This window comes from Melospiza melodia, chromosome 5 (assembly GCF_035770615.1).
Source record: "Melospiza melodia melodia isolate bMelMel2 chromosome 5, bMelMel2.pri, whole genome shotgun sequence".
Taxonomy (NCBI): Eukaryota; Metazoa; Chordata; class Aves; order Passeriformes; family Passerellidae; genus Melospiza; species Melospiza melodia.
The window spans coordinates 80504858-80633686 of NC_086198.1; the positions used below are offsets into that span (position 1 = coordinate 80504858).

General features: G+C 39.2%; 1 protein-coding gene and 1 long non-coding RNA gene across 3 annotated transcripts; one reads left to right on the forward strand and one right to left on the reverse strand.

The window, feature by feature from the left end:
• Positions 1-5875: 5875 nt before the first annotated feature.
• On the reverse strand, positions 5876-85687 carry SLC2A9 (solute carrier family 2 member 9). Of its 2 annotated transcripts, XM_063157639.1 has the most exons (12): positions 85619-85687; positions 82035-82133; positions 77026-77186; positions 73133-73257; positions 71422-71567; positions 56643-56775; positions 48432-48619; positions 44987-45097; positions 36795-36896; positions 34150-34225; positions 18150-18277; positions 5876-9599 (listed from the first exon to the last, which is right to left on the reverse strand). In XM_063157639.1, exons 1-12 carry the CDS (start codon positions 85685-85687, stop codon positions 9342-9344), a joined length of 1596 nt encoding a protein of 531 aa, XP_063013709.1. In that variant the 3' UTR covers positions 5876-9341. The 2 variants fall into 2 exon arrangements, with proteins under 2 accessions (XP_063013709.1, XP_063013710.1); XM_063157640.1 differs by lacking the exon at positions 18150-18277 and having other exon boundaries at positions 9381-9599.
• Positions 85688-96523: 10836 nt separating this feature from the next.
• Positions 96524-116937, forward strand: LOC134418789 (uncharacterized). Its single transcript, XR_010027854.1, has 2 exons — positions 96524-96868; positions 116759-116937. It is a non-coding gene; the product is annotated as an uncharacterized LOC134418789 (long non-coding RNA).
• Positions 116938-128829: the final 11892 nt, after the last annotated feature.

Genomic DNA, 128829 nt, shown 5'->3' on the forward strand with positions numbered 1-128829 from the left:
GAGCTTCAGCACCTTTGTGAACTTGTATGACATTTGCTCTTCTTCCTTTTTCTGTGATAGCCCCTTCACTATTGTCCAGCTGACAGAAACATAGATTTTGAAGGGGGCTGTGAAAATGTTATTTGATGATTTATTAAATAAATACTGTGCAAGATTTTTTTGTTTTGTTTTCTTTTGCAAGAGAATCTGATCCCTCATGTTTCTAAATCTCGGGAAGAGGCAAGAGTGGGATTTTTTGCCACGAAAAACACATATACAAATAAAGAGAACACCAAAAATTACAGAATAAAGCAACTATTGAGTTTCATAAATACGAAGCATAAAATGTCATAGAAGCAGATTAGGCATTTACCATGTATCATCTCAATAAATGGTAAGATTTTTGTCCTTTAAGTGACTGTGAAAGGACTAAACCAAGCACTGCTGCCAGGCTGAGGGAGGGGGTGGATCTGTGACCTGCTGTGACCTGCTGCCAGCAGTGACACTGTGTAGGAGCTTGGCCAAACCCAGCCAGCTGTAAGGAGGGCAGAGCCTGAGCTGGTCGAGTTGTGCATGTAGGTCAGATGAAATATTACAGATAAACACCCAGGGCAAATCTGGCCATTGTAATAATTCCTACTGAGCATATTCTCAATGCAGAAAGAAACTTGTAGAGATGATTTTGATTTCACTCTTAGGAGGCAGCAGTCATACCCTGCTTAGCTCCACAATAAATCTTTAGGACCACAGACTGGAGAGATTGGTAATAAATGCTGTTTACTGAACAAGGACTCAGTCCTGCTAGTTTTTAACCTTATGACTCAGACTCAGCTCTCATTTGTGTTGCTTATCAATCATTTTCTCACCACCAAAAGTATTTATGTGAATATTCAGTGCTGTGTAAAGGTTTCTGAAATCCTGGCCTGTGATGACAGGGAAGGGTAAAATGCCAAGCATTGCCTACCTCAGATCCCACCTGCAATATTTAAAGGTAAAGCCTCTCTAAGAGCTACGGTGTGGGGCTCCAGAGGCAGTGGCTTTAATATTTGACTATTTTGGCATTTTTCTTTTGATTCTGAAGTCTGAGCGGCCTAAAAGACATTGCATTATCTACTGGAGCTGGAAAAGTTTTCTACTTTTCACCTAGTGAAGCTCTTCATGGTATAACTGATCAAAAGTGGCCATGATAAATGCCCACGATCTAATACTGTGTACAGAAGAAAGCATTGTCAATGTCTTTCATTTGAAAGATAAAAGAAATGTCTTTGCCTTCAAAATCTGATTTTTAAGTAGTATTGAGTAATTTAATGACAGTGAAAGCATGTATGATGTGTTACAATATTCTGTCACTTCTAAATTTAAACCAAAAATTGTCTTAGAGCTGAGAACAATTTTGAATTCCAGAGTGATCATCTCTTCAGCACCACCCACATCCTGAGTGCCAACGTCACCTACTCCATTTGGACTCCAGCTCTTCAAGGCAGTACTTTGGAGTACAAAGCTGACCCTATTTAGTAAATAGTTTGAGAATATTTAGAAAACCTACTGATTAAGTTTTTACAATTTTAAGTAATCAGAGCCAGCTGTCCTGGTTCATAGTGAACACACAAGCTTGCCAGATATGCTGATTCTCCTCCTACTCTTGCTGAATTGTTAGAATATTTTTTTTTGTCTTACTAACATTCATTTCTCATGCTGATTAGCCAAGGCTGTGAACAATGAGAAGAGGTTGAAACTTCTACCAAGTAACAGCTGTGAAAAATCTGAGTTAATAAAATGTAGCAAAGCTTTTAAAAGGGTTGGAAACGTTCAGAACACAATCTCCCAATGGTTATCACTAAGCATAATTCAAATTTAATATGAAAGCTTCCTTGTGTGGAAACAACTTGAGGCTTGGGTTTTGGGTGTTTTTGAAACAATGTGAGACTTATATGCTAATTTGCTTAAATTTATTTTGAAGCATCAAAAGAAAACATCAAAACTCTTTTCATCCAGCTAGAGAACAATTTACATTGAAGATCCTCAAGAAGCAGCATGTATTAGCATAGTGCTCAGGCTGGCCCAAGCTAAATATACTCTTCTGGGATCTAGAGATGCATTTTGTACACCACAATCTTTCAGCCTTTCAGTGGGGAGGCCGCATTGCCACCCCTCCCTTTTTTCCCTCCTCTATCCCCACCTTCCTTAAGTCTTATTTATTTATTTTTTGGGTAGTGCTGGGGTTTCCCCACTTCTATGGTCAGTAAATGCTGCTCCCTGCAACCTGTAAGAATTGTGACAGCATGCCTGAATGGTGGTCCAGAAAAGCATCAGCTTGTGTCCATAATTTATCTGTGCATCTGAAAAGAAGATGGAAGTGTGATCTAATGGCCAATTATAGGCAATTCAGCTCCCTGGAGAAATTTCTTAGCTGTTATTAGCTACAGCTGTTCTTTATTCCCAGTGCCTAACCTAAATATGAAAGTTATCATTAATTTAAATATCTACTCCTATAAAAATTCATTAATTCTAATTTGTGCTAATGAATTCTACAGCTTTGGTTATGCATTTCTGAACTTTTCTATTACCTTTAAATTAATTTTTAATTGCTCATTGAATAGGTGTCATGTACCAAAAAATAAGCCATCTGTCTTGCATCCTGTTTTTCTTGGCCATGTTTATTCTTAACTGATATTCCATTAGAAAACTTAATTTGTAATATTAGATTTTTCTTGTGATGTCCACTGTTGTCCCTTTGGCCCTTTGTTTTCTTTGATTACTATTGCAAAGTGAGCAGTGCTTTCACTGTGATCTCAGAGTGATACCACAGATGCCCATCTACATGTTTCATACTGATTAAATCCACAGCAGCAATGCCTAAGCCACTTGGATGATTTCTCAGACACAGATTTCATCTGTCAGCAGCTGCCCAGTCACAAACTCCTGAGTTTCTTCCACCTTCCTTGTGGTTGCATTGCTCATGGCCTATTTAAAGTCCATAAAAGAAGTTTAAAAGTGCAGCTGTACCTGTCTGCAGGAGAGCCATGGTTGCACCCCTTTCATCCCACTGAGAGGTGAGCCCTCCTTTCTGCCTCTTTATGTATTTTTTGGGTGGTGCTGGGGTTCCCCCACTTTTGTGATAGTCTGAGTCAGGAAATAATGCTCACTGCAACCTGTAAGAATTGTGACAGCATGCCTGCCTGAATGGTGGTCCAGAGAAGCATCAGCTTTTCTAATTCTTTCAGTTGATGAAAATGCTGTTTCTAAAGATGTGCTGGCACACCTAGAGGCAAAGCACAGCCCATGTCAGGGGAAGGTGGGGATAGAGGAGAGAAAAGAAGGGAGGGGTGGCAGTGAGGCCTCCCCACTGAAAGGCTGAGATTCTGGTGTACAAAATGCATCACCAGATCCTGGAAAAGTATATTTAGCCTGAGGGCTATTCTAATATGTGCTGCTTCTTGAGGGTCTTCAGTCTAGCTGGATGAAAAGAGTTTTGATGTTTTCCTTTGATGCCTCAAAATAAATTAAGCGAATCAGCATCATAGTCTCTCCCTAGCAGTCTAGAAAAGTGAAAAATGACAAGTCCAAGGCTGGCCAAAAAGAGACAGCCTTGCTAGGCAACTTTTCCAAACCTTAGATGATGCAAACTTTAGCTAAGTTTGTTAATGCAAGTGTCTGAATCCCAGAGTGTCTCACCTGTCCAGTTCACAACTTGATATAGTATCCAAATGGTCCAATTTATTTTATGTACAAGAATTAAAGCTGCTGAACTTTTTCCATGGGATAACATAAAAGTCTCTCTATATATACACATATACATGGACAGTATATATAAGAGTTTAATACAAAGACATGAAATTATATGAAATTTGGATTTAAGGGATTAAATCTTGAATTCATCTTTGAAAATGCCAGCCTGTAGAGAAAATTGTATTTATCACTTTTGTAATCTTTGGCATGTTTGCTTTTCCTAAGTAACTATTGCTTTCTGATTTTCAAGTGTGAACTGTAAAAGTTTTTATATAATTTGGTGGAACAAGTCAGAAACAAAAGGTGGAACAAATGTAGAGATGAGCATTTCATTTAGCTTGACTGACTTTTTTAACTGAGAGGACCAAGAGAAAATGAAACAAAAATCAATGTCTCTGCATGGTACCTTACACAGCAGCAGAAAAATTACCTCCTACATTTGCAAGATCATGCTCTTAATGGATTGTCTTTCAAGGGTCTGACAGGGTCATATTTGTCTTTATACCTTTTGGGAATAATCTTAAGACAACCAACAACTCCAGCAGTCTCATTCCTGGTACTCTGCTTTGGTGTATGAGCAAGGAAAAAAGTGTTCTCCTAAAAAAAACCTCAACAAATCTCCAACCAACCAACCAACCAACCAACCAACCAACCAACCAACCAACCAACCAACCAAGCCTCTGCTCCCAAATTCAGAAGAAACGCCTCAGATTGGTGCTTTTGCAGCCTCTGAATTATGCCATTATTTTCCTAGACTGGGAAAACAAGCCACTGGTTTGCTATCTAAAGCAGATAAAAACATGCCAAACTTAGCATTCCTGTACGTATAGTGTGTCTTTCTTGGCTACACTTGTGGAGTTGAAACCACTGGAGAAGTTTGCTGTTGACTTCACCATTCACTGTGTAAATGTCTCCTGAAAGCTTTTCTTGTGTACTTTTTTTTAAAAACCAAAATCCAAGTTTAAAAGAGTTTAACTGTAGTGAAGCTTTAGCAGGAACATCTCAAAAACCAGCTCAATTATCCACTGCCCATGTTTGTCTTGGGTCATGGCAAAAGCAAGGTTAATGCAACTTAGCCTGCAAGGAGGAGGCTCCAGTGACTCAGGTTATTCATGATTGCTTACTGGGCTGTGATAATTTGATTAGGAGTCCAAGCCCAAGAAATTCACCTTTCCATAGGTCTCACTTTCAAATAAAATTACTTGTAAAGAGAATTAAGTATGGAGTCAAACCTGAATGTTTTAACTGCACAAATGTTCACCTTAACCAACCTACTTCAGTTTGGGCCTGTGTGTTTCAGGTTTTTAGATTTTATCTGAACTCTGTTTACTAGAATTAGACTGAAAGGAAAAGTCCACAGGCATTTCCTAAGAATGCTGTACTTGGATTTGTTCTTCCTGCTGTGTGAAGTGATGTGAGCTCCAGTAGTTTATATGGTGAAGTCTTTAAGGAAAAGCACATAAAAATAGTCAAATGAAAGAAAGCAAATTTCACAGAGTTGATTTTGGAGTGGATATTTTTTTCACTTTTTTTTTACTTTTTAAGATTTTACTCTGAAGATGAAAATTATCCCATATGGATTATTACTCACATCTTCCCCCACTAGAAAGCCGATCCTTGTGGAGCAAAAATTGGCTTCAAAACCTGAAGTATGAAATTCAACTTTTTATACATCTTTCAGATTTCAGTTTTTGCATATCCTTGTAGCAGAAATAGTCACTTGACTGAATTTCTCATCAAAAAGTAGAGCTGTAGCAACTCAAATTCATCCATTGCTAATGACAACTTTCTGCAAAAAGCCTCACCAGTTTCAACAATTCTTATAAGCAGTTATTACTACCACTAGCCAGTTTTAATAATTTTCCTCACACCGTTGTCTGCATTTTTATTTCTGAAGCCCAGTATAAACATATGAAAGAATGAAGTGTGGAATCTGATTTGAGAATCAAAATATAAATAATACTTCAAAATAAAATATGCCACAAAAAATGCTTCAGGGACCATTTTCTTCCCATAATTCCCAACTACCCAACTGCGGAGTTCACAATGACTTGGCTCATCCAGATATAGGACTGAACAGTCTTGTGCTGGGACATACAAAACCCCAGGGAATTGAAACACGTGCACATGGGGAGGTTCAGATTTACCCAGAACAAAATCCACATAATTTCAATTTTATTCCAAAGGTTTATTTTGCAATCACTGTTCATGGACATAGTGGATCACACAGACTTGGGTACCCATACAAACACCATCTCACAGTACCTCACCCCAATGTCAGACAGGAAAAGGAAATGTGGCATCACACAACACTTGCTGACAAACACACAGGCTATTGACAATTAGATACATTCAACAAGAAAAAATAAACTGTAAGTTGCTGATATTTTCCATGTGGTCCTCTCCTTGCTGGAAAAATTATAGCAGCGTAACAATGGAAAAAAACTGTATGGAACAACTTCAAGAACAACACACTCGTTAGGGTCAGAGATGAGAAAGTTAATGAAGTACTGGCACAACTCCCACAGCCCAAGGCAGAAGACACTTCCCTGGCTAGTGAACAGAGCACTAGCTTGGCCTGGAATTGCTTTGACCATTGGATGGCAAGAAAAATCAGGTGAGATGTGGAACCCCCGTCCCACACCGTGCTCAGTCTGTAGCAGCTCTTTGCAGCCACACAGAAAGTGTGTGCCCATCTCAGGCAGGACAGGAGAGGGCAAATGGCATTGCAGAAATGAAAACATGACCCCTTGCTGCTAATGCTGTACAGGGCCCCCGAGCTGTGATAGGAAATTCTATCAGACATCTCTACCCATGCATTCAGAGCTGGGCTCCAAATGCAACTGTAGGCAAATGTAAGATGATTTTATCTTGTTGCAGAAGTCCTGATTTCTGATACAACTGCTGTATCAGGTCAGCATGATATTTAATTGAAGTTATCCAGTGGTAACATTTTCAACAGTGTCTATAATGTATGCTGATGAACAGCACTAAGTGCTAAATTCTGCTCATTCTAATAATATTGGTTTCCAATTTTCCACCATGGCTCAAAGCACATCTCATCATACCATGTTAGTAGCCCTAACTACAAAGTGAAGTAATTCCCAGTCTGAAGCAGAAGGTCTGAATTTGCCAGTCTTGCCCTGAAGGCAAAAAAGGAAGAAATTTTTCATAACATTTTCTTGAGGGCTGGCATTCACACTCAGTGTTTACATAACCACTCACCTTGCAAGCCTCATGTAACCCTTGGAATAGGGAACTAAAGGCACTGAAAGGTAGTACTTTCATTTGCTGTATATATAATTTTACAAGTGGTTATTAAAACAATATTTTTGTTCAGTTTTCTCCACAGTATTTGATTAACTTCCATTTATGACTGTCTGTTGGAATAATCCCACTTTTCTCTCTTTCTTAATAGTAGCACCAAACCCATAAATTTTTTATTTTTCATTCTCAATTATCTTTCTCACATATATTTAATTTTCTTACTGCTGTACTTCTATCCCAGTGGAAAAAAACTCCATAAAGTCTGGCATAAAAGCACCCATCAATTTTTTGTCAATTACCTAGTAATGAAATTGCCCTATTAGGTCAGCTTACAATGTCTGTGGTAAATATGCCATATACAAATAAATCACAGTATAAAACTATATGCATAAATTAGTAGTAACAGCTGAACGTTAGGATCTCTGATTATAATTTACAGTGTAATTTACAGTGTAGAACAAAACAAAAATGAGCTTATTACTTGGAGAAATACAAACAACCCCCCCCTCCCCCTGCAGATACCAGAAAATAATTATCCACTGTGTGTGTATATACACGAATATAAATCACAGAATCATAGAATAGCCTGGGTTGGAAGGCACCTTAAAGATCATCTTGTTCCAATCCCCCACCATGGGCAAGGACACCTTCCACTAGACCAGATTGCTCAAAGCCCCATCCAATCTGGACTTGAACAATTCCAGGGATGGGGCAGCCACAGTTTCTTTGGGCAACCTGCTCCAGTACCTCATCACCCTCACAGAAAAGAATTTCTTCCTAATATCCAATCTCTATCTACCCTCTTTCACCTTAAAGGCACTAATATTAAGCCACTGAATATTAATATACATCTATGCTTGGAATGTATATACATATATATTCAGGTATGCATACATATATGAATATATATGCAAATTTTCTTGCAAAAATGCTCCAAATTAATGAATTTCTAGATTAGTAAATACAACTTGTGGAAGCAGTTGACTCTACCTACATGCTGCACTTTCTTCTTGTGTCTTACTCCTAACTGAGAGCAGCTCAAAGACTTACTGACTTTCCATATAAAACAGCTATTTAATTTAAAAATTCTTTTTACATCAACATCCAGGTACCTAGAGGGATCAAGAAAAACTGTTATCAAAATTACAAACTGTAAAGATGATGTAAAGATGATTAAGAAAAAAAATCCCATTAATTGGTGACTGAACCACTGAGAGCCTGCTGAGTCTTTCTCTCATGAAATCAAGCAGTTTTACAAAGCTTTAGATAGCTTAGAAACTTGGTAATAAGAGCTAGGCCTGGTGCTTCAGAATCTAATGCCCAAATAAAAATTAGTGTTTAAGAAATAGGGGTCTAAATTCCTATGCAGACATCTAGTATTACCCTGAGACCTGACAATTTAGTTCTTAATAGAACTAAATTGTCAGGTCTCAGAGAAATTTGGGCTCCTAAGACTTGTTTTAAAAGGAATTTGAAAAAAAAGCAATAAACAAACAAACAAAAAAATTAAAAACCCTAACCTTGGAACACTTCATGTTTGAATTTTTGTTTCAATACTATGCCCTACACATACCATCAGAGTTCTCTCTCTTCCCCATGAGGTTTAGTTTTCCTTTATATTAAACTTTTTAAGTTTAAAAATTAAAATTATGTAAATATATATATTCAGAGAAATGCAGTGCCAGCAAACCCAGAAACTAGAGACAACTCTTGTTGAGCACGATTTTTACAAACTCTATTACTAGTGAATCAGAATTTGCAAGTGAGACAAGGAAACTCATCAGGACCCAGAGCTGCCCATTTGTGGGAAGGTGGGAGATGTTCAAACAATGCAGCTGAAAGTCAAAATAGCTAGAAAAGGAATGGGAGGTCAGGGAAGTGCCATGTCAGATCTCGTGGGGAGCTTGAATGACATTTTGGGAATCATGGAGAAATTCATTCTGGTGCCATTCCAGGTTTGCTTCTCAGCAGTCCCCACTGGGATCTCTTCCCTTTCTCTGCCTCCTCCTCTTGCAGAGAGTGTGCCCACCTCCCTGCGAACACAGAGGGGTGCTCAGCCAGCTGCTGCTCAACACCTGGCTCCCCACTGCCACTTCACATCTCCAAGTCTACATTCCCCATCCCACTCACCACTCACCTGCTTCACAGGTGCCAAGGAAACTCCATCTCATTTAATTTATCGATTGCCTCTCCTCCACCCCTCATTGTCTCAACTGTTAGCCCAGCTGCTAATGAGTTCACCCATACTCACTTAGAACATTTTCAAAGGAGAAGCATTTCATGATCTTCGTAAAATATACAAGTTGTGCACTGCTATAAATAAAAAGAGCACTCTCTCCCCCATCCCCTGAAAGAACATGCTGGGTTTACACAATCCCTTTTATGGTTTCCCCATTGTCCACTGGAGATGTGAAGTTTGATTCTTGTTCTTCACTTGGTTTCCTCTCCCCTGGGTAGTGGTTCATCTCTTGCATTTCTAAAGTTACTTTATTCCTTTTGGCAAATGCTTGGCTGATCTCATGAAATGTCTTATTTTTTGTTTCAGGCAGGACAAAAAACAGGTATGCTGCTCCTGCAAAGCAGACGCCAGCAAACACTAGGAAGCAGTAGGTCTGCAAACCAGCCTGTGAATAGAAAACAGAGGAGATGGCCATTACAAAGGAGAAAAAAATTCAGAAGAAAGGCAGGCATGGTTTGAAAGAAAAAATGGGGAGTATGGAGCAATTTTAAACCAAGTACATTACTGGCATTCATTGCTAGTTGGAGCGCTGAGACGTTCAAAAAAATGCACGAAATTTTGGTTCTTCCAACACTGCCTGTGCCTGTCGACAGCGAAGCAGGTTCCTGGCACAGGCACAGAGAGCTGCAATCTGGGCAGTGCTGGGAGACACCAGACTGAGCTGGGGAGAGCAGGGGAGAGCAGGAATCCTGCACTGTGCTCAGCTGAGCCTGGCACTGCCTGGGGTTCCTGGAAATGGGGCAGATGTTTCACTGGGTGGTTCTGCACACCATATTCCAGTCCCAGGTACAGGAACTGAGGCACGCCTCAGCACTGCTGTGCACCTCTACAAACCCATGGAGAAGCTGCCATAGCCAGGGGCATCTTCATCACAGCAGTTACAGGCTTTGAGATTTGCAAAATAAATGAGGAAAAACCCCAAATAGCACACATTTGTTATCACTCTTACAGTTAGGGGAGTTCACAGCAGGAAAAAAAGTCCTAAAATGCATTTCTTTTCATGCTAGAAAGTGTAAGAGTTAGTTAAGGGAATGCAAAGTACAGATCATATTTGAATGTTATGGATTTTAGTTCACTGTAAAACCAAAGAGAGTAGATGTAAAGAAGTTCATTTATAAATTGATTATAAAGGCTCCCACCAGCCAGGAGGAGTTGTAGTTCACTGAAACATAACTATTTCTTTCCTGGTGATTATTGGATCATTTAGAAGCTACCAGTTACCTTTCAGCAGTACAGTTGTGAAAAACATTTGATAAATACCATATTGCCATCTGAGCTTTGTTGAACTTGGAACAGGTTTGATACTATGGCTCCACAGAAGCCACTTGCAACATTTGCGGAAACCTCCCTTCCTCCTCTATTAATTTACACTCTCAAACACCTTGTGTACCCATATCTTTCTAATTTCTTTTATTAACAAGGCTGAATTAAGCCAGAAGGAGTATCTCCAACTCCAAAAATAAGGTGACATTTCTGTGATGCCTTGTCTGAGGTCATGAACAGCAAACCCAAGGAGAGCCAAACTCCTCACACATCACCTCAGGTGCTGCAAGGCTGAGGTCACCCCAGGGAAAGCCACTCAGGACAGAAGAAACAGACCTGTCTTCCTCAACACACATATTTATGGATGCCATTAAAGGTATGTAACTGAAACAAGTAAGACAGAGCCAGTAACCTTCATTTTACACATTTTTGTAACAGCCTCTCATCATGCCTTGTTAGTCACAGCAGTCCTACACTGCAGGCTGGTTTAACTCCCTGCTTTGGGTGCTCAAGGTGTATGCAATTCTTGGCACTATTTTTATGTTTCACTTGCTCATTATGCATCATGCGTGGTGTGCAAGAAGAACATTAATTCCTGCGTGGAACAAGAAAGAAAAAATGGAACAAACCCTTTCCTGCAGCTGCTTTTTAATACCATGGCTGATTTCCAGCCTGCCTAGTCACAATGTTCTTTGTTTCTGTGGATAATTCATTACCTAGTTCAGTGCTTCCTATCCTGCCTGAAACAGGAAAAGCCAGCAAGTGCATTCTCTGATATTGTTTATGGACTCTAGAGATCACCAATACTTTTTCATTAAATCCTAGAAGCATGAAGTCCTCAGCAAGCTGACAATCAGAAGCCAAACAGCATGGATAACGTGGAGGGGGGGAAATATTCTGGCATGTAACAGATAGAACTTAATAGAACAAATAGCTTATACAGAGGCAGAAGCAAAAGGATATAGTAGACAGGTGAAAAAAATTTTGCAGTGCCTCATAAATCATCCTGTCATGCTAAGAATTGAAATTTTACATCTGGATCTTCTGCATTTGTAATTGCTCTTCAGCTGAATGGCAGAATTTCTACCCAGAATCATGTTTCTCACTTTTTAAAATTTCACTGAATTTAATATTCTCCACGATGAAAGTGAGTCTTTAATACCCCATATAAATAAACATGGCAATCAATTGCAATAAATTAAAATAAATGTTTTTTGGTGGTGCAGCCACAACTTTGTGCCCCCTTTCTAATTCCTCTTGATTTCTTTGCTGTCCATGAGCTAAATAAATTAGTGCTTATTATCTTTGATTCATATCTAAGTAAAGATCTTCTAATTGAACTAAACACTCATGAGTGCATGTTTTATTTGCAATTATTTTACCTAATGTATTTATATTTATTTGTAATAATCATACTCTTCTTAATTTCTGCAATCCTCGAGGAAGCAGCCCTCAAGGACCTCCAACTGAAGTTTTACAGAGAATAAGTTAAAAATTAAATTTTGTTATAAATCCTACAAGTGGGTTTTGTAGGGTTTATTGCATCCTACAGGATTTGTCCAACAGGCCCATAATTCCCAGACAGGAGGAACACTGCAGGGTGACCATAAAAAGTCCTTTCATCACCAGCCATTCTTCAGTTATAATATTTTCTTAAAGCTGGTTATTATTTACCCTCACCGCAAAGGAAACCACTCATTCATAAACCTTTGATAAGTCATCCAGAGTTCAATTTATATCACCCAAACCTGCATTTGACACAGAATATCACATACTAATTAAATTACTCATTATAAACATGAAACCCTCTATATGCCCTGCAGACTGATAAAGATTGTAAGACAGAAATACAGGGTAAAGGGGGAGGAAAGTGTTAAATCACAAATCCCAACTCAGTAAAAACCTTTAGTGGGACATAGGTGGGATACAGTTCAGCCTAGATGTTTAATTAATTTTTGTCTGTTTCTGATGTATTTTGAACTGCCTGGTGCTGGAGGAAAGATCTGAGGGATGGAACATGCAATAGATTGGCCCAAACATGTCTGATGTGCCCATCAGGGAACTTAGAATGTGAAATAATGTGGTGAAGTGCAGTAAATGCTGAGATATTGAACAATGGATACTACAGAAAAGGTACTAATAGACAGATCTGCAAGGAAACAGGATATTTGTTCCATGACATGTGTACTTTCTTTTATTTGTATTGAATTTATTTATATTGAATATTGTTTATGTTATGTCCATGAAACCTGTGTACCTCACTATTTGTAATCACCATCACCACAGTCTCCTAACTAACCTGTAGTTTCTCTGTTGTTTTACCCCTTCCAAGGTGCTAGAGGTGAGCCTGCTGCTGCTGCTGTGGAAGTAAAACCACAGAATATTGCTTATCCTGCGCTGGGAGTAAAAAGTTGAGGAAGAACTTCAGTTAAAGTCTTTGGTGACAAAGCACGGATTCTCTGCAGCTCTGGGTATTTGAGCCTACAGACATGGATGGCCTCAAGATTCTTCACTGACATGTGCACTGCCAATGATACAAGAATAATGACAATATATATAATAAAATTGAAAAGGTAAATCCTTTTTCTATGCTTTGTGACAGTATTTCACCTGCTAAATGGAGTAGAAGCCTCTCTGGTTAAAAATTTGAATACTCGTATCCATCAGAAGAGAAGCTTGACTCTTCTGGTGCATACAAGTATTCAATTTAGCAAAACATACCCCCTCTGAACAGTTGGAAGGGGCAGCTAAAAGAGGAAGGGAATGTCAGAGGAAGAAGTAAAAGCAAATCAATTCTGAATGGAAATTCTAAGCAAATAGAGAAAAAATTCAAGGCAAGTGTGTGGTTTCTGTAGCTCTGCATTTCCTCACGTGAGGACAGGTTCCTGCCTCACCCCCTGCTCCAAGCAGGAGCAGCAGCAACAGCCCTGGGCAGGCAGGAAGCTCCAGGGCAGCCCCATCCATGTCCCACTGACACCTCCACCCATGCTGCTCTTTTCACACCTCCACCCATGCTGCTCTCTCCACCCTGCCTGCACGACCTGCTCAGGCTCAGAACACAGTGCACCTTTCAGAACAAAGCTGCTCCTCCTCCCACACCCCCAGGCAGCCTTGCCAGAGCTGGGAACGTTTCCTCAGCAATACCTGAAGCCAGGCTTTCACCTGCAGGATTACAAACCCAAAGGTCAGAAGGAGGCCAGGACAAAGCTCTACAACAGCCTGTGCCTTGCAGCTGTTTTCCCTCAGCATTTCCTTAAGCAAAACCTCCTGCAGGAACACCCAAGGTTCAAAGGTGAGCAGAGCTTCAGGTGGATCCCCAAATAGCAGCAGTGCTGTCTCCTGGTAGATATCCATTCCATATCAAGGGCAGATGCACGCTGAGGATCCTTGAAGGACCAGGCTTTCTGGGGTTACTGAGGGTCACTGCCCTGTCAGGTCCATGGGAGGGCAGAAGAACAGCAGACACATTTATAGATGCAATCTCCTGAGGGAAGCACCTACTAGGTCAGCAGACTAATAAAACCTCTCCAAAGCAGGATTTGCATTGGATTTTTCAATGCTGGTTAGGGCTATTTCTATACAGGATAGTTAATAGTTAAGCATAAACTTTAAAATGCATCACCTTCTATTTTTAATACCAGCTTTCTAAGGAGGCCATTTGAAAAACAGCATTTCTGCAAATTCTGGCCAGCTGAATCCTGAATTACTCATTTTTGTCTTTTCTGCAGATGATCAAGGCTTTGTATTTGTGGGAAAAAAAAAAAGAAAACCAAGAAATTATTTACCTAAGACACACATGCAATTACCACAAAAAAGAATTGAAGTTAAAGTACTCAGGCAATTCCCCCACATCAGATCCCAGCCATGGCAAGCAATCAGGGCTGACTTTGAGGATGAAATAGAGCTGCATAAGCAACATGTGTGAATAAGCAGGTGCAGCTTCGCCACATTTTCTTAAGCAAAGGGATGAACAAACCTATCCCCAGCTTGTGAGGGGCTGCTATGCACATTAGAGAGAATGTACAGGCATTTCCCCCATCTCCTTTTCAATACAATAGTAAAAAATACTTAATTTTTAGCATCATGAACTGACTTTGAGTGCCCAAAATGAATGAGAAAAAGAGCTCTTTTTTCAAAGCTGAAAAGTAAACTGAAATAAAAAACCTAGGATTGAAATGACCAGAATTCTGGTTTTAATTAAAAAAACCACACAATTTGCTACTTTTGAAGCAATCTAGCTGAGAACAGTTTTCCTGCTAATAGCTTGCATGCTGTGAACACCATGTTCTGGAGGAATATAAAAGTAGTTGAGAGGACCATTATGTGATATTTAACAATGGTCGCTTACTGACTTAACACACCCTGTAGCAAAAGTTAAATTCTAAGCAGGGCTGTGATACTGGAAACAGGAAAACATATATTCTAGGGCAGGTACAGCAAAATAAATGAGCAAATGAAAAAAATCTGAATTAATTTAACAAACATAACACATTAATATTTTTTAAACAAAACTTTTGGCTCTTCCCAGCAAATACTCCTTGCATTTGGAAGTTGCCATGAAGATTAGTGTCATGAGATGTGGGTCAAATTGGCTTTTGAGGTGCTGAGGTCAAGCTATAATGGTTCAATGTCTTACAAAATTGATCAGCAGAAAAACTGTTATTCATGTAGACATTTGACTTCACTTTGTTTCAAATTGATATAATGCAGTGAAACAAATGGATAAGAGCTTGTGTCCTTTCCCCTTTGTCCTTCTGTTCCAGACATAATTTAAGGTTCTGCTGAAAGTGTAGGACAATGAAGAAGGACTGAAGTACACTCATGAAATATAATTCCTAAGTAAAAAATAGAGACATTTTTAGACATGAACTGCAATTTCAACCACGACCTTCACACACACACACACACACACTATCTCTTCATAAAAATGTAGCAGATCCTTATATTGTATCTCTGAAGTGGGATGCTTCCAATTAAGACAAGCACGTCTAACCCTCTGATAACCTACATTTCATTTTCTTATCTTTGAGGGGAACTTTAACTATTTCCCCTGACACAGGGACACTGTCATTACATGAAACATCCAACGTATTTGAACAACTTTGAAACACCTTGGCTCAGGGAGACTATGCATAACTTTCTGCGCACACCTGTTATTGAAATCCTTGTGCTGAGCAATAGAAAAAGTCAAGGGATGCTATCACACCGTAAGGAAATAATAAGGACAAGCAAAAGACAATCTTGCTGAGTAAATGAATCTTGAGAATGAAAATCCCTGGTGTAAAACCAAGGAAGAAATAAAGTAGAAGTAAAAGAGAGCCTCCAGAAACCAGTGTAATGACTCAGAAGTACTACTTCACAGGCACAAATAAATTAGTTTCTGAAAGGAGGATGGGCAATCTGAACTAAGGCTTCCATGCTTTTAGCACCCTTATCCCATATGATACTGAGCTCCTCCTGGATCACAGATCCAAGCAGATTATTTATATAAACCCCAGTTAAGAGTCAAATCAGTTTTCCATATAGCAGCTCCCTAATCACAATGGGAGATTCCTCTGCATTCCCCAGTTATTGGAAACTTTTGTATTAGGAGGAAAGTCTGAAGATGAGCTGTTCTTGAAAATTAAAAATATAAAATACATAGCAATTTAAATATTTCTTGAATATGTAGTGCATATACAATGTGACTTCGACATCAACAAAAGACTCTGCACAGTTTTCTAGAAAGAGAAATTATTAGGACAGAAAACTTCTGGAGAAATCTTCCATGGTTTTCTACAGTGTATCACTAATTTACCATGGAGTCTTTAAGTGCCTCATAACAATCTAATAGCACAACCTGAAATATGAAATAAAAATGCATTAACATGTAGTGAGAATAGCATGTTGGGAAATTATTTGGTAATTATTGATGTTTAGTAATTCTTTGTATTTACACAACACATTACAAAAAGTAAACAGAAACTTTTTCTAGATGACATGGAATCTAAGGTTCTGCTACACCACTGGATTGCTGAAGTCTATGCCTGCAAACGAATGAAGAGTATTTCTTTAACGCAAGAAGCCTATCCTACTGCACCAGAAGTTTTTGGCCTTTTAGATTATACTTTTCTGCTGGTTTGTTTTTCCCTGTGCCTGCTTCAGCTCATTGCACCCATTTCCACATATATACATTCTAATTTCTGATTTACTGTGACCCTGTTCACATTTCAGCACCTCAAATAGGTAGTGATGAGGCCAGGAAGAGAAGCCACATCCAATTTCTTTTTAAATTTTGTCAAAAATTTATTTGTATACTAGATTTTCAATCTCATCCATATATTTTAATGTATGACTCAAGCCACTCTTTGATTACATTTATCTACAGATGGTTGAAGGGCAAAAATCTAGTCATTCAAATTAGTTAATTGGTGACATTTGGAAAACTAACTACTGGTTGATTTTTTTAGTAACCCTAAACTTAACAGATTTGTTTCCCAAATGTTTGGAATAATTTTGTAGAAGCATACCAAGGATCAAAAAAAGTGGCTGCTGTTTCTCAAGCAATCAGGTTAGTATTCAAATAAACAGGCAGGATTATGCATTCATCCTGTGAAGGTACCTTAAAGATTTTTTTCCTGGTTAAGGTTTATAGAATGAGCTAAGAAGATATTGCCTCTATGTGAGGAAAGTGGTGACTCATAAACTGAATTTTGAGAATAAGGTTGACTGAAATAGGAAAAAAGTTAAAGCTTGGGAAAGAGGAGATGTTCTAGTTTGATCTTGTGAAAAAGCTTTAAAAATCAAAGTCTGAGTAACACTGCTTTCATCTTTAGGTACAAACTCTAAGCTTTTTCTCTTTTTATTTCTCTTTTCTTTAAAAGAAGAAAAAAATCCTCCCAAAAAAACCTTCAAGCTGGAAATAAAATTTATCCTCATTAAAACTAAACTGGATAATTTTCTAATCACACAGCTGGATATTTTTATGATACCTAATGATAAATTCCCCAAGGCTACAGCAAACTTCATATGGATGCATACTGAATCACTCAAAAAGCTTTAATATGTGTGTGGGAAATTATAAAATGCAGTTTGCCTTTTAATCTGAATTTATTGAGGGTCTTTTTAAGCATTTTCACCAGATGATCTGTCAGGTAACATTAGCAGAACAAGTAGGGATTGTCATGAGTTCCATTAATTCAAATCTGACAGCTAAGCAGAACTCGGGGTTATCCCCAGTTTTGTGCAGGAGGCAGAAACTGCAGTTTTGAAGAAATGTGTCCGGATAATTTTAAAAAACCCCAAAAAACAGAACAAAAAAATACCCCCCCCCCCCAAAAAAAAAAAAAAAAAAAAAAAAAACAAAACAAAAACAAAACACTCAAACCCAAAAATTTACCTAAATGAAAGTATTCTGAGTAAATGTTCCTGGATTCATGATCTTGTTCTCTGTCCCTGCCCAGCTGCCATGGAGGCAGGTGGCAGAACCAGCTGGGCTGGAGCAGAGGGTCTAATGCTACCAAAACAGTCACTCCTCATCTTCTGGAAGAAAAACCTATTAAACCACACAGAAGCATCCATTTGCTGGATGAGCTGGGGCTGCCCCCTGGATCAGGTCATGTTCACAAAAGCTCAAGGGAATTGCCAGCAGCAGTGATGTCACAGCGTGTCAGTCAGCAGGGCTGCTGAGTACCTGGATGAAGGGGAAGAGCAGTCCCACTGCGAAGTTGCAGAGCCAGTTGACTGTCCCAGCTATCATGAATGCAGCTGGCCTCTGTGACTGCTGGAAAAGCTCTCCAGTGAGGACAAAGGGAATCCCACCTGAAACAGGGTCCAACAAGAGTGGTTTTAGTAAAGTCCCATCAGCAGAGATGAACAAGCCTCGTGACGCACACCTCCATGAGTAGCACTGCTCTGCAGGGCCTTCTGAAACACATCTGTGCAAATCATATTTCAGAGAAGTGGCCCTTCTTTCTTTCATGCCATCACATCTCCGGGTTGACATTCTTTTCAGGGATGACAAGCAGGTAACAGAGCAGAGAATCCACACAACAGCTTCCAGAGCATCATGTGATAAACTGTTTATTCAAAATAAGAATGATTGTTTCTACTACAATGCTTGAAATTCTGAAAATTCAGACATACTCCAAAATACTTTTAGATCTTAGCAGTTGGAAAGATGGCTCCAAAGAGACTAACTCCTATTTTTTTATAATTATTACCCACTTTTTTTAAGCAATAAAAAAGACCAAACTTTTGCTTCCCTATGAGTACACTAGTCATTGATGCTTATTTAATACATTCCCTTATCAGACACTGCTGGCACTTCTGGCGAGGTCTATTTCTCCCATCAGCCAAGGACTCTGACCTCCATAATAACAATTGCAGTTGAATACCACATTTGTGACATTTGTTTCCTTCCACTTAGGCAGTGGGCTATTTTGTACAGCACTGGCATATAGCAGTAACCCCCAGGGAGTAGCTGTCTAGTAGCTGAAAGTCTCAATTTATGATCTTTGGCTTCCTTCATTCCCATCCGATATTTCCGTAGAAGTATTTCTATTTTTAGAGAATAAAACCTGGATTTTACTTGTTGATCAGCTACATAATTCAGTTAATATTACACATTAGACATATATCTACTTGCAGAATCATTTCAGTTTTGAAATAATTATTATTACAGTTTGAAGAACTGTACAACTAGTAACATTCTGCTCTTACCAGTTTCTGCCTCTAGGTCCTCAAGTGTGGTGGTATTACCTGTCTCACCATTCAGCTCTTGTAGGCAAGACCTATATACACTGTGTAAGACTATGCAAGTCCTTCCTCAGTTTTAAGCATTTTAATAAGATACTATAAACAAACAAAACCATATTTATAGATATATTTACTTTCAAAAACCTCTATAGCAATACTGACCTCCAAAAGATTTATAAATTAATAAGAAAACACCACTACAGACTTATCCATCCCCTGGCTTTTCTCCTTGCACATCTTCCCTCGGTCTATGTGCTAACCTTTTGCACTGCCTTTACCCTTGGACATTTGGGAATTCATCTCTAAGTGCACTATGGGGCTGCATCCTTATGTAGCCCTGTGTGCTGGGGGGGCCTGAGCTTAAACACATGCACCAAAAGCTCCTGTGAGCAGTGTGAGATAGGGACTTGCAAACACAGAACACGACATGCAGATGACACGTGTTGTCAGACATCCTTCCAGATGCAGAGGCCATGAATATGTGCATAAATAAAGGCAATGTGATGCAGCAAAGAGCTGCTCTCCATCGTGAGCTTGTGTGGCTTTTTGTGAGAATATATCTGAAGTGGTAGCAAAGCCTTCAACTGAACTTTCTGTGCCAAAGAGTGTCAGTATAAATTACACCAAAAAACAGAGAATAAATAAATTTTTTTACTCCTCTTTTTATACATAGGAAACTGAGATATGGAGAGTTTAAGCCATCCAAACTACTGCTTTGTATCTTTCTACAAGACATATGTAGTATCAGAATTCTGTGGCTAAAAAAAAGTAATCCCTTCCAGCAGAAGTTTGAACACGTAGAATAAGTATCTGAACCCCCAAAACTAAACAAAATTCCAGCAACATGGGGTCTATCAGTGCTTGATGGCTTCCAGTGGCCATTCTATCACACCCTTGGGATTTGGATTCAAATCACATCTGTTTTGTCAGCAATCACATCTGTTCTGTCAGTATCTGGTTTGGGTCTTAAATACCATATGAGGCAGCAGCTTGCCAGGACACTTGCCCCTCGGAGAGAGGAACTGAAAGACTGGAAACACAGAAATTGTGTAAGATGACTTATTTATAATCATTTATTCTGTCATGCCTTTGCTGTAGGACAATCTACAGAGGTGTTGCTGTTCTTGTCAGTATAATAAAATATGCCATTGGAAGCAGCATTTGGAAAAACAGCATTTGGAAAAATACACATTATACAAGAGAGAAAAAAGCCAGAGGCAAAAAAAAAAAAAAAAAAAGTACGAAAGGACAGAAAACTATCAGAAAGCATAAGTGTAATGGAAATAAAAATGCATGGGCACTATCTCGGAAACAGGTTCCTTGAAATTCCAATTTAACTTCTAAGAACATATCAACTATCACTAACTTTCAAAAATTCTGTGGAGGAATGGGAAGGGTGGCACAGTCAGACCCTTCATCTTTCTCATGGTCTAGAGAAGTGTAGCCACAGCATCACAAAACAGAAAGTCAGCTTCTGTAGGGGGATGTCTATAAAGAATTGCTAGGAGGAACCAAGGAGCCTGAAAAGTGGTACATGAGTTATGTGAAAGTCAGGTTAAGTCTGGGAACACAAGAAATGGAATAAAGCCAGGTCACTGCTGTCTATTGCTGTGTGCCTGGAAGAGCACAGACTTGACCTCATGAAGATGAAGAGGAGGGCTTGTGAATGCTTCCCAAGGGTCCCACCACTGTGAAAAACACACTCTGCAGCTGAGTGAAGGGAAAAAGAAATTTGGGAGAGCTGAAGGAGAACTGTAAAGCCTTAAACTCACAGTGAGTGATGGCACCTGAGATGAGCTGAACTTACAGCCCCAGCATTCCATCCGCAGTCATTTCAAGATGCCAGGGATGTGCTCAAGGAGTGCCTTTCTCCTGGACCTCACTGTTCTTTGAGATACAAGTCTGAGTGCCTGGGGCTGAAGGAAGCTGTATTGTGCTTTGACTGCCCAAGCTGGATCTGAGCAGAGATCACAATACTGTGACATCTCACTCAAGAGTCAATCTCTGCAAGGTACCCTACATAATCCCTAGGCCAGATGGGTCTGTAGTAGCCTGTGCTCAAACATGGAAGCTTGGAAACCACGGTCAAAAGCAATACAACCAAACAACTGTAATTTTAGGAAAGCCTTTAAGCACTCTGTCATGAGTTTTGCAGCTTTAACACGTATTTGTATGTGGGCGAAACAATTCACAAAAACGCTACCTGATCTTTCTCATGGAGGATGAACCTGGCATTGTCTTTTCCCCTGGAAAGCTTTCCATATAATTTTCAGTGAAGCAGCTTTATTTTAGCTCAGATCATAAAACAAAAAAGGGTATATTAGGATTTCCCGTAGGAGTTTCTCAGCAAAGTAGCTTCCAAACATGAATTTAAATAGGTAACGCATTGACCACATAATTACAGTGATTAATTTCTAATACTTTGTTCTTTTAGCATTGCCGTGAACATAATAAAAAAATTCTTAACATACTGCAGTGCTAGTAAAGAAAGATTGTTATACCTGTGGGATTCTACATCTATTGGAAACTACAAATGTCTTACCGCAGGACTTGTATAAAAATAAGGTGTTTTATAAAACAAGATTAAACCCACATGGAACAATTAGACATGCATAAATACTCCTGTTTCTGTGTTCTTTATCAATTTATCTCTGTAATTAGTCCAGTTACACACAGAATCAATGTCATGTGCTAGTGAAATTCCAGACTCTCAATCCAGTACTCTTTTATGCATGAAATTTGAATGTTAGAACAGAAAAAATATTCTTGTATCCATGCTCTAGATTTTCAAATATATATTTAAATTTATACAAATGTTTTCTCAGGAAAAATTAGGTGCTCATATTTACTCTTTTTTCAGTGAGCAATTATGAATAAATATTGCTTAGTAGAAGTTACATGAGTCAGTGCAAAAGCCTGAATACAGAAAACATGACAAAGGAAGGAAAATGCTGAACTCCTCATTCTGTTTTTATCCAGTACCTAACTGGGAATTTATGTTATGGCTGTGCATATGATTTATGAAATGAGACTCTTACAAGAATAAATGCCTAATACAAATCAGGGAGATTTGTCACAGTGGTAAATCCCCTCTAAAGGTGACAGAAACTTTGTGACCTCCTGCAGGTCTCAGCTCTCCAAATTCTGCTCTACAGGGGGGAGCCTGGGAATTCCAAAAGGCTGATTAGGGCAAGAGCTCCCAGACTTCCCACTTCCTTGCTTTGAGACAAGGAGTTATTGAGAAAACTGTTTTGAGAAAACAGACAATTACCTAGCAACAATGTTCTGGTTTTGGGGGGAAAAGAAGTCTGTGGAGCTCCAGATATGATCAAGCAAAACGGCTCTGTCTGCAAGGAAGGGCACGTAGGGAAGACTGATATACCCTAACAGGGTTGGCAGATAAAGCACTGTCCCAACCAAAGGTTTTGCTATTTGCAAGTCAAGGTACCTCTAGAGAGCAGCTCTGGGAGAGAAGCAGTGGAAGTGAGACAAAACTCCTGGAAGATGACTGCTGGAAAAACCAGTGCACTTCAATGGGAGAGCAAAAGCCTGTTAGTTTCTAACCAGACTTTAGTTATTTAAAAACAACAAACAAATAAACCAACAAACCTAACCACCAATGAACAAAACCCCCAAAAATGTGCAACAAAACTCATGGGAAAATATATTTCAGGGATACTGCAAGGGAGGGATGCAATGCAGCTACTGAGTTTCTTCCATTTCTGTAGGTCTACAGATAGAATAAAAAATTTGCAAAATAGATATCTCAATCTTTATAAAGGTGTTCTGTCACCTGTTAGATGATTTTAACTTGCACTTTGTATTTGATTGAATAATACCTCACCAAATATGACATTACAGTCAGATATGACAGCTGTACTCCCAGCTAATCCTGCTGAGAGAACTGGGAACAGAAGGTGTGACAGGGGTGTACTGAGTCACAGCTTCATGCTACAGACTTTTCTGGCTGTCTGCAGCTCTTCTCCACAGGAGAATTAAGTAAAATAGGCACTTTGTTTATAGAAAATGGTATATTTCATTAACCATATTAATTTGTACCATTTGAATGTTTTCTTAGATTAAAGAACACTTGAGTAAAAGACCTTTAAGGCAGTCAGTCTGTGGCAAACAAAAAGTGCAAATGATAAGACCAAACTAAAACACAAATAATACCTTGCAAACTGATATTGTAATAAATAGTATTTATACTTATTAAGGACTAGTTTTTAATTCAGTATTGTGTGAAAGACTTTGCATTGATTAATTGGTTTTTGGTTTAGCATCTATATAAAACCTGCTATTCCAACAGCATTTAGAAAGCCATTTCTGGAGGTATTCTGAACTTTGTTGGTACAAGGCAACCCATATCAATCAGGGTAAATAAAACAAAACTAAGCAATGGTGCAGAACAAAAATATTGATTCACTCTGTTCTAACCTCAGTAGTTAAAATATTATTTCTTGGTTCTCATCAGGTAATTTGTACTAAAATGGTTGACACACAACAACAAGGCTATTACATAAAACATAATAAATCACACAATATTCTTTCTAGGTCCATTTAGGTAATTAATTCTACAGCAGATATTCCATGCAAAAAACCGCAATACCCTTACGTGAACCACCTGATAATTTCCTCTTCAGTGAAATTCTCCCCCACTTGAATATTAATTAGAGTACTTTCCTGGAATTTTTACTTCCATAAGTCAGTGCACTCAAGCAGAATTTTATGAGCAATCCTTTACTGACTGAATAATTTTTCTCTGAAATTTTTTTGACAAAATACTTATCATATAACTGACGAATCCAAATGTGTTCAGTACTTTAAAGATATTTTTCTTTAGATGAGTTATAAAAACTCCCTTTGAAGTATAATTGTTGGCTGTAAATGTGAGAAATGAATTTAATCTTGAATTTATTTTAATTCATTAATGTAATGCAATATTTAAATTTTTTGCCTCTTTTATTGTAAGACAAATCAGCGGTATGTAGGCCATTCTGAACAAAATAAATACATTGGTTTTTTGGTTTTTTTTGGTAACTATTTCAGTCTGTTGGGATATTTGGTAAGTTTTGGGGTTTTTTGTTATTATTATTGTTCTAGCTTTTTTGGTCTTGGCTTTTTGTAAAAACTGAACATCAACATCAAATTTCTCCTCTGGTTCTTGGCAACATTTCTTTTTGCTTCACAATTATAATGCTGCATAGCTACCAAAGAATAAAATGCAATTTAAAAAAATACACTCAACTTATAACCACGTAAACAGTTAATGATATTTTCAACATTTCCGCCATATATTCAGATCCACCATATAACATGGCAAATCTAATTTTAGCCCAACTTTCTGTTCTATTTGAATGTGAAGAACATTTTTTCTACTGAGCTATGATTATGAGACTATATAATAGAATTAAATTTATAATTATTCTCAGTAACAATGATGATTAGGCACTTCTGTTCATATTAAATTGTTAAAACCAATTATCTCAATTATGAGAACAATGATGGAAGAGTTTTTACTATAACAAAAGCACAGAAGTGTCCCTTGTATATTCATCCACTATACAGATGGAAGTAGTGTGGAAATACCCAAATTAAAGACTCCTGTTCAGTCCTAGGTAAGAGAAATATTCATACAGTCACATCACTGTATGAGGACTGAAAAGAAGAAAAAACCCAACCCCAATGTATTCTAGGCTTATTACTTCTATGATAATCTTCTGAAAGAAATATAAAACCATCAGACATGATTTCCTGTTAGGAATTCAAGTTGACAGACCATTAGCACAAAATGCTGCTGGTTGTGAACCTGCAAGCTAGAGAAATCTTGTAAAGTCAGTATATTTTAACAAACAAATTATTCATGCTCGCAGGGCACAATTATGTAATTGTATAGCTGCATTCATCCTGAAGGATGCCAACAGCAAAAGAAGTGGGCCAAATTTTCAGAGAAGCTGGGACTGAAGAGTTCTCCCTGTCCTTCTCCTGCTTAAGATGGGTAACAGACCATGCCTTCACTGCTTATGATTTCTGGAAACTGCTGAAGTTTTCAGGACACATGGCCTCAAAAGCTGGTAATTAAAGAAATTCGTTGCTGCTACAGGATGGTACACAAGTTATGAGGAGCAGTAGTTGTAGAACTAAGATAATAACAAAAGATAAGATAATAATGTAAGATAATAATAACAAAAAAAATCCTTACTGTGACCAATAACCAAAACAAATATAACAAATAGCAGTACTTGCTTGCCAACAAACAGAAAGGAAAAGGAAGAGAGATTCAGATGATCTCTGACTAGAAGCACCAGCTGAAGACAGTAACAGTCTTGCTGTGATGAACAGTATAAGCCTTCTTTCTGATGAAACTCAGAAAAAGGTCACATAAGCCATAACTCAGTGTTTCCAAAAAAGTGAAGTTTCTACATTAGGACAGATAACATCTGGAGATTTAAAGGAAACAACTGCTTTGACTGTTGGCTTGGTCAAACTGGCACTGAGTACCCCTGTCCATGTAGTTCTCCTGACCTATTTTTTTCCTCTGAAAGTCTATTACTGGAGTTTATTCATCTTTCTATAACAGTGCATCGGCTACCAAGAAACACTGTCTGGACTCCAGAGCAGTGTTCATTGCAACATTGAGTTAATAAACTTTTGTATTTAGATCTTAGCATGGAAATTAGTCAGAAATAGATGAGATGAACAGAAAACTTTTCTTTGCTGTGCATTGAACCTGAGAATAAGGGAAATAAAATATTTTAATTGCCTTACATTCATTAATTCCACATCTATTCTTCTATATATTTATTAGTTTGCACCTTTGCAAGTATAACCATTTTATACGAACTCACAGAAAAAAACCCCTATGAATTCTGTGAAACTTTTTTTACTATTCCATATCAAATGCTTATTAATCTGAATAATGTACCTAGGTCACTTACACAGCTTTTGAATGGATGTTTTATTTCATGGTTACATGGACCTCTAAAACACATGGGTGCATTTTTGCACCAGTACATTTCTTCAGGATAGGGTTGTGAGCCATGAGCAACTAATTAATGATCATTCAGGAAAAGCTGCTTGTTCAGGTAGGAGGAGTGCTGTCAAGTGTCAAAGTATTCACATTTTGAAAGCTTCAATTAAGATAATTTTTTAATCTATTGTTAGCAGGATAAAGTTCATAAGTTTTCCTGCTGCTGAGAACTCCAGGTGTCACCTCCAGCAATTCCTTTATTCAACGGATACAATTGCCTTTCAAATACTAAGGGTTCATTTTTCTTTAGAACTGCCACTAATTATGAAGAATTTTAATCACTTTTGCTGCAGAACTGTTAAAAGCTGCACATTTTCTCTATGCCGCTCTTTAACAGAGAGGAATTCAAACAAAACGTAAAACAGGCATTAATCCTAAAATATACATTGAATGACACTGCATTTAATATATTCAAGGGACATATTATTCTCTACACCAATAAAAATTAAATGAATTTTGAAAGCAATTCTAGTCTTATTTCTTAACAGCCTAAAAAAATCAGTTTGCCCACTCAAAGGTAATAAAAAGATAAATTCTCAACTACTTGACTTGATAGAAGTAGTTAATACTGCTGCCCCCAGGGGCAGGCAGGAGCTTTTCCATTGCTGGAGAGGAGCAGAGGAGGGAAGGAAAGTGAGCCTCCCGTGGCTGTGCTGCACAGCCACAGCTGTTAAAGGGCACTGGCAGGGCAGGCTGCAGCTGGGAGGGCAAAGCACCAACCCCCAGGACACCTGCTTTGGATGGATGGCGCCTGAGAGCAAGGGAATGGGGCCAGGGCTCTCAGAAAATCTTCAGCTGGGACTGGTATGTACTGTCTGCAGGTTATTACAAATTTCTGAACAGAACCATAACTCACATTTGCAGTATTTAACTGATATTTATGCAGCAGATTTTAATTTTGCTGTTGTGCCCACAAAGGCCTTGCAACTATTAACAAACCAAGCCTTTTCCTAAATACCTGGGAAAACTAAAGATTATTTCTGCACAAATACCCTCTATATCCAATGCAGGAGCTCCTTGACATTGTCAAAAATGCCTATCAGCTGGGAAGACTGAAAAATGCTTCTAGTTTATAGAATTAAAAAAAATAATTGAAAATTAACCTAACCTACAACTTTTTAACTAAATATAGAACAACATGGCTTTATTTGTTTCTTTTTTACTGCATACACTTTTCTGCTACAGAGAGTGGGTTTTTTTTGCACTCAAGCAAGCTCAAAGTCTTTCTCAAAGTGGACTGGCATAATGCCTCTGTGGGAGCCCATGTGTGCTAGAAATTCTTACATCCCACTCTAAGTGGAGAGGCTAAAACATCACACAAAACTTCTGTAAATGCCTATTTCAGGCAATAATACTGATGCTGCCTTTCACTGCAGTATTTTTGTGTCTACATGTGTGCTATCACACCTTTGGTTGTTTCACATCTAAAAAAAGCTGATTTTTATCTTCTTCATGAACTCATGACATTTCAGGATGAAGAAACCTCGTAACTTTCAAAGTGACCCTTTTAGGACAACAGCTCTGCTGTCAATACAGTTGCACGCTGGCATTCAGAGTAAGAGCATGGACTGATTTAAACTTTAAATACCAAAGTATCTCTGATATGCCTCAGGGCACAGCAGTGATTTCCTCTGAGTTTTCTTTTCTTTACCTTGCAATGTCAATTTAAAATGCTATTCAGTTGTATTCATTGTATTCAGCTGTGCTAGGGAAGACTTCAGTCACCTTCCACAAGCCATGACAAATATTATAAAACTCTCAAAAAGAGACAAGCATAAGTGAAACATTTTCCTGGAATGGCCTGGTTCTTTGATATTTCTCAGTTGTGTTTGAAAATGCAATTACTGTAAAAAGTAACAACTGAAAACTGAAGATCTTGCTACCATAAAATTACTATTTTTTCCAAATTCATCTGAGTTTGAATTTGACTGATTTCTCCTTCCTGTAACCACAGCATGACTGGAAAGATACCACTGATCTGATTTTGTCATCCTTATGCATACTGATAGAAACTTATTTTAAAAGCGGAAATTTAAGTAAAATCCCAGACTCCTGTTTGATCACACTAAATTCAGCCTTATCTGTGCTACACTGAACTCAGCAGGACTTGTGTGGGGAAATGCTACTTGTCCACAGAAATACTTAGAGGATTCAAGGCCAGAATAACTACTTCTAAGACATTGCATAAGACAGTAAAGCCAAAATGCCTGAAGCCACTGTGTATGCCTTAGCAAGAAACTCTTTCTTTCTTCTCTCTGGTGCCACTGATTTAAAAATAGCAGCTATTGACATAAATGAAGTCAGGGGCTGCATTTTGTTGCAGTGACCCACTATAAAATCCCTCTGGCCACATGTGCATCTTTGCAGACACCAAGGGCTTTAGACAGGTAGAAACAAGGTATGACTTTATACAGAGGGCTGAGCATCTCACTTAGAGATAAAAAAAGAACACAAGATTTGAAGATAAAAGAATCTAGGATCATATTAGATCATCTGGTTCAAATACCATCCTCAGTTATTTCAGGCACTATTTAATTCTCAGCCTTCTCTGTGAGACACCATGAAGTTATTCTTGATCTTTTCATATATAAATCTATTTTCTTCACCTTCATGGTTTCTTCACCTTTGCAGCCCTTCTTTGCTAACTGCTGCCTGAGCAGTTTTGTGCTCCAACATTCAGCTCTAAGTCATCTCAAAAATGATGACATGATGCCTGACAGCACAATGAGCATTTTTCACCTTACAATACAGTGAGACAATGCATGACAATATGATGTATTAGGTCTTTAAGAAAACATGTAAAAGAATGTGCATACAGAGTGTTCATATAAAACAATTTTTCAAATTACTGAGATAAAATATATGTGTAAGTCTTCCATGTGTTACTTAGAGATATTATATTTTTCCCTAGCTAACTGGCATTTTTCAGACATCCTTAAATCCTCACCCTGTTCTGAGTTTCTAAGCCTCTTTTTCTCTGCAGGTCATGCAGGCATATATGTCCCATTCTTAAAAGTGGGCAAAATGCAAAAGATTTCAACACTAATCTCCAACTTGGAGTGCCACCAAAATAACACAGATTTCTGGCACAAAAATGGCTGGAATTATCATGATCAGACAATTGATATACAATCAACTCCTCAGAGTTTTGGAACTTCCATGAGTGTTACTGTTTGTTGTAATAAAAAGATAATTTTTCTTTCCAAAGGACTCCAAGGAACTCTTTGGAAGAAGAGGCATTACCAAATGCTTTCCTGTGCACACATGTGGCTGATCTCCCTCCCAGTTACAGTGGTCAAAGGGTGGGCAACACACTTGTGCTACACAAAAGTTTTTACAGATCTTACTGCTACAAGTAAGATCTGGGGTCTGGGGTTATTTCTATGTATTTCCAGTGGTAAAATAGCTCCAATGCTTCAGTGTACCGTGTTTCCAGAGCCAGCAAATTTGCAGGGATTTGCAAATTGGAAGCAACAATACTTATTCAGTTACTGAAAGAAGGTGGTAAAAAAATTATTTCAAAACTACGTATTTTATCAAAACAATACACTCCTCCCACCTCCTCCCATCCTTCCATTTAGTTAAAGACAGGCACCATGCCTAACCTCAGCCACCCTGGTTTCCTGTCCCTTCTCTGCAGCAGTGCCTTCTCCACTTATCAAAACTGGATGGAAAGGTGTTACACTTAAACAGAATACACTTCTAAGGAAGAAATACCAAGAAACCTCTTCATCCAAAGATAATACATGGAAATGTTTTATGCCAGGTTTCCAAGCTCTCAAGGTCTTGACTGTCTTTGTTACACTTATTTTCACTAGGAAGGTTGTCTGGAACTCATGGCAATGTTTCTGTAATCTCCAATTAATCAGTTGATAAGGTTTTTTCTCCACAGGCTCCACCATCTGATACAACTTGACAGGTGGCAGAAAAGCCATTATTTGGTTCAGAGGATGAACATATAATTGTGTTATGTGAGTGGGAAAAACTTCAAAATCAAAACCTGCAAGCCTTTCATCTGAAAATGCACGACAGACTTACTGACAAACAGGATCAACATCCCTGCAGACAAATGAGGAAACTGAATGGAATACATTCTGTGTCAGTTTTTGAGTGTTCAGTTCTTTTTGAAAATATTTGGCTGGTGGGTGAAAGGGAACAATCTGTAGCAGCTTTTCCAAAACTACAATGCACAATTTTTCAATGTTCTCTGAAAAATCAAAAATCTCTTGCTGGCACAAGCAACTGTTGTAAAGGTACAATGGGTGAATGGGGAGTTCAAGAAAATAGCTAAAAATAATCAGAACCTTTTCTTTTTTCTGTTTAAGTCAGATTTTAGACCATCTTTACTTAAATAGATTGATTCTGCAGGCACAGTTGAACATGAGTGCTCAGTCCACGAAGAGGCATCCACAGGTTTAACTGAGAAAGTGGGAATAAATCTTAGTTTTCCTTTTTTACTAAATATTAACTAAGGCAAAGTTAAAGAAGGAAGATGTTTCACACGTACCTAAACCTGTCTATCACTATTCAAATTTAAAAAAACTGCACGTTATTTACCCATTCTGTAAAGGCATTACAAATCAATGTGTTTGCTCATGATGCATAACCCATTTGTTTGTATCCTATTCTTTGAAACAATTCTTTGAAATGTATCCTATATTTATTTCAGGTCCAGCAAATAACTTGAGTAAAATTAACCAAATAGGCACAATGAAACAACTGTCTGGGGCAGCATGGCTCCCTAATCTATGGAACAATAAATAATTTTCTCTCAGATCACACATTGACTGTATAAGGGGCCCTTTAATTTTTAGAAAGTGAAAACTTTCTGATGTTTGTCTTTTGACAAAAATGATGAAGTACCAAACCCCACACATGCCTGAACATACCTGTTGCTAGCATTACTGTTTCAGTCCTCAAAAATACCTGCAAGCTGAAAAGCTGAGTTCAGAAAAATGAAACCAATGAACACCATCCACAGTTTATAGTAACAGATGACCCTCACTGTAAAGCAGCAGATGGGACTCATGCATATGCTATCAGAAAATGGTACACAACATCTAAGCTATAAGAAGGTATTAGATGTTCTAACAAGAGAGAAAATATTGTACCTTAAAAGGCAATTTTATGATCTAGAAAGTTAAAGCAGTATTTTTATAAACTCAATTCATCATGTTATTTGTTGTCTTTAGATGGGACAATTTTTCCAAGTACCAATAGCTCAATGAACATAAACTAAATTAGTCCTAGCTTAAGATTTGTACCTATGGAATGATCACAAATTGTTTTTGTAGTGTAACTACAGGAGGAATTAAGGTACAGGGGATTAGTTGACAATTGTACCTGTTTAAGCACTACAAATGAATGGCAAGACCTCTACAAAAGGCTAGAAGTGTAAAAAATATTCAGCTTTATAATAAAGAATATATCTTAATTTTCATGGGGAAAACCCCTTTTACTACCAGAAAGGTGGGAAAGTTATTCTTGAACTTCAGTGTTGTCTCATTAAGCCATCAGAGTGCTACAAAACAACACCAAAGTTTTCCTGCTAAAGGGGTGTCATAAAATATCACTGAGAAATGGTGGCAATAAGAAATAGCTGTTCATTCCAGAAAAAACTGTGTTGATAAGGTAAAAGTTTACAAGACCACAAGAATGTTGAAAAGGAGGAAGAGGATCAGTTGGTCTGTTTCTGCAAGACCTAGAGGGTATCACACAAAAACTAACAAAGGATGTATGTATGAAAGGTGGTAGACATGTGGTTTTCTTTGCCGAAGAATACTAAAATTCTGCTGTTTCAGACAGAGATTTAACAAATCCGCTGGAGCATATGAAAATGTTAGAAGCTATACATCAGAAAGTCTCTAAGCTGGAAAAAAAAAGTGCACTGGTTCTCTAAAAATGTCGCATCTACTTGCCCTGTTTTTACTGGGCTCTGGACACTTCCCTACAACCACTGCAATGGAGAAATAGAGAAGTACCAACTATTCAGTTTTGATCTTTGTGTAGTAATTAAGGACTCAGTATCCTTGGTTGCCTGCTCGACTGCCTAGAATCAAAAAGCTTTTCCTTACAGTCTGCATGCATCTTTTTTTTTTACACTTTCATTCTGCCCCTCAAGCAGCTCACCAACAGGGGAGTGGCTCTGCCCTTGCAACACCCTTCTCACAGGTAGTGGCACTGCTCTTAGTCCCCAAAGCTGTCTCTTCTCAGGCTGGACAAGCCCAGCTCACCCAGTCCCTTCTCAGGGGTCTCCCGACACTGACACGGTGACTCTCCAATGGACTTGTCACAGGCTATTGATATCTTTCCCATACAAGGAAAGGGGGACAAAACATGACACAGTAGTTGCTCTCAATTATTGAGTTGTGCCTTGTGGTACAAAAAGCAATGGATGCAAAGTGGACTTATTGGAAATAATTTCTCTATTCAGAAAAAAAAACTAATGTATGCTCTCTTCATATTCAATCATCTCAAAACATTGCTAATAATGGAAGTTGCCCAGCTAAAAGGCAGTAAAGTAATTCAGATCTATTAAGATCTTCTAAGGAGAACAGAGAAGTCTCATTGAAGATAAATCAGGCCCCATCAAAGTCAGCTAAAATGTTGCTATTGATTTGCAGAGATATCAGAATGTGACTCTTCATGGCTTCTTCTCAACAGCTGAAGAGTCAATTACCAAGATTTTCATTAAAAGCAATTCAATTTTAAGTGCTACCCAGATATTCCCACTACTGTCAGATACGACATGTTTGAACACATAAGGAAAGGTGGAGAGGCCAACTAGGTAGTTGCTGGTACACCGTTAATGTTCTTTGGCTTTAACAGCACTGAGCACAGTGAAAAACACAATAGAAGCTTTAATTTTAATGAATTTCTGTAGAAAGCTAGCAAGCAATTTCTAACAATAGCTGTTTGTCCTGGATGTATCTGCAGACACTTTGGTCCAAAGAGATTGTGAAGTGCAGCACATATCATGAATAACATCAGTAAAGAATTTAAATGAAGAATTCTAGAACCTATTTTGAAGAATGGTAAGGTGAAGAAGAAAAGCAGAGGGTTAACCTTAATATGCTGGAAATATAACATTTAAGAACACATTGATTTGGAGGTTCTAAAAATTGGTGGAACATATTTGTAATAGAGAAAAAACTTCAGTGTGATTCAACCAAGATTTTAAAAAACCCTAATGGTGATACTGCAAGTAGCTGCACTTAAACCCTCTGAACCACATAAAACACCAGAAGTTTTAAAGAAGTTTTAAAGAAGCTTCAAGTCAACATTTGACATTCCTAAGGTATTTAAAATTCAAGAAAAGTTCTATTCCACTGAATTCTTTAACATCCACCCCCCTGATCTCAGTCTAAGAAACATATGTCAGCAGATCAGTGGACTTAGCTGAACCTGAGATTTGTCCTTACAGAAGGACAAAGGGATTGCTATTTTTTTCCCAATATTTTCACAGTATTTTGCACATAAATCATTGACAAACTTTTTTCCCAGAAACAAGGGTGAAGAACTATCTTGGTCTTCTCCCCATTTTTCTCTAAATTTTTTTATCAGCTTTTCAAAAGAGGATCGATGGAATTACAGCAGTATTTCATTAGAGTCACATCAAATATCAGGAACTCTTCCACAAATAAACCACAATCAATCAATTAGACCACTTCAGTGGTGAAGACGTATAAACAGCTGATTAATGTTTAATGTCAAACTCCTTACAAAGAAAAAGAGGCAATAAATAGTGCATAAAGAAACCTCCAAAAGCTCAAGGGAACCAAAGTCTTACTTTCTGGTTTATTGCTAAAGTGAAGTTCTGTACAACTGATTTGCAAGCATAATGTCAGTGCAAAAATACCTGTCCTCAGATGTACAAAGAAATATGAAAAAATAGGTATAGACATACCTGGTCCAATGCAGAACGATGCAATGATTGCAAGGATACAAAATATACTGAGGTAAGGAAGCCAATACACAGTGTTCTGGGTGGATAAAAGACATCAATTTTAGATATATTGTACATATCACAAATATTTCTTAAAACTTGCAGATGACAGATAGTGTTTTCCATGATTCTTGATCTATTTCAGAATTTAGTCTGGGGTTACTTTACAAAATCCCAGCATTTCTGTAGGACCTAATTAGATGATTTGTGTTTAAAGGCTTTGGTCTCTGTGAAATCCCTGTAGAGAAACACTAGGCAAGCAAAGTACCACAGTCAGAATTCTAAAAAATCACATCTTGTGGTAAAGCTCAAGCCAACCTGGAACACTGAACACTTCAGCACCTCCATCCACCTCTTTTAAAACATTCAGTAAGGTTTAAAAAGAGCATCTAGGGAGGCCCACAGAGCTTCACAGCTCACCAGTGAAAGGCTTGGCTGAAGACTATGGCTGACATTTGGTTGGACAATCAGGATCTGAACCTTGGCAAAGCGTGGGAAAGCCACAGTCCGGGGCTTTTCAGCTATAATCTGATTTTGCAGACAAGGAAGTCCATATATGCTATCTTTCCTCTATTTCTAAGTAGATTTTTCTCTACTGAGACCTCTAAATATCAGGAACTTGAAATACGAAGAGCAATTCCTCTGGAGCTTGCAGGACACTGTTTCTTAATAATGTATGTGAATATTTGATTCTAATACTAATAGATGAGGAAAAAAAACATGGATACCCATTTCTTTATCTCTCCAACAGGTGTAGTTTTAATGCAGCAAAGTGTGAATGATATTTTTAATAGAATTTTGCTATTTTTGAAAAGTTTGTTACCATACACGTAAGTGTACTATCACTACCTTGAATGGCATTGTAAAAATATCCTTTCTAAAGAAAGTAATTATTTTTTCAGTGTTAAGGAAAGGCCCCCATTTTCTGATGTTTTTCCTCTTCTAGTCTGGGTTATTTCCTTAGTTCTGGAAACCATGGTGTCCTGGACATTAACCAAAAGGGTTGTAGATCTATCAAAATTACACAATCTAGGGTTCTTGTCTGGAAGCAAATCCAAGGTCTCTGAGAAAGAGAAGGTGCAAATATGGAGTAGATATTTAACATGTCTGAAAGAACAAGTCAGTATGGTATCTTACCTAGGACCACTAAAAAAATGTTCATTGTTTGAATGGCTCACAAATTTCTCTGAGATTAAGCCTATTTGTACCGTGATGCTTTGTCCAAAGCAAATCTCTAATACTTTACAGTTTGAGACCCTTTTGAAAGGAGGCAAAACTGAAAGGCATTCAGACTTCAGGGATATTATATAGCTGAAGGTCCTCACACCCCCAGCTTAGCTTTAAAAGATCTGGAAGGGAATTTTTCACTTAGCATACAAAATATGCAATAGCATCTCTCTTCAGGAGGACAGCTGTCTTACAGCTGTCCTGGCAGGAGAGTGAAGTAAAGCTTTTTTGTGATGTACATTCAGGTAAAATAAAACTGCAGTGGTGTGGCACAGACCTGCCAGTCAACCTGACCTACTGACTCCCTTCAAAAAAGAAACAAGATTTGGAAGTCAGATTAATGGCACCACACAGGAATCAAAATCAGCAGGAAAACCCTTTGATGAAACACCACCCAAACCCATGCCATTGCAAATCTCAGTTTCATTTCTCCAAAGTCCTCAGAAACATTAACAAACCACACTATTACATAGATGGAAGCTAAATAAGAAAAAATATACAGGGCCAGAGTTTAAACTGGTTTAATAAATAAAATATGATACTATGAAATATCTGGGGAATTGAGTGCTAATAACATCTGATAACTTAGAATCATATCATCATAGGAAGATATTGATTGAAAGAGACCTTTAAAGCTCATCTAGTTCCAATCCCCCTGCAATGAGCAGAGACATCTTCAACCAAATTAGTTTATTCAGGGCCTGTCCAACCTAGTCATGAGTGTTTTCAGAGATGGGGCACCAATCATTTCACTGGACAACCTGTTCCAACACTTCACCATCCTCATTGCAAAATACTTCTTCCTAATACCTAATCTAAATTGACCCTGGTTCAGTTTAAAATTATTGCCCCTTGTCCTATCACAAAAAGCCCTGCTAAAGAGTCGATTCCCATCTTTCTTCTAAGGCCAAATGTTCTCCAAAGGATAATATATTGCCTATACAAATACCAGAAAAGTAACTTGAAAGAAACATCAAATGTGGAAATGTTTCACTAAAAAATTCCAAATGTAAAGTAGGAATGACATATAAAGCATGAAAGAAATCTCAGAGAGAGTGAATTACAAAGATACTCCCACTGTATATGGGTAAACTGTTTATTCAGCTATGGGTAAAACTGTCTTCATAATGGTTCATCATATGCATGAATCTTTGAGTTAAGCAGTCTGAATGTGAGAATGTTAGAAAGTCCCTATAGTTTTTTCAATGTAAAATCTTTGGAGCAAACAGCTTCATAAATTAGTATAAGAGACCTTTCCCTCCTCATGCCGAGCTGATTAAAAGGATTGGCATGTGCAGGAATGTCGAGACAAACCAGTATTAAGCATCTTTAAAAGAGATAAACGAGAGAGTAAAAATCTGCAGTGCCCCTGGCGTTACCTGTAAGGTCAGGGAGACAGTGAGCACTGCGAAGAAGACGATCATCAGCCCAAAGCCTCCAATGAGGAGAGGCCTGCGCCCAAGCCGCTCAATAACCAAGCCCTGGAAAACAAAAGGTGGCACTTCACCTTCCTGAGGAAACACTGAAGAACTTGGATCATGAAATATGTTCTCTCATTAAATATGAAGATCAAAACTCAACCATGAATTGATTTTACACTGTTCATAAGCTACGACATTCATAATTGTGCTCACAGTTATATTTAGAATATTTAACATGTCTGAAAGAACAAGTCAGTATCCTTATCTAGGGCCACTGAAAAAATTGTTCATTGTTTGAATGGCTCACAGATATGCACTAAATTTCTATGACAATGTTCTTACAATACATAATTTTTAAATACCACTGCCTTTAAGTGAATTATAGTCTCTTGCTTTTGCATTTTGATTGTTTCCTTATTTCAGCATCTCTCTGAATTTAAGCTTAAGACATTTAAAATTTGAGATTGAAATATTTTTAGCAGAAATTACATCTTAATTAAACAAAAATTTATTTTAAATTTCTTTCTTTCTCAAATGTAGAATAAGCATTTAGTTTTCATTTTGGATAATTAATTAGAATCCAAGCAAAAAAATCCATGCAGCAGAAAATTTTGCTCAGAGAAGTGATTTTAACACTAATACTGGTGCAGTTACACTCATTTTCAATTTATGTTTAACATCTGAATATAAATCACAAAATCTGAATACTTATCTGCTAGAGAAAAACACAATGGAAAATTTCTTAAAAAGCTGTAACTGGAAACTCTGCTAGTCTGACTCATTAAAATAGGCTAATACGTATTTTGTCATAACAGCTGATGTACTTTTCATGTTGGTGACTACTAAAATTACTAATTACACTTGGCTTTCTTATAAGAAAAATAAGAGGATTTTATGAAGATTAAAATGTACCACTTCAAATAAGTTGAAGTCAGAATCACAAAACTATTTGCCATTTCATTATTGACTGGTGACTGAATGCCATCTTCTGCACATCCTTTGAGAAAAAAAAAAATGGACAACTAAAACGAAATCTGGAGTAATACTCTTAATTCTGGGAAACAACACACATCACTCCACTGCCAGCATCTAGAAAAAATGTGTTAAAGCAAAGTACAGAGACACCCACAGATGAAATGCCTTGAGAGGCAAGTGCTTCTCCCTCAGTCTGGAGCTCACCAGGGGATTTTAGGGCAGGCTTGTCTGTCCTAAATACACGTTGATGTTGCACCCTGAGCTGAACTTCCTCACCAGAGATATGCTCTGTGATGCTGCAGGTCACTGAAAACAGCTCTGTGGCAAGATTTTTCATTCTTTATTTCTTTAAATGGTGAAATATATTTATTTGGACAATTTCCACGGCTTCCATAATAGAATTTTGGAATTTTAAAAAGACCTTCACTGATATTAAGAAGATCTTATGAGGTACAAATGTTTCAAAACTGCAACTGCTTCACTGTCAAAACCTCTACAATATGGCAGCTATTTCCCATTATGATTAATAAATCCATCTTGCAAACACACATGACCACACAGACACCGAACCAAGAGACAACTTCAATGGCTTGGAGGGCTAAAAAAATATTTGATAGGTCTGTAAGACCCATCTTCTGCAATTTCTGCAAGAAACTTCTGCAACAGATGTTTCACATGTAATTTGGAGTGGATTATATGTTCAGCAATAAATGTTGTGCATGTAATTTGACATGCCGTGCAATTTCTGTTATTTTTTTCAATGCTGGATTGATGGTCATGATCAAGACATCTTGGTGTTACACAGCTGAGAGGTTTTGTATTAAAACAGGGCCAGGGATGATGCTTCTCTTAGAGGGAAAAAGTTCATAGATGCCTCTCATACAAAACATGGAAAAAATGTGATATATAGTTTTCAATTGTAAAACTCAAAGCAAAACAAATTCCAATAAGGAAGGACAGTTTGGATTCGGTCTTCCATAACAGCAAGTTTTCCTGGTGAAAGAAATGCTGGTTTTGAGGGTGTAAACAGACAACAACAACTTAATTTTTTAGTTATGATTATACAAATCCAGAACTTGTTCACTTGCAGAACCCGCTAAGATACTTATGACTCATAAGAAGTGGAAGATGATTCACCATTTTCCAAGTATTTATAGTTCTGAATGCTCCACTGCTATGTACTGGTAACTGTTACCTATTGAAGATCTATAGCAAATCAAAATATGCTGTACAGAAGAGTAAATGGAATAACAAGAAATCGAGTGCATGCTCGAGTACAGACAACAGAAGAGCATTAGAACTGTTTTCTGTGATAACACCTGAGTTATGTGCCAGGCTGTGTAGGTTGATACTTGTTTCTGTGTGATCACAAACATGTATTTGTAGAAACCTATACCCAGCCATGATCGTTAGCACAGATGAAATGATTGAAAATGTGTAAAAAATATTGCATCCAAAATTCTCACAACACAAATGTTATGTGATAAAAAGGCAACTGATATACAAACTACATTAACAGCTCACACAACTTACTTCTGTCTGTCAGGAAACACTTGTGAATAAAGTTAAAGAAGCAAATGTCAACCTTTTCACTTGAGTCAGCTGCAGATACCAGGGCTGACATAATGAAAGCAGAGTGCATTAAAATAGATCAGACAAGCTTCCTCGGATAAAATGAATGTGCAAGCAAGTCCTGCAGTCCAAATAGGAGGTTGCATACTATTCCCTACTTATATCCTGGCCTTATATTATACTAAGCAAACCCTGTCAGCTTTTCTTCATGTCTCAGCTGTGTGAAGAAGTTTGCTCTATAAGTTAATGTCAAGAATAGCCACACTTTCTTTCTCATATATTTTGGATAAAGGTCTGAGTAAGACTCTGTGACTGGACTCAGACTTAACATGGCAAGCTAACACTGTGTTATTTCCATTTTAAATATCAGGATTAAAATGGATAACCTCATTTATACCACTCTATGACACAATGTGTAGTATCTTGTACCCAGGAAAAAGAGAGGAACTGCAGACTGAGAATTATAAACTGAGGGGTTTTATTCATACTTTGATGTATATCCATTAGTCTACTATAAGAATTATTAATTTTAAAACACTAAAGGGGGTATTGTATTTAAGTACCTAAACTGGAATTTAAAGGCATAGCACCAACTTTGACCACATAAGCACAAGCCTTAAAGAAATGTCTGTCTGCAAGGTTCTCACATCAATTTGCCTGTATCTGTATTAAAGCCACAGTAGGATCTTATAAACTTCTGCAAATATCTGTCTAAAGATTACTCTCAGTAAAGCACGGAATTGATTGCTGCATTTCTAAGCTCAGTCTGAAGTATTTTGTAGTGAGGCATCCTTAATCAGCTTCACTTGGCAGTGAAATTTTCTGCTCACTAAAGATGCTCTCCATACTCGATACCTGCCAAGACCAGCACAGCCAGGACATAGCCCATGCAAGGACCTATCTTAGCCAGCCACCTTTGCCTCAGCAGTGCTTGGCAACAGCCCTAGGGCAGCACAAAACCACTCATTTCCTTATCCCTATTCTATCCCTTGAGTAAACTGTAGATATTTCTGAAGCAAAACTCCTTCTAGTGATGATTCAGTTGTTAAAAGTGTTGAGCTATCAAGTTTATGCTATAAAAGCCAGACTAGATCTCAACCTTGATCTGTGACAACTTATTGTGGCTGATGCTTTATTTTCTAATTATGGTATTTGGATGCCCTGTTGCAGATCATCCCGAATAGATTGATAAAAGAATTACTCAAATTCAATGCTTTTAATCCTCAGCAGCAAAAGATACATCTTTAAAACTTCCAATTTCTGAATTTATCCCACAAAAGAATTTGAACTACACAAATGCAGCCTTTAAGCATGCACACCTTGGGTCTTGGGAGTGGTGTTGTCAGGCAGACCTTCTTGATGAAACTTCTTCTTTTGGAAGGCACTACACAGATACTTCAACACATGCAGTCCTCATCTATTCAAAAGTCCATGTTTATTAAAAAATTACAAAGGAATAATGTCTTTACCTAAAAAAAATCCTAAACAATCTTTACCTAAAACCAAAATGTTGATCAGTTGTGGCCAAAGCCAGTGTGTATTAGCACAGTCTCTCTCTGCAGTCCATCCTGCAGAGAAAATATGTCCAAATGCCTCTGGCCTTTGACAAACACCAAGAACTGAGATGATGCTTGCCCAATCTCTTTTCTACTGCTGTCTTTGTCTGGGCTACTACAGATCAAGATATCACCTTCAAATTCTGGCAATCCTTGGGCAACAGCTTGGCAGGGTGAGGGGAGAAATAGGGGGAAATGCCCTGTTTGCCCCATTCTTGCCCTCTCTACTTACATCCTACTGGAAATTGTGGGTATGTGAAGGCTGATTCTGAGTTGGTGGGAACAATGTCACATGGGACTGCATTAAAAGTCTTACTAAAAATCAGATTCTAACAGAACTTCCTAGGAAGCCTTGAGATTCTGGTATTTGTCAGCTCATTTTTTTCACTTGCTAAGACTGGCTGTTACTTGGACATATCTCTTTCTCCTCTGACAGACCCAGGGTTTCTGTGGAGATGTCTTGCATCATCCTGTGGAAACCATGAAGGAAATGTGTTGGAGATGAGAAAACCTCTGGAAGTATCTGGAATACCCTTTATTTAAGATGTGCCATGCCCTGAGCAGGGAATATTTCCTTCTATACTGAGATCTATTAGCAATAAAAGAAACAAAGAATGAGTCTAAGAGCCCTTTCTCATGACATCCTAAAGCAGATTAGAATCATCTTGCTAAAGAAGGCTGGCTTCCCTGACTTCTGTGTGATACTGCAAAGGATTTCCTACATTCTCTTGTGGTCTAGTACTGCAATATATTTTAACTCATTCCAGGCTTCACACAGCTTGTCTCTGTCACAGGCTTTTAGTAACACCTTCATGCATCATCCTATGGGAAATACTTGGGGCACAGTCTTCTCAATATAGTCACGTCTAGACTCTTTCTGTGAACACTGTAAGAAAACCAAATTTGGTGCCACAGATGGCAAAATTGGATGTGGGATGCTTAATTTGAATAATATTCTCTTTTATTCTAGGCTGGGCTTCGTGGAGGAGGGAAGGAATCTTTTCAGACATTTCCTTCTGTCTCCCATTCACCCTGCTGCTGTGCTAAAGAAAGGCACTGGAAAATTGTTTTCTTTGCCTACTGAGAGTAAGACAACAACTAAAATTAAACTGAATTACTAAAACTTAGAAAACAGCAACAGTAATCAATCTTACAGAAGAACAACTAAGTTTGTGGTACTTTAGAAGTTATAGAACAGACTTCTACTAAACACAGAGAATTATTTAGGGTATATTCCACCCTGCTTCAAAGAATTGCATCAGGTTAGATAACTTACTGATGTAACATGTCTATGAATAGTAAATCTACTCAGTATTTCGTTCCAGAGGATAAAAACCTTCAGAAACAAACTTAAATTATGAGCACCCCACTAAAAAGCAATTGTCTAGCAATTCCTCTAAATCAAATCTGGGTTAAGTACAATGGGTAGAATTCTCTATCATTAACCAAAAAATATACAGAAATTTTATATTGTCTCCCTTGAGAGAAGCCAGGGCATCAGGATGCAATGGTATACATATTTCATTAAGTAAATTAGGAAAAGTTGGTGCAAGTGGAAGTTGCAGCCAAGTTATGTGAATGAAAGGAAAATTATGATGAATGTTTCATCTTTCAATGTCTTGTTTATATGGCTTTTGCTGGAAAGGAGGGGGGATGGGAGCTGTAGGCAAATAATGATACAAGTGGGCATATCAAGGGATCTGAGGCAATACAGAGCTATGAAAAGGATGGAATATTAATTGTCTTTCCTCATGGACCACATCAACATTATTATTGTTGTGCTGCTGCTGCTCCCAAGAGATGAATTAAAGGGTGACTTTCAGAAATTTTCAAAGTTTCAGTATCTCATCTCCTAAATATTACTTTGTTTCTCCATGAAATACATCTCTATTTCACTATTTTCCTTTGGCATTCATAAGGGCCCCTTTAATGGAGGTCATCAACGCCAAAATATTCTTACTGAGGCTCAATCTCATGACTACCTAATTTATATATAATGATCACAGATGGTGCATGATTTCTAGTGGACATTGCCAACTGCTATTTCATTTAAGAGGACAGAAACCATACCTCTAAAACTGTTTTACCTTTACTGAAATTATGAAGTTTATTGGGAGTAAAATCTGGTTTCTGCTAGCAAACACGACATATTAAAAAATACCAGGAAAATGGAGTTTTCTTCTTGCTTTCTTCTGTATAATCTCTGAGTAATATAAAAGGCATACACCTGGCTTAACATTTAAGGCTGTGAAAGAGATTTTTTAAAAAATATCAAAAGGAGACATTGGGAGAGGTTGGGAGTGGGAGGAATCCTGTCCTCGCCACTAGGCATGAAAACTTGATGGGAACTTACTCAAATAAAGAAGCTGCAAAATCTTCAGCTGAAAAATGAAATTCATGTTGCTGTTCCTTTAAACAACAGAAATGAAACATTTATGAAGATTAAGGAAATAAAATTAAGGCTAAAAGGCAGTGTGTCCTGAACTGAGAAATTGGAAGGGAACAGGTGTATTGGTACATCAGCATTTCCAGAGGCACAGCGGGTAGCACTAACAAAAAAAAATATTAAGAAAATCTCCTCTTGAGTACAGAAAGTTAAAACACATACCAGGAGCCAAGGAACACCCATCCACCTCATTATGTGTGAGGAGTGTGCTCTGAAGAAACCCCACAAGCTGACAGCACAGAAGGAATTGGAAAATAACAGACCCTATTTATAGAATGGCTTTAATATCATGGAATCATCTCCATGTAATTATCATCTGTTTTCACATAAAAGAGGTGTATTCTTCACCTAAATCAGTGGTAGAATTATCATTATTATTTTTCCATATATCTTAAACAAAGAACCATGTGTGCAGTATCACAAAGAAATTGTAAGAGGTAGGCACTTTCATATTTCTCTATTTCTACCTATTGAAATGAATCATAAAATAAAAGTCTCTTTAATATGAAAAAAAAAAAAAACAGTGGAAAACAGATTTGTGGAAATTCATGAACATCCAAAGGTTAAATGTGACCCTGTAGAGTCCTTATGTTCTAGACTATAAGAAAACATACCTGATAGCTGGATTTAGTTTAACATTTTGTAGGTCACAGGCAGTTACTCTGAAAAGGACCCTTTTTCCAAAACCATTATTCTGACCTTTAAAAATGCTTGCTGCTGTATTCAGTATTGTTCAGATGGAGTTGGTATAGAATATATGAAGAAAAAATTCTAACAAAGAAAGGTCTGCTGGCTTGTTTGCAGCTTTCCATTCCAAAGACTTCTCCCATGGCTTCTTATCTATTGCAGTACAAACATAAATGTATTTCCTTTAGCAATTAATGATGTAATCACCTACTAAAACGTGAAGTTTTAGTTTGCTCATTTAGTGTATCATTTTCCCTAGTCCTTTCCTGTATATAGATGAGTTTGTCTATGGACATCTCCCTCTACATTCAGAGCAGAGCAAAGGCCCTGCTCTGGAGCCCGTGGGTTAGGAAAGGACGCCTGTTTGTGCTGAGTGAGCAGCAGAACTGGCACCACAGGGGACTCTCTTGCTCCAGCAGGGTGGCTTCACTGTTCCACCTCCCTGGGTGGCTGTTCCTGCCGGCCACATTGAACATCTGTGGCTGTGCTGTGCCTCAGCCCTCTGCAAACAGCTCCACAGCTGCCCAGCAGGCTCATGAGAAGACTGAGATGTGAGTAAACCTCTGCCAGGTAAGGTTGTTCTACCAGGTGAACTAATTTATGAGTCATCACTAAATATACTTTGGCCCTTGCTGTTTCTGACTTATTTCTCTTCACACATACAGAGCGCTGCAAGACATACCAACTTTTTCTGTTCCTTTTGTGGGTCTAAAATTAAAGAACATCTTAAAAAAATATTCCAAGAAAGCAGTTTGGTTTAGGATTAAAATTAGAAATAATATTTTGAATTGCATTATCAACCATTACACTTAATCAACATACTATTCTTTTTATATTTTTGGCTGTATAAGAAAATAAAATCTAATAATATTAAAATATCAAGCATGCTAATGGATTTTCATAACCATACTTACAGAAAAAACAGCAGCCAGAGTCTCAGCACCACCAGTACTTAGTGTAACATAAGGGATTGTTTCACGATTGATCCCAGACTCACTAAAGATGTTGTTTGTGTAGTACCAGATCTGCATCAGAGAGAATAAAATGAATTATTAATCATTAAAGGTTGAAATACAATATATTGGTATTCAGTCCAACCATTCAACCTGCTTGAGGTGAGACTTGTTAAAACTCTGAGCACTCCCAAGGCACCAAGGGCTGAACAGGACAACAGACGTAGGCAAAGTGCAAATTCCAGGTGGATTAGGCACAATGCTTCTGTAGTTCCACTTGCAGGCCCAGGCAGAATTGCAAACAGCTTCAACTCAATTTAGCTTAATCACTTTAGAAGTAAATCAAAGAAACTCACTTTAAGCTTGAGCAGAAGGATACAAACAGGTTTGATGCGGCTTACAAAGCAGGTTTGTGTAGCTTTATGGAATACTTCAATAGGATGCAACAACAGAGGAGAGAACAGGAAAGAGATGTTGTGAGGCAACAAGAGGCTGCTCATTTTTTGGACAGAAGGAGAGAGGTGTTATTTCTGCTTTAACCTTACTGGAGTGTGGATAGCTGCAGTCAAGCCATCCGCCCAATCTCTCTCTATTATCCACAGAAAGAAAAGATACTTTTAAGATTAGAGTTGCTTGGGGAAAAGTAATATGCTGTTTTAATCAGAGGCTTGAAGTAGCTGTCACTAAAGGATAGAAATACAGGTTGTATGACTTAGAGGAAGTCAGTCACATTTAGTCATTAAAACCATATTCAGGCAGAGAATATAGAGTGGCAACATTCTAAAATACCAAGTCTGGTAAGCATCAGGGTCTCATTCACATCAACTTCCCACTTTGGGAAAGAGTGACTTATAGCAGTACGTCATACAGTGTATTATACCTCAATATGAAAAAGTATAACATTCACCAGTGAAACTTCACCCTAGTTTTGTAACTTATTTAGAACTGAGATAAAATGGTGGAGGATAAATAAGTTTATTATGGTTCATATGTATCAGGTAAATGTTAACAGAGTAGAAGAGAAGAATAGGAAATAATTTATGTAAATTTAGGTCAGGCTGTCTGGTATTTTGTTCTAATTGAAAACATTAACATGACTGGAGCTTCACCATGATTTCTGTTCCATGTTGAAATAAACAAATGTGCAGTTTTAAGTAAAACAAATTTTGATCTTAAGTAAAATCCTTAAAAAGAAGCAAGTGTTCTCAGGTACCAGCAGGGTGATTACACAAATCTGCCAGCTGGCAATTTCCCTGGAGAACAACCTGAGATTGTCGCCCGAAGGAATCCCAACTTTCCCATATGCTCTGTCCAGATGGTAGTTGTGGAAAAGACCAGACTGACTAACAGGGCACTACAGACAAAGCAAATGAGTTATAAGGAGCCTTCCCTGCCAGCAAAACCCGGCTGGTGCTGGCTCACACCCAGCAGGTTGGTTCAGAGGCACTCAGGCAAACCAAGACCCGGGTTCACCAGTATCTGTCACACCTGGACCTGTCCTCTCATCTTCGAGCTTTGGATGACTCGAGCAGCATCAGCCAGGAAAGCCAAGTGGTCCAGCTGTTTCTCTTGACCTCTCAATTTTCTTGGTTTTACTATTAACTGTTACTAACAACTCTTTAAATAATCCATTTCAGAACAAAATTTTTGTGTGAATAATGACATTGCATGAGAGGAGAAACAGAGTAATAATAATAAGGAAGGCTTGAAATAGCCAACTCAGCACACAGGTTCCCTGACAAAGAAAGTTTTTCTGAGACATATTTTCAGAAAGTGGCCATCCAATGACACTCTTGAGTAACTCTGGCATCCATTTTGGACTGGAGATGCCTGACTATCTACCCACATCCCCACTGAAGTCATGAGAGTGTGATTTCGTTCTGCCACAGAGTACTGGACAATTTCCATCAACTAGTAAGTATGCTCAAAATCACAAAACTCCTTCATTTCCCCTGAAAATTCATTTCCCCTGTGATCTTTTCTTATAGGCAATGTGCTCCATTGAACAGTCTGTTTACTACTGTAAGTGTCATTTTTTCTCCATTATGTGTTGATAAATCTAAAAAGACTGGATGACAAGATAATTCTGGGGCTTTTTTCCTCAAAAATCTATCCATAATGAGGAATAAAATAACCTGCCATTAGCACTGAAATCCTACCATTAGAAGAAAACTCCACCTATGCAAACATTATTGTAGTTTACCCCACAGGATGAAAAAACTCTTTTAATTCCCTGCTAGTATTTTGCAAAAAGCTTTCAGATACAAGAGTTCCAATTGCATTAATCTTTTAAATAGTCTTAGACAAATTACTTATATTTGGAGTCTTAAAGCTATAGAGATACCTGAGATAAGCCTGAGCTAATATTCACAGATACAAAAGCACATAGATTTATTAGCCTTGGGGGGAAAATCTAGCTGGAGTGTGATGCAGAGCACAGTGAGAGTTCCTTGCATGAGCAAGAATATTGCTTATATATATAAGCAAGTAATGCCTTTGAACTATGGCAAAAAACCCCTTCCCTTTGAGGTGCTTCATGAGAAAATTTGTTTTGTGCAGCATAAAGCATCTAAGCCAGATGCCACAAGCTGCAGCAAGGATAGTTCTGGCTGGATGAAACGAACACACTTTCTACAGTGTAAGTGGTGTAAACACCTGGCAGAGGTTGCCCAGGAGGGTTATGATTCTTGACCCTTGAATATGTTTCAAACACATCTGCACAAGGCCCTCAGTGGCCTGAGACAACCCTGAAGTCATTCCTGCTCTAACTAAGGGCTTGGACCAGGTGGAGGGATCTTCTGGCCTTAACTGTCCTATGACCTTCTCATACGGGCTCAGATAGGTGCTGAAGGAGACTTCTGATATCCATTAGCCTCAGACATATTAATGGCCAATAGGATTCACTGTTTTATGTCTTTTCCCTCTTTTGCTTCACTTTCCAAGACAGGAATATTGAAGCAACAAAAAAAATCAAATATGCAGTGCAACCTTTTAAAATCCCTTATAGGAAGTTTTGAAGTACTTCCCTTATAGGAAGTACTTCTGTAAGTACTGAACTGAATGAATCCAAGCTGAAATGTCTACTGCAAAAACTCTGAATAAGCATGGGGCATGTTCAGAAACAGAGAATCTGAGCATCAGAAGTGAAAGCTGCATCCTCTTCCTTTGCTGATCTTTTCTACCTTTCCACGTATTCCTTCAAAGTTAACACAACATGGCTTTCCTCAAACATTTTTTGTTTTACAAGCCCCCAAGCAATACAGATCTCTGGATCTTCCCACACGCTGCTGTCACAGAGTCACTGCTAAAGGGAATTCACAGAGGTTGGTAAATAGTGTAATCCAAAGCTCGTTATAAGGGAAAGGGGCTCCCCAGGAGGTGCCATGGCCCGAGGCAGGACACTTACAGCATTCAGCCCACAGAGCTGGTAGCAGCCCATGGTGACGACCACGGTCAGGATCTGCCATCGCACCGCGCGCGTTCGCAGCAGCTGAAGCACCGACACCAGCTTGGTGTTCCTCTGGGCCCGAGACTCTGCCAAGACTTCCTCTATCTCCTGAGACACATCGCCTTTCCCAAGGAATCTCTGAAAGGCTGCAAAGACAGGACATGTACTTTAGGCCAGGCACTTGGGACGGTGTGCATTTATAACTGTCTTGCTTCTTTAAAATGGAAATGTTTGGCACAAACAGGAGGCATACATGGGCTACAACTCAATTATTCTTCTGCTAACAATATCATTCTGCTCCAGATGTGATCTGGTTCATCCCTGCTATTGGGCTCAAAAACTGAAACCCAGCTATAAATTGTCTCCCTATGAGATCTCTCTTATGTTATTTCATATATAATACAGATAAGGTCCAGTGAAGAGTGAAAACCCTGTGTGACTTGAAAATATTACCAGAGTGCCTCTGAACACTATTTGACTTGACTTTTGCAGCCTAACAGTATAGCTGTTCATTGTTGGAGATAGATTGCATAGAGAAGTAGCAAGATGTAAAGGAAATAGTAAGATGTAAAAATACATATAAGTCTGGTAAACCAAGAAAAGGCAGACATTGGAAAGGTATAGCTACTACTCTTCATACTTCCTCTTGTTTTTACTAGCATATAGACAAGAAATCACTTTGTCAAGGTAATTAATACTAGAAATAATTACCCAGAGCAGTTCAAGACTTAATATTTATCAATGCTGGAGTCATGGGAACAAATTTACCTGGCCAATGTAAGAAACCAACCAACCTCATCTCCCCAGAAACACACCAGACCATTTTGTATTGCACACTGATAGCTTCCTGAAATATCCCTCCACTAATAATACAGGCTTTACACCTCCCACCTCCTTCAAGACAGAGATACCTCCAACTGGATGTGATGTGTCTCCACCAACCTTGTTTGACAGATGCTGTCTATGCAGTCATAGATACTTTTGTCTCAATCTAATGAACACACCCCAGGGGCTGGCATTTTAAGAGATGTTTAAAATGCTCATCATCTCAGAGTCACTGCAGAGAAACAATGACATTACAAACACCCCTGCAACAAGGCTTTGCGACCCAGTAGGATGCTAACGTTCAAAACAATCCTTTACACAGCAGGTCACCTGAAATTGTCATTTTTATTAAATGAATCAGTTCATTTAGTTCACCTAAGAGCAAAACCATTTTTTCTTATCCACAGCTTTGCATAACACTGCCTATAAACAAGTGACCACATATTTCGGTATGTTTAACACACCTTTGAATCATAAAAATCACTTAGATGGTCAAGAAAACTAGAGATACTGACCAGTCATGGTTAATACATCCAGAATTTATTTAGATTTTGAAGTTAAAAAATTTTATCTTTACCCAGGTGAAAAGGGCAATTTGTGGCACTTCATTGCTGTGATGGATAAGACACACAAATGAACTGGTGACCTCCCAGAGCATCCCTCTCTGATACTTTGCTGAATGCACAAGGCTGCACATTCTGCCTTCTCCTGGTCTGGCAGTGGAGGGAGCTAACTTGAGCTCTGGGCCAAGCTTTTCTGAGGCACTCAGCACTTCTAATGCATTTTAGTGGGCCCCACCTGATTCTGCTTAACAGAGATGATGATTTTTTTAAAGTCATGAATGACCTCTGGGTGTTGAATCAATTCATAACATTCATATATTCTGATAACCAGTTTCTATCTTGTGAGAGGAGAGTTCAGAATTTTTAAATCTCCCAGTAAAAGTAATTTCACTTATCTTTTCAGACAGGCAGTACAATCAGAAATGAATGAACAAATTCAGACCTCAGAACTAAAATTAAGCTGCTCAGGTTTGTCCTTGGTTATTGCCCATTTTTTAATAAATAACGCTCATTGTAACGAGTGTGATCTATTTAAAGACAATGATAAGAAATGTAAAATTAGAAAAATGAGTGCCTACAGTATGTTTAAGTCCATGTCTCGTGCTGAAATTACACTTTCCTCAGTACTATTAGAATGTCCATTGAGAAAAATTCAAGTAAAGATGAGAACAACCAGACATATATCACCATGGTCTTCCATGAAAGGATTCTCTCAGATTTTTAAGCATCTGGTGTAAATTAGGTCAGTGCACAGCTTCCTTTATTTTTCCTGTTCTTAAAATCCTCAGAATTACTTTAGGTCACACAAGTCAAAAACATAGGTGCAATCAAGTAAAAAGATAGCAATCTGTCTTTTTTGCACAAGGGAGTTTGCTGTATTTCTAGAGGGACGAAGAACTAAAAAACTGCAATTACCAAAATTGTCAAGTACAAGGCAGGAAAAACATAGACACCTGATTCCTTTTCTTTCCTTCATGGCATTAAGTAAAAAGATGTAAATGCCACTAGGTAATGGTGATGGATATTAAAATTACCAACAAGCCAAGAAATACTAAGAAATTACTATGCTACCCATGCACAGTTTTGAATGGGCATCGCCCAACCTTCTTGGAGAAACATTTTCCTGCTACTCAATGTCTAATAATGTGGAAAGAAATTCTGCATTAGCAGAGAGATAGGGAAACTCAAAAGTCTCTCAATGTGTGATGTTCAATTTATTAGTTTTACAGTTAAACCCTGGCATTGCTGGCACTGAGAAGCACAGAAGTTGTTCCTCTCCTCGCTGCAATGACTCATTTCCCTCCGTGACTGGCTGCCTCTCTCTGTAGGGAAGCTTTATTTTCATGTAACATTTAAAACATCTAAGGAGTTGCAGCTCTAGAAACTTCTAAAAATTTCCAGATTCCTATTTAATTCCTTTGGATCAGAAGGTTTTAGAAGCTCAGCCTCCAAAAGCTGGAATACTGCCTTCATAAAATAGGAAAAGAACTGGATGGTTCCAATCAAAGGCAAAGAAGTCAGGAAGCCCTTCCATTTACTCCACCAGTTTTTATTCATCTCACCTAAGTGAAGGTGAAGCACCTGAAAAAGGTTCAAATATCTGGAAAAAAAGTCAGTTGGTACCATCTCTAAAACAAATCAGGCCTTTAAATTAACTGAAGAGGGGCACTCAACATCTCAGCAACATAGGGAATTACAAATTTTTTTTCCACTATAGTACTTCCAGGACTTGGCAAAGAAAGCAGTTATTATCAACAGAACTAGAACATGAATTTTGAGATGAAATTTTAAAAGATCAAAATGCTATTGAGTGGTTTACAGTATAAAGCCAGCACCAGGCAAAGGGAGGCAGAAAAAGAGAGAAGTAGTCAAAGTTTGTTTGGGCTTATTCTTTCAAAAGAAATGGAAAAAAATTAAAATAAGCTGATGGAGTATTATTGTCATCTGTTTCCCATGGACACATTTGCTTCCCTGATGATCAATTATATTAAATCCAGTGTCACCCTGTCTCACATATCTTTGTCTAAGTTCTGCTTAAACAGCATCTTATTTGGCCACTGTTGAAGATAGATAGTAGAAATTTCCCTGTAATAACTCCATGTTACCACAGCAATAATTCACAACATGAACTAACAGTTATTTCATATAAACTAATGTTATTAGAGTACTGAATATCCAGAAGAATAACTCGGGTATATCTTCCTAGAAGAGATATAAGTATAATCTTCCTAGAAGAGATATAAGTATAATAATGCTATTTAAATCTAGAAAAATATAGATTATCTACTAGCATGCAGCATAGCAAAATTTAAGAGAAAAAAATCTCAGAAAATATAACTACAGACAAATGACTTCAGGCTTTTTGCATATGTCACCTCCCTCTTCTTCTAAGTAAAGAATACACAGATCTTTTTTGAATTATTATCCAGTTAAGGATTACATTTTTGCCTGCTTGTATTTGTGGTTTTACACACATCAATAGGCCTGTTCAGGTTCACCTGAAACTATCCAATATATACTGGTAAAACAAAACATATACATGCCACCCTAAAATAACACAAGAATTGGTAAACAGAGTTATATTAAAGGTCCAATGACATAATATCCTTTCTAAAAGACAGGGGGCTTAAGAAAAGTTTAAAGACAAATCAGACACACCACAATCACTCCAGCTTTTGGCAGGTAAAAGTCTGAGATGAAGCCATCATCAAAAGCCAGCAAATGTAGTAGTCATGGCTGTCTCTTTCTTTCCAGTAAGAATAGTTTCTAATCCTTACAGACATACAAAACCCACAGAGAAACTAAAATAAATAATATGTGTGCTTGTTGTCAGTCATAACAACCAATTTAATCACCTGATTTGCAGCCACTTGTTCCTCTGTTAAAGTTTGGGTTTAACACCTCTCCAGTCCATGTGGGCCCCCTGAAGGCCTTCGTAAAAAATTGGCTGCCCACTTTTTTAAATCAGGAGTGGCCTTGCTCTTTTGTCACATGAAAAGGTATCAACCCCAATCCATCTTTCTAAAAATTTAAATCCATGCTTCTCATTATACCTATTGCAATGTTTTTTTCATAACCATGGGACTTTTAATGTATGACTGAACATACTGGATGAACAGATTTTGTATGTCACCAACAGATGTTGCTGTGACATTTTATCCAAGTTGTTTGACCCTTAAGACATAACAATATTCTTTTCTCTGGCAAGCTGGGATACCAGCTGAATTGTTGATTTACGTGACCTACTACTGTGGCTGCATAGAAAATGCAAGATTCCTCCCTGTAAGAGTGCACTTCAAAAAAGACACCTCAACTCTCCAACTGCAAGTATTAATAACCCATGTTTTTAGTTGTAACAAATGTTCCATTTTATCACTACTACTGATTTTATTTCTTTTACATCGTTGTGATACTCACAGATCAGGGGTGCACTTGGCATGCAACTAATAGACAGCCAGTGTGAAATCCCTGTCTTAACTGTCCTAGAACTTGGATGTTAAACTGATGCAATTATACCAGCAGGTTTTTCTTTTTCTTCCTGTTTCTATCCCTGTCACTTTTCATTTCCACAATCTCCTTCCAAAGTCCTTCTCTTCAACCACTTGAATATCCATTTTTCTTCTGCTGTCTGGCCTTGATTGAGAAGGATCACACCAGTTAAATGCTAGGCAATTTCTTACCTTCTATTCTTATCAAATCAGAAGAATATTAGTTATGGGACCTGGGAGAGGAGCTGGGGTGGTTCTGCCCTTGCTTCATTACCAGATTTTTCTTCTTGAGCAAAGCAGGTTTACAGATTATGCTGCTGTTCCAATGGACTGTTCTCTCCCCAAAACACATGGATCAGTTCTCCCACGCTCAGCAGTGAGAGACAGGAATATGAGAGATAGTTCAGATCCTTTGGGTCTCAGGGAGTAGGATATAGGTTGGTGACATGCAGGAAGATGAGCCAAGCTCATCTGTCAGTGCTGCTTTTGGCGGCAGAGAGCAGCAAGTCAGACAGGGTGTGTCGGCTCAGCCACGCACCGCGCGCACGGCTGGAAAAGGGAGAGCAGGGCACTGGGCAAAGCCCTGCTAATGGGGCTCAGGAGACCTCACTCATCTGAGGAATCGCTGCCCCTGTGCCCCAAAGAATAGCTTCTCTCACGGTGCTGTGACCTAGGCTTGCACATGATGCCTCTCTAACCCTCCACCCTCATCCCTTCGTTTTTTCATTGTTCAGACATCACGTTTTGGTCCTTCCCCTTCTCTCATCTCTTATTTGCCCCTTAAAGACGTCTGCCACAAAAGGGTTTGACACCATTTGTATTTTGGTAGCTAAAGACTGGTTGTCTCCTGAGACAGAGATGGAAAGGAGGGAATGAAAGCAAGGGCAAAACTTTGTGGAAACTCAATGACCTAAATTATCTCACTGGATTTTATTGCTCTATAACAATTAGGAAGATTAATGTTGTCGGCTCCATTTTAGGAGCTTTGGCATACATGCATACTTTGGAGTATTTCATAAAGACTAACATAGTCATCTGCTTTAAATACAGCAGACCTTTTGCAAATAATAGTTTTATATTTCTCTGACAAGGTATAATCCACAGTGAAATATATATTTGCATGAATAGCCTTGATCCATTAAGGGAAAGAAAAGGGATTTAGTCAGTAGAAAGAGTTGCAATTTTCCAATATTAATATGCAGATTTAAGCTAAGAGGCAAATAATTTAAAAGCATTACTGTAGTCATCATTAAAATGAAGAATTCTGCTTTGTCATTATATGACTTACAAGCAGAAGGGCATTTTAATAAATCACAACTCCTCCAGTCTTCTTAATACTTAGACTTTTCCTCCCCCATTTCTGCTGATAATGCGAATATCCAGATGATTTGTCTCGATTGTTGATTCACTCTCCTATTTTTTGAATTCCACTGTAGACCACAGCCACAAATGAGTTACACTGTGTATTACAACATATCTCAGAATTGAGTCTTTTCTTATAGAATTAATAAAATCCAAAAGCGTATATTCATATGCAGTTACTTTGAAAAGTTTTTTATATCAGCTGTCTCTTTTTTCTCTGAGTATCTAAATTTACAGTCCTTAGGGTGGCTCATGAAAGCCATCTTCTTTTAATCAGTAAACTAATGGCTAAAGCTCATTCCCCAGGCAACTGCTCTCCTCATGCTTTCTACTCCAAAACCTACCTCCAATGCCTCTGGATTAGATTTCAAATTATTTTCAGAACACGTATGCTGAAAACATCCCAGAGTGCAGTTGGCACATTACCAAGCAACAGTAAATGGTGCGAATTTCAAGGCAGGTGGTGTTATTTTACTGCCATGCTTTCTAATTTTTCAACTCTGCCTATGAGAGGTCCAGTTTCACTGTCAGTGCTGAGGTCTCCAGGTACTGTAGCAGGATTTTCAATGGTTCCTCATAGCAAGTGTAACATTATGCAATTGCATTGCAGATGCAGAGCCTTTGCCAGCCATAGCTCTGGAAATATATCTACAGTTTTATCAGGCAGAAACGAGCCAGTTTAAACTTGGCACCCAAAAGCCAAATTTCTTCCCTGCCCAGCCATGGTGCTGCAGAAGTTTCCACCTAACAGCCTACCTGAGCCAGGTCCTGCTCTGAGCACCACTGACAGGGCAGCCCTTTCCTTGGAAAAGCTGCTCTCTGGCTCCTCAAAACTCTGCTGACTCCTTAAGAACGCTTTCCAAAACCTTTTGTGCTCTTTTTTTGTTTTTAAGCATTGAACTGTATGTCTGAGGCTCCAACCTTTATAGAATTCTTCATTCAACACCAAATTGAGACGGCATGGGAGTCTCTTCATCAGTATATACTATTGCTTTTTCAGAGGGCTCTTCAGAATAAAAAAGGCCAATTGTTAGTTTCAAAATAAAAGAAACTAGATGGAGTTGCATTAATTTCATGCTAAAAGGTTATTAAATTTGTATTTCAGGTGTTGATACACACTTTATAAGTTTTTGCAAGCAACTAGTTCATGACTAAAAATGTTAAGGGTCATATTCAAACAAAGTTTTTAAGAATAATTTGTAAAGCACTTATGTTTGGTATTTTGGTATTATAATCAGACTCCTTTTTTATAGACTCCTGTTTTTCATATGTTGTTATAATAAGCTAAACCAAACTTTTTAACATTCTCTCACCTGTATTGGGACCCTAGTAAATTTACTGGGGTGGGGAATGCAGCAACTGTGATCACGCAAGCAAATTATAGTTTTATATCTGGAACCTAAGGTAAGGACAAAATATTCTGTGTCTGCAAAGCTGAAGCAATATGGAAGCACTGGAATTTTTCAGTTCAACAGATGTATGGGGTTTTTATTAGATCAACAAAGGTTATTGAATTACAGAACACAGCAACTACTGGGGGGAAAAAAGCAGCAACAGAATCTGTGTTTTTATTAGACAAAGTGCAAAGACTGTAGATAAGGGAGAGCCACGATGACTGAAACCACCTTTTACTTTCAAATGAACTCTGCACAGAGTGGCTGGCACACAACAGCAGGATGATTTGGTTAGTTCTGTATCACTGTGTGTATAATGTTATATAAGTTCCCTTGCTGGAGAATTTAATTTATAAAAACTTCAAAGCTACAGCTATATTTACGCATACAGAGACAAACGAAAAAGTGAGAAAAATTATTGTCAAGAGATTCTCTCCTATGAGAATACTCTGCTTCTAGTGTGGTACCAGAATCAGGTGTCTCCAGCCTGAATTCCTACAATAAACACCCTTTGTTGCAAAAAGTAACATATCTTACCTTTTTCTGCCTTGCTCCTGTTATGCTTTTCGAGAAGGAGGTACCGAGGGCTTTCGGGAAGAAAGGGCAGAATCACAACTTGTATCAATGATGGAACAATGATGGCTCCAAATAAGAAAGGCCACCGAGATTCCTGCCAATGGATGCAAACAGGAATCAGTAATACTCTCCCAAAGTGACACTTGGAAGAAAAATAGCTTTGATAGGAAACACTGTAATTTTTCATCATTCAAAGTATTGTGTCCACCACCAGTGACGTGTTCCTCCTAAGCTCAGTGAGTGGTTTGAGCACTTCCCTCTCAAATCACCTTACTCAAGGGCCAAGTCCCCAAAGGACTTTCCATTGTCAGTTTTTATTTTACATTCTTTCATTTCAGCAAAGCCTAAAGTATGTTCTGCATGGTATGGGATGTAATCCATGTCTCAAACCTGAAACAGGGCCCAAGATAACCAACTGAATAAATCCCAGAAATAATCGGTGGGGTATCTCCTAATCAAACTTTTCACCTGTCCTTTCAGGTGAGAGGAGTGTTTTTAAAAAATTCTCCTGGGATGGGAAAACAACTTGAGAAAGTGTTTTTTCCAACAATTTAAAGCTTGAGGTAATTGGTCATCCTAAGAGCCTGCATTACCATGAAGGCTTCAAGACCCTATTTCTTATTTCCTTTTTTCTCTTTTTTTTTCCACTTGAGTGGAAAACTTTCTGTAATGTAGATGAACCAAAAGTGGTGAATATTATTTATGGACAAACAAGCATGGATCTTATTTTAAAAATTAGAAAACTAAGGTTCTGTCTTTAAAATCAGTCAATAATTATATAATCAAGTGGGTACTGCTTTGTAAAGGATAACTTGGGAAAACAGGCAGTAAAACTTGTCACCTTCATTCCATATCTGCCTGGAATAATTTCCTGCAATATAAACCTCTTTGTTATGTACCATATAAAAAAATTATAGGGTGTTATAATTTTTGACTGTACCTCCAGATAAAAATGTTACTCTTGATCAGCCCATCATATTTTCTGAAGGTTTTTTCCCACCATGTCAAGGACACTTCTTAAAGGAAAAAACGTATTTTTTCTATACTGTTATTATCAGCATTCTTCCCTCTTACCTATGGAGATTTCCATGGAATAAACTTACACTCCTTTTAAAGTCTCCTATAGTGTATAGGAGACTTTCTATGTTGGTCACATTTATCTCAAATAACTCTTCTTGAAAGCATTAGTTTGAAAAACTTATGAACAAGACTCTGAACTTACCCTCAACAAAAAATAGAAAACTAGAAAACTGTGCTACTATAATGAAAAGCCCTTTATTTTTGCCATATAACACACCGAGTTTCCTTTATTTCCTCTGTTAAAATTTCTGTTTTACTTCTTATCATGCTAACTTCTAAAACCTTAAGGTAAACTCATAAATACTCAGAAATGCTCATAAATGTGCTCCCACTTGCCATTTTGGCATGAATTGATCAGAAAGTCACTGAAGCCAGTGGAAACTTCTCCATCCATTTCAAAATATTTCATGACTATTCAACATTTTGGAGCGTGTGCTCTACTTGCTTTTCTCCTCATTTACATTATACAATCTTAACTTCTTCCTCCCAGTACAGAAAAGAAATAGTAGGAGTAATATAAGTTTAAAGTATCATCAAAATTGCTGGAAATCAGGTTGAACTAGAACCTCTAAAGAGAACTAAGAGAAGCAGGCAAAAGGAGGGTTTCATAACCCCTTTAAGAAGGAATAGAATGGGACATATAGAGGGACAGTGCTCAGAAGCAGTAATAAGCTAAAGGCAAAAGACAGTGTAGGTGACTGAGAAGACACTTAAAGCACTTTACCTCAATTGTCAGCAGTAAGAAGAAGCACACAGGCACTGCTGGGAGAAATGAAAACAACCACATCCCATTTTATTTCAGGAAAAATTTAAAAGAGCATGAAATGTTTTAATTACAGGGGACCTGATTTCATCACCCGCTCAGAACTGGTACAAATAACATGTCAAGACGGTAAAATTTTCATTTTAAACTGTCACATTATGGATATTTGCTTAGGCTGGAGCATGAAAAACCTGGCTTTGATGTATTTACAAAAGACAGTTAAACAGTAGAGCAAGTTTGACAACCACAGACTCATTCAAAGGTTGATGGAATAAAATGCAAAGCTGCAGAGACAGAAGATTGGGTGGAAGGGAGGGAGATAAAGTATGGCATGGATTTATCAGCTGCAAATGAAACAAGATTATGGTGCACTGAAATACAGTGAAGAAAATGTTGCCATGTAAGAAAATCATCAGCTAAAATGCAGAAGATGGAACTTATTGTAACCATCAAAAGGTGGAAAAGAAAGTGGCATGGAGAAATGTCAACAGGCACTGCTGACAGCTGAACTATCCCTATCTAATTCAATAATCTATTTAAGCACCAGTGACATTTAGTATTCTCAGCAATTAGCAAGATTTTGATGAAATGTGAAGACACTCTCAACACAGACCAGGTAAACAATATACACATAAATATATTTTAAAGGGAGAACAGAATTGTTAACAAGGCTGTGCAACAGAGGTTGGGAAGAAGTGCTGTAGTGCCCTGGACATGGGCACCCATGGGCCAATTAAATATCCCAGTATGAGATGAATAACAGGAGTAAAGGAAATATGCAACTGTGACAGGCTTCACTCTCTTTGTTTCCCTCTAAATAATTTCACAGAAACAGAGAAACAGAATGGGTTGGAAGGGACCTCTAAGATCACCTTGTTCCAGTACTCTGCATGGGCAGGGACACCTTCTACTGTCCCAGATTCCTCAGAAACCCATCCAGCCTGGCCTTGAACACTTCCAGGGCTGGAGCATCCACAGTTTCTCTGGGCAGCCTGGTCCAGTGTCTCACCACTCTCATAGTGAAGGATTTCTTCCTAGCACCTGTGCTAAACCTCTCCTCTTTTAGTTTAATAAATAGATTTAATTATTTTTATCTATTTATTTTAAAAGCATAATCTGGACATATCTGGACATATAATCTGGAGAATCTCCCCTTCTCAACTCAGCCACTATTGCACAGTCAGGGTTCTCATTTGCTCTCTGCCCAGAGTTTGGGTTTCTGTGCTGTGGAGATCCCCATGTCCCACTGAGCATCCTGACCCCAGCTGCTCCCAGGTAGGCTTCCCCCATCCTGTCTCCTGTCCATTCTAGAGCCAAGGGAAATGCTCACACCCCAGACAGCTTCTCCTAGGCTCAGGCTGGACATGGGGTAGCACAGGGCACTCCCCAGCCCTGCTCTGCATCCCTGTGCAGCCACCACGCTGCCTCACAGCACTGTCAAGGGCTTGGCTACCTCTAATGCTTGAAATGAGCAGGAGATGGTATCAAAATAAATGCTCTTTTCCCCTTTTTAGCACTCAGTGCACAGGATGATCTGTGATCTCAGTGAGCAAGTCTATTTACCACTCACTATTGAATAATCACCATTTAAGTATTTATTCTGGAATTAATTCCTTGGGGATGGGGTTGTGATGAATTTACTACAGTGCTGAACAACTTATAAACAGAAATGACCTTTTTGTATAATGTTCTTCTGTAAAATGACATATTTTACCCATTTTGTATGTGGGGAACAAAGAGACAAAAGCCTCTGGCATCCAATGCAAGATACTGAAAATATCCAGGAAATAGTGATTTGGTAGTCTCTTCTTTTTCATTTTCTATAAAAAGCAGGAACACTTTTAAAATTTTAATTTTGCCAAATATAATCACACACAGAGACAGAAATAATTACATCTAGTCTAATTTTTGGATGCCCTGGAGCATCCTGCCTCAGCCTCCTGCTGCAGCTACAGGAGGATGCAGGTCTCTGTGATATTCTGTGTCACACCTGCCAGTCTCACAGGGACACCTAAGGTACCATAGGGCATCATGATGAAACTGTCTGCTCATATTCAAGCAATTCAATTTTGTCCTTTCTTGTACAGACTTGGCACAAAAATTGGATATCAGAAATATTCCATTTGCCCCACAAAAAAAAAAAAAAAAAAAAATTGTATCCTTGCTCAGAACGGACTGGGAAAATTTACTTAGGCATGCAAAGCCCAGAATACTGCACAAGTTCAGCATTTCTCTGTTAATCTGCTACCACACTACATAAAACACTCCTAAAAGTAAAGGACAACCACGCTGGCCTGGGGCCAAGGACTGAGAAAGCACTGAGATGGAACTAATTTCTTAGTTTAGAACTAACTTTTCTTCCTTTAGTCAAGGCTATGGCACAGTGGTGATGATAATGTGGCAGCTGAGAAAAGAGAACTTCTGCATCTCAGGCTTCAGAGCAGCTGCTCAAGTATAAGGTGCAAAACAATTGCCTTCCTCTTACCTTCCTTGCACCACTCCAAACACTGCTCTGCAATCTCCTCTGGCTGCAGGGGATGCTAATCTCACAGTTATAGCCCTGCTGGACACAACTTTCTCTTTGCATGACCCTTTCTGTAACCCAATTTGCCAAAAAGAATTTCAATAACAGAGTTACAAATTGCTTACCTTCCTGTTTAAAACAGAGGCAACTCAGACAATATGTGTATTTCACCTCTGTTCTGTACCCAGATGTTTATTTTTACAGGTCCCTACTACAGCTATAACTCTGACAAGAAGATTACTCAGGTATCAGTATCTTCCCAGGTAATAATCTGTACAGAAAATCACAGACTCTAGGCTGTACAAGTCTGATATAAAATTCACAGAAATCAGCAGGAGATTTTTGTTACTGAGTGAATGGCCTTTGGATAAGAACTTAAAACAGCTTTGAAAGTGTCTGGTGTCTGAGTACCATGATTTTCTCTTCACTAAATGGCATGTTAGATCATGGAAGTATTGAGAGGGAGAATTAAAGTATCTGTTACAAGTTCCCCAGATGGTTTTTTGTCCAGCTTTTTATTGGGGTAACAGCTAACTTTTCACTGCACAATTATATGGCATAATTTGTCCCCATTTATTCATCTCCAAGAAAAGCAAAAAATTCAGAGAAAAAGCAATGGGAAATGGGAAGCTTTCACATGGGATTATTATCAGCAGCCAGCATATATATTTGAGTTTATTTAGGAAGAAATATTAGAGATATGCTGGAGCTAGACAAAATTTCTGACAGAGCTTCCTTTCAGTGATGCATTTAGACTCAGGTTAGCATCCATAAATAACAAAATATAAAAATAGTAAATTAAAATAATTGAGTAGGATAAGACTCAGCTTTTTAAACATGAGAAGATACAATAATTCTGATGTCCTTGGGTTCCTCAGACGTCCCTGTGGGACTGGCACATGCAGCACATAGAAATCCAGAGACCTGCTTCCTTTTGGGACTGTAGTGGGAGATGAAGAGAAGCGCTCCAGGGCATGTAGAAATTGCGTTGGATGCAAATGTTTTTTTATTTGATTATATTTTGCCAAAGTGAAGTTATGAAAGTTAGACTAAGGTATATTAAGGTTAAGAGAAAAACAAACATAAAAGCACCCAAAGCATATTTGCTGTTTTAAAAACAATGGAAATTATTGAATATTTCATCTTAACATTTTTTTACTGATAAAAAAATTTGGTTTGGATTTTAAAAAATCAAAACCAAATTAATTTTAACTTGACATTTACTTCAAGTTTAAAAAAATCCCTCAAAATACTAATCAATAATATACCTCCCATTTTTTTTCTTTTGCCAGTAGTTTCAAAAGCAAAGGCACTCAAGAGTAAAAAACACACCCTCCTACTTAATATGATGACTGTATACTATCCTACAGTGTTTGACCAATCTACCATGGCATTAATACCCAATTTGTAGAAGATAAATTTACATATTAGGACATGAATTTCCAATAATAGACAGTTTTACAATGTATAATAGAAACTAAAACTGAAAGGTTAATTTTGAAGGTTAAGAACCTTCAAAAATGTTCTAAGTGGGGGTTATCTCCCCAGTGTGTGAAACACACTTGGAAGGAAGTCACAGGTCAAAATTTGATTTATTGCTTAATAAGAGATTTGTAACTATTATCAAATACTCAAGCACTAAGGAAACAGGAAAATCTGAAATATTCATCTGCTCCGAAACATTTGAAGCAGAGTCCAACTTACACAAGGTAAGATGTGTTTTATAGACAGACACTATTTGTTATTAGGTCAGCTACAATAGGTGAAAAAACTCACCTTTTTAAGTCTGATCAAGTTGCAGAATGTCATATTTTAAATATTAGTATAAACAAATGCTCTAAGTCTAGTTACATGGGCTAACTATGTTTCAGTGGATAAGGAGAAAATGATAAACAACTGCTGTCAGCCTCCACAGTGTTCTGATGTCATTCTTTCCTTCACATCTTTTGAAGGATATCTTTCCAGGAAAGCTTGTCTACTGCTTTTCCAACTGACCTAAGCAAGCAGGGAACAGCTACATAGAAATCTTCTCAAGAGTCAGGTGAGCACTGTTTCACTGTCTATGAGCAGCAGTCCTCACTGATGATAAACTCTCATCCCAACATTAGATGCTCTGTAATTAAGTATTTTGTTCATTGTAGAGTGTAAATTATATATCTATCTCCATAGTGCTCTTATTTCCATAACCACATTTCCACTTTCAGACAACTCCTCTCTTGTAAGATGTTCTCCTTCCCAAATGCAAAACTGCAACATTTCAATATTACAAATGGCCCATCAGCCATATGTTGTTACAACTTTGGGAATTGAAGCCTCACAGCACAACTTTAATGGACTGAAACTCATTTGCAAACATGAAGACACACAGCTGTTTTCCCATGCATTACTTAATGAGTTCTGTACAGAAAAAGGATGAATAAATACTGTTGTGTCTGTCTCAGGGAACCAATAAAAAGTTGATTTATAATCTCCAGTAAATACATAATCTCATTTGATCCACAATAGATATAAACAGAGCACCTCACTTAATGTCTCCATTAGAAATTTATCAACTCTACCACATTCCCCCAGCAGGGCAGGTATGACAGAGTAGACCTCTTCCCATGGGTCCTACTCAACTGTGAATATGCAACAACCCAGAGGGGCCTGGCAGCATTTCTGCACTTCTATCAGACCCACCAAGGCTGTGTCTGGTGCCTGCACAGCATCTTTCCTTGGATCAATCAACCCTTGAGTGAGGTGACCTTCATGTCCCTGATCAGCAACTCACAGCTTGTATTGAAGTGCTTGTGCCTTGATAAAAGACTTGGAAATTGCTTCAGCAGTAACAAACTTCATGCCTTATGTGCTACTGTGAAAAGAGGATGGAAACGTCCCATGGCTAGACAAAAAAAAGAACTGAGAATATTTGAAAAAGGATTTCCATCTTCAAAATCACTGCCTCAAGCAATTCTTAGTTGGTGTGTCTGGTAGGAGTTTGCAGGAAGTGCAGGCAGACATCAAACACATGCTGAAATTAATGACTATCTGAATGAGCACTGAAATATGTCCTTCCTTCCTTCCTTCCTTCCTTCCTTCCTTCCTTCCTTCCTTCCTTCCTTCCTTCCTTCCTTCCTTCCTTCCTTCCTTCCTTCCTTCCTTCCTTCCTTCCTTCCTTCCTTCCTTCCTTCCTTCCTTCCTTCCTTCCTTCCTTCCTTCCTTCCTTCCTTCCTTCCTTCCTTCCTTCCTTCCTTCCTTCCTTCCTTCCTTCCTTCCTTCCTTCCTTCCTTCCTTCCTTCCTTCCTCCCTCCCTCCCTCCCTCCCTCCCTCCCTCCTGAAATTCCTTTCTTTGTAAGGGTGTTTCTCTGAGTTATTCTTAGCATTATCATCCCCTTAAAGGATTTGAGCAGCCACTTATAAGCACCAACGTGTCTCCTGTATCCTTAGCAGAAGTTTTAAAACACTCTTCAGGGAAGGCTTTAGCTTTTCATTCAGTTTTGTATTTTAGTACATGAATATAAGGCAGTTTTGCTTCTGTGTTTTTAAGAAATACTGTACAAGCTCAGCAGTCCAGTGGATTGGCAGGGACCAGGGTAACTTGGAGTCACCTTTTGCAAGCCTGGCTCAACAGCAGGATGGTTCCCAGGAGTACTATGAGGCCACTTGCTCTAAACTTAGACAAATCCTGACCAAAAACCCCCACAACTGGGAACCAGGGCTGATGAGGAAAATTCCTGATATTTATCCCAAGTCCTACACTCACCTTTGCTCTTAGGAACTCATTAAGAACTAGCAATTCATATACTCAAATAGACTCCACAAAGCAGCATGTTTCTACAGATACAAACACCTCCACCATCATCCAGGTCATTATTGAAGAAACTGAACAGAACTGGAACTCTGGGTCACGCCACTAATTACTGGCTTCCAATCTTGACTTTGCTTCAGTTCACTAGACTTTCAGAATATAACTAGGCAGAGTAAAGATGTTATGGGATTTTTTATTCTAGCCAGATGTTTGAAATTATTACAAAGAGAACACTTTAGGATTTCAAGTGATGCTGGAAAATGCTAAACTGGTGGAGGTATTTGTCCTACTCTAATGGAAAGTACAAACACCTTTTTATATTCTGTAGACAGCATAAGGATAAGCTACTTTAATTTCCAACACTCTGCATGAAGCTGCAAGAGTTCACCTGTCTCTTATTGCCACAAGAGCTCTCTGTTCTATACTCTGAAATTCTCACTTGTATTTTGAAGAATAATATCTTTAACGATAGTCACTATCATGGCTCAAGGAGAAGATAAACACACAGAACAAAAGAGCTCATAGAAAAATGTTCAGAAAGTGGTTGATTCATACTTTGTGTTATCATGCTAATGTGTCAGATTCATTTCAAGAGCATCTCCAGCAGACCATTTTGCCATTAGTGTCCACCTGCAAGCTACAGGTCCCTAGAGCAATTTGGAATTGCTTTCTCTACTCATCTATAATTCACTGACAGTTTTTAAGGAATCCTTGAATCTGAGTCAAGAGTCTTAGGAAGAAGGATCAGTAAAAAAAAAAAAGAAAATAAAAGAAAAACAAAGCAAAATCATGCTGAAAATGAAGCTTTGACAAGTAAAAATCAAAGCTTATTTTCAGAACAGCCTTCAACTGCACAGGTTGTACAACCTATTCCATCACTGTCTGTTTTTGTGCAAGTGAAGGAGTACTTTTAAAAGACCTTGGCAGAGCAAAACGTAACACTCCTAAATAAACTTTCCTAAATACACAGTTATCTGTTGCATCAAATAAATCATTTTAAGAAGTCTGGTAAAGAAAATGAGAGTGTAACACAGCATCTACAGAAGTTTTTAGTTTTATCACAACTATTCCTCAGCAAGGCTCACTTGTCTAAAAAACTAATTGGAAAGGGACTCATCACAAAGATGCTTCCTTACTGACATATTGTACAGTGTCTATGGAATTAATTGGTCCTTTTCCAGATTTAGCTCAATTTGCTGCAGAAATTGATATTGATACTTATATCAGTAGCAGAATTTCTTTGCTAAAATAATGAATTATGAGGAGGACAACTTGGCCAGTGTCATTGTGTATCACAAACCTATTTCTTGCTAAATACCTTTTTAACAACAGGTATTCTCTATCCAAATATGCATTAAAGCTGCTAAAAATCCTCAAAAAAGTTTAATTAGACTAATTAATATGTCTTCTCTGACAAAGATAGCATCCAATTCATAAAGTTTGTAACTCTAACCATGTACAAGATTTTTGCAATAAATTCCAAGTGCTTTTAAAGAAAGATTGAGAAGAGTCTAGAAAAGACAGCATGTCATTTCAGAATAAATTCTAAACCTTCTCTGGCACACTTTGTTTCTGATGCACTCGTGCTTTGAGTGTTTCCCCAGCATGGGGTTACCCACAAGAGTTGTTTAACCCCGATTTTTCTCCTCAAGAAGCCACTTTCCAAATCCGATCATTGTTGCTCACTCCTGTACCTTGTACTGCTTGATTACACTCTTTTTATAACAGAATGACTAAATCTATTCTACGAGCAACACTCAAGAGATGAACACGTCAGGATCTTTACCTTGTTGTGTTTGTGGGGTTTTTTTTGCCTTGAAACACTACCACATCATGTGGGTTCATTCAGGAAGTGCTCCCCTGATAAGACTTAACATGCAAGCCAAGCAAAGTTTTTAGGGAAACATGCTATCCACTAGGAAACAATGCAACCATGTAGTCAGGCAAGCTCCGGCCTGCATGACCTAGAAACAGTTGAAGTTTTTAAAGTAGGGCTAGTGAAGTCAACAGACAAAAACCAAATTCTATTTGTCCATTGGTGTACCAATGGGAAGAGCAGCTGTTCAGTCAGAGAAGCAGCCAGAGCTGGCCAGGCACTGGGGCCAGCTCCAGGGAAAACTTGGCAAAGCCTGGTACACCAAGAGCAGGAAAAAGGGGCTCAAAGCCGAGGTCTGAGGAAAGCATGGCATGGCAAAGGCAACTGTTTCAGCTTTACCGGTCCTGAATCAATATATACACTGTGTAACATTTTTTTCTCTCTGGTATTGATACACAGAAAGAGATACTGAAGCCCAATGTATATTGAAAATAAGAATACTGTGACTACTGCAAATGGATTCAGAAACTAAATCCTCTATAATTTAGGGAAAGGTTAAAGCCCACCTTCATTAAACAACATGAAGCCATAGAATAGACAATCAGACAGTTTACAATGTTTAGGAGATGTTACCATGCTAAGGAAAACCTGTGGAGCAGGACGTTCCCTGCAGGAGGAACTAGATGAGTTAGCCAGAGTGATACCTAAAGTTACATGGAATGTGTCAGAATCAGGCCAGACAATATTTCCCCAAGACAGTAAGTGTAAATTTGAACTTTCAAAACTGAAGCTGACAGTGTGCTGGCCTTTGCTTTGCCAGAGCAATCTGTCAGGAAAAATAGGCTGGGTGATTCAATTGCAGAATCACAGAAACAGAGAGAACAGAAATACCTGAAGGGCAGTGTTTGAAGACGTGACTGGTCTAAGATAGTTTGTCCTTATCTTATTATCTGTTTTTTTCCTTCAGTCAGATATATGGAAAGCTGCACATGCTGTACAACCAAAAATGGCCTGAATTAAATAATCCTGTAGCCAGCAGCAATAATTCAGTGCCCACATTACAGCAGATAACATCATTGCACACCCGTGGGCCTGCACCAAGTTGTCACCTACAGATGCCGTGGCTTCCTCAAGAGTTAAGGACTCTGGCTTACAGAACACAAATGCCAGCAGGTGAAAAGAAGCGCACAGCTTGTTGGGGTGCTGGGGAGAAGCAGGTCACCAGCACATGAAGTCATTGTGCTCTGTACTCTGATCACCAGCCCCCTTTACCATGGTGCAATTTCCCAAGCCTCAGGAATTTTCCAGAACTATAAGAATCAGGATCTTGAATAAAAAGCATAGCTGCAATTTGTTGGATGGGAGGCAATTAGGACTGTGGAAAGCAAGTAAGATTATCAAGTCACTGCAGCAGAGGACTGCTATCACAACTGGAACTTTTCTCACATAATCACTCTTGGTAAGCACTGCATACTGAAGAAACACATTCTAAAATTAGTACCTTTGGAGGCAAATACAATGAAATTCTATATATCCAGAATCAAAAATATTGCCTGTATTTAGGTATTACAGTCTTTATTAGATTGTAAATTTTTTGTTCCATTTGCTCTTTTATACTATAATTTAAAAATTGGACCTAGTCATGTTTGTCTAGTTCATGTCAATATGGCAGGACACAGAAAAGAATTAAATTGTATTTAATTTGCATGAAAAATTGCATTTCTGCATTACTTCAGACAAAATATTCCCAGGAAAACCAGTAAATATTTAATATAATTCTTTTTTTTATAAAGTATTATTTCATCTGGGTTGGCTGTATAATCTTGTTCTCCTAGGTTCGAATTTAAACCAGGAACTATTGGAGACAACAGCTTACAGGGTGAGAAAGAGATTAAAGAGCTTGTGTTACTAGAGGAGGTGAAGTTTAATCTGAAACACAAAGATCACAGGGGATAGGGGGAGGAGAGAGGAAGCACACTGTAGAAGGTGGTGAAAAAAAATAAACAGAAAAGTACTAAGGAATAAATAACAGTTGATCAAAAGAATTATGTGAATAAATTGACAGAACTGTTGTGAAAAGGTATTAGAAGGAAATGAGAAGATTGCCAATCCTCAGCTCTTTCAATAGAAAGCTTGGGAAAACTGAAGGAATGGGAAACAGCCAACCAGCCTTGAGCCAGTAACCCAGCCAGAGCTGACACTGCCCCTCAGCACTGCACCTGGGGCTGCCCACATCCCTCCTGCTGCACCTTGACCAATCTTGACAAAAGAAAGATTGTTTAAAAATCTGTTTAGGGCTCCTTAACATACTTGATACAAAAAGCAGTAAGGACTTTTGAGTTGCCTCAAGTAATACTCATTGCTTTAGAGCTATTTTTATCACAATTTCACATTTTAAGAAACACTTTTGCATTTGATAACAGAGGAAATCATCACTTAGGTTGTTAATAAGTGCTTGTTAACACTATGCCCCACAGCCAACATAAACATTTTCCTTTTCTGCAGAGAGACTTCTACAGAACCACTTAAGGCAACAACCTCATGTAATTCACATAAATGCATCAAGCTCCAATTTAAAATTTTAATTTTCTGCTCAAGTTACTTCAGCCGGGAGTCTGTTCCAAACATCACTCTGACAAATTTCAGCATGCAATTATTCACACAATATTTATTTTAAAAAATCATTCTTATAGCCATATTGTCTTTGAGATTAGGCCACTCTATTCCTTGTTCCTTGTGTTAACAAGGTGCAGTCAGTTCCTGTCCCTTCCCTCTGCTGACTTGACCACACAAGCAATATTGCTGTCACCTCCTCTTGCAAGAAGGACCTCAGTCATGCCGACAGCCATTCTTATGTCCATCCCTTTTCCAAAGATTCTCTTCCAGCAAGACTCTCATCTCTGGTTTTGTCCCTCCTTTCTTCAATACCATCGATGCTTAGATACAATGTTTAACAACCTCTTAGATATTTGCTCAATTTACAAGTAATAGACATGACAGATCTCAGCAGAAACCTTATGAAACTATGACAGAAGACTAGTTTTTGTAAGTAGTATTATTTACAACAAATTCTGATAAGAAACAAACAACTACAGAGCAGCAAAATAAAAACCAACTCCCACTGAAGGAGTTTCAATGGGAACCCCACAAATCTAAGGAAAAAAAATCCTGTTTGACTGAAACCAAGAGGAATGAAAAGAAAAAACCCCACCCACATACCCAACTAGAATATTCAAGCTGCCTGCAATAAATTGGTTTGAAATATTGTGATCCACATCAGCCAAAACTTTGTTTCTTTTACTTGCTGATGTTACCCGTCTTGACAAAACTAATTCTGTAGATAAAGCATATTTCTTCCTACATACTGTCTGTCTTTAATGGTGGGATATTAATTAACTTCACACTAAAGGAATTTGTAGAAACAGAAACACTACCTCCATAATTTGGTAGCAGCAACAACAGTGATGAAAGGAAGCCAAGAAGAGAAATAAAACTAGCACTAATGAGCTGAAATCAAGGAATAAGAATTTTCCTGACACCTCAACTTTAAAAGTGCATGCATGTATCAAAAACCCAAATTAAAAAAATCTCCTGCTACATAAGGGCTGCCATACTCTGATCAATCAAATTAACCTCTTGACATTTCATACGCTTGTTTGTAATAAACTTGCTCCCAAGCTAATTGAAGGGACATCTGTTGAAGTGACACAATAAAAGCCATTTTAAGTTTTTCCCTAAAATCTATTGCTTTGGATGGGCAGGGGAGAAATCAATCCTTCAGTAAAGGGTAAATTGAATCAAATCATTTGCCTTTAGGAGAGCTGAACAGAATAAAGGGACAGAATAAGAAAGCTTGTCAGGCAAAAATACAAGTGTCCGGGAGGATGGCATCATGTATTTACAAAGGAGTTGCCTTTGGATGGACAGAGAAGGAAAAGCTCCTCTCACTTTCCAACCCCTTACTACTTTCTCTGTCTGACAGAAGGGATTCTGTGTTCAAGTTTCACTGTGAGAGGATTGCTGCAGACCTTTCCTCCACACTGCCTTGAAGAATCATCTCTGAATGGAAAACACCTGGTCAGATCAGATGACCAGCATGGCTCCCTCCATCCTTACCCGTTGTGTGATTCTGTATTTCCAATTGCCAGCCTGAACAAAACTCGAGTTCATTTATTCAGAGTAATGATGACATCCAGTGGCCACCAAGTTAATCTCAGCCTATGACAACAAGACAACCTCTTATCTGAATAGTTAATCTTTCCCTAGAGGTGTGTGTTAACTCTGCTCTTCTATCACTTAGTCTAAAAGCCGGGCAAGTAAGGATTGCACTACAAGGAACACTATAATCACTATGCAAGCATCTTCCTATTCAGATTTTATAATAACTCTAACCAAGCCTTTTCAGCTCTATCTCACACTGAAAAATTAGAGATCAAAAATATAAAAGCTCTTACGCATTTCCATGGTGTCCAAAGGAACTGGAAACTAAAAATATAGATGTACATCAAGAAAGGGGGAAAAGGAGATGTGCATATTGACACACACAAGCCACTCAAGCTGTTGACACTGCTGGCCACATCTACCAAACTTAACCATGCTTTTAGTATGTGCTTGTAGAAGACATGGAGGAAACTACTTTTCAAAGTGCTTCATAACAAAAAAGAAATATTTCTGTTTTCCACTTTTGTGAAGAATCCAGTCACAATATGAAACTATGACACTTAGAGCATGCTTGTGTTCTTTGATAGAAAAGGTCTGTTAAATACTTACTTGCCCAAATATTTCTGGCAGCCCCAAAACTTGACCAGTGAAAACACCAATGCAAATGAAAATGGCTGTGACCTGACCCAATGAACCACGGATTTCCTTAGGAGATATTTCACTCAAATACATGGGGAGGGCACTTAATGAAATGCCTACAAAAGAAGAACAAAACCCATATATTAAGTCAAAACATATTTATTATGCCAGGTATGCAACAATTTCTATTGAAAGGAGCCTGAGTGATAATCTGCTCACAAGGGTGGCATAAAAACATGCAAGGAACAGAATTATATCTATCCATACATAACATGAATTATTTTCCCTGCATGTCTAATTAGTCTCACATGACTTAATGGGATTGATTATCTATTACAGATCTACAGCAACGTGTGTAGGCTACTTTTTGATGTGGAGCACCAAAGGTTACTCAGAGATGAGAATCTCCAGGAGAACAGATTTTATATTTTCAATTTTCTCATCCCAAAGCAAGCAAAATCATGTTAACATGGGTGTGGGTAAAGGAACAAAAGCCCAGTGCATCAGTCAGACAGAACAGACATTGTCAGATGGAGTATTTTTACTGTATTAGCAGATGTTCCTCTCAATACAGGCTTATTGCTGCAATGAACTCTTCACAATAGGCATAAAATAAGAGTTGGAATGCTGTTTAAAGCCAGGAACAGAACAAACAAATGCATGACCCTGTTCAGTGCAATGGCAATGTTTGCACAGCTCCAGAAGTTTGGTTGCTTGATGGTAGTCTGGGATAAAAATTAGCAGGAACCCTTCCTTCTAGCTGCCAGGTTATTCTGGTGCTGCAGTGCCTCCATGGTTTACTTTCAAACTGGGAACACCATATTGCTAGGAACAACTGATGAAGTGCCAACCTTCCCTAGTCCTACAGGTATTAACATGGGATCCAACAACTGCTAAGCACAGCAAAAAGCAGTGTTAATAGCAGAAAGCACTCTCCTAGTCAAGGGGTTTTCATGGCATGGAAACAAATACACTCTACCATGGCTGGAAAAGGAAAGGTGGGGAAAAAACAGCTTTGTTAGCAGTGGTGAGCATCCATCCAAGTGTCTCCTCCAAACATCAGATCCTCCAGCCCTTGGTGTGCCATTTTGTCCCAGTGAAATCAGTGTGGCTATTGCTAGTCCCTGGAACACCTCTTTGATGTAAAGCAAATTCTGGCAGGGGAAGAGGAGACAGTGTGTGCCCAGCACAATCATTTCGGACATGTAGAGAGTGACCAAAGCTGACCTGCAGTGTGTGCACAGCACAATCATTTCAGACATGTAGAGAGTGACCAAAGCTGACCTGCAGTGTGCACAGCACAGGCATTTCAGACATGTAGAGCAGGACCAAAGCTGACCTGCAGTGTGTGCACAGCACAATCATTTCAGACATGTAGAGTATGACCAAAGCTAACCTGCAGTGTGTGCACAGCACAATCATTTCAGACATGTAGAGAGTGACCAAAGCTGACCTGCAGTGTGTGCACAGCACAATGATTTCAGACATGTAGAGTGTGACCAAAGCTGACCTGCAGTGTGTGCCCAGCACAGGCATTTCAGACATGTAAAGCAGGACCAAAGCTGACCTGCAGTGTGTGCCCAGCACAGGCACTTCAGATATGTAGAGCAGGACCAAAGCTGACCTGCAGTGTGTGCCCAGCACAGGCATTTCAGACATGTAGAGCAGGACCAAAGCTTACCTGCATCCACTCCCATGATGATGCGGCCCAGGATGAGCATTTCAAACGATCCAGCCAGCAAGGACAGGGACATCAGCAGGGCAGCTGCCACTGCAAACACATTATTGAGCACCAATGTGCATTTCCTAAAAGGCAAAGATGGTTTAGGGAGAAACCAGCATCCTGGCTGCTAAATGTAGCTATATTAGAAGCACACTAAGCTATAATTCTTAAATATCTAAAAATAAAAAGCGCCTAACAAACACTGCCTCTTAGATGTGTGGAGTTCTGAAAAACAGCACTATACCCACGTGGGTACAGTTTCAAACCTACACCAGAGTTTAAAAGAAAACATAACATAGGTAACTAAAGAGCTGTACTTCAACAGCACAGCAAGGAGCCAGCTTATGCATCCTAAAACCCAAGTGCCAGGTCTGAGGCTCTGTAGATGAATATTATTAAGCATATTCTGGATAGATGACTGTATGGAGAACCCAAAGAATATACTTCAAATAGCAATAAGCTGATATAACTACAGGCACTTTAATGTGACATACAGTTTTTGACACTTCAAGAACTTCCCAACTGTGACATCACCTGTGTCATTATAATTCATCCTTAAATTCTCAATATTGAAACCATACATTGAGGAAAATTACTTCCTACTTGTAGAGTTAGGAAAAATGTTTGGGTTCATTCAAGTAATAAAAAGCAAAGCTTTTCTAAAAATTATTTGAATTAATAAAAATACAGGTTTACATACTTCTTCCACATTTTAAAATTATTTCATTCTATAACAGTTAAATAAAATACTGGGGGTTTTTTTTCAAATAAAAGAAATACACTTTATGGCAAGTTATTACTTTGTTAAAAAGCATAAACCAAATCACAAAAATGCGTTTCGAAATTTTCAAAACATCTAAACTTTTGATTTGCCAATACCCTAATTCCTTTTAGTTTTCATCTCTCAGAACTTTCTGCTCAAGTTTGAGGGACAAATTAAAAAGGAGTGACCAGGAAAGCTGTCTACCCCTTTCCTGTCCCACCAGCTCTAATTTTTTTCAATGTGTAAGTATCAAGAGGAAATTTCACCCCCATTGAAAAAGTCCCCCAACTTCTCACAACATATGCAAATGTTTTTGAAAGGAACTATATTTAACACCTGTATTTTTAATCATGTTTCCTGCTTTCTAGTGAGTTTTGAACACTGAATGAATAGCATGGCTTGAAGATAGAAAAATTAGATACAATTCATTTGGTCTATACAGCACAACCATCAGACTGATGACTGTAACTGTTTAGAACAGATTTTTTCAGATGGATATACACTCTGAGATGGCTGAAGTGATACAAATAATGACAGAACTGGAAAGAAAATGTTCATTTGGGTCAAACAAGTCTTATTCATCTGAAGGTACTGCTTTTTTCTCCTTTAATTTAAATAAAAACTATAAACTACATATTTTTGAGAAAAAGTTGGCCAGCAAACCCTTATACTTGCAGCTGAGAAGAGAAAAGCACAGCCTAACAAAGCATGGTAAAAACAAAGACTTTGACAGAATGAAAAAGAAATGAAAAGAAGAGAACACTGCATTTAGGGTGTTGCTCTGGAAAGCAGTGTCTGTGGCAGGGTTTGGGGCTGTTGGGGCTGCAGGGGTGGCTTCTGTGGGGAGATGGAGTGAGGGTGTAACGAGATCACTGGAGGAGAGGGTGGTCCAGGCCTGAGCAAGGACTGTGGGTCATGGGGACCCACGCTAGAGCACAGGGGAGTGAGGAGCAAGGAATGGCACAGAGGAATTTGTGCACACTGACCCTGAGCCCTTGCACTGCCCCTTCTCTCACCGAAGGCACTGAGTGTGACCAATGGCTGTGGTACCAAGAGCAAGGAGAGGAGCCTGGTGTGATGCTCAGCCTCTCCCTCCTTCGAGAGAGATCCTGGAAGTGACCTAAACAATCCCTTGAGCATATTGGTCTGGGTGTCAGGATAAACAGCAGCAGACCCTCTTTGTTAGAAGAGGAGAATTTAAGTTACAAAGAGCTAAAGCCACATCTGAACTTGGGAATTATGTTTATGTGGATGAAGGTTCCCTTTCAAAAAATTACTTTACATGTCTCTTGAAGTAAATAGGAATCCAGTAATTTGGAATTTATGTTTTTAACCTTATAGCAATATGATTCAAAAGTGTTCTTTTAAAGTCATGCATTATTTCTGACTAGTGCTTTTAATCCCCCTTAGCTCATTATTCTGTGTCAGTGTAAATGGAGCTCAGCTTCATCATAGATACAACCCTCCAACCTACACTTGAGCAATTTAACAGCAAAGTATTTTATTGTTCTGTCAACATTTCACTGTGTGCTCCTCAATTACCATAATGACGTGTCAGTCTGGGTTCCTAGACCAGACAAACACTCTGCAGGGTGAGCAGCAAACTCAAGAACCACTCTTTGGTGAGCAGCCTTTATTCACAGCCCCTTCCCATCTCTGCTCCAGCACTCTGTATCTGTAACACAGCTGTTTTCATGGCATCATGGAGATAAACATAATAAACAGGGGCAGAGTCTGCAAGTGTAAAGATCTGCCCTAGAAACCCGACCAGCTCCAGTGGAAGTGTATCTACAGCACAGATCAGCCACCATTTTAACTATTTTAACAATTTTATCAATTTTGACAAACCTGCACACAAAGCTCTTCTACTCTTCACTGAAAATTCTAGACTTCTGTGAACCCATTTTTACTTCACTTTGTTTTAATAAAGATTCAGCTATTTACTGAGAATTAATCAGTCTGAGTCAGGCACAATTTCATATTTCTAACAAGTATGTTAAAACCAAATGCATGATTTGGCAGAAGAAATTGAAAACCTGAAAAAATAAATAATGTAACTAGGGAAAATATTTAAAAATTGGAAATCAAGTGCTCAAGTGACAAAAAAAATAATGAAAAATGGGTAACAGCTAAGAATACTGACTTGCTGTAAGCATGAAATGAAGGAACTGAAAATACACCCTTTGAGATGAAATATGACATATGGACAGGTTGGGAGAATGAAAAATAGACCTAGGAAAGTACAATCTATTGGAAATAGTCAGAATGTGAAATAGGGAAGTAAGAACACTAAAGGTTTACACTTATATTTAAGCCTGAATGATGATGTTCTCCTGTGATTTAGCTGACTAAAAGATATCAAATAATATTGAATTTACAATTAAGAAAAATTCAAACGAGCAGTTATGATGAATGCTACAATGGTGAGGTTTTTTTCCCATGCTCTTCTAAATATAAATGAATGATAAATGACTTTTCAAATCCTATTTGAAAGACTGTATGACACAAAAATTTTACAGAAATACCTAGTTAGTACCTGCAGCAAAAATGCAAACACACACCATTACAAACATTCCTAAAATACTCATATTCTCTATGGTCAAGACTTGATAAAATACTGGATTGTACAGAATGCCCTACCCCCTTCTTGGGGAAGGCCATACAGGAACTTCATCCTAGTCCAGTTCTTCAAACTGTGCTTTGAGTTGACACAAGGATACAAGGATTGAAAAAAGAGTAAATTTTTATTACCATATGACAGCAAATGCTGTTAAGAAGCAAATTAGATATGATGATAGCTTTGTTTGTTTACAGTAAGATATTTAGTAAACTCATGAAACAAGATGCTGCCAGTCTTTTCTGAAATAATTTGTATTTTATGTATTTTCCTTTGGCATATTTGACAAGTCACACTCCTTGAGATCTCAACCCACTGCCCGTTCAGAACAAATGGCTTCTGCAACTCAAATGATGCACAGTAAGTTTTCAGAATCTAAAGTTTTGTTTTGTTTTGTAATAAAAGTAAAACCTTCTAGAGAGACTAAGTGAGAAACTACTTTAGAAAATTCAAGTTTTCCAAAACACTTACCTCCCAAAGAACTTCACAATTGGGGTTACAATAATGGCACCCACAAGGCCACCGATGGCAAAAATGGAAACGGTTATTGACCAGAGGAGTGTCAGCGTGCCTTCATCCACTGAGAAGCCATATCTCCTCTCCCAAGTTTCATTGTAAAACTTCTTGATAAACTGAAAGAAAATAAATAATAAAAATATGTGCAAAAAAATATATCACACTTGAGGAATACAACTGAGAGAAACAGAATTAAAAACTCAGAAAACCCGCAGTATCTTTCTTGCAGGAATCACTTCTGCTCTTCTGTCTCTCTCCTCCAAAAAATGGGGCTTCATTTATAGATAAAACTGCAATAAAACTAGGTGAGTCTGTCCAAGTATATATACATATTACTACAAGGCAGTACTGAACCCTGTATGGGGATGGGGAAAAATCTCCACAGATAGCCAAGAATGCCCAGGACAAGATCACCCTTTAGCCTTTAACTTGCCAAAGTTTACACTCTTCCTCTGCTTTCCTCACATGAGCACAACCACAGATTTTTGAAGGATGCCTTCTAACAACTTCCCTTCCCTGATGTTTAATTAGAATAAGTTTTTAATCTTTTTAAAAGGTAAAGATGTCGTAGCTCCAGGACAGTGTTTTAACACAGTCTCTGTTTGCCTGCAGAGACATCTCCTATTTACTTTCTCTTTAGTCAAGCTTCCTTGTTTTTGTGCTGCTCCTGTTTCAAAACCAATGAAATGCCACCCTGGTGCCTGATGCTCTGGTGAGGATGCAGTACCAAGAAGTTGCAGTCACTACAGCAGAAGGGCACAGCACACTTGGGAAAAGCTCTCAAGCTCTACGGTATCAAAAGCTTGGTCTTGTATCTTTAATTACTTCTTCCCAGTTTCTTCTCAGCATAATATTCCACCACATTTTCCCTTTTCAAACCAGGAATTTCAAACTTTGCCTAAAGTCTGGCCTTGGACACATGAAATATTCTATTTGAGGGCTTTTAGCAAACTAAAATCATCACCTCTCCATCGACAAAATACCTAAGAAAGGTGAAGGTGGAATATACAATTTCTTGTCTTCCATCCATCAAATTTCTATTAAACTTTTTTTTACCCTGAATTAAAAGGAGAACAGGCTTATTTCTCCCATCCCATCTTGAATGTTTCTAAACAGACAGGAAAGAACATTTAAAAATAATTTTAAAAATAAAAAAGACAAGTCATTTTGGTGCTTGAATAATTTAGAAGTTTCAGAGTAAGATTCCAAATGAATCTGCCATTAAATCAAGTAGTAACATCTTAGTTCTTTAACACCAGTACTCAGATTATATTTCGATTCAGACATCTTCTTGTCTATTTGAAATTAATTTCTGATAGTAATGATTACTGAGAGAAAACACTTTTAGAACACTAATAGCATTTCTTGTTAATGATAATGGCTAAAAATAGTATGTAAATTACTCTCCCCTTGTGTTATGACTAATTTTCTCAGCATAGCTTAGTTATTTACAAGGAGACATCAAATAACTGCAAATATTCAAGAAAAGAAAGTACAAACTAAAACACTCACTAGTGACAGATAGATGGATGTTCTGACATGTACTAACACCTCTATCTGGACTCCCATTACCAATAAATAGGAAGCTAATAAAACATAGAACTTTTCAGAAGATGCACATGATAAAAAACAAACTTGGTAGAACAAATCCACTAGATTCAAATCCATTAAATTCTGTGTAAAACTCTCTTGGGAATTTTTGATCAGGTCTCTCCATAACACTAAAAGCATAAACTTGTATACAGAAATTTTAGCCTGTAAACAAAGCCTACAAAAAATGGTGGCTGATAGATATCAGTATCTTATTTTCTCAACTGCCTCACTTCATTATGATAGTAGTGCTGGTATGAGAAAGAGAAGAGGAATATAAGGAATATATAAATTTATATATATATGAATTTAATTGATATATTTTAAAAACAAGAGAAATCTTTTCCTTGTCTTACCCTCAGTTACAGAGGTCACTCACACACAGTGACAACGACAGAAGCAGCTGTCACAGCAGGCTGTGTGTTTGTGCCATAGGAACTCAGAGCTGCAGCCTCCTGCAGGAAGAGGGCAAGGGCTGCAGAGCAGAAAGTAGCAGGGACTTTGCTTCCCTCACAGAGCACAAAGCACATCATTGTTCCACAGGCATTGCCACAATCAGTCCATGAAATGAACTGGAGAAATCCAGCTCAGAAAAAGACAGCTTCATCTTATATTCAATTAAAGCTTTTGTCTTCCTGTTGCCAAATGCTCCCATATGTTTTTAATAAATTCTGGTGACTCTTTGAACAAGGCCATGGAAACTTGTAATTCTGGGTTTCTCAGGGAATCATACCTGTGATGGGCCATGCTCTTTCCCACAGAACTACAGGGAACTGAGTGGGAAGCAAGCTCAGCTCTGAACAGAGTATGTGCAGCTTATTTCCCCCTTGTAACAATCAGGAAGTCAGACTAACTCTGCCTCATGAGATGACCTGAAATAAAGCCCACCAGTGAGAACTGTAGGAGAATTCCCCTGTGGTTTGATGAGCTGACACAACTTGTGGCACTGAAAGGAAGTGGACACAAGAAGAATTTACATATAGTTCTTCAACAATTCAGTCTTAAATTTACTCCCTTCACTCCATCAGCTCCTGCTGACATGCTCAGTTCTAGGATTCTGGAAACATTCTGTGTTTTCGTCAACTGTCATAATCAAGCCTTTTTTCACTACTTATCAAAGGGTTATACAGTCCTCCTCTAAGCCTGTAGGACTTCAGCATCAAGAAGAATTGTACTGAGGTAGACAGGGGCAGAAGATACCCAACATCCTATACAGAAAAGGACAATCTGACATTGTCAGCTGTGAGCTGCATGTCACCACAAGAAATTATTATTCCTACCAAGTTTATAAAGACAACACAGGGTACAACCTGTAGGAATTACTGCATTCCCAGTATAACTTGTTACAAGGCTGGTTTTTGTACTGCTGCAAGATGCTCAGCTGTGGTGTTTCTGTCATCTCACATCATTCCCAAAGGGTCACCTTGCAGCAGACTGATTGAGTCACATACAGGAGAAAACAGATGGGGCAAAGGTTCCTTTTGCTGTGGTGCAAGAAGCACAGCTCTGATGTGGCTCACTGCTGCCCACCATGGCCATGACCTCAGCCTTTGCTCTCCCTTCAACCTGGTCACTGCAGCTGCAGGGACAGGGACAGGAAAGGGGTCTGCTGTAGGCAAATGGATGGCACACATCAATCCTGGAGAGAGGGCCAGAGGACAGAGTGGTATTTTCTTCTTGAACTACACAGCTTCCTTGTCAGTAGGACTGCTCCTTAGCCCTAGCTAATGTATGGCTTAACGTGAATAAGAGAGTTATGAAGCTCTCAATTAAACACTGAACACCAAGGGAGACTTCATCCATACCTGTAATGGTTTGACCAAAGCCATCAGCATAGTGCCCAGTTCCAGCACAAAAGCCACGCTAAAGATTGCAAACAGAACCAGACAATCCTGGAAGTGTTATTAAGTACAAAACCTGGAATTTAGCATTTTTCACAGGGCTGCATCTTCAACCTCCCTGCCCACACCACTGTAATCTATCACATGATTCAAAGAGAACTTTCTGAGTGCTGCCAAGGAGCACATCCCATCATCCTTTCTTTCCCTTACTCCTGCAGAAAGTGACAGAAAGCTCTGACTACCAGGACAGTCTATTTTTTAAATGGTACTTAAAAGTTTAGAAATTGGCTCATTCTCACTGCTCTGCTGACAGCCCCAAGGCAGTGCAGGAAGGATTTTTCCAGCAGGACAATCAATACCATTGCTCACAGAATTACAGCTTCTTGCTGATTTTTTCTAAGCTGTTTTTATTCTCTGATTACTGCAAGGTAAAGTGATGACTGGACATGTCATGCTAACATCCAGTTTATCCAGCCTTGAATAACTAGTATATAAAAGGAACTTGAAGAAAACTCCCAGAAGTTATTAAGCAAGCAATTAAAGATTTCTATAGGCTGAGTCTCTTCCTGCTCCTTTGGGTCAACACTTTACCAAGTGAAATCCACATATAGAACATAAATTTTAAAAAATGCTTCTTTTGTTATTTGCATAAATATTGCATCCAGCTTTAACATGAAAAACCTGCTTAGGTATAAATCTAGCAACATATTTTAATAGGAGATTTTCATAAAAGAAGGAGCTTAGCTTTGGAAGTGAACTATTTTGGAAAGGAACTAAATATTGGGCACAGTTTATTTCCAATATTTATGAGTTACTTTTCAAAATAGTGTTGCTTGCAACTCCCCTGAATTGTTTCCTGCTGTGCTTGACTGAATTGAGGGTCTCTAGACAGCCAGTGTAAAAACAAAATGTTCAGATTTCCATTTGCAATAACTGATATTTTAATGAAATGCCACAAATTTTGTATACTGATTTCACAGTGCTCTATTCATCGAATCTATCCCACATGTTGCAGCCAGTAGTTGAAGAAGTTTAGAATTCAGAACCAAACAAGACATCACAACAGAACAGGGGGCCCATTATTTAAGAGGAAACCAGAGGCATTATTTACAATATCAGTGCTGTGGGAATGAAATGTTGTGCAACCCTCTAGAATTGGATGACGTGAACAGAAGTTGCTGAACGTGTGCACGCAGCCACTGAATACTCACCAGTCCGATATTACAAATGCTTTATCACATAAAAGTGTGCAAGAAGAGTCATGATTAGCCTGGACCTGGGAGAATGAGAAGCAAACCATGTGCACCCATTCACCTCAACAGCAGCATTTAGCTCTCTGACACTTACTGAATTTATGTGAAAACCTCACGGGAAGCAGAAAGAAGGTTTTGGGCAAACAATGTTGCTATACGAGATTTAATCCCCTTCTACTATGTAGTCAGGGGTACTTTAAAGGGCAGGATGCTGAGGAGACAATAGTTGGACAAGGCTGCCCTCTACTGATGTTAAATTCCACTTTAGTCAGTCACTTACCCCTGCGGGAGCGTTCACCACCGACAGATTGTAGCCGTAAAGAAAAGACGACCCAAAAGCACCAGTTAAGGAGGCTGCAACAAGACTCCCAGACCAATTCTGCAAAACAAAGAAAAGAAGCAGTCGTTGCTAATACACTCAGAATTAACATACCTCAGGTTTTAAAGACCCTTTAGCTATCTTGCATAGCTCCTGCAGGCAGATGTCCTTGCTGCAGAATAATAGCCTGAAACACTTCCCCCTGCTCATTCTGAGAAACATTACATTTGAAGTGACAGCATGTCACTTAACATCTATGGAGGCATAAGTGAACATTTGAACTTCTTTCAACCTCACAGAGTTCTGCTGCAAGTGTTGTAGCAGCTCCCACATCAAAAAGTAGAATGCTGGGGAAGCATAATCTCAGCAAAGGAAACTGTTGACAGTATATCACTAACACAGTGAGGTGAGGTATAGCATATATGTGATACAACAGGTCTGTGGGTAGATCTGACTTGGCTGAAAATCCATGAGATGGTGTGCACACCACATCCCCCACTCGCCACAAACTCCCCAGTGCCCTTTTGCCAGTGGCACACCCGTACTTCTCCCTCCTCAGGGCTACTCCCCTCATCCTCTTCATACTCTTTTCAGTCCAAATCTGCACTTTCTGCTTCCACATCAGCTGTTGAATAAAAGGCAGAACTGCTTTGATTTGAGAGATTTTGCATTTGCCTTTCTTTCCAACTTCCCTAATGTTACTTTCTGCCATTCACTTCTCCTGCTGGATGACAGAATATGGCAGAAGAGACCATTCCCAAGAGACATTGGAGTTAGTGTTTGGGTGGCTGGTCAATTGCAAATATCATTGTGTAGATAATGAAAGACAGCTCTGAATGTGCTAAAATGAATGTATTTTTAATGTGTTTTCAATTTAAAAACCAGCTATGATAAGAATATAGAATTTCAGGCACAGCTCACTGCAATTTATGCCCAGCTTCCTCATTCACTGAAGCCCCAATCCTTTCAAAAGGAGGAAGACCTGCTTCAGCATGCCTAAAAGGAACTCAGCTTCGGTTCTATCACTGACCACACCACAGCAGGTTAATGAGTGAATACGTTCTGTCAGCTGCACAAAGCTGTGTGTTCACTTTGGGAAAAGCAGGTCCTGAGCATGAAGGAGGGTTGTGTAGCTGGCACATGGCATGGCTGCAGTGACAGCGACTGGAACAAGCTCCACCAGCCCTGTGGGCACAGCAGGGCAGGTGAACACGCCGTGGCTATGGGCATGTGCCAGAGCTCCTGTGCCACACTGTTGTCACCGGCTCTGTCACCTGTGGAGACGAGATGAGACACCCGGGTGCCAGGGTGGGGAGCACAGTGTACAGCCCAGCACTTGTGGGTCTGCCACGCTCGGAGCTGCCAGCTCTGAGTGTTCAAAATGAACCCTGCAGGGTGGCTGAGTGCTTTTCACTTCATCCACATGGTGTGGGAACCTTTTAAGAGATTACACAGTTCATTAACCAGCCTGCTTTTGGCCAGGTCAGGAGGAAGTGTGCAGGGGGCCAAAAGCCTTGTGTACGAAATATATCCTGTTGAGATCATTACATAAGCCAAACACAATTTATTGTTATTAGACAGCTTCTTAAAATGAGCCTGCCACACACACACACAGAGCTTGCACCATTACTTTGTCAACAAAATGCAGAAACTTGACATAAGGCTTTATTTAACTTCTGATAATAACATCTCATATTGGGTGCTTATTATTTCTCTGCTATGCGCAAACATTCCTGCACTTAGAAGGAATTGCTACTACTCTGAATGAATGCTGGGGAAAATATTTCTGGTGGTCTACCAGGCTACTCCCAAAGGGTTCACAAGCAATAAGTGTGAGTTCCCAAGTGTTATGCAGTAATCTCAATGAAATATTTCTAAAGGGCTCTACTTCAACAACATTAGACACATCAGAAAATCCTGCAATCAAAATTATTTGGAACATATAGCCAAATGGTTATTAAAACCATCAATGAATGCATAAAAATTTCAGTACAGGCAAATTATATGCACGTGAGGCTAAGTGGAAGATACTGCAGGGCAAATCACAGAGGTGCATAGAAAATTTCACACTGTGATAGCTGGGTTTAGAAACTTATTCAATACCATGGAGTTTTTAAGTATATAGGCAGCTGCAGAAAACTTCAGGCTCACTCAATTCAGAGGTTTTGGAACCTGGAACATGAACTTCAGCTTCTCCACAGCCTGTCTCCTCATTTACTATTTTAAATATTTGCTCAGGTTTCAGCAACACCAGATAAAGACGAAAGCACAATGAAGCAAGAATGCAAAAAAAAACCCAAAAATCAAACTGTTGCTCAAAAAAAAATTTACCCTGTGGCAACATTAGTAGAAGATAAGCACAAGCCCCAGTGTCTTTTAAATGGCCAGGAAGCAAGAAGGCAGCCACGCCTCCTTCACAGGTGTTCCTTGGCTTCGCGGCCGGGAGTGTGTGTGCTCATGCGTCCCTGCTGTCAGCCCAGGGCAGGGACGTGTCACCGTCACCACAGCAATGAGAGTTCAGTCAGGAAAGCTGCATGTCAGCTCACAGTAAACACCTGCAGGTACCCGAGGATTGCTTACTTGTGAAAGCCCACGTTCTTGGTCTAATCACAGATCCCAGGGCACTGTGCTCTACAGATGTTTTTCTCAACTCCAGTCCTTGTTCAGTATGCAGTGAAATATTTGTGCTGAGTCTCAATTTGCCTTTTTTTTTTTTTTTTTTTTTTTCATTTACTGCATGACAGTTCGCACCTCATTTTTCAAAACACAGTTTAGAGTGTTGTACTTTGGTTAGTTATAGCCCCCTCCTCAGACTAATATTAGGCACAATCGTTAGCGGCAAATATTGCGTGCATGCATAAGGAAGTTTAATATTTTAAAACAGATATTGCTGATTGACACGGGAAGGCTGGACTCTGGAGCACCATACCGGGGAGCCGCAGCTCCGGCTGGGCCAGGCGCTCCCGGCAGGTGCCCGCGGTCCCGGCGCCCTCCGCCAGCTCTGCCCTCGGGGCTGCGGGCGAGCCATGGAAACCTCCGTCCCTCTCTCCGCCTCTGCCCTCGCCCTGAGAGCTTGGCAATAGGATGGTCCTGGGGAGCAGCGAGGGAGCAGCAGCGGCGCCCTGGCCTCGCTCAGCGCTGGCCGGCCGGCGCTTCACCCGCGGCAGCGGCGCCCCCGGCCCAGCGCTGACCCCGCGCATCCTCCGCGTCCCGGCTGGGCGGCTGCGGTGCTTTGAGCTCTGCCCAACACCGGCTCCCCTGCACCGGCACCAACAACTTCCCGAGCGGGGACGGGCTGTGCAACCTGTGACCTGCGCCCGGCTCTCGGGGCAGCCCCGGGCTGTTACTCCGGCTCCCGCAGCTTCCGCGCACCACCCTCCCTGTCACGCCAGAGAGGATGGGAATCACTCCCTCTCCCGTTAATCCTCCCCGAGGCGTGGGCATCGCAGGCCGAGCTTCCCCGCCCGCAGCGCCGGGCTCGCTCCCGCTCCGCGGTAAGGGCCGCGGGCATTCCCGCACCGCGGAAAGCGCCCCACACTACTTACACCGCGGCCGCCGCTCCCCGCTCCGCGCTTCACCAGCGTGCGCGCCTCGGGCTCCGCCGCTCCGTCCATGGCTCCGTCCGCGCCGCCGCCGCACGGGCGCAACGGCCGCGCATCTCCGGGGGCAGCGGGGGCGCGGCCGCGGGGGGCGGCGGCGGCGGCGGGGGGGCCGCGCCGGGAGCTCGGGGCGTCCGGGGCCCTGCGGCCCTGCCCCTGTCCCGGTCCCTATCTCTGCCCCTGTTCCTGTCCCTGCCCCTGTCCCTGCCCCTATCCCTGCCCCTGTCCCTGCCCCTGTCCCTATCGCTGTCCCTGCCCCTGTCCCGGTCCCTGCCCCTGTCCCTGCCCCTATCCCTGCCCCTGTCCCTGTCCCTGCCCCTGTCCCTATCGCTGTCCCGGTCCCTGCCCCTGTCCCTGCCCCTGTCCCTATCGCTGTCCCTGCCCCTGTCCCTGCCCCTGTCCCTGCCCCTGTCCCTGCCCCTGTCTCTGCCCCTGTCCCTATCGCTGTCCCTGCCCCTGTCCCGGTCCCTGCCCCTGTCCCTGCCCCTATCGCTGTCCCGGCCCCTGTCCCTATCGCTGTCCCTGCCCCTATCCCTGCCCCTGCCCCTGTCCCTGCCCCTGTCCCTGCCCCTATCCCTGCCCCTGTCCCTATCCCTGTCCCTGTCCCCGTCTCTGCCCCTGTCCCTGCCCCTGTCCCTGCCCCTGTCCCTGTCCCTGCCCCTGTCCCTGTCCCTGTCCCTGTCCCTGCCCCTGTCCCTATCGCTGTCCCTGCCCCTATCCCGTCCCTGTCCCTGTCCCTGTCCCTGTCCCTATCCCTGCCCCTGTCCCGGTCCCTGTCCCGCTCCCTGTCCCGGCCCTGTCCCGGTCCCTGCTCCGGCCGTGGGAGGAGGCGGCTCTCCGGAGGGGACTGATCCGGTGCCCGGGGCTGCGGGCAGGACCCGAGCGATGGGGAGGGAGCCCGGGCTCGCTGCTGTTCGTGCTCGCACATAACTCAGGGGAATGTGCCCGCCCGCCGCCGTGCCCGGGGCTGTCCCTCCGCGGGGCCTGAGCCAGCAGAGCACGTAGGGCAGGGCAATGTCACCACTCGTGTCCATCGCGGCCCCGCCGCCGAGTGGCAGTGAGGCTGGGGGACCACGGCTTGCAGGGACCCCTGCCGCTGTCCCGGCTGGAGATCCGGGCAGCCTTTCGGTGAGCAGGACTCTAGACTAAGGTGAGATAGACTTCCCGTGTTGCCGAGGGTAGAAAGTGAAGCTACCACAAGACTTGTAGGCAATTAAGATGTTAAGGATGTTTCCACAGCCTTAGGAGGTTTAGATCTGAAACGCCACACGACTGCTGTGTTAAGGATGGGGATTAGGCATGCCACCTGGGGACGATAAAAGTTTTCAGCTATTATATTTGAAGGTACCTACTTGCAAACACGGAATTTTGAACTGCTAAGAGTCAAATGACACCTTCTAGTTGGCAATGATGTGCATCTGGGAATTGTCCCCAAGTGACTGTAGCTGATACTGGTGTAAATCTGAGCTGTTTTCACTTCTGATATGTACATACCTCAGAACTATCTCAGAGCTCTCAGAGACATAGTAAGTAATTCCACTAAGCAATGCAGGCTGGGAAACAGTTTATGATGCAGAAATTTCAAGATGTCATTGGCTCAGATCAAGGTGACTGGTGTTTGAATAGAAAGTCAGAGGATACTCATGAGTGTGTACAATTATTATACATGTTGATAGAAGATCTGGACAACATTTATCATCCCTTTGAATTGTTGTAAGAGTCAAAAAAATAAGTCAAGTTAGGAGAATCAAGCCCCTGGAATGTAGAGAGTGCATTTGAGATGAATCAGACACCTGTGTTTTGTTTTGTTTCATGTTAAATAGGTGCAAGTAGTTCAGTTCATACTCAAATACAAATACCATGGCTACATGTGATTAATATGTACATAATTTCTTACCTTAACATGCTCACAATTTTTGACTCTTTCCAATCACCGTTGGTTAGTTACAGAAACTAAACATATGCTACTCAAAAAAAGAGTAAGTATTCATATGGGTTCCAAATAATTATTTTATAATAATTATTTTATAATTATTTTCCACCTCCAGTCTCCAAATAGCAAACAAATGCCTTGAAAGAAGATTTGATTAATTCACTCACCACTTTTTTCTTTACTGCATTATTTTCTTTCATCATGCCGTTGCTTTGCTGTTTGTTCTCCATTCTGTTACCTTGTGAAATAATAGCTGAGAAAGAAAAGAAGAAAAGTTGTGCTACTGTTCAGGAGGGTAAAAGATGCAGGCTCTTTAGCAGATATGCTGTCACTGTTAGAGTAGGAACTTCAGACCCACAGCAACTACAAAAGAAGTTTAGTCAGTCAGGTGGAACTACATTACTATGGCTGGGCTCCAGCCAGGGCACTTGGATTAATTGTTGGTGTGATTCTAAAGATTGTTAGACCTATGCTAGCTAGGTCATTGCACATTTGCAAATTTGGAAGAGTCCATTTATTTACTCTTCTATCAAGCAAATTCTTGCCTGTACGTCACCATAAGTACTTAAATAATGTTAAAGGGCATTTTAATCTTAATTTATGAAGATACTAAACTGGTTTCAGAGACAATCTGATATTTACATGGTGCTTCATTGTATGATCTTGGGCAGTCTGCCAGTTTGTTCAGTTAATTTGGAACAAGGATTACTGTGTTATTCCGCTTCAACCTCTTGAGATGATAGTGCATTTCAAGACTTTTGCTTACGTGGCCATTGAGGTAATGATAGATCCAGTCCTGAATACAAGTTGTCTTCTGGACAGGAGTCTACAAGGCAGTGAGCCATGAGACATGGGGAGTAACAGGCAGTTTGGTGAAGCAGTTTGGTTGTTGAGGCCATCACATTTACAAGAGGGTTTTAGGATGGAATCACTTCTATGAGACATTGACATTACTGAGGCCATTATATCAGATTGCTCCAAGCCAATCTGAGCTTCTAAGTGAGAGAAACCAGCGAGGTAACAACATCCTAGAAGCACTAAAAGAAAAGAAAAGTTTCCTTCTTCCCTCTCTACTTACCAGTGGAGTCAATACTAACAACCCACAAACAACTTCCTTTCCCTCTGCTTCAAGGGGCCTTAGTCAATTCCCGCTAAATTGTTCTTCAAAAAGGACTTTCATGAAAATGTATTTAACTTTATAGAAGAGAGCCTTGGTCTCATCAAACAGTTCTCCTGTCCCATGCCACTTTTAACAAGTATATGAAAAATAATGTCATGACCTGTTCACTGAAGCTTCTCCATCCCATACAGATTTCATGTATGTGGATAATTTAGATAATTAAATTAATGAAGGTTCTGACAGAGCACAAACAAAGCATCATCAAACTGGAATTTAAGAGCTGACAAGATAAAGAATATATGGGTCATACCACTGAAACAGAAACAACAAAATCAGAACCAATCTGCTAAACATCTTAGGAGGCATAACCTTACAGCTAAGCCACTAGCAGGAAAACTTATGTCTGCTTTCCCTCAGTCAACTTATTTTATGTGGCTGAATTTTTTTCAGAACACCTTTAAAACATTTTAAGATAAGTCTGGAAAGTTTAATTGCTAGCAATGCACCATCAGTCTAAGTGTTAAGACTGAGCTATCCTTCCTGTATTTCAGGTAACCCTCTTTTACTTTTTTAAGATATCAACTTGACTGTAGCAAAAGCAACATTACCATATCCAGAACGGACATTCTAGTTGATGCAAAAAATAAGAAATCTGGACTGGAGATGGAGTAGAAATCACTGAAATCCTGTATGGCTTTGTCAATGATATTTTTTGCATCTTATTGACTCCTGTGCAGGGAAGGGAGACACGATTACAGCAAGCAGAAACCTGATCTTCAGATTGCAGAGTTTGACAAAATCTAAGGAAGTGATGATCGTCACAGGGTAATGAAAAGCTCATATTTGCTCTGACGCTGCTGTTTATCACTCACTGAAAAATTTTAGTAGATAATGTAGAAAAGTATTCCTTCCCTCTGAAGTTCATATTGCTAGTACCACGTAAAGTTTCTAAAGTTGTTGATCCAAAGATATTAATTCAATATTTTTTCTTTGACACACCAGATTAGATTTTTCTGTTCCATAGCATGTACAGTTAGTCAGGAGGTGACTCACAAATCAGGAAATGCTCATCTATGTCAGGCCCAGGGCATCTTCAATTTCAGCTACAGTTTGCTTATCTATTTATCCAACAGTTTATTTGGTGATGTATGGGTTGAGTTCACTGGTAGGACATGGAATCCAGCTGAGTCCTATGAATTGTTAGCTTTGGCAAGGAAGGCTCAGCAGTTCACAAAAAAGGAACATTATGACTGGTGCAGCAAACTGACTTGGGAGAGGTATGAATAAACCAACTGTAATCCAGGTTTAATTCTGAACTTCTATTGAACATTCAACTTTCACTTACTGACTGCAAGTCAGGAAAAATAAAAGCTCTTGGAAAGCTGTTCAGAAAAAGCAAATATGCAAAGGGAGCAGTTCAGATGAACTAAGATTCTCACCAGCCATATTTGCTAAGTTAGATGATGAAATCACCAAGAAGATGACCACCTCAGAAAAGCTGAGTTAAAGGACACAGATGTTAAAAAAACCCAACCAAGCCAGAAATGTATAAAAGGTGGACTGGATCAATTATTGTTGTCTGGTCTGAGCACAAGGCTCAGTAGCCATTGAAGGCCCATTTGCCATCTTCATCAGATGAGCTTGGACTAACACCAAGGCCCTGGTCACCCCACCCAATGCAAAACACAAACAAGCTTCAGGCACTTTATCTGTGATATAAAAGACTCTCCTGTCACAAATTCCTCATGCTGGGCATGCAGAGCTTCCCTGTCTGTCTCCCAAGTACAAAATTATACCATCTCCATGGAAAAATAATGTCTGTGTCAACATTGCACTACTATGGACAGGAGAACTGTGGAAGAGCAGCCTCCAGCTGACAAAACTCACTTATAATTATAAACTGTTGTGGCCTCTTAGGGATGGAAAGGGCTTTACAACACTCAGGACACATCTCTCTCAACTGTAGCACAGAATTGTTTCCTTTCTTTTAAAAGCAGGAAAAAGAAGCACCAAGAGAGACAGCACCACAATAAGGTGTGAATGGCAAAGCTTTGGAAAACACTGGTGTAAAAATAACCCAAATAGGCTCAGCAAGTCTTATTGTCCATGATAGATTGACATCTAATAATTTTTGCCTTTGGGATGCAAAATTGCCCAACTTAATTACTTTGGTTTGCTATGGTTAGGACTGGAAATAAGTCCATGTTTTAAAATATCTTTTTTTTTTTTTTTTTTTTTTTTTTTTCTTTTTTTTTTTGATTCAGCTCCAAATCTCTGGCAAAAGGGCATGGAGGAGAAAAGTTTTGCATCTCACTCTTATTCCATAGCTTGTGTGCTGTTATCTTCTTTCTACTCAGCCAGAGCAGAAGTTTTCTGTTGCTGACTGCTTGTGTTTTTCAAAAATGGAGCTGTTCTTGCAATGTAAGACATGCAAGCAGAGGACTTGCCTGTGCTTCTAGACAGATACCTCTGTCCCTAGTTTGTGGTGTGTGCTACAATGAATGTGCTCCTCTCCCTGGTACCATAAAGCACACATACACACCCACACAGAAGAAATCCACCATTGATTAATTAAGAGATTGATTAATTAGAGCATCCAATGTGAAGAACATATCCTGAATGTCTGTGTCCCCAAAGCAGTAACAGTTTACGTATTAGATCCTGGTAAGTGACACAACTATCTGGTTATGTAAATAGGTACAATTGAACTCCATTGAAAACTGAAGGCATTATTTTCTTCTCAAGCAGTTTTGTTAATCTAGATCTATTCTGAGACTGTACAAGTCAATGTTTCCTATAGTGTTTATGAAAAATATCTAGGAGTCCCAGTATTAAAGTACCATTGATGGAATCAGATGGGGTATGACTTTAATTAGACTCAGAGCATTCCTATGCTACTGAACTATTTAGAAAAAGTTATTCTCAAATGCTGTAGACACTCCATCCCAGAAATACATGCCTCATAAGTAATTGGTTATCTGAGTGGGAAAAAACCACATGTCTTTTTTTCCTGTACCTGTAGTATCTATCCTAAAGTGCCTTGCAAAATGATGAATTATTGTATTTGCATTTCAATATTTCGTACAAGTCATAATCTGATTTCTTATACTGAGAAGTGGAAAGACTGAGTTTCTATCTCAAAGTGAAATGTTCTGTTGTGGTTTGTTGTTGGGTTTTAGGTGGATTTTCTTCTAAAAATTTGTGATGAAAATTAAGGCTATTTTCCATAGAAATGTGTTACACTAGGAGAGGAAGACAGATTTCAGAGTTAATGACTAGTTACAAAGAAGCTGAGAACTTGGCTAGCACAGGAAATTATTTGTTTATGAACTTCAAAACATTGGTTTATACCAAGACAAATCTATTCTTCCCTCCCCAAGTCAACCCCTTGAGAACATTGTCAGATTTGCTGCAAAGTATCAAGTCCAACTTTTAGATGCTACTCACCCCTTATCTCAAGTATTCTTCTCTTCCAGTGAAGTTCAGTGCAGCTCAGAAGCAGCCCTCCTGAGAATTGCTGCTGCTGGCTTCTCTAAAATAGGGACGACGAAGTCATTGAGTTAAATGTAAAGCCAGATTTAACTCTTTTATACCATTTCAGAAGTAATAAATAATTAACAGTAGAAACAAAGCATAGCATGACGTTTCAGCTGGAATTCATGCAATGTCTCTTTTTTGCCCAATGGAAAAGAAACTGCCTTGTATGGCTGTGACACCCTAAAAGAGGTCTTTGTTTCAGATACCACAAACGTGAAAAAGCCTTGCTTACTGAATTTGAACCATTAGATATTTGAAATGCATGTGCCTAAGGCTAGGACCTGCATTCTTATACTTTTACCTGATTACAAGTGACTACACTGAGGAACACCCACAGCATTCCATGTGCTAAAAATAGATTTTAACAGTGGCCAGGAGCTCAGCATGAGAGCTGGTGTGTGGTACTTGTGAGGATTCACCCCTTTGCAAGATGATAGGAGGTTGGAACAATACAGTACAGAACATAATGTACACCAATAAACCTCTCGGTAGTTAATAAAAAAGATTTACCTTGTCTATTGTTCTGGCTTTGTGCCATAGAGAGGTGTTCCATATTAGAACTAGTTTAAAAATTGAACAAAATATGGATCAGGACAAGGGTGTAGCAGTTGTGCTTTGCTATAAATTCCTTACATCCCAAAGCTAAGAGAGATAAGAACACTCCATTGTAAAAAGGTGCTATCTGCCTTGCCTTTTCCCTGATCCTACACATATTGCTCTGTTGGAAAATTCAAGGTATGTTAAATCAGTCTCATCAGCATTTTTGTAAGGACCTGATAGGTAATTTAGTTGGATTATTCCTAAATTTGCAGATGTTAAGGTATCCAAGATATGTTAGGTAAAGAAGCAGCTGTACAGAGGTGAGTTGGCTGAAACTGTAAACTCTGGCTGGGATTTGAAGTAACCTTGTTCTTTTGGGGAAAGTGGGATTATTGAGCATGTGGTACTTGGTTTGTGTTTCAAGTTGTGATTGTTCTGGCAGCTCCTACGGATCACCTGTGACCCTGTTACATAAACCTTGCTGAGGTTCTCAAAAGATATTAGCATCAGTTTTTCTTCAGCTTAACATAGGCATCCTTCTCCCATTGCAAGATGCTAATCAAAGAAAACACCACTTCTGAGCAACAGGAAAGAAGTTCTCCTTCAGATCCCCTAGCATATTTTATGTAAAAGTGTCTTTAGACTTTAATCCAATGTCTTACAATTAACAGGAAATACAGTCTTGTACTTTAGCTCTATGTAACATGGTGGCTAAAAGCAAATAGGAGATTCATTCTCTAGAGGGAGAATGAGGGAGCAGACAGGTGAGTTTCAAACAAATCTTATATCTCAGCTACCAATGAGAGATGAGGCCTTCCAGACTGATACACTTCTAATTTTCACTTCAAATAATCTACATTTGAACTGAAACTTTTACAACTTTAAAATTAATCCAAGGTGACTTGGTTATGAAAACTAAAACCAAGCTGCTCTACTTCCTAGCAGCATCTGTCACTACTGGAAAGGGCTTGTTGCTCTCTATGTCCCATGATTGGCATAAGGACAGGAAAATAAACAAGAAGGGCTATAAAGGTGGTGCTGCTACATTATAAAACAAGTTTCACATAGTTATGTATGCTTTGGACACACATGCATGTTCAAAGAGCATTAATTCAATGATCATTGAAGCTCATTTTGTGATAAAACTAATCCTTTCAAACTTAGCAAACTACATCTTTGATCCAAGTTATCCCAAACTGTAGATTCAGGTTTTTTAGTTTGCCCTGTTTCATCTTGATCAAGAATACAAAGAAACCATCTCAAGGGCAACTTACACAGACATAACCAAAAAATAGCACAATGAAAACATGAACTTCTATGTTAGAAGTCATCCAAGAAAGAAATCACAAACAAAACAGAAAAATTATAATATTACAAGCAAGCCCTTGTTAAAAGCTTACAAACTGATCATTCAAAGGCTGTGAAATTTTGCTGTTTGCAATGGTTTTTTTCATTGTTAGGAAGTTAGAAACGCAAATACTAGAGAAAATGTGATAACCAGAGGGTGTACAGTGTCTGTAACTACAGGTGTGAATGCTCATTCACACATAAAGATGGGTAGGTCCCTTTGGAAATGCAGGCTCAGACTGATGCTAAGATTTTAGGTCTACAAAAATGTTCTGATCTAGAAAAGGAGTAGCATACAGTTTAGTTTTAAGCTAATTCCATAGGAAAATTAACTATATCCATAAATACTTTTCTAGTGAAAGAGAGAATATATAGCTTCTCACTTAGTCAAACAACCAAAAGTGGAATTTGGTGTCTTTTTATGGCTGCATGTCATTGATGAAATGCACTGCTTCCTGCACTGCTAAAAGCACATTTTTGAGACAAAAGCCAGGACACTGACCATTTTTATTTAGAAGTTCTTTAATCTTAAAAATCTCAAAGTTCCAAGTTGTTGTGCTTCTGTGCAAGGAGATCAAACAGATCTGGGGGGAACAGAACAAGAATACTGAATCTTTTAAAATAGTTTTTTGTTGATTTTATATGACAGTTCATAAGGTAAGCTACAACAAAGTGTTTTCCAGCTATTTTGCAAGAAAAAGTGGTTAATAATTACTCTTTGCTGTGTTGGCTATTAGTGTTGTTTTAACCATTTTTTCTTGTGTACACATGCAAGTCTGGTATGTCATCATTTAGGAAAAATCCTATGAGCCATGAGCTTAATGTTTTTTATTATGTTAGGGTTATTTCCAACATTACCCTCCATGTAGAGTAAAGCTAGTTAAATCTTTGCAAAGTTATTACCAGTGAAATCAGCCTAACATCTATGTACCATTTAGTAAATGTTGAATTAAATATTGACAAGTGAAGGCTTTTATGTTGTGAGGTCATGCCCTGAGGTAAGACCGGAGCTGCTGCTTTGTACAGGTTCACTCCAGGTGGACAGGAAACACTTTTAAACTAATTTGTGTTATAAAGAAGGATGATGCCACAAAATGAAACCCTCCTAGGATGGGAAATTTAGACTCAGTCCTGAAGGCAGAGTACCCAGCATTTAAGTTCCTTTTGGTTGAATGTCAAAGAATACTTCAACATTTCTGAGACCAATGCATTTGAGCAGAGTTATAACACTCAGGAATTGTTTATTACTTCTCAAAATCTTTAGAGAACTGGTGATCTTTTTGAAAGATCACTTGAATTGCTAACCCTACAGACCAAGCTCTCTGTCCTGACTCAAGGATCATCCTCACTTCTTCTAGCCTTAGACATCACTCTTGATCTCTGAGGAGAGGAAAGAATCAAAATGCCTTTGCATGCACTGCAACCTCAGTCAGTCATGTGCTTGCTCAAATCTTGAGTTGCAAGGCTCCAGTCCCCTGAGAGCAGCAAGCACTGCCTGAGCCTGGAGTACACACATTCCTCTCAAGGCTGAATGCGCCTAAAAAGGATGCAGAACAAGCCTAGGGTAGAAATATATACTCATGTTACTTTCTTCTGAAAGTCAGTCCTGGAAATCAAGCTAGGAAAATAAACTTTGCCAAACTTTGCCCTATCCAACCTGTCCAGCTATTTTAAATAACCCCAATCCCTGCTATGCTGCAATCTAAGTCAAAGTCTTTTAGTTTGCCTAGCTGTAGTTTTAGGTTTGAAGTTTCATTTTTCTTCATCTAGGGACTAAAAATAATCAGGAATATTTGTGTAACAAGTTATTCTCCCATTCTCAGACTCATGAAACCTGGCAAGCAGTGGTTCACCATTTATTCTCTTGAAGGTTAAGAGATATTATCAAAGTATTCTCCTCTAAAACTAGGGTAGGTAATGTAATATAAAAATAGGTTTCAATGTATGACTACCCTAATTTGTGTAATTAAATATGTAATTACCATATGTAAATATGGTAAAATCCTGCATGTTTCGGACATGTGTGTTTTTCTCCCACTTTGAGGAACTGGGGAATAAAAGAAAAAAGATAGTAAGGTAGGTCCTCCCTCCTCTCTCAAGCTTTAGCTGTGATTTCCAGAGGCATTTCAATGTCTTTTGTTGTAGTTTAAAAAATGGTACAAAAAATGCTTCGTCACACTCAGTAGGTTTCAATTACATGAACGTAAAGATACGAAACTCCCTTACATTGCCATGGCTTATGAAACGCTGGAAATGCTGGTGGCTGAAGTGCCTGCTTTGCATTTCAAAGATATTGGGATCAAAGTCTGTTAGTTATTACCATTTTCAGCTGCTCATGGCAGCCAGCCACGAGGGGGACTCCCCTCCACCTCCCTCAGCAGAGCACCTCAGGGACGTTGTCAGCCCTGTCCTCAGTCCAGGTAAAACTGAACTCTACCCTGACTAACTCAGACCTGCCCTGTCACTGTGGACTTGCCTGTGGGTGACAGGGCTGCCTCTGCCCCTGACGTGGTGACTTCAGCTCACACCTGAGCCCCAGACCTGCCTCATCACCTGGGCAGGTCGTGCTTCTGGCTGAGCCTGATCACGGCTTCCAGGTGACTGGAAGTCAAAGAAATTGTCAAAGAAATAGTACCAAAGACACAACTATATCATAAATCCAGAAGCTGTGGAGTTGCAGGCAAAAAGAACCCCAGAACCAAAGGACTTGGAGGTGCAGGTGAGTTGCCATAACCCACCCCTCACCAGGGTGAAACCATCAGCCTTGGGAGGAGCAGGGCATGGATGAGTGTCATGCCAGGGAGAGGAGCAGGATCTGAGCAGTGTGGGGTAACATTGCTGACTCACTGTTGTTCTCTCTTTCGCTGTAATAAGTAGATCTGGACTAATAGCTAGACTCTTAAAATCTCAATTATAGAAACAGGCTCACAGTTAACAGTAAATTCTTAATAGATCTAAGGTGTGTTTCATCTTTGACAATAAACAATGCTTTGAGCAGTGTTTCTGTTCCATGTTTTTCTGCTCTGAAAGCCAGTCACTTGAAATGTGATGTCCAGACAAGGGGGTAGAAGATACTGCAAACGTTTAGTACAGTATCTTTATTTGTCAAAAGCAGAACTCTCTCAGCTGGTTAGCACTAGTGAGAGAAAAAGGAATTCTCCATAAAAGATCACCTTTGCTTCAGTTGCAGTTGAATTGTAAAATCATTTTTCTGCAGTAAACTCCATTGTCAATCTTTGTTTAGGATGGTAAGTAATACTTTTTAACCACCTAATTATTTAGGTGGTCTAATCATTCATGGAAATAATTATGTAAGCAGAACAGCATATCCTAGGAAAATGTTAGAAATTAAATGTCACTGTAATTTTGAGCGAATAAGATATTTTTTATCTCATTTTATGAAATAAAAGGACACTGACAGAAAGTCATCATTTTGGGTTCAGATTTTCCTGTGGAGGGAAAGAGTAGGACTAGAGCAGGGATCATCCCCCTGTACTCAGCCCTGGGGAGGCCTCACATGGAATCCTGTGTTCAGTTCCAGGCCCCTCAGTCCAGGAAGCACATTGGGGTGCTGGAGCAAGTTCAGAGAAGGGCAAAGGACCTGATGATGGGGCAGGAGCTCCTCTTATGAGGAGCAGCTGAGGGAACAGGCGTTGTTTAGCCTGGAGAAAAGGAGGCTCAGGAGGGACCTTATCACTCTTAGGTCTTTTCCAAAGTAAATGATTCTATGATTCTTTGATTGCCTCCTCTGGAACAAGTATCCAGACAGATGCACAGCTTCTTAGGCAACACAAAATCCCCAGGTTATAAATTCGTACGACATCCTATATGGCCCAATATGCTCTGTTTGTGTTGCTACTGAGAGTTACTGCATTCCAGCTTTTCAGTTTCCCTTCACTGCAGCATTTCCCATTGCAGCAACATTTTGGTCTCTTCAGTCTTAAGTACTGGTTTAAGGTTCAGTGGGAGTTGATTTCTGCCCACTCTTGTTATTAAAGGTTCAAAAATTGAACAAGCTACTGTAATTTCATGGTGTAGTGTGTGAAAGCAAGAACACTGATATAAGGCAAGTCACTAACAGTGAAATTGTTCCTAGTTTTATTGCCAATTGTATGAACAGGGTGTGATAGTGACTGAATTATGTCCAAGTGCATGACTCATGCCATGTATGGCCAAAAAAAATCCTGTAACAACAGTATGTTACTGCATTCCGCTTTGCTGTTGGTTCAAGGGGCATTACTTTCATGCTAAGACTTATGTTGTCAACTAATAAAACATTAACCTGAGAACAAAAACTGGAATCTATAGGTAGTGCACACAAAGCCATTGAGAAGAATATTCAAAGTAGTCATCTTATTCCACAAGCCATTATTGGAATTACTGAGAGCAGCACAGAAGAGTTCTGTTTATAGGTCCCCTTATCTCCCATTTATGGTTGTCATGAAAATCAGGTTTTTAAATACTTCCTGTGGCTTTGTTGTTTGAAAGGTCATTTGCTGTTCCAGACCAGTATAGGATGCAAGTAAATGCTATCCAAGCACACAAACAAGTTATGAAAGAGCTAAAGCACCATGCTAAACCTGGCCTTGGTAATACTGCTGAATTGAGCTGCTTCTGTATCAAATCAATTCCAGTAAATGAAAGAACAACACACAATAATATGGCTATCTGAGAATTGTATTGCTCAACTTATCATTGAGTTATTTTGAAAAAAAGGCAAATGTAAGCAGAAAGTTCACATAAAAGTGAACTAGGGACACTCAAATCTAAGGCTGATTACAAAGAGCTGCAGAAAGTCACTTTGTACATCAAGTGGCAGATAAAATTAATCGCTATATATGCATATTAATGTAGAAAAACTCTTAATAAATACACAGAAATGGACTCACATGTAGCTATTTTTTGAAATATCCTGAAACCATTGTGAATAGTCTTAGAAAGCTGACAGTTGAGTACTCTGAGACAGAAAAAAACAAGAAAAACAGTAAAATTAATCTTATGAGAAACAAAGAAAGTTTACGTGTCCAGATTCCGGTAATAGGTTCCTTAAAAACTTCTTAAATTGAAGTATTTGGATCCACTTTCCATTCTTCTGTGTTGCTTGCCCAATTTACTTATATTGCTTGTTCCAGCTTCCTGTGGCAATGACTTTGACAGGGTTCATACATAGGTTGTCAGTTTTAACTTCTTTTCTGATTACTTATCTGGAATTTCCCTAATTCTTGTGTTGTGAGATTTACCAGCCATACCCGTCCTGAGTGAAGTTGTGCAGGTTTGCCTCCACATCCTTGCATTGGTTCCCTGGGCACACTCCCATTGTGCTACATTAAGCAATTACATCTCACAGGCTGTACATATATTAGTCACTAAAATAGTTCTCATTTTCCTAAATTTTACCAGACATCTAGTTCACATGTTTCAAGACTACTCTGCCTTACAAGCCAGAGCATGTCTTGGTTTACTGAAATTTAAACAAAAACACCACTGTGGTCTCACCATAATCTCCCCAATGTGCCCAAGGAATTTCCCTTCATGTAATGCTGTAACAGGCAACCTCAGCCTTGGGTTTCTCCTCTGCCCAGAGTGTTGTGGTGGGTTTATTTTCAAAAGGAATTGCTATGGACAGGAAATGACTGTTTTGGCAAAATTCTTCACTTCTTTTTCTGAGCTGCTGCAGTACTGTCAGGAACTGGTGCAAGAGATCACTCAGAGCACAGGCAAACCTGAGCTGGAGCCAGATGCTCCAGAACAGGGAAAAGCAGGGCATCAGAAGCAGCAAAGCAGAATTACCAACAAAATGGAGCACTACAGCCTACAGAGGCAGAGTTCTCAGTGTAAATACTCTCTTAGGGCAAGAGGCTGAGAATGAGAAGTAAAGAGCAGAGGCAATCAATCACACCTCGATTGAAGACTGGACTACTCTGAGTTATTAGTTTGCCTTTGGGACAATATTTAATTAATTTATTTTTCTCCATATTTTTCATCCTCTCAAGATTCCTGAAAAAACTTCCTTGCTCAGTTGTTTATTTCCTTTTCAGAAAAGGTTTAATTAAAGTTCTCGCCCCTTCACTCCCATCTTATTAGATGAATCCTTATGCTCTTTCTACTTCAGTTATGGTACAACAGGTTTGTAGTGTCTTTGGAGGAGAGGGGCACAGGTTTCTGACCATCTATTCCTAAAGTCCTGGAAAAATAAATATTGTAGTTAAGCAAAACTATAGAGATTCTTGTACTTGCATACAAGTTTTGTGGCTCAGGAATACAACCCATCAGGGCGTTGCATACCACCAATGCCTGGCATGCCTGCTTCTTTTTTCCCCCTGCCCAACCCCTCTCCAAGAGGAGAGTGTGCACATCAGGCTTTCACAGTGGTTTTTGTTCATTGACATTGCACAGCAAAGGTTTGTGCATGTTGTGGGTGTTGAGTGTTCTCTGGAGCCCTGCAAACTGCTGCAATACCATGACTCACAAATCTCACCATAGAGGGGCACAAAGCAATTAGGCAAACTCATTAACCTTTTTCCTCTCATTTATTTTGCAAAAGAGAGTGGATTCTCTATTAGTGAGACTAGGTTTGGTCAAAAACAAGGGGACAGCCAGGCAGGTAACTGAGACAGCAGAAACAGACGTGTCTTATAGGAATTGTTGAGAGCTTTTAGCAATAGGTATAGTAAAATCCTTCTCTTTTGCACATTTGCTCTTCTTCTTCTCCTCAGTCTCATGACAGCTGAACTGTGAACATAAAACTGTCTGAAATGCCACTGTGAGGTTTGCTTCATGGATGGTTAATTCTAAAAGAGTTTGTTGATGTTCCATAATACGTCATGTATCAATTAGCGAGATGCAGACAACATAATTAATCCTGTCCCTGAAAGAATCTTCTGAGTGACATTTAAGCTTCAGATGAAACAGTTTAATAGGCATAATATGGTGTTCTGCAGAAGTAGTGAGAGCAAATATCCACCCTGTAGTTTAATAACTCATTATCAACAAATGGTATGACATTTAAAACAGAACTATTACTGTTTTATAAGCTGCATGAGAGCAAGACAATAATTTGCAAGCAAACATGATTATAATGCCACAGCATTCAGGTTTTCCAACTTTGTACTCAAGATTTTAATAGACATTGAGAGAAGAATCACCATGGAAGAGGGAAACACCATGCATTTGTATAAACTGTAACTCATGATGGTGTTTCCCAAGTTATTACAGACTCTGTTTGATATTTCCCCTTCTTCAAAAAAACCAATTCACATGCAGTTAACTAACAGCTGGAAACTTGCCTGATTGTTTCCTTGGACTGCAAAAAACATAACCCAGGGAGGCACGAGCACTAAAAAACTGACTTGTATTATTGTTGTTGCAAAAGATCTTGCAGCTTCTATGCAGCCTGGGAGAAACAGCTGGTGTGCTGATGTGCTACATTTAATGTAGTCTCTCTTACTCCTGCATGAATTACTGTCTCAAAGGAAGGAAAATGATGACATACCATAGTAACTTTTCTCTCTGTGGGATCTGCCACCAAAGCTGCATTGGGTAGACGCATAAGCTCATACTTATAAACATATAATCTCTTTTCATGGAACACCCAGAATATATCTAAGTGCTTGAAGGGATTAAATGCTGGTGTCAGCTGTAGTTTGATATGCTCCCAACAGTCCTCAAGGCAGCAAGTTATGATAAATGCTATATTCTTCAGATGAAAGAGGTTTTGCATTTCTCTTGAAACAGAAATTTGGAAAATTTTTATGATCTTCTCCATTCATTCTCCAGTTCTTCTCTTACTATAATTTCCTGTTTGCCCCTCAAATTATTTAGTTAAAGCATGAAATTCATTCATGAAACTCCTTAAGCTCTCGCCATCTTGCCTTTCCTCCTATCTCTGCAAGATCATAATGTCGTGTTATCTGAGGCTCAGTACTGCCACATGGCCCCCCGTCCTTGATCATTTTGATTAATATTTTTTCCCCTCTAGGTGAAAAGCACTGCCCCAATATCCTGCTGTCTGCAATTATCACAGCTTCAATTTTGTTTGAAACCATAGCTTTAACTCTTCAACTCCTTTCTCTGTGTGTAAGTAATTTAATTCCTGCTGGAATTAGTACACATTATGCTGTTCCTGGTCTCTTTATGGGGACATAACCGCATGCTCATTCTTTACCCAAAAATCACAACAGATATAACAGACTGTGTACCATACCAGGCCCTATGGCATTCAGACCTCATTGGTGACCTCTGCCCTGACCTACATCAGCTGATTAAGGTCTAGTATCCTTTGTGGGTGGGATATATCAAGGACAAGATAATCTCCCACACCAGAGGTTAGATTGCATCACCTTGCCATGCACATCTTTGCTCTGATTCATGCCTGTACACATAGTTACACGGAAGCCACAGCCCTCTCTGGCCTAATCAAGACTTGTTTGTGTCTTGTTTCTCGGTCTCTGACTGACCACAGATTTTAGAGACAACAGATTACATGTGATGTTACTTCTCAGGTCTTGGATCTACACTTCTGTTGTGGTAAACTTTAGGTGAAAGCAAACATGCAGAAGATTCCAACTGCATTTGAACACCAACCATCCAAAGCTCTCCTAATTCACTGTTGCCTCTAAGCTGAAGTTATCTGAACTACTGATACAGATTTTTCTACCTAAATTCCCAAGGAAACTCTTGGACTTCAAAGTGAGGGATCTTATAGATATGAAAGCACTGAAAGTGATAATGTGGCAACTGCAAGCAACTGTGGAGACTGAGAAGCTCTCACAGCTTTAGATCACATGTGGCTTAACTTTTTTTTCAAAAATCCAAGGAGAGAGGAATCTGGCTTTGACTTTCTTTCAAGCTGCCCTCTTCTCTACATGTTCTTTCATGTTTGCAAGTATTGCCTTGAAATACTAACAGCTTGGCAGACAAAACATTATGTTAACTACAGTTTCTCCTCTTCAAGGTTACTGTTAGGTGTTTTAGCATGAAATTAAATGATTTGGTTTCTGTAGCAATGTAGACTCCAGGTCCTTTGTGCAAGTCTAAGAGTTGATACCATTCCCTTCAAATTTTCCAGTCCCTGTGTTATGATCTTGTTCTATCTGCTTCACTTGCTCAAGAGCTCAAATTGGGAATTTTTTTTTAATCCTTTTAAAAACAGTTTGCAATCAAAAAGATTTTTACTGGAATACCTTCCTATTGAAAAATCTGAAGGGGTTTTTTCCAGCTGGAAATTCTGGTAGCTTCCAATATTACCTACTTGTTCTTCCTTTTAAACTTAAATTAAAATGTATCATTGTTGTATGACCACAAAAGACTCCTGCCAACTTGTAAACTAAGAAGCAGTAATAAAGTAATGGAACAGTAATAAACATCTTCCCCAAACTTTGTGGCACACCTCAAAATCATTTTGAAATTAGAGAAACCTGATTTGAAACTCTTTGTAAACAAATCTCTACTACTTCTCCTTCTACCCATTGTCTATGATGTTTGTTCATAAAATTCCTTCCTAGTAAAATTCTGTTAAGAGTCAAAAGCTTCATTGCCCTCTCCACTGTAACACACAGTTTAGGAATGAGGAACAACTTCTGTCTGCTAAAACAAAGTCATGAGAATATAATCCTATCATATCCCTTGGTAGGATTTCTCTGTTTCAGTGCAGTGTGGAAAAGAAGGAAAACCCCTTGTTCCATTACTTGTCCATTTTCTTCCTTCTCATTCATGAACTAGCTTTGTTTGACTGGAAATCCAGAAATAGAGATTAACTGTCTTTAAGCAGTTGGGGTTATAGATTCGTGTCAGAAATAAGTAGTTAATTTCTATTTCTTATCAGCTCCTTTTTTTCCTGTGAAGAAAGACTGAAGATTATTCTTCAGCCATTTGCTGTACCTATATATATGTAAAAATTATAGAACTTATATTTGACTTTTTGTTTCCATAACATGAGACTCACTGGGAAACTCACATCCCTGAAGCACAGAGAGATAACCAGGTTTTTTTGTATGTGGCAATGGATAGGGAGGGCTACTCTATGTTTCAGCATTGCATTATTTAGAAAGGTTTGTTTTGAAAAACAAGACAGGACAGAACAAACCCACTAAACCACCACCACCACACATACTCCAGGTTATGAGAACTGAGAAGCAGATATTTTCCCATTTTTTGTTTTCTCCATACAGCCATCAGCTTCCTCCTCTTCTACCCCTGCGCTCTCAGCACTGTGACTGAGCAACAAAGAGCAAATCTCACCCACAGGCAGAGGAACAGAACCCTTCCTCACATGAGGAGCAGAGGAAGGGAAGAATGAGAAATATGAGGTTAGTGAGACTGGAGCAGGGGCTTATAGGGAGAGAAGCAACCCTGCCTGGACTAGGAGCCTGGAGGTATCAGGCTGCTTCAGGAGCAAACAGGGCAGCGTGCAGAGCCTGCCATCAGCTGGCTCTCCAGCTCCCTGACAGTGGCACTGAGTCTGACCAACCATCACAGCTATTTGAGACTAAGATATTAGGATTTCATACACATTTTGTATTTGTTTTGATTCATCCTCTTGTGATTAGCATTAAATACATTCACTAGGAGAGTCTACCAGTAGGAGAGGGAGGTACCCACTGTCAAACCAGGTTCTTGACCTGCCTAACTTGCAGTTTTTCAGCCTTAGAGTTTTCAACTCTATGACTTAGTGGAAGTGGAATTTCCAAGTAAAGAATTTTGGTGATTTAGCCATAATGTTGCACTCAAAAAGACTGGGGACAACCCATTAGACCATAGAACATTAGAACCATTGGAACAGAAACACAGAAACAAAATTCAAAGCAAGCAACTAAAAAAGTCTGTGGTATTGCCAGTTTTTGCCTCCTACCTCTGAGGATAGATGATCCAAAAAGTGCTTGCAGGAAGAAAGAATTTTACAGGTGTTGGTTATTGTTCTTCTCAAAAATCATGAAGTGAAAATTTACTCCAAATCAGGTAATACTGAAGGTTATTAAAAAGAGATGGGTCTGTTCTTTTGATGTTCTTTACAGACTTGAGGCAGTCTGTGATCTTTGCTTGCCTTTCACACTGTGTGGCTAAGCAAAGGGTGCTTTCTGTGAATTAATTTTTTCTACCTTTGGACTCAAAAAGATAATGGATAAAAAAAGATAAAAGATCACAACCTCAGTACTGTACAATACTTTCCAGTGTTTTCAGGAGATCAATGTAAATCTTTGCCCCTGAATTGCCTCACCATAAATAACATATGTAAAACAGAATTAGGACCCTTGGCTGAGTAAGGAATGTCTTAACTTGTTTTGTAAAGGATATGGTGCAAGGAAGATTTCCTTCACAGTTCTCAAAATGTATTTGGACTCAGAGTAGATCCCACAAGATTGAGTGAAAAAAAGTCACATTCACATAAATATTTGATCCCTCTTAAATACAAACAAACAAGGATACAAGAATGCCCATCTATCTGTTATGAGTTTCCACATAAATTACTGCACAATCTAAGAAACCACCATACCTTTTCTTTGGATCTTATTGTTGCAAGATTGTTCCCTTGTATATTGGTTAGAATACCTATGTCAGACCCCAAGTTCACAACTCACAATTTGTGCCATGGAGCTGAAACTCCCCATGAATTTTTGTTTCCTTTTTATAATGAGCTTTTTACTATTTTGTTATAATAAGCTGTACTGCTTGAAGACAGAAGTTAGTTCTAATAAAGCCACTTGCCAAGTTAGCATATGATTAATATACAGTTACATCAATTAAAGAAAGCACTAAAGATTTTTTTGCCTCCAAGGAATGCCATAGTTACAGAACAGTTCCTCCAGAAGATAAAAGCTGGGACATTACATGCACAGACTCCTCTCAGACAGAAGATTCCCCATAAAAACAAACCTTTTTTGAATCAGTAAAGAGATGGGGTGCTGCTGGGCATCCTCTGCTGTGCTGGCACTCAAGAGAAAGGATGACAAAGAGAAGAAGCTCTTCCTTCCCTCCCAGAGAGCAGAAAAGGCTCTGGATGGCCAAGCCCTCTGCCCACGAGTGGAATTTCACTCAGAGCACGGCTGATGGGGGCGGGGGAGGCGTCACTGCCCTCCCCATGGGGCAGAGACTGCTCAGGGCTCCCTCTGCCCCTCTGGTGCACAGTAACCAAAGGCACCACGAGACACACCTCTCTGCTCCCCAAGAAAGCTCCTAACATGTCCCGCATATTCCCTGCATATTCCCTGCCTGCATTGGCTTGGTAAGTACTCAGCCTTAAGTCCTTCAGGAGGGAAGAAACTGAATAGCATGTAAGGAACAAAGTCAGCTGGTGGGGGAAGAAACACAGGGCAGATAAGATAATCTGTTGCCTTAATATTAAGTCATTAATTGTACCAGTATAAAGTTGAAAGAAAAAAAAAACAGTGAGGTAATTCCTCAGAGAAAACAAGCATGTTTTTCCTTCATTTCATTGGTTTTCATGCAGTCTGTTTCACTGCAACAGAAGCCTTAGAAAGACAATAACACCTGTCTTAGGAAGCCTTTGAGCTAAGAAAAAAAAGGAACAGGAATTTTAAATTAAGCATTAATACAATAATACAAAATTATTGTTCATTGTAATACCCAGTTCTGTACTTGCTGTTTTTCATTCAATCTTACATATAGAGCATTCTGAAGAACACACAAGCTGAATTTTTAAAGAACTGACGCATCTTAGAAATTCTGCATTTTTCAGCTTTAGTCACATGGATGCTAATAAATTTAGTAAATTGGAAGCTGACTCCAGAATCTAGTTGTTTTTCTCAAAACTCTTTTCAAACCAGTATCTTTCTCTGCTTGAACTTTATATAGGAATTCAGCCTTGGGTTCACAATTATCACAGCAACTTTCTCAGACTCAGCACTGTTCAGTCAAAGGGACCACACAGTGCTTGAATAGGCACTGACAGGGGACACACTGTCGTATTTACATTAGTGCCTCACTTAAGGGTCTGAGTGTGCTTCCACCAGCATCTGCCAGACGTCCTGGCTTGGATCCAGGAGACTGTAATAGCAATGCCAGTAACAATTATTGGTGATACACCCTTCATTCCCAAAGAACCATTATCGTTGGTATTAAATATTTACACAGTAGTGACTACAAACCCCAGGTTTGGCATTTTGTTTCAATATCCAGCAGATAAAGAGCTTCTTTGTAGGGAGTTCACCGCACTTGGGGTGAAGAAAATAATATGAGAAAAACAAACAAAAGAAGAAAGGGCAAGTCCCAGTAAGTCAGTCATGCTGTACACTTTTATCTTACTCTGCTGGAACTTTCTGACCAGCATAGTACAGGATCATTCTAAAACATCAGTGAGGTATTTAAGAAAGTAATGAAAAGTTGGTAGTTTTCAAGACTGTGGTTGGGCCATGAGGAGTTTGCTGAGGTGTTTTCATCTCAGGACCATGCAAATGGTGTAAAGACAAACGTATACCATGGACAATGAGTCACAGAGTGTGCTGCTGAGTTTGTCTCTCATAGCCATGACATATGTATAGTTTCAGAGATTTACAGCTCAGAAACCTGCTGGGAGGACAATACCAGCAGCCATTCTCTGTGGGAACAGACTAACACCCACTGCCTGTTTGTTTTTCCCCTAAAAACTTTGGGCGTTAACGTTTCTAGCAATGCCACTATAATCCCCTGGAACGGCATCAGCAAGTGGGGAACTTTGCTTCAGTCTCATGCCCAGCATAAGGAGAGCTATTTCTCTTCCTCCAGTTCCCATAGATCAGGCTTGGACTAGTGGAGACCCGGAATGGCACTGCCATGACCTGTCCTGGAAAAAATGGTACTGAGTGTGCAGCAATGAGGAGGAGGTTCACTAGGGAAAAAAATACAGCCAAAGAAAAGCTTGAGGCTGTGGTATAGCTATTCATGGTACTCCAATACAGAGCTTTGGAGTCACTGTCACCACACACAGTTAAAGAAATACTGCTTTTGGTGTGACTTTTGCAGAGTGATACAGCCCTAATCCCTCCAGCCACTCAAGAGCAGCCAACAGTCTGTGTCTTGGGGTGAGCAAGCCTTTGAAAGGCACTGGAATGGAGAGGTCACTGAAGCTGCTCCTCCAGCTCATGTCCATGGCTGCCTCTTTTTGTCAGGCCTGCTCCTAGCTGCTGCATTGAGGCATGCAGTAAAAGCACCTGGTTAGAGAGCTTTTCAGTGTGCTCAGAGCAGATTCCTACTTGATATGATTTCTATCATCTCACCCCAAACTGAGCACTATGGCTACTGCTGAAACAGCAAACAACTACAGAGTTTTTTACTATGTTTATGGCTATCCAGTTCACACAACTGAGTTTAAAATTAAATTTAGCTTGACTTTATAAAGTCAGTTTTGAATCTTCCAATTCCATCCAAGTCCTGCTTTGAATTTAACCTAATATGCCAAATAAATCCCCATGTAATCTTGTTAATCTGCAGTCACTAAGTGATCATCATTCCACCGTGGAGCAGGATTTACAGGAGATTAGAGTGGAGAGTCTCCAAGCTGGCTCAGGGAAAAAAGGCAGTGTTAGGCACAGCAGCCCATGTCCACAGAGCTGCACGTGGGGCAAGGCACAGGACAGAACCAGATCTGGGACCTCACCTCCGAGTCACACTGGCTGGGGGTGTGTACCAGCTCACTCCTGGGTGCAGGAGAGTCTGTGCTCCTACAGTCACTGCAGAAGTAGCTGCAGACTGGAAAAAATAGGCTATGAACAGACTGCACTGAAATAAACCTTAAGGAGTTTTCCTATTGACAAGACAATATGGTGAAAATGTTGAGCTGCTAGGGTAAGGATCAAGGCCTGCTAAAGCCACATTGGTCAAGTTAAACTGAGCTTAGACATATCCTGAAAGGACACAAGCCACAGCTAAAAAATATCAGGTATTTAACCCAGTGATTAATCTCTGATCTCGAGAGACAGCTCCTGTACTTGATGACTGCTGTACCAGAATGACTTCTCTGAGGAAATGCACAAGAACTTAATCCAGAGGAAAAAACATTGATGAAATGAAGAAATGTCATGGACATCAATATTCCCTCAAATATATTTGCAGTCCAGACACATGTTCTTATTTTCCACAGGGAATCTTTTTCTGTAGATATCTGAACAGTAGGCTGAATCTTACTTAATTCTTAATTCTATACTTAATTCTAGAGCACAGACCAAGGAGAAGAAGATAACTAGAAACCCTGGAAGATAAGTAAAAACCCAATCTTGTTTTCATTGAATAATATTTATACTTTGAACAATTGAAGAACCTGGCCTTTAAAATTAAGTTGGTTTCTGTTTCAACAATCATATGAACTATGCACAAATACTTAATTGAAAATATAAAAAGGATAAGCTCCATTGTTTCATAACACTATATCAGTTTAACAGATACTTCTGCTCCTATCAGTATTTGAATTGTTTGTTGCTTTCTTCTTCTTCTTAGGAAACATATCTACCCCTAAAGCAGAGTTTAGTCTTGCATGAGAAATTCCTTTCTAGCAGTCCTCTCTGATCCCAGTAAATACATGCTAATGTGAGAGGTAGCAGTACTAGACTAGGCTATGCTAGTAAATATGCTCCATTGTGCACCATGTGATGAACTAAGGTTTTGTAAAATACAAATATGCCTCTGGGATTTTGTGGCAAATGTTAAGTTTTATTCAAGAATAAATTGTGGTTAATTATCTGTCCCAAAGGATGGCAGTTCTGGGGTTCTTATGGCTAATTCAAACAACTGTAATATCAGTTATTCAGCAGTGATAGTAATTAGAAAGATTTCCAAAGGAAAAAATCCCTTCTAGAAGTTTTCCAAGTTCTGTAGGCAGGTCAAGGAACATAAACTTTTCACAGTTCTAAGGTACTTTTTAAATAAAATTTTAAAAATAAAATAAAGTAAGATAATAAATTTACCATCACTTAACATTCTTTTTTTGACCTAGAAGCTATATCCTGAGTCATTTGAACACAGGAACATTAATCCATTGAATGGAACATTAATCCATTGAAAATGGATTAATGGATGTGAAGATGGAAATTCAAATGGAAGAACGACCTGGAATCTGATGTGTGCCGAGATAATTGTAGTAGATATGTTATAAAAATATGCAAATCAAATAAATTAACCCAATAAAATTAAAGACAAAAATATATATGTGGAGAAAACCAAGTGATTATAAGACGACAGTATTAGTCAGCTCGTAAGGAGTCTGGTCATATGAGCTTTTAACAGATCACAATCTATGCAACATATATATATATATACACATATATATATACTATATTTATATACAGGTGAAGAGAGCCCAAAATTAAGATGGTACAAACCACCCACCTTCCCCTGGCACATCTACACTCTTCTTTTAACTAGTTCAGAACCCCCCAGTTCAACATCCCAGCTTGTAAAATACACAAATATATGTGTAAAAAGAAATGCGTTGTTTAGATATATTATTCTACTTACTAAGGTCTTAATTCAGGCTGAAATTTATTCTTTCACTCATTCTTTCAAGAACAAGTCTTCAGTTTTTCCTTTTCATCATTGCCAAACCTCTTTTATACTGTTTGTTCTAAGAGTGTTAGTCCATCCTTAATTCAGAAAAACTGACTAATTAAACAAAGCTGTTCAGCTGCATTCCTCTGCTCAATTGTTCCTGGAAGGGAAAGAACTCAACCCCACTCTGAGAGAAATGCTCACACTTTTGTGGCTGTTGGGAAAAATGGAACAATTTCCTTGAGCATTTTCCTTTGAATATTGCTCTTGAAAAAAAAAATTAAAATATCATATGAATTGTATTCAATTTAAAGAAAAAAAGAACCTAAGATTCTGCCTTTTGTTCAGTATTTTCAGAAGTTCTCTGATTTCAAACAAAGGAAAATTACATAAGAAAGTCCTATAAGAAATTGTGATTTCTTTAGAAACATGATAAGTTAATGCTGGCTTCTTTCATAATACCTCTTATATTTTAGTAAAAGTCTAGGGTAGGGATTTAGCTACTCTGAGATATAAATACAGATCCTTAAACTCACACAATCTAGAGAGATTCCCAAACTAGACTTTCAAAGAAAAATTACATCTCTGAGATCTTTTCAATAATATGTCAGTTTAATTCTTTAGTATTCAAAGAGATTTCTGTATGAGCGAGTGTTGGTTCTAAAAAAGTGCTGACAGGACTAATGGCAGCCTCAGCAGTAAGTCAAAGGGACATGATAATGGATGATTTGGCATTTGCAGTGCTGCAATACCCTGTCAAGCTCTGGGTCCCTGGGGATGAGAGAGGGATGTGCAGATGGATGGAAGCTGCTCGGGGTATTGGAACATCCAACATAGAGGCAGAGTCTGAAGGAGTTCAGTCTGGAGAAGCAGAAGCTTAGGAGTGAGTTTAATTACTGTCTTCCACTTCATGAGGCAGGGGGAGGCGAGAAAGGACATGAACAAGCTCTTCTTTGAAGCAGAAAGGGAAATTCTGGTTGTACATTCAAAAAGATAATGTTCACAATGGACCATTTAAAGAGGCACCCAGGGCAACTTCTGAGAAAAATGTTTTAGCATTGAAGTTACTTCCACACTGCTACTCCAGAAATCTGGCCTAGGTGAAGCCCAGAGGTCACTTCCAATCTAAATTATTTTATGATTTTATGACAAAATAATTTTAATAGACATAGCTTTTGACAACATAAATTATACAAATTCCCTTAAGGAAATAAATTATACTACCAATAGTGCTCTCTAATTGGTGCACTTCACTTTATTTTTAGATCTTTCTTGTATATAAAGACCAAAAAGGCAATCAGACTAATAAAACCAATGAAAACATTGTCATACTGACAATTGCCTCCTGCAGTTCCAGTCCAAATCCCTAGTCAATGGTCAGCATGAAGATAGCACATGTGCAAATCTTAACTATTTCTGATTAAGTGTAATAATCAAATCCAGTATTGAGGAATATTGTGGCTGTTATTGTGGCACATTAACAGCCACAGAATATTTCAGGCTATTTGTCATTCCCCATGGGACTTTGAGCTGTTGGATTTCTGGGTAAAGCTCACTGTCATAAGATCTTTATGGATTTGCAAGAAATGGTTAATTTGTTGTCAATTCCAAGATTTCATTCTTCAAACATTTTCTGCCTATTGTATTTTTTGTGGTTATTTTCTGTCAGATATGATATGCCTAAAACAAATAGTCTTCCACTGATATTTTCTCTTAATCTTGAACTTTGCCGAGGCAAAGTGAAAATTTTAGAACCCTTTTTTTTAGCCATCATAGCCATCATCAAGTCTGTAGTTTGAGGAGTTAGTTCTAGGCAACTCACAAAATTATTCTAGAAGTAATTGATTCAATCATGTACGTAAATTACAAAGCTCTTTAAAATGTAGGAGATGAAGGATCAGGATGCATATTCCAAGTTGATACTTAAATTACTTTCCATATCATTTAGTAATCTAAAATACGGAACTATCTGTTCATCTATTCATTAGACAGACCACAAAAATATTATTCTCTGTCAACAAACTTTGGCTTAATTAGGTTTGGGCAAAAGGGGACTGGAGATTACAGCTACCTCTTCCTATACATTTGACTGTGATTGACATGTCTTTGATAAATTTTAAGCACAACATGGATTTCATGACTTTAAGTAATGTTTTTTTTCTGTTCCATTTTGTAGCTTTCCTGCACTGCAGATAAAGCCAGCTATTAGTACAGTCTGTAAATGTAGCCTGTGATAAAGGTCTGGAAATAGTCTGAATGTTGGAGTTAGATAACAATTATTAACACTTTTCATATCAAAAGATATTTTGACTATATAGATGACAAGCTGGAGCAGCTCACAAAAAGAAAGTGAAGATCTTTTCTACCCTAATACTAGCCTATTTATAGTTTACTCTCTCGGGATTATTTGGCTTACTGAATTGGAGAGTTATTTATCATTATCTTTCTTTCCTGCTATTTGTGTTTTTAGTCTTCTCTGTCTGCTCCAGCTACATTTAATACTGCTTTCATGCATTCACTTCCATCCTTCCATGGAGCTGGACGCCAATATCTCACACATGCTTAGGAAGAGCTCTATCCACTGAGCTCCTGACCTTTCTGATACAGTATTAGCCAGCTGTCCTTGCCCCCAGTGGTCCTAAGGGTCTTTTCCAACCTACCTGATTCTGTGATAAGCAAGAAGCTGGGATGATGGGATGATGTCTCTCTAGGCTGCCCACTGCCCTCTGCCCATGAGGACTCTCACAGCTCTTTAATCTTTCTCACTTGTTTCTTAATTACCCATCTCCCCCTTCCTTCTCTCTTTTCCCACAGGCAGATTTCTTGCCTTCAGAAGTTCAGTTCCTTCTATTGCCATTCCCAAACTGCTCTGGAATTTGCAAATGCACATTTCTACTCTGTAGTGCACAGCAGCTGAGGTCCCTGGTGTCTCAGCTACCATCCAGCACTGTGCTGTTCAAACAGCAGCTTGCCAGCAGCAATATTTTGATTTTGTGTATAACGATGTAGAATTGAGGGGAGACTTCTCCCTCTAATAGAAGTGAACCTATAGGGGACCCTCAAGTACCTTTTAAATCCAGGAAATCTTCAAGCTGAGAGATTAAACACATATTAGATGCTTGGTTTACATATAATTTAAGTACATGGATAATTTTACCCTTATCAACAAACCTTATTTAGAGATGAGGAAAATGAGGCATAGCAATTGTAAAGTCCACAATTCTGATATTCACTATCATGACATACTGCACAAAGACTAACTGGACTGAGGTTTAAAGGCTATGAGCATTTACTGGCCTCTTCTGCCTCTCTAGTGTCAAAGTGTCTCTTTTGGGCACAAAAAAAAAGAAATTTAAGTTCAAACTCAAAACCAGAGTTTCTCTCTCAAAAAAAAAAATAAATTGTAAGATACAGTATGTGAAGAAAAAAATCAAAGTGAAGGCCAAAGGTGGAAATATGACCATTGGATTAAGTAATAGGCTTTTGTTCAAATTTGAAGTATAAGCCAGAATAAATGCCTACTATTCATTAAAGACCATCCCAACACCTCTCTCTTGAGAAGAGTGTCACATGGAGCTATAACAGCATGCCAAGAACTCTTAAAATGTGAAAAAAGAAACAACAGGTTCTGAGTCCAAATTTGGGCTCCTTTCAAATCCTGCTCCTCTGGTTTGTGTATGTTGGATTTCTTCTGGTTTGTCAGAAAATATCTTGGGAGGGTCACTGGAAGGCTCAGAGTATTGGTGTCTCCACAAACCAGGGCTTCTAGAGAAATCCTTGGAGTCCTTCCTCAGCCTCTTGTGAACACACATTTTCTCTGGTGCTGTCAGTGCCCATATGCTATTTTTTTTTCCTTTGTTTTCCTCTCAGAAAAGGGTGTGTCTATTTCATGAAGATCTGTTTTCTCTCCAGGGAGAGCTCCCCCAGGGTACTGTACCCTCTCACACAGCATGCAGAGTAGCTGATTTTTCCCTTAACCACAGAGGCAGAGTAGGAAATCTGTGGAAGATTATGCCAGGAAACAATGTCTAGACTTCACACACCTCTGTTTTCAGTCTGTGCAGCCTGCTTCCATCTATGAGTAAATCACAGTCATCCTTCAACTTACTTCAGCGTCTTGCTTACATATGGAGCTTCTTCATTCTTTAAATTCACTTCTCATCCATACAGGCCAAGTGACCTATTTTTTGTGTTTAACAACCATGATTGAGAAGTGATAACTTCCCTTGATTACCTGCAGATGTGACTCACTGGATATTAGGCACTTTGTAAGCACATCCGTCATGGTATAAACTTCCTTCTAGAACTCAGACTGGTTAGTCAGACTTAGCATTTGTAAAGACAGAAAAAAACATGTTTATTAGAAATTGAACAGTTCTTATGCTGTTCTTAATCTTAGACATGTCTAAGAAAATATGGGCACAAGTTAATGTGATTATCAGGCTGGAAACACCTGCAATTCCCCAAAACCCAGGTGCTGTGGCTGGGGGCTGGCTGGGCTGCTCACCTGGTGAAATCAGAGCTGACAGTGTTAGTGGTGCATTCACTCACTTTAATGTCCAAAGTGCACAGGAGGACAAGGGCCAAGGAAACCATTCTCTCCCTTTTCCCTTCACTGGAAGATAAAAGTACAGTTTTGGAAGAAATTGCCCATACAGAAGAGGCATTGATGTAGAAGAATAAGGACTGTCCATGCTCTCCCTCACCTCACCTCTACCTTTTAATTGCATGGTAAAATACTCAATTACTCAGACTCAGAAGTTAATGTTGAATGCACCACTTACGCTCCTGGGTGATCTTTTTCTATATGTACTATAATTTAGTCTTTAAATGTAAAATCATCTACTGCTTCAATTCTACAGTACAGATATTGAGTTTCCCACCATTCTTGACCTTGTATTGGTGGTGTTAAAATGTCCTTATTCATAGGGCCTTTTGGATTATGAATCCCTGATCTTTTAGCCTGTTACATTTTTTTAAACAACAATTTTGGAAATAAAAATGCCTGTAGATATGCATCATTTACCCATATTGCCCAGGAACTTTCAAACACATTCAAAATTCAATTGTTGAACACCAGGAGGGTTTTTTTTTACAAAACTTTTGGAGAATCACAGAACAGCTCAGGTTGGAAGGGACATCAGAAAATTGTCTGATTCAGCCTTTCATGAGAATGGGAGCCCAGGTGAGACTGTCTAGGATCCTGTTCATTTGCACCTTGAAAACTTCCAATGATGGGAACTCTACTGCATGGGGAGGTTGCTCCCATAATTGATTGTACTCACTATGAAAGATTTCTTTCTTATATGGAAACCTCCCCTGAAACAACTGGTATCTCTTGCCCCTTCTCTTTGTGGCTCCTTCAGAAGGAGAGAGAGAGCCTCTGCCCTCTTTGTAGCCATGCTTCAAAACCTGAAATTCTGTGGTGAAGCTCTTCCCTGAATCTTCTCTTTTCCAGGGAGAAAAGACCTAACTCCTTCAGTCTTTCCTCACACAGCAGATTTTCCAGCCCTTTGATCATCAAATGTATCAGAATTATATATTTCAGAATTATAGTCACCATGCAAGTGAAACACAACCCATTTTGAGTCAAGGCTTGCTTGCTGTTGTTGCGTAACAAGTGTAACACAGATCTGTTTTGTATAAAGCTGGACTTCTCTATTATCCATTGTTCTTCTGGTAGCAGTTTTCCAAACACAGCTATCAGTAGATGAAATATTCTAGATTACAGGTTAAGATACAAGGTGTATGACTGATTGTTGCTTGTTGTGAGATCAACAAATATTGCCAGAAAATAAAACATAATTAATATTATAAATTGCCCAATAGAACAGTTATGCAATAGAACTCAAGGAGAGAAAAGTAGGAAATGACATTTCTACATTGAAATATATACAAAAAGAGTTACTGTTTTGTTTTTATATAAATATTTCAGACACATTTATAGATAATAAAACCATAAACTTTGCTTGCAGTGTCATGACTTTCTTTTATATGAAATTCTTCCCTTTGACATGAACAACCATACACTCAAATTACACCAGAGTTTTTACTTCATAAAAAGTGATTCCTCATTTGTACTTTTCCATGAGATCATAAATGCAGATTGCAAACCAATTTCATCTCCTATTTCCAGGTTAAAACTAAGCACAGTCCTTCAGCTTTGGTGGAAGATACCAGGACTTTGTCTGGGAGTGTTTTGGAACTGGAACTTCATGGATGCCAGAGTTATCATCAAGGTCATACTAAATAACAAAAAATAAACTTTCTCACTAGATTTTGCAAATTACTGGTTAATAAAGTATCTAATTCATACCCACTGTGTTTTTATCAATTAAGGTCTGAAAAGGTCATTTGTGGAATAGCCTGCAAGTTGTGAAAGTTGGGTAGAGCATTTTAGCATGTCAGATTCTCTAGACTTATAATTTTCTATGGCTTAATACATTCCTATATTTTGTGTATGGCAAAAATTGACATATTTTAATATATAATTGTAATCATGTGTTGCAAGGCCAAACAATATTAAAATATATAGTTCACTTATATATGACATTATATAGGTATATTTTATATATGCGTTGTATTGTATTGTAGATATATGCACGTATTATATATAAATGTAAATATATATACATGTATACATGTAAATATACATGTAAATTATATACATGCAAATATATGTATTTTATATATATAAAATTATATATATATATATAAAATTTTATAAATATACATGTGCATTATATACATGTAAATATATGTATTTTATACATTTTTATATCGCAGCTCCCAGGCTGCAAGCACTTGTTTTACCAAATAATAGTCCTGTCTCCAGTTTCTACCTGAGACACAGGAGTCCTTGAGCCAATTACCCATCTCAAGGTCTAGTAATAACCCCTCAAACCAACACAGTCCTCTTTAAAATTTTAATTCTCTCATTTACTGATGGTCTTGGGTTCAGAGATGACTGACGTAAACAAGCAGATGAACAGACAGTCTTTGGATGGAGTTTTTAAGATTCTATTATTTTTATTCTAGGATAGGAACAAGAAAGTAAAGATCATTTAGAAATGGTCCCCTTTCAAAAATCCAATGATCTTTCTGTTCACCTTTCACATCTGATTCCTTTTTAGAAGCCCAGAAAAGCCAGACCCCACTCCTTTATCAGGTTGCTGTAAGCACAGCTTAATTCTCTGCTGAACTTTTGTCTGGCTGAGAACCAAGCCCTCTTTATTATTTTTATTCTCTCAGCAAATTCTTCCTCTGCAAGATATACTCCTTTCTTTGTTAACATCTACTTTCTTTGTCCATATCTTGTTCTATTGCACTAAGGCCTCTTCCAAGGTGAAAAATAATTTTGTTTCTGATTTATGCCAACTCGTGAAAATTCAGGTACTTTGTTTGTCATGATGCAATTGTTAGTAATTTTTTTCCTGTAGTAGGAGTACTGTTTCGCTGTGACTGAGGCAGTATCACTGAATGGGGCTTTTATGGGGCTTGGGTCTGAAGGAGAACTCGGGGAGCAGGGGAAAGTACAAATGTAAACAGATATTACTGCAAACCAGGTGGCAACACTAGACTGCTCTGGGGACCAAGACAGCAGTAATCTGTGAGGTGCTTTGCCTGGCTCTGTATTCAAGCTCAGGTAGGAATATCCTTCCTAAGAGCTGCTCTTCTTTTTCCCCAAATCCAACTTCTAGGCAAGGGAATGCAAAAGTTTTCCTAGCATATTCAGCTCCCAGTTAATGGAACAGGCCACAGCACAAGAGCTATCACTGGAGAATGGAGCTGCCATTTCTATCACTTTTTACTGCATGCAGACCCATGGACTTTTGTTGAGGAGCTGTCATCAACTCAGATCACAATCTTTTAAAAGCAGGTTCAGAAATGTGATCATTTAACACTGTGGGAAGAAAATAATGTGGTGTGAATTCTCATAGCCCACCTTAAATTAATATATATGTTAAATTAAGTGCTTCTTAGTTGTAGAGTAACTCCTTATAGAGTTTCTAGGAGAGAAACTGTACTGTGAATAGGAGAGAAACCACTCACATTGCTACTTGTTCAGCTTTTAATAGGTTTCAATGTTCAAGCGTATTCCTGAAGATTTGTGGCAATAAACTACCAAATAAATTATTTAAGGAAAAAAAGGGAACACAGCCCTTTACTCTATCTGCATTAAAAATACACTTTCAGAGATGCTGCAGTCAGCAAAGGGCTCATAGGTGCACACCTGACAATGAACAAATAGGATCAAGTGTAAAAGTTTATCTGCCTTAATAAAAAAATTCTTCATCCTCTGTTTCAGCTGCTGAGTCTATTAGTCAGAATGATAATGTCAAGAATGTTTTACTGCAATGTTTTTGGAAGAAAGCCCAGGTTAAGAGATTAGAGCTTTGTACAAGCCTTGGCCACACAATTTCTCCCTGAAATGAAATTCTCCCCATTAATATATCTTCTTATCTCCTGCCCTTCTTATACTAACAAGAAACCACTTCAGTGGTTTCTGATATCCTAAAGAACACTTCAGTGACTGTGTTCTGGTCTGTCCTCTGCAAGCAAGGCAGGGAGAGTTACCTTCCTAATTTTCTCCTGATTCTCAATGAAAGTTTAGTCCAAATGAACATATTTTCAGAAATTTTCAATTCAAAGAAAATATATCAGAGTGTTCCTGCCAAATACTACCAAGCAAATGAAGTAATCCAGAAAATTAAAATAGGCAATATTTTTGGTAGTTAAGAGAGGGGTAACATATACCTGTGGGGAACAGGTAGAATGAATCTGAATATCAGAAAATGAGGAAGAACTTTACTGTGAGGGCAGCTGAGCCCTCGTGGGAACAGGCTGCCCAGAGTGATTGTGGAGTCTCCTTCCCTGGAGATGTTAAAAAGCTGTTTCGACACAATTCTGGGCAAAATTCCCCCTTCTTGAGCAGGGAGGTTGGACAAGTGGTCCCTTCCAACCTTACCTATTCTGTGACTCAGATCTACATCCATGTCTGCTACTTTCCTTGGGGCATTTCCATCACATTACATGTCTTGAATTTCCTTCTTACACAGAGTAAATGGCACAAAATAGCAAATACAAACATCAAGGAAACAGAAATACCCTCTCCTTTTTCCAAGGAGTAATACAAAGACTACATATTAGTTTCAGGAAGCAACTGCCTGGAGAAGACCTTTCTTTTACCTTATACAACTCTGAAACTCTTGTGGCTTTATAGCATGACGTCAAAATCCTCTGAGTGGCTTTGATCTATGAATTCTAATCCTACCAGTAAACAGATCTCATTTCATTCTCTTCTCTTGTTAAAGAGAAATCTGCTGATGCCAAAATGTCTGTGACAGCCAAGGGGCAGAGGCAGCAGGTTCCTGTCTAAATTATTACCCTTTTTGACCATTAGAATATTTCAAAAATGCCAGAAAACACTGGAAACAAATAAAGTTAGTGAAATTGTCTTAATCAGGTCTGAGACAGTCTTTTCCTTCTAAGTATTTAGTATATATTATAGTTAAAGTCCACTTCAAGCTGTCTTATAAGGATAAACATTTTGAATGAAAGTGAAGAACACAGAATTACAATAAAGAGACCAGGCAAAAATATAAAATTAGATATTTTTTATTTATGAACAGGAAATACAAATCTTCTGAATTGCTCAAATGCTGCTGTTCAACAAGGAGAAATTTCCATGAGTTCACATTTGGTTGATATTTGCGTGCTTCACTAGGTCTAATTTGTATAAATGAAAATTGCTCTTGAAATAGCAACAGTAAGGTTAAAAGAGGACAATTTCAACATAATAACATGTTGGTGTAGGGCTGTCCATATACTCTGTCAAGATGAGGAATATTCTCTCTCCAGGTGCACGAAGTGGCTGCTGTGACAGACACAGCATCAAAGAGGCCGAGCAGCAACAGGAGTAGGAAATTTCCACAGAATTGGCAGGTCAGATTCAATCACAAGACCTCAAAAAGTGAGTGTTGCTGGATAGAAAGTGAGGATTAGTGAAGCTGGGAATAAAATAATTCCACATACAGCCTTCTAGTGAAGCCCCTGTCGATTCATTAGTAAGGATTAAATCAAATTCTCTCTGATGGATTTTCCTGACTTTTCTCCAAGTGCCCTAAGACTCAGATCTGCAAGGAAATATCCATGTCACAGCATCTGGCAGCTCAAAGGCTGAGTCTGGTTTTATGTCTCTTGTTAATTAATTGGAACACTTTTCTAGAAAATGAGGGCTTTTGATATGTTTTACATTTCAAATTTACCCCTTAGAACAAGCTTTCTGTGGAGCATCACAGAATCATAGAATACCCTGATTTGGAAGTGACACACAAATATCATCAAATCCAGCTCCTCGCCCTGCACAGGAAAACCTTGAAGCTTGATGTAACTTTCTTTTTTACAAGAGAGAATATGGACAAAATGGTTGCATGTGCTGTGTGGCACTGACGCCTCCCTGGGTACTCCTGCCACACAAAGCACACAAATGATTAACTTTCAGCCTGCTTCTCCACCTTAGGGCAGCACTGAGCCATCGTGGCCTTTTTCCTTTTGGCACCTCAGGCAGCTCAGCTGTCCATGTTTGGCACTGCAATGCTCTGGGCAGATCTGCATCAAGGCACAAGAAGAACAGCATTTTATTTGTTACACACAGACTGCAGAGCAACTGGGGGTGGAGCCCATTTTTTACCTTGAATGAATTTGTGAGCGTTGTTAGCTACCCTGTAAATTTCCTAACAACAAAGAATTTACCTGGCTATAAACATGGCCCCATCTGTCTCTTACAACTGAGTCGCAGGAAATGAGTTCTCTTTTAAGTAGATTTGTATCTTACATATAATTATGAAGTGCAGCTCTGGAGAGAGACAGAAAGTGAACAGATCTTTTGCATTTGTACAACATTGAAAACAGCAGGGCCTTGGGTTTGCGAGTCTGTGATTTATGATTAATAATGAAATACCTACGAACAAAAATCAGACCACATATGAATCCTGGGCCTATTGAAACCAATGGACATTTTGGTACTGGCATCAGTTACATAATGTCTTCTGCATCTTTTCTCACATTTCAAACAAAATGCAATCTTTCAGTTCAGTTTAAGAAGCGGTGGGAAAAGAACTCAATAAGCTGCCAATTTGGAGATTTCTTTATCTGGTTCTTTGTTAAAGCCAGTTAAGTGGAACCTATTAAATTCAGGATGGTATAAACAATGATGAAAACATTACCAGTGAGTTTTTCTAATTAGGATTAGGAACAAAAAGTTCAAAATACTTGGTGTTTGCCCTCTTGTCTCAAAAGGCTTAGCATTTGTGATGACTTGTGCTGATTTTTGTTTAAAACGGAAAACAGAAAATGGAGTAGGTATCCTTTAGTCAGCCTCAGCAGGATCTAGCAACAGTTAAGTTTTTGAAGCAAAAACTCTGCAGTGTCTGTGATTCATGTGCACAGTGAAGTGGCCTGTTCCAAACCTTTACATCTTGTCATGTAGCCTACTAGGGACAATCCTGGGTGGAACTCGGCAATAAGGAAAAATGTTATAACATATTAATTTACTAAAAAATGCACAAGAATCCTAATTCTTGCTTACTGATAGAAAGCCCAATTATTTATAACTGTAATTCTTATTCATATTTTCAGTTTAAAAGTTCACTACTATTATGAGGAAAGCCACAATACTGAATCAAGTGGCTGATGGGTTAAGGCTAACATGTGACCTACACCCAAAGAGTACTTTTGTTGCAAAATCAATGACCCTTTTTAACCCATAACCTGGCTTGGCATTGCCAACACATATTTCACCTCAATACTTGTCTTAACCTTGCTCTGCCATGGTTGCACAAACATGCTGCAGCTTTCCCTCACATCAGATTTCTGTTGCTGCTTGTTCACAGGTAAGACCTCAAAGTTGTGCTCAGCTGCTAAGTTTTTGAAGCAGCTGAAAAACAAATTGCGCACTTGGACAAGGAACTTGGTTTGCTCCTGAGACACATTTTTTGGTGTTATTTCTTGTCATATCTAGATTATTGTTTTTATTAAGCTGTGTTCATAGCAGTGACAACAGGACTCCGATTAGCTTTTTAAAATGGTGCTAAACTACAAAGTGCCTGGATTTGTAAGGAAGACAGACTGATCCCTCGTACACTGAGTGGAGCACCAGGAACCAGTGAGCTGTCCTGTCCAGCTGGGTCACCAGGCTGCAGAAGAAAGAAAATGCTCTGATTCTGTTGGGAAAAGATTCTAACATTCAAGTCCTTTCTCAAGTTCGATATTTAAGGTGAACTGTGAGAAACATTTGAGAATCTAAGACATGGCAAACTGGATTGAAATCTGCAGCAGAACCATAGAGCACAGTGAGGCCAGGGAAGGCTGTTGTATGCAACAGCAAGGCTTTTAGAAGGAAAAATCCTCCCCTTTTAAATGAGTAACATGTTCTCAGGCAGAACTCCAATTAATTACTTCAAGATTAAGTTCAATTGAGTTGCTGCTTGTTCATGGTTTTGATTTGGTCACAGATGTTTTATGTTGAGTACTGTCATGAATCAAACTGGAACTAAGTAAAAAGTGGAGAATTTTGGACTCATTAGAAAAATAATAATCTTTAAAAATTATCAGAAAAGAAAGAACAAACAGTATGGTAGGCTGTACTGCTAAGGATCCCAAAAGGCAGTTCACAGTCAACGAAGAGCTCTTTAAAGAAATTGGTAGATACAGGAGGACCAATCTAGACCATGAGACTCTTAGTCCATATTTCCAAAATTGTTTTCCCAAATAAAAGAATTGAAAATCTTTTCATGAACATAACTTTAAAAAGGAAATAATAGTCCACAAATGGCTAAATAATCTCTTTGGTATCTCTAACGTGTAATCTTGGAGTACACAGATTCCCAAGGTCAGTGCTGCTGAAATTATTAGTCTTCCTCACAGACACTCAAAGAGTTGTCTGGGGATGATGAAAAGCATAAGTTTGCTTTTCAAAGAGCCAATGATGAAATTATAATAAAAATTCATGCATAAGCATCAGAAGGAAATATCTCTGTTACTGTAATTATGTCTAGATATGATCTATTCACAGTCCTGGGCAATTGGTTGTAGGAGGCCATGCTTGAGTCTGGAGTGTAGACAAGATGATCTCCAGAGGTCCCTTCCAAATGTAGAGAACATGATTCTCTAAAATTATCATACATATTAAAGGAGAATTATAAATTTTAAAAATCAAGTAGCTTTAATGGCTGTGATGAAGTTACAGTGAAAAGAAAAGTAATCAAAACAAGTAAAATATTGCCTTTCTGTTTTTACTTGATCAATGACTGTGTTGTTTCAGTATTTATGTCAGCATAACCCTACTGAAATCAGGTTTTCCTGACACCCTGGGGAATTCTACATCCAGCCATTTCCTTGTCTGGCAGTTTGTTACAAAATCAAGGAATCTCCTGTGTTGTAAAAGTAGGTTCATCCTTCATGCAGTGTTGATGTTTTCAAGAGGAAAAGACAGAGTTATTCTGTCATCAACCATTTTCATTATGGACGTTCAAAGAAAATACATCTTTAGTCAACAAAAAACTTGCATATGTGTCTGTGACTTCTACATGTGTTTGTGAGTTCTGGGTGAAAAAACAGGCCAGATCCTCTAACTCTAGGTCCCATTTCTGTACTGGTATATATTTTAAGCTGGAATCACCTTCTCCCTATATCAGTCAGAAAGGCTGCATGACACAGTTACAAGATATGGAAATTCTGCTAACCTGCAGAATTCTGAAAGGTTACCTTCAGGTCTTAGGTAAAACCAACCCTTAGGTGAAACAACACTGCAGCAGCTGTCAGTGTGTGACATGTTCACCTGTCCCAGTTAGCCCACTATGAGAAGACAGTGGCCCAGTCCAGAAGACAGCAGACAGCAAGGAGCATTCACAATAGGCACTATGGACAAAACTGTGTCACGTTTGCCTCCTCCACCCCTCACAATCCTCCAATGTTATCCCAGCAGACTTTGTACCCTCAGGCAATTTCTCAAGGCATGCAACACACCCAGGTCCTGTCATGTTATCAAACTATGCCCCCGATGGGTTGCAACACAGCACTTGTATAACTTCAGACTTGTTGAACTCATCAGAAAGTGTAGCGCTTGGGAGAGGTACAAATCCAAGCACAGTGTGGTGTGGACATGAGCAAGCTGTTCACGTTCACCCGGCTTTATCTTGCTGTGAGTAGCTGGCTCTGCTTGATTGCAGTCTGTATGCAGCCGCGGGGTCTTTGGCCTACAGGCTTCTTGGTCCTGGTGGGAACAAGAAATATTTCTGCTGGGGCACAGGAAGGGATCAATCTTGCTAAACCATGGAGTTATAGAATATTCTGAATTGGAAGGGTTCTGAAAGGATCATCAAGTCCAACTCCTGGCCCTGCACAGAGTCACCCTAAAAGTCACACCATGCGTCTGAGAGCACTGTCCTTGAACTCTGCCAGGCTTGCTGCTGTGACCTCTTCCCTGGGGAGCCTTTTCCAGTGCCCAACCACCCTCTGGGTGAAGAACCTTTTCCTGATATCCAACATAAACCTCCTCTGACACAATGTCAAGCCGATCCTTTGGATCCTGTCACTGGAGGGTCCTGTCAGAGTCTGCCCCCCCTCTTCCCCTCACAAGGAAGTTGTAACTGCAATGAAGTTTCCCCTCAGTTCCCTCTTCTCCAGGCTGAACAAACCAAGCGACCTCAGCCACTCCTAAGCACCAGACAATGGTGCAGATTTATCACCTGAAAACTTAATGTGTAACAAACAAGACATTCCTGGGTGAAACTTGAATGCCTTTGATATGTATCAGGCCAAATTTGATGATCTAATAGTTCCGTGTGACCTTAACTTGGGTGAGATATGCTGCGTGGGGAGGTGTCTCACCAGGGGGCACTGGGTAGCCAATTACAGCCCACAGAAAAGTGGCCTGAATTGTTTCCTTTAGCAATTTTTTTTGCATGATGCATTACCATCTTCTCAGGTAATAAGTGACAGGGAAAACCTTTTCTTGCCTAAGAAAAGAAATGACACAATTTACAAGAAAAAAAAAAAAAAGTACTAAGAGAGCACTGTGTTAAATAAGGTAACAGGAACATATGATCATGTCAAATATTCCTGTAAAATTTACTGGCATGCAGCAATTATTGTAGTGTAGGTGTTACCTTAGGTGTATTATACTGGTATGTGTTGCAAAAGAAACAGGAAAACTGTGATCATAGCAAGCAGGAGATTGTTCCACTTACAGCTTGCAAATGAAAAAGTCTCTTCTAAAATCAAATAAACCTGACTCAGTTGTCAGGATGTCATCAGCTGCACTTGATGAATGGCCATTTAGAGCACACAGGACACAATTTTGGCACAGTATCGTGCTGGCAGAGCACCAATCCTGCTGTGCTCCTGAGGCAGGCACGTGTGACTCAGCAGAGACATCCGTGCTGAGTGGCTGGAGGCTCCTCTTCTACCAAAACCATTTGAAGTGAGACCTTTTGTGCTGTGAATGGGAGGTGGGCACACTGTCTGCACATCTCTAAAGGGCAATCTTCCCAAAATACTCATGATGTTGTTGCTGGAGGTCATCTGAGCTCTCTTTCTCCTTTGAAAGGGCAAGTACTAATTATAAACAAGACAAATAATTGAGCAAAAGGAGGAGCTAAATGGACAAATTAAAAATGCAAACCATACATACCTTCAATAGCACACACTGCACTGCACTAGCATACTGCTGGCCATGAAAATGCATCATGGAAGTATTTGATACATCACATATCAGCCAATAATGGACAAACTCATCTAAAAATACAGGAGGAAGATTTTAAGATATAGAATTCCAGTTTTAAAAGAATTCAGTTCCAATTTACATACCAGTAAGTGCAGTGTGGTTATTACAGGGCTTGCCTAGATGGTAAAGAACAAGGATTTTATGGTTGAAGAATTTTAAGCTAATTGACTTGGACATAAAGAGCAGCCAAAATATAAATTAGTTGATCTCTTTAACAGCCTTTCTCTTTAAGATTGTAGGTTCCATGGAGAACTCAAACCACTGTGAATTGAATCAGGACCATTATGATTTATATATTAATCCCTCTTCAAAATAGAGCATTTTTATGGAGCCATCATAATTTAATAATGTAAAGCTTAATAATTTAAAGTGAACTTCACAACACAATGCCAAAACAGACAGATATATCAATATTCAAAAATAGTATCTATTACATTTATCAGAACCTGGCAACATTTAGAAAACCCCTCATAAAATATGTTATCTTTGACACTCAGTTTACATTATCCAAACTGCTTTCCTCTTCCTTAAAAATATTCAGAAAGTTTAAAATTCTTGGCAGAACTTGAATCAATTTTAGTAAGTGATTGGCACTCTTCCTTCCTAAAAGCCAGTGTTGCACCATTGCTTCTTCAATTGCAATGAAGGTGCTCCAGAGGTTAATACTCATAATAGCTTCATGTCAAGGTGATAGAGTGGCTTGAAAGCAATAACACCTGGGAAAGTGACTCACCTTTCTGTAAATAATCACTCAAAGCCAGTCTTACATTTCCATGTATCACCAGGTACAAGAGGAGACATCGAAAAAAGGGATAGAAGCCCATAAATGGGATATCCAGCTCACAGTGCTGGCTGGATGCTGCATTCCAGTACACTCTCTATGGATCTGGGAAAAACTACCAGCAAGAGCGCAGGATGTATTTTATCTCAAGTTTTCCTTTCATAAGCCAGGCAACTTCAGAGGAGAAATTGAGTGGTCTCTGCTGACCATCTGTTGCCTTATGGAAGAGAGTGCATTGATCAGGTCTTTCAGAACCTACTCCAAGGGAACAGGAAGAGATGGAATTACCTAAAGCATTTAAATTAAGTAGCTTCTGTCTCAGAGCAGCATTACCAGAGGTCTAGCAGGACTTGGTGATGACACTCTGAGACCCTCTGGGAACCAGTACCATCACATTGGAGCTAGTGATAGGGATGGAGGCTGGCAAAAAGTAGCAACTTTTTATACTTGCATGCATTGGAAACCTTATTAAATGAAATTCAGTAACTTCTCAGAGAGGACAGAACTATCTGGCTGGCTGAGCTAGATGTGTTCTCCTACATGCCGTTAAAAAACTCTCTTTTAGTCACTTGTCCATATGGGTGTGCCACAACATCTGTTCTCTGCAGGTGAGCCACAGTTGAGATGAGGTTAACTTCTTTAACTTCTTAACAGCTGAAATAGTAGAAGCTGATAGCAGCTGATGGTAGGTGTCCCCCAAGCTCCCAGTAAATTTTCTGGACAAACAGAAGTGCCAGGTAATGTACACAGAGCAGATCATACAAAACCTGTACCCAATCCCAATTACTGTGACAGAAACCTAATTGAGAAATGCAACTGCCTGTGTTTCTTCCTTAAAATGCATATTTCTGACTCATGGAAAGAGCTTTGACTCTAGGTTATAACACCAATTTGAACTATGAACTTTCAAATAACAAAATGCTCATCTTCCGGAAAAGGTGGAATGAAAAAGTCTCTGAAAAAATCCAGCCATGTCTACGCAGTCTCCTCTGTGTGCATGGGAAAACTGCCTGCCTCTGTCCCCATAAAACCTCCCTGCAGACCCTGCTGCTCCCCCTGTGTGGCTCCCAGGCCATGTGCCCACCTCCAGCTCTCCCAGTGCCTCTGCTGAGTCTGCCCAGCTCTGGTGAGGGCAGGCACAGCTTCCCATCCCACAGTGCTCTCTCAGCAGGGACCAGGCTGTCAGGGCCCGAGTAGGGCCAGTTGGCAGCTTTGTCCTTGCTGTCTGTCCAGCTGCTGGGACACTGAGCCTGGCTCACACCAGGCACACAACTCAAGCAGCCACATGGTCCAGCACAATGTCACGTCCAGCTGTGCTGTGCTCGCTTGGGCCTAGCAAGACAATCCAATTCAGCTGAATTACTTTGTACCCAGTGTGAGCCTTGGTTTCATTTCTTTTTTGATATTCCATACCAGGTCCAGAGCAATAAGGTCACCCCTGAGTTCTTCTTTTCCAGGCTAAACATCCCCAGCTGCCTCAGCTTCTCCTCACCAGACTTGTGCTCCAGACCCTGCACCAGTTTTGTTGCCCTTCTCTGGACTCACTCAGCACCTCAATGCCCTTCCTGAACTGCAGGATCCAGAACAGGTCACAGAACTCAAGGAGTGGCCTCACCAGTGCTGAGTACAGGGACAGAGT

What these genes read in the sequence shown, in the direction of transcription:
- SLC2A9 (XM_063157639.1), bottom strand. Translation starts at nt 85,687, where the DNA reads ATGGACGGAGCGGCGGAGCCCGAGGCGCGCACGCTGGTGAAGCGCGGA. An exon ending in CGGGGAGCGGCGGCCGCGGT is followed by an intron (nt 82,134 to 85,618) that starts GTAAGTAGTGTG and finishes TTTGTTTTGCAG; the next exon opens with AATTGGTCTGGGAGTCTTGT. An exon ending in TGCCAGAAATATTTGGGCAA is followed by an intron (nt 56,776 to 71,421) that starts GTAAGTATTTAA and finishes ATCCATTGGCAG; the next exon opens with GAATCTCGGTGGCCTTTCTT.